We start from the raw sequence: 144,179 nt of genomic DNA on the forward strand, positions 1-144,179 counted from the left end.
TGAATTTATGCTACAAGAAATATTCATGAGATATCCACAATTTCAATATGCAAAATGTTAAACTAATAGTTTGCACACATAAGCCACAATAGTTTACATACATACTTTTAGAACATAAGCATACATCCATTTTCAAAATATTTCAAAATATAAACACACATCCATTCTCCAAAACAAAAGCACACAAAGCACACATCCATTCTCCTCCTTTTTGTCATCATCCAAAAAGGAAACAGGAGATATTAATCCAAAAAAAATCAAGTAAGCACAATCTGAAAAGCAGTAAGGTAAACAGTAGCAAACAGAAAAACCATTCAACAATAGTAGTAAACATATTAGTAAACTAAAAAAGCAGATCATTTTCTAAACATTAAGCTTTTTGCTCCTTCGAATAGCTTTGGAAGGCACCATCTTATTCTTGGAGGGTTTGGCAGTAGGTGGCTAAGAAACTTAGTCAGCCAATGAATCATGCTCCTGTGATTCATCGTCATCAAATGGGCTTTGAAAAGCAGCAGCCAGAGTCTGATATGAATTGGACACTGTGGACTTACCTCTTTTCTTACTCTTTTTAGCCTGAGAAGCTTCAACTGCAGAAGGTTTAGGTGGAGCACTCTCCTGCTGATCCTTTAGAGAATCTTCCTTCTTCTGTGTAGACTCAACTACAGGTTCTACAATTTGTTCACTCTCAAGTTCAACAGTAGGCTCAACTACAAGTTCTGAAATTTGTTCATTGTCATGCTCAACAGTAGGCTCAACTGCAGATTCTAAAATCTGTTCCTTTTCATGCTCTACGACAGAAGTAGACTCACCAAGCCCAGTACCTCCACACTCAACATTACCATGATCAAAAACATGATCATCATGAGTAGAAGGGTCACCTACAGGTACATCAGTCTCAACTATGGTTGCAAAATCAATTTCCTGTGCCTGCTTAAGATCTGTAATCTGTTTCTTTAACTCCTCATTTTGAGTAAGTAAATGACTTACTTTGTAATCAATAATATCCACAAATTTTCTCAGAAGTTCAATAGACTGATTTGATGTACTGAATTTCTCATTAATAAATGTTCTTAGCCCTTGAAGCTCACTCATAATCTCACTTTGGGAATCTGAATCAACTTTAGCTTTAGAAGATCCAAATTTTTCAAAACGTTTCTTTCTTCCATCAATATCAGAATGAATTTCTCTAAACACAATTAAATCTGCCCTAGAACTCTACTTAGAGACATTTATATCCAACTCTCTAAACAAGGCAGTTAAGAGGTGTGCATAGGGTAATTTACCAATCCTATAAGCTTTACACATATTCTTGAAAATCAGATATGCCAAATTCATTCTTACTCTATTAACAATATGCCACATGATGCACATATCCAAATAACTCAAATATCCATAACTGTCAGATTTAGGACAAAATATATAATTCACCATACTGTGAATAATCTTAATGTGTTGAAGGGCTTTAGTGCTAGTGGATTTTTCATTAGTGGCAGTGTTGGCAGGAAAAACTTCACTTTCAAATTCAGTCAAATTGAAACCTGGAACTCTAGCAACATCTCTATGAGCAGAGATTCTATTTCCATCATTCAGTAATTTTAAGGCTTTAGCAATCAACTCAATAGAAATGTCATATGCTCTATCATTCAAAGAAACCTTAAATCTGTCTTCTTCATCAACTACTTTTAAAGTTCTATAGAATTCTTGGACTAGTCTAGGGTAGTAAACATCAGAGCATTCACAAACATTCATCCATTCTTGAAATTCAAAGAGTTCCTTAAATTGAAAATCAACCTGATCAAAATTGTCCCATTTAATGAACTTACAGTCTAGAAGCACTTTGTCAACAATAGAGCCCGATGATTTTGAAGCACCCTTTTCGCGCTAAATGTCAATCCCACATACTTTCCTTCCCTTTTTCTTTTCTGGTGACGTTACCGTAGGTTCAACTTCCTCAGATGGGTCAGAGGATACACTGTTGGACTCAGTTACTGGTGTTTTCCTCTTTTCTTTCAATTTCTTCTTTAATGCAGCAATAGGGAGTTCTTCAGATGAAGAAAAGGACGATGAGGCTGTAGCAGTAGGGGTTTTTCATTTGGTGTGAGCCATAGATGGTGAACCAGAGGTGATGAAGAATTGGGAATTTAAAATGGGTTCTGGCGCAGTGAGGAATGAATGAGGGATTAGAGTTTTAAGTGATGATTAGAGAGTGAGATAGGTGCTTTGATAAAAATGGGTCAGTGTTAATGAAAAAAAATTGGTAAGAGTAGTACCATGAATCAATTCAGAGGAGAGAGAGAGTCGGGTATGGTGAGAGAGAGAGAAAAAAAATAGAGTGTTGATACGTAAAGGTTTCGTGTAGCAATAGGTAAGATTGATTTTTCTTGAGTCCCGCACTTTTCCTCTTCTAATTTGTTTTATTTGAATTTTATTTTTATTTTAAATGTATTTATATATATATATATATATATATATATATATATATATATATATATATATATATATATATATATATATATATCTCACGCAGCGAAGAAAGTGTGAATGGGTAAGTGCATTGATTGGCGCGCAGAATGTTCTAAGCACATACACTTTTTGGCTTTAAAATTTGAACAATACACGATACAACAAACTAATTTTAGGTACGCAACAGTAGCATACAACTTAGTAAATTAATTTTCACAAGTACAAAAATAAGTTGGCTACTGTTATTTAGAGTTTTCTTAGCAAATTAATATCACAGCAAATTACTCACACATTAGATAATATGCAGATATATTAAATCTATATGAATTGAATTTCAAGCAAGTGGTTCACTCATGCCAATTTCCCTTCTAATTTTGCAAAAAATTTCCTCATTGAGTGATTTTGTAAAAATATCTGCAAGTTGATTTTCAGAAGCAACAAATTCAATTTTGATATCTCCATTTTGAACATGATCTCTAATAAAATGATGTCTGATCTCAATATGTTTTGTTCTTGAATGTTGGACTGGATTTTTGATCAAGTTTATGGCACTTGTGTTGTCACACCTAATTGGAACAAGATTATATTTTAAACCAAAATCTTCCAATTGTTGTTTCATCCATAAAATTTGAGCAACACAACTACCAGCAGTTATATATTCAGCCTCAGCTGTAGACAGAGCCACTGAAGTTTGTTTCTTACTGTGCCAAGAAACTAGTGCAAAACCAAGAAATTGACAAGTACCTGAAGTACTTTTTCTATCCAATCTACTTCCAGCAAAATCTGAATCACTATAACCTACAAGATTGAATGATTTACATTTTGGATACCATAAACCAATTGAGTGTGTGCCAATGAGGTATTTAAAGATTCTTTTAACTGCACTTAGATGGGATTCTTTTAGACATGATTGAAATCTTGCACACAAGCAAACACTAAAATGTATGTCTGGTCTAGAAGCAGTAAGATACAAAAGAGAGCCAATCATATCTATATAAAGCTTTGTATCTACTTTTTTACCTTTTTCATCATTGTCCATTTTAATTGTTGAACTCATAGGAACACCCATGCTCTTCAAATCTTCCATTTTAAATTTCTTCAACATATCCTTGATGTACTTTGATTGATTTATGAAGATGCCATCTTTCATTTGCTTAATTTGAAGTCCAAGGAAGAATGTGAGCTCCCCCATCATGCTCATCTCAAATTCATTCTACATAATCTTAAAAAATTTCTTACAAAGAGATTCTTTAGTAGCACCAAAAATTATGTCATCAATATATATTTGCACAATAAGCATATTATTATGATGCATTTTAACAAAAAGTGTTGTGTCTACTTTGCCTCTTTGGAAATCATTTTGTAAAAGGAATTTACTAAGTCTTTCATACCATGCTCTAGGAGCTTATTTTAAACCATATAAAGCTTTAGTAAGTTTATAAACATAATTTGGATGCTCATGATTTTCAAAGCCCGGAGGTTGTGTAACATACACTTCCTCATCAATATAACCATTTAAAAATGCACTATTGACATCCATTTGATAAAGAATAAAATCCTTGTAACATGCAAAGGCATATAATATTCTAATAGCTTCAATTCTAGCAACCGGAGCAAAGGTTTCATCAAAATTAATGCATTCCTCTTGATTGTAGCCTTGAGCCACTAGTCTAGCTTTGTTTCTAACAACATTGCCTTTTTCATCCATTTTGTTTCTAAAAACCCATTTAGTATCAATAATTGAATGATTTTTAGGTTTAGGCACCAAATTCTAAACTTTGTTTCTCTCAAATTGATTGAGTTCTTTTTGTATGGCAAGAATCCAACTTTCATCATTTTGAGCTTCTTCAAAACATTTAGGTTCAATTTGTGAAACAAAGGTAACATTACCAAAATATTTTCTCAATTGTGCTCTAGTCATCATCCTTTGAGATGGATCATCAATGATGTCTTCTTGGGGATGATTTCTATGGAATTTCCATTCTTTAGGTAAATCTTCATGTTGGGGTTCATTCACTTGTAATTCTTCCAAATTTGGCATTTCTTCATTGATTTGATCATTGTTAGCATTATAGACATCTATTGTGGTATCTCCTTGAGTTTCTTTATCTTTGTCATCAATTTGTTCTATTTCTTGACTTGATTTTACATTATCTTTTCTAAACACCTGCTCATTATTATCATAAAAAACATCTTTCTTTCTAATAGAAGGGTTAGTCTCATAAAACAAAACATGAATAGTTTCCTTAATAACTAATGTTCTTCTCTTAAACACCCTATATGCTTTACTCTTTGTTGAATACCCAAGAAAGATTACTTCATTGGATTTAGCATCAAATTTCTTCAAGTTATCCTTTTTGTTATTTAAGATATAGCACTTACATCCAAATGCTCTGAAATATGAAATATTTAGTTTTCTTCCTTTCCAAAGCTCGTAGGGGGTCTTTTTCAAAATTGGTCTAATTAAAATTCTATTCAACACATAGCAAAAAGTATTAATAGCTTCAGCCTAAAAATATTTTGGCAAATTATTTTCATTTAACATGGTTCTAGTCATTTCTTGCAAGGTTCTATTTTTTCTTTCTACAATCCCATTTTATTGTGGAGTTCTAGGAGCTGAAAAGTTATGGTTGATTCCATGTTTATCACAATATTTCTCAAATAAATGATTTTCAAATTCAGTTCCATGATCACTCCTTATAGATGTGATGCAAAAACCTTTTTCATTTTGAACCATTTTACTAAAAGAGGTGAATTTCTCAAAAGTTTCATCTTTCTGAGCAAGGAAGAATGTCCATGTATATCTTGAATAGTCATCAACAATAACTAAAGCATATGTCTTCCCACCAAGACTAGCAGGAGACACGGGTCCAAACAAATCAAGATGAAGCAATTCTAATGGCCTAGTAGTAGAAACAATATTTTTATATTTAAAAGATACTCTAGTATGCTTTCCTAGTGCACATGCCCTACATTGAAATTCATTTTCATAGTTAATCTGTAGAAGACCTTTAACAAGTTCTTTCTTGGACAATTTTAAGAGCGTGTGCATGCTTGCATATCCTAATCTTCTATGCCATAAATAACTAAAATTATCAAAAGATACTAGACATGTACCGTGATTAGTTTCAAAGTTATTCATGTCAAGCAAGTAAACATTATTAGATCTATTGGCAATGAACAATGTGTCATAATCTAAGTTATTGATTGTACAAAGAAAAGAAGTGAACTTTACCTCAAAACCTTTATCACAAAGTTGGCTTACACTTAGCAAGTTGTATTTCAAACCTTCAACAAGTGACACATCTTTAATGCAAGGTTTGGTTCCAATTGTGCCATTTCCAATAATTTTTCCTTTTCTTTTATCTCCAAATTTCACATGTCCTCCATCTACTATTTTGATTTTTGAAAACTTGTCCTTTTCACCGGTCATGTGCTTTGAACAACCACTATCTATATACCATTTTTTACTTTCCTTCATCCCTTTGAAACAAACCTGAAATTTAATCATTTAGCTTTAGGTACCCAAGCAACTTTAGGTCCTTGGGGGTTAGTGACTTTAGGTAACGTATCATTTGGCACCCATACCTTCTTTACCCTAAGGAGACCCTTCCTAAGTGCACAAGAACTAATCATAAGACCTCTTTTATTGCAATAATAACATGTGACATTAGGCAAGGAGGATGTAGATGCTTTAATGAAATGATTCTTGTATTTACCATAGTTCATGAAACTATCAAAACCAATTTCATATTTTTCATTTGAAATTCTTTGGTTTCCAAGAAGTACATCTAGAGTTTCTTTTTCTTTTGTAAATTTTGCCAAATCATTTGTCAAAGATTCTATTTTAGCTTCAAGAACCTTATTTTTCTCAATGAGCTTTTCACAAGTTTCTTTTGAGTTTTTCAACTCCAAATCTAGCTCTTTAAACAAAGAAATTTATCCTTTGTAAAATTCATTTTCTTTATACACATTGGACATGGCAATATTTTGTGATCTCAATGATTCAATTTCTAAATTCATTTTAGTGCACTTTCTCTTATAGTTTCTATACTCATCATATACTTTAGCAAATGCAAGTTCAAGTTCCTCTACATTAAGAGGTTCAAGAGAGTTTACCTCATTATCACTTTCTTCTTCCTTTTGTGAACTCTCGACTTTCTCTTCAAATGCCATCATACAAAGGTGAGCAGTCTCCTTGTCACTTGATTCATCATTTGAAGATTCTTCACTGTTGCTCCATACTACTTTCATAGCTTTCTTGCTCCTGTCTTCTTTTCCTTTCTTCTTTTTGAGCAATGGACATTTGGGCTTGATATGTCCTGGTTTGTGACACTCCTAACATATAATTTCTTCTTTTGAATCCTTGAAACGTTTATCATTGAGAGTATACTTTTTCAAGAATTTCTTGTTTTTACTTCCTCCCTTCTTGAAAGCTCTTTTGAATTTCCTTGCAAGCATAGCCATTTCATCATCATCATCACTTGAAGCACTTGAGTTGTCACTTGAGTCAACTTTAAGTACAACTCCTTTCTTCTTATCTCCATCCTTATTTGACTTGAGAGCAATGCATTTCTTCTTCTTTTGCTCATTTTCAACTTCATCTTTCTTATATACCATCTCATGTGCAATGAGAGATCCAATGAGTTCATCATAGGTGAATGTTTTAAAATCCTTGGTATCTTGGATAACTGTAGTCTTTGCTTCCCAAGATTTTGGAAGTGATCTAAGAATTTTCTTCACAAGTTCGGCTTCCTCAAATCTTTTACCAAGTGCTTTGAGAAGATTGACAAGATCGGTAAACCTTGTACTCATATCCGCAATTGATTCTCCTGGCTTCATTTCGAATAGCTCATAATCTCGGATAAGGAGGTTTGCTTTGGATTCCTTGACGACATCCATTCCTTCATAAGTGACCTCAAGCTTATCCCAAATTTCCTTAGCAGATTGACATCCTGAAACATGATTGTATTCATTAAGGTCAAGTGAGCAATGCAAAATATTAATAGCTTTAGCATTTACAGAAATTTTCTTCCAATCATTGTCATCATAGTCATCTTCATTTTTAAGAAATTTAGTATTTCCTTGACCATTCTTTTGTGGAACATATGGACCATTTTTAATAATTCTCCATGCATCAATATCTATAGATTGTATGAAATTTCTCATTCTAACTTTCCAAAATGAGTAATTAGTGCCATTGAAAAGTGGTGGTCTAGTAATTGAGTAGCCTTCAGCTAGTGGTGTGGGTATACTGGCAATGTTGCTAGATAAACCAACCATTGGGGATCACTCCAAGGTTGTGACACCTTAAGCAAGAGAGACAAGCTCTGATACCAATTTATTGTCCTAAAATAGTCCAAAAGGGGGGTGAATTGGACTTAAACAATTTTTCGGCCCTTGCTTGTAGCCTAATGAAAAATTGTGGCTTTGTTCAACTAGGTGCTCCTATATATATAGTGAAAGTGATATGTGTTTCAAGAATATGTCCCTAAATTGCAATTTAAGCCTCAATCAATATTTATAGCAATTTTTGACATAACATGCATAGAATTTAAATTACATAAAAGTAAAGAGATTAAGGTTAGAGAAATCAAACACAATGATTTTTATAGTGGTTCGGCTTAACTAGCGTATATCTACTCTCTCAAAGAACCATTTGAGTCTTCTCTTTGCTATTTTCTCTTTTAAAGGCAAGAGACCAAAAGCCCTTTACAACTTTTTCAACACCAAGCTTTTACCAAGGTAGCTTGAACCCTTAGACAAGTGCTATCTCAAGCACTCACACTCTCAAGCTTCAATAGATGCTTGTACAACCTCTCTTAAATGCAATTTAATGTTTTAACACTCACTCTCACTCAATAAAAATTAAACTATAAAGAATAGATGAGTTGATTTGCCAATAGTAGCTCAAGCACTTTAAAGCTCTTGACTGAAAGCAATAAATGAAAAATCAAGATTTGAGTGCAATTGTAAGCTTTTATCAAGTGTAAAATGAAGCAAAGAAAGTGTATTTATAATCTCAAATCATTTTAAACTGTTTGAAACCTTTTTGGAACGTTATACACTCTGTTTTAGGCAAAATAGCCGTTATTTTGTCTTTTTGTACAGAGTTGAGCAACTCTGATCATTTAGCAAACTAATGAAATTTTTGGCGATAGTAGTAAACTAGTTAGCAAACTAATATTTTAGTAAACACATTAGTAAACTAATATTTTAGCAAACAAGTTAGCAAACTAATTTACCATATGCCTATTTCAAATTGTAATCTTTAAAAATCTAATTTAGACCTTAAAAAAATATATATTCCAATAGCAATGTCCAAAGTTATGATCAGAGAAAATTTTATAAAATAATTAAAAGAAAAAAATTTAATTTTGAGTTTCATTTGACTAAAACTTTCATCTATTCTTTTTACACAAGTCCTAAGACTCAATTCCCAACTCTATAACTTTCATATCTTTATTTCGAGTCTTAGCTTTCATAGTCTTGTTCTTTTTGAACTTGGATTCATCTTTGAGATGCCTATGAGTGCCCTTCCTCCTTAGATGCAACCTCAAAGATTCTTCATGAATAAGAGAAAGAATCTACACATAACTTAAAATTGAGTTAGATAAATACTATTTTAGTTTTGTTATCATCAAAATCAATGCTCATTTTGAGATACACGGGGTCAACAAAAAGATATATGGAAAATCATAAGAAAAGATCTATATATATATATATATATGTATTGCTATAACCCTGCACAGCTATTGATTATAAACTTGCTCACTCTCTTTCCTAGTGATAGTGAGAGCCATATGTCGTGCTTTCCAGACAGGAAGCCCTGATGGTAAAAGTACGAAAGAAATCTAGGGAGCCTCCGAGCTAAGAAATACATAAATTTTCTTTTCCACGTTCACTTCTCCCAGATTCCACGCCTCTCATCCTTGGTCATCAAGGAACCATATAGATTAACCATAGGAGCAAACATAACAGCACCTGCAAGTCAGCCACAGTGGATTAATCATATGTATCAAGTGCTGCCCAAGCATGAAGGCTCCCACTTGAGTATCCCACCACCCAGAACTTGCCCTTAACACCCAGAACATTTACTAGGGATAACATATCCAACGCCGATGACTCAAAATTTCTGCTTGGGTGAGGATCAATCCCCAAAACCAGGAAGATCATACGTTAACAAGTAGACTCCAAACTCTTCCAGGAGTGAATATCATATTTCCAGTACTAATAAAATAACCAAAAACTAGCAAATATCATATTTGCAAAAACTTTACCGTCCTCTATGCCGGCAAATATCATATTTGCTTAATTTTACTTGTACATTTACCAAGGTAAAATATCGAATTTTCCTTCTTCCAAAATAAATAAATAAATAAATATAAGTTGCCTGCATAGTCTCTAATTCCTTAGCCAGAAGGATATCCTAATCCTACATGATGACTAAAAGAACTAATCCTAGCGATTCATGGATAATATGTATCCAATAACATAAAAACCTTATGCCCTAATGATTTTATTAGTGTCTATATAAATCAAAGACTAGCTACAGAGAACTCTATAAGCAACAACTTCAAATTTTGTCCGCTTTCTTCTGCAATGTCTTTTCCAGGTCTTTCCTCCACATATAACATCCAATACCATGGTGATCATATCTTCGCAACCTTCACACCATCGGCTGCCATTGTTGATGAATGGATCGCCAATATACTGCGTATTAACTCAACAAACTTCTGTCGGGCTCGATACTGAATGGTGTTTGCCTACTGAACCACATGGTTATCAAAAGGTTGCCATCATTCAACTTTGTGTAGGTAAAAGATGCCTTATATTTCAACTTTACCATGCAGACTATATTCCACCATCTTTGATCCAATTTCTTAGCAACAAGAAGTTCACATTTGTTGGTACAGGGGTGCGAGATGATGCTTATAAAGTATTTCAAGATTATGAGCTGCTTGTGGCTCATACTAAGGATGTAGGTTACTGGGCTGCTAAGAAATAAGATGACTCAGACCATAGAAGGATGGATTTGAAGGCTTTAGTGGATGATTTGCTTGAGAAAGTGATTCCCAAGCCAAGAGAGATCACAATGAGTGAATGGAATGCAAAACAGCTTACTATTCAACAGATACAGATGCTCGTCTTGATGCCTTTGTGTCCTTTCATCTTGGGCTTTTCTTGAGCAAACCTATATGAGAAAAAATCATCCATGCAGAAGCTGGTCACCATGAAACGAGAGCAGATAAAGTTATTATTATTATTATAATTAATTCTTGCCTGAGAAGTTTTTGATATATGTATTTTGCTTTTCTTGTGATGCTGGGAAGGAATTTGAGTCTAGTTTTCAATTTTAACCCTGAACTATGATAAACACAAATATCTAAAATTAAGCTAAAATTAATTAAAAAAAAAAGAAAGAATTAGAAATATAATGGGCTTATCAACGGTTAGGCCTTCTGGTCCATTACCTCTTTCTTCAGCAGAGAAGCCAGAAAAAAAAAAAAGAAAATAAAAAAAAAGAAGCAAAATAGTGGGCAACCCGATCGCGCGTACAACGCGAGGCTCCGCATCGGAGTGCTACCTCCACGATTTGCCTTACTCTTCAATTTGGTCCTCAAGGACGTCATTAGCCGCGGCCGCTTCTTCTAGTCGATTCTCTGCAAGCACGACGAGGTTTTGGTCCTCGTTAAGGTCTATTTCAAGCGCGGCGATTTCATCAATCTCAGAGAGTACGAGCGCCGTCTCGAGCACATCAAGGAAACCTTCCTTGCCCTTGACCACTCCCATATCTGGCCCTTTCAGGTCCAACATTTTTCCATTTTCTCTTCCCTCTTTTTCTCTGTTTGGGATTAGGATTTCTAGCGTTTTGTTTTGGTTGCTGGGGAAACATTGCAAATTAAGAAAAATTTTAAAGTTTAGATAAGTTTGATATGCTTCTGTAAGGTTCACTTGAATGGAATTTTAATTGGTGACCATTTAGGTACAGTGCGTTAGGAAAGCGCGGGAAGGAGGTGAGTAGTTCTTATTCTTTGTGCTTTGTGTTGTTTTTCGTTTTATGAATGTAAGACTTTTTTTTTTTAAACAATGGTTATAAATCTAAATTAGAGAATTTATTGTCTTCTTTGCTTAGGGAATTGACAATTTGAATCTTAGACTTTAGAGACTGAAAGCTCTGTTGAATATTTCAGAGCTGTATGGTTGAGTAGACATATGGATGAAAACGGGTAGAAAATCTGTGAATTTTAAAATATCTAATCTTGAATCTATTTAATATATAAATTAGCCGAATACGTCTCAAATTTAAATAAAATAATTTTTTATTACCCAATCTGAATCTGATTACTAACCGTACCAAATTCATTATTTTATTATGCATTTTTGCTGAAAAATGAAAAAAGAGTATCTAAACGGAAACATGATTAGAAAGCATTCAAGCTATTCAAGTCATTCACCAATCTATTTGCCTCTGCAATGCAATGATTATAATGCAAAGAACATGCAGAATATACATAATGATAGTAATGCTGGAAGTCATAATTTCAAAAATCTTCATTATTTGGTACCAAATTAAAGTTCTTTAAATAAAATTATACAACAAATTTTTGAAGCAAGAGTGAAGTGACCCAACCAGGCATTAAAGCATTTTAGGAAATACAAGTGTTATTGGCGAGCCCTGGCAGCAACAAGAGAGCTAAAACCCCGAATGTACAACAAACGTCGACACTGAAAATCCCCACCATAAGAAATCAACCATCAATTTCAAGAAGAAATATTAGTGAAAGATTCAAACTTTAGGGACAAAAATAAAAATACCTAACAAGGAAGCTGTAAGAGATGAGGAAGATCCCAAGACGCACGATTGGTCTTGGCTTCATTTTGGGGCCTTTGTCTCCGTGTCAGTCTGGGCCATGATTGAGCAAAGCTCGCTCTTTTGTTGTAACTTCAACTTCGATCATCAGAAGAAGCTTCAAGAACTGGAAGGCAAGTTATCAGGACCCCAAGTTGCAAAGAAGGCTGAGAAACATCTGTGACTGCGAGGAGCGGCGAGCTTGAGGACTGTCTATGTATAAGCAAGACTGAGATGAGAGAGCGGTTAAGGGAGATACTAGGCTGGGGATGGTAGAGAGGTAGTGTGAAATTCAATATTTTATCTATTTATTTTAATTAGTTAATAATAATTTAATATATTTATTTAAAAAAAATATTTTATTGGATGACTTACTTATTTATTTATATATATATATATTAATTTTGAAATTAAATATATATTTATAATCTGAATAATCCAGTTCAATAACAACTCTTATCTCATTTTATACCTATTAGAACTCTTGAAATATATATACCACAATCATCTCTTTCTGCTAAACTTTGCTCTCAAAGCCTCTTTATCACCTCATTTTTTTACTAAATAATTTTGACAGGTATTTTCATTACCTTTGATATATATATATATAATTTATAATCTGATGTACGCAGAGAATTCATAAATTCTTACTTCTCTATTCATCACATTAGATTTTGTTTTTTAAGATAAAAATTGCATTTCTTTGTTCAATAATGGATGAATTTGATTTTATTTTCTTTCCTTTAATTGTTACAACCACTCTAGAAATTTATTTTTTTCCTTTGACCATTGATATTGAATTGGGTTGATCATGATTATTGTGAGATAATAACCTTGAATTTAAATTATATATATATATATATAATGGGTCTTTCATATTAGTTTAGTTGATCAATTCTTTTTGCTATATTTTGGGTATATAAGAGATTCAAATATTCAATCTGTTAGTTAAAATTGTCTCTTTTATTAAATCTAGCTATTATTTTGGAGGCTCCAGGTGAGTGGTAATTATAATACATGGTACCGTTTTAGTTCCTTTTAAAATTTCTTAGCATTAAATTTGTTATTAAATGAAATTTTAAATCAGTATTTTAATAATTATTTTACATGTGATTTTCTATAATTTTATTTTATTATTGAATTGTCACGACCTAACCTATGGGCCGAACCGACACTAGGACCTGGGCCAACCTAAAGCTCCCAAGGACCGTAGTAAGCCTAACTATTCCTCAACCCAATCCTAAGGCCCATTTGGGCCCAATTTCAAGAATTCAACCGGACAAAGTTCGACCATAAAATGGACCATTCAACAGGGAGTTTTTGACTCGCCTGACCTGTAAACACAATATACAATAATTTGGGGAGCTCAGCTCACCCTCCACATAATAAAAATGTCATAACTCCAATGGGAGCTCAGTTCCCTCATCCAATCCCATCATGCATACAGTTAATAATTTTATAAGTCTAACATAACTTTTATAATACAGGCCCAAAATAAAAATAAGTGCTTCTAACACATGCGGAGTCTAAAATTTAACTCAATTGTACAAAATACATTGAATACTATTAATGGACCTGCGAAAAAGAATAGCAGGTTAGCCACAATAAATAATCCTCCTGTAGCCTAGAAAAATAGATAAACATGAGTAAGCGTTCGACTCAGAAAGTAAAATACCAATTTTAATCATAATCTCTATAGCTATCTAAAGCTAATGCACCATGTGGAGTGATATGCAACATCCTCATAATTTTCATACAATTCATATTATTATAGCAAAAAGGAAATTTGGAGCACTCACACACCCAACACTGTCAAGCAATACATATATGGGAGCTGATCTCCTATACAGCCCTCTTAATCCAATCTCTGCCAGCGAGTGTCTCTCAAGCCGGACTTTCGCTTAACAAACCAAATGCGAGGTCCCAGCGAGTGTTTCTCAAGCCGTGTCTACCCCGACTTATCCATAAAGGACAGGGTTCCAGCGAGTGTCTCTCAAGCCGTGTCTACCCATCATGTCCATATCCAATACCATACCGCACGCACACTGCTCCAAATTACCATAAACAACATTCATGGCACTACATCAATTATGAATATAATATAAAAAGTGCCTAGTGTTTAACTACATAGATACATATTTATAAGTGATGTATGGGCATGCTTGAACATATAATAATATCGAAATTATAATAAAATTTAATATTTTACTCACAAACTTAACCGAAGTCACTGCGGCTACTGGGCGGAGGAGGAAGGCTGTCCCGACTCACCTGAAAATTTCATAGCAATTATTTAATATATTTGACTCGATACAAGCTTGGAAAAGACCAAAGACACCCTAGGTAATGCCGAAAATCTGGCAGAGTCTCCCCTATACCTAGGACCTACCCAACCTACAAAATGGTTCAAAATATACTTCTATATCCATAAATCTTACATCCACAACTTAATCACATCACATGGCCCCTCTTGGACCCATCCAAACAATCAACATCACAATGTGAAAAATTATAGCTTAGTCCTTCTAATTAACCCTTTTTACAAAAACTATCCATATGAGCTCTAAAAATTCTAAAACTTTGCCCCGCAATCCTTAGCAATATTACTAAGCTAATGCAAAAGGAATTATAATTTTCTAAGCTACCATGAATATTTTATAGATTTTAATCGAATTCAAGCACTAAATAATTAAGAAAAAGTAAGGTTCGGGTTTACCTATACCGATTCCGACCTTGGAGATGCATCCGGGACATCTAAAAATGGTGGGATAGCCTATAACCTTGACCCAATTCATAGACTTTTTAGATTGCCTATCTGCCCGGCCCAAAATTGCAGACTCGAGCAACTGTTGAATTTCAGCAAATTGAAAGTACTTACGCGAAGCCCACAATATGGGGGTTAGTATATAATTTTTATGAAATTTTCTAAGCTCATTTAATGCTCGAAAAAATACTGTGAAGTCTCATGAGACTAAAAAAAAAACGGTGTCGAAAAAATTTGAATGGGTATTGCCGCGAAGCTCTCGACGAGTAGAGCACTTCCGTACTCTCGGATTTTTTGTGGGGTTTACGGTTTTCGAGAAATCTAGCCCAAAATTCAAAATGGGCTAAAACTTCCCGAATAAAAATTGGACAAATCGCTCAACAAATTTTGGTGTTTTTAGTGTTTATGGAAAGCTCTCGAGGTGTAGATGGATTTTAACATAAGACCCGATCCAATCGATGGCCGGATCGGCCGGATTTTGGCTGGGAAGGTGAAACAGCGTGCACACGCTGGATGAGTTTCCCGCGACATTTCTGGCGGCCTGGAGGCTTGCCGGCGGTAGTGGAGAGGCAGGGGAGGTGCGTCGGAGTGTGGGGGAGGGCTGGGTGGCAGTTGGCCGACAAGGGGTAGAGGGAGGAGAGAGAAAACGGGAGAGAGAGAGAGAGAGAGAGAGAGAGAGAGAGAGAGAGAAGACGTCTGGGAGGCGCGAAGAGGAAAGAAAAAGAGGAATAGGGCCAATCCGATTCAACCGATCCAATCTGGTCCGATTTGATTCGGTCGGTCCAATTCATGATACAAAAATTTGAATTTTACTCTGCCTTGGGATAGAAAATGATGCCCAAAAATTTCAAAAAAATTCTAGAAAACTTAAAAAAATTCGTAAAGTCCAAATATATTTTTAGTTTTGCTACGTGGTCTTTAAATTAATTTTTAAAAATCATCAAAGTTTTATATTTTCAGAAAATCGAATCCGATTTCTAAAATCTGAAAAATTTCAAACAATTTCCTAAAATTTAAATAAAACAAAATATAAATAATTACCCATAAAATAATAAATTTAAAAATTAGGAGTGTTACATTCTTTTCCCCTTACAGAAAATTCGTTCTTAAATTTTACACAAGGCGGAATAAAAGATCAGAATTACACATTAAATAAATAAGGGTACTTACTACGCATGTCCTGCTCTCACTCCCAGGTGCACTCTTTCACTGACTGGCTCCTCCACAAAACCTTAACCCTAGGGATCTGTTTTGATCTTAGCTGCCTCACTTGGTAGTCCACTATGGCTACAGGTTGCTCCTCAAATGTCAAGTCTTCCTTCAGCTCTACTATATTCGGCTGTAGCACATAAGAAGGATCAGGTATGTATTTTCTGAGCATGGAGATGTGAAATACAGGATGAACATGAGAAAGGTTGGGTGGTAACTCCAACCGATAGGCAACTGCTCCAACTCTATCAGTAACCTCAAAAGGTCCAATATATCGAGGTGCCAACTTGCCATTCTTCCCAAATCTCATGACTCCCTTCATCGGAGAAACCTTCAGGAATACGTAATCGCCTACTGCAAACTCCACATCCCTCCGTCTGGGATCTGCATAACTCTTCTGCCTACTGAAAACTGTTTTCAATCATTCCCTGATTAAAGGAACCATATCTAAAGTGTACTGCACTAGGTCTACATCATGCACCTTCGCTTCTCCCATTTCCGTCCAACACAAAGGAGACTTATATTTTCTACCATATAGCGCCTCATAAGGTGCCATCCCTATACTGGAATGATAACTGTTGTTGTAGGCAAACTCTACCAAGGGTAGCTGATCATCCCATTGATCTCCAAAATCCAAAACACACATGAGAAGCATGTCTTCTAGTGTTTGGATTGTCCTTTCAGACTGCCTGTCTGTCTAAGGGTGGAAGGTAGTACTAAAGTTTGATTGCGTGCCAAGTGCCTCTTGTAGCTTTCTCCAAAATCTAGAAGTGAACTGGGGCCCTCTGTTAAATATTATGGAAGCAGAAACTCAATGCGATCTGACTATTTCTCGAACATAGAGCCGGGCGTACTGTGCAACAAAATATGTGATTTTCATAGGCAAGAAATGAGCTGATTTAGTCAGACGATCTACAATTACCCATATCGAATCATATCCCGGTGTGGTATGAGGAAATCCAGTTACAAAATTCATAGTGATCATTTCTCACTTCTATTATGGGATAGGGAGCTCTTGCAGCTTCCCTGATAGCCTCTGGTGTTCAAACTTCACCTTCTGACAAGTCAAGCACTTGGACACAAAGTCTGCTATGTCCCTCTTCATGCCATTCCATCAGTAGCTATCTTTCACATCATGGTACATCTTGGTAGAGCCTGGGTGGACATTGTACAGTGTATAGTGTGCCTCTCACATGATTTCATTTCTGAGATTATCTACGTCAGGCACACATATCCTAGAACCTTGCATAAGGGGCCATCATTGGCAAATCCAAACTCACCACCTTCACCCTGCTGTATTCTTTCTATGATCTTCATCAATTATTGGTCTCTGTGTTGGGAAACTCTAATTCTGTCTCGCAGGTCTGCTCTCACTGAAAAATGGGCCAATAATACCCCCTCATCTAAAAGATCTAAGATCAGACCTTGATCCATCAACTCATGTATTTCCTGAATCAATAATCTCTTCTCCGCTGTAATGTGTGCCAAGCTGCCAGAAGATTTTCTACTCAAAGCATGTGCTACTACATTGGCCTTCCCAGGGTGTTACTGGATAGTACAATCATAGTCTTTTAGAAGCTCCATCCATCTCCTCTGCCTCAAATTTAAATCCCTCTGTTGGACGATGTACTTCAAACTCTTGTGGTCAGTGTATATCTCGTACACTTCACCATACAGGTAATGTCTCCAGATCTTTAGTGCAAAGACTACAGCCACCATTTCCAAATCATGAATGGGGTAGTTCTGCTCATGCCTCTTTAGCTATCTTGAAGCATAAGCCACTACCTTTCCATTCTGCATCAAAACACACCCTAACCCAACTCTGGAGGCATCACAGTACACGGTATATCCTTCACCACTCATCGGTAATGTCAACACAGGGGCGGTAGTTAGACATTCCTTAAACTTCTGGAAGCTCTCCTCACAATCATCTATCCAAATGAACAGAATATTCTTCCTAGTTAACTTAGTTAGGGGAGATGCTATCCTGGAGAAATCCTATACAAAGCGTCTATAGTAGCCAGCTAGGCCCAGAAAACTTCACACCTCAGTGACTGTTGTAGGCCTAAGCCAATCAGTTACAGCCTCAATTTTCTTGGGATCCACTTGAATGCCTTCACTAGAAATCACGTGTCCCAAGAATGAGATACTTTCTAGCCAAAATTCACATTTTGAAAATTTGGCATATAGCTGGTGCTCCCTCAAAGTTTGCAACACCATCCTCAAATGCCACACATGTTCTTCCTCAGTCCGAGAGTATACCAAAATGTCATCTATGAATACGATGACAAAATGGTCCAGGAATGGCCCGAACACCCTGTTCATCAAGTCTATGAAGGCCGCTGGTGCATTAGTGAGTCCAAAAGACATCACCAAAAATTCATAATGACTATATCTTGTCCTGAATGCTGTCTTGGACACATCCTCATTCCTAATTCTCAACTGATGGTAGCCTGATCGTAGGTCTATTTTGGAAAAGAATCTAGCCCCTTGGAGCTGATCAAACAGATCATCGATCCGAGGAAGTGGATACTTGTTCTTCACAGTCACCTTATTCAGCTGTCTATAATCAATACACAACTTCAAGGACCCATCTTTCTTTCTCACAAATAGAATAAGAGCGCCCCAAGGTGAAGTGCTCGGACGTATGAAACCCTTGTCCAAAAGCTCCTGTAGTTGCTCCTTTAGCTCTTTCAATTCTGTTGGTGCCATCCTGTAAAGCGGCATTGATATGGGGTTTGTACCCAGTACAACATCAATGCAGAACTCTATTTCCCTTCCTGGTGGCAACCCTGGAAGCTCCTTAGGGAAGACATCCATAAATTCTCTGATAACAGGAACATTTTCAATGTTAACACCTTCTACAGATGTATCTCTCACTAATGCCAAATACCCTTGACATCCACGCCTCAATATTTTTCTAGCACTAATTGCTGACACCAAGTTATATGGAGCCACACTCTTGTCACCATCAAAGCTAAACTCTTCCACACCAGGTATATGAAAGTACACTCTTTTGTTCCTGCAGTCTAAAGTGGCATAATGAGTTGTCAGCTAATCCATTCCCAAAATCACATCAAAATCCATTACCAGTAAAGGAACCAAGTCTGCTGAGAGGATCCTTCCATCCACTACCACTGGGCTACCCGGAAAAACCATATCCACATCTATGTTGTCACTAAGTGGGGTAGCTACAGACAAGGGGCATTCTAAAGTTGTAATCTCATGGCAAAAACAGGGGAGACAAATGAGTGCGTAGCATCCGGATCTATCAAAACACGAGCCTCATAGGAACAGACTATAAGAATACCTGCCACAATTGCATTGGAAGCCTGAGCATCCTGGTGGGTCAAGGTGAAAACCCGAGCTTGACCCCTACCTTGCATTGCAGAACCCTGAAATTGACTTCTACCTCCTGACCTGCCTCCAAATCCATGTCCTCCTTGTTCTCGGCCCTATTGGCCACTGAACTAACTGCCTGCCATGCTAGAAGCACCGGGATACAATTAACGAGGAACATTTGCAACAGAACTCTATGACCCCATCTGTGGCTCACTGAACATTGGACATTCTCTAGCAAAGTGACCCTGCTGGCCACACTGGAAACATACTCCTGAACCCATCATACATGGTCCTGAATGTCCTCTTCCACACTGTGTGCTAGGTGCCAAGGAGGATCCTAAACTAGACCTAAAATTGCTGTAACCCGAACTGTGACCACTGCTGAATCCATACCCTAGTTTGAATCCCTGAGATTTATGTTTAAAACCACCCTTCTTGTTGCTTCTACCTCTTCCTCTGTAATGACTTTGGCCGCCACTATCCGTGGTACCCGTGTAAGGAATACCTGAAGAACCCTCTGCTTTATTCTTCTTTTCCCTTCCACTGTCATCTCCTGCATAGCTAATCTCAATCTGTTGAGCTCAATCAACTGCCATATCAAAAGACTGATAAGACATCATAGCCAAGTTTGCATACCTCCTATCCAACCCCTTTAGGAACATCTTTACCTTCATACTTTCTGTAGCCACTGCTGTAGGGGTATACCTGCTCAGTTCTAGAAATTCTATAGCATATTCATCTACGGATCAGCCACTTTGTCTTAAGGCCTCAAAGGCCCACTACTTTTGATCTCTAAAGCTTTCTGGCACAAACCTATTGATAAACAGTTCCACAAACTAGGTTCATGCTAATCCCTCAATACGAGGTAGTACGTAGCCTGTCATCCACTGCCTTGGCACTGGCCCCCAATATATGTTGTACACACACTACCAATCTCCTGTTAGTCAATTGTAACTCCATCCCTGCCGATCTGCACGAGTCTAAAAACTGATATGCATCACCTGACACATCATAAGTACTAGGCACCAACTTCTTAAAATTGATTATTTATTTACAAGGTTCCCCTCTTAGTGCGGTAGGCTACTGCTGTTGGAGAGGATGGACCATATACTGTGCCATCATATCGATGGTTCTCTGCAATCCAGCTAAGGTAGCTGCCATTGGGTCCATGGGACCCTGAGCCATAAAAGACTGTTCCTGAACTGGTGGTGACTGCTCTTCTACTTGAGTAGCTCTAGGTCTCCTACCCCGCCTCCTCGGGGCAGGCGCCTCATCCTGTGTCGACAACTCATCTGGCACATCCCATTCTAGTGCAGTAGTAGCTCTCCTGCTTCTATGCATTTTCCTGAAATTCAGCAGCATTAGCCCAAAAAAATTCAAAACGGCATGTTACACAGCTCTATAGACTCATATTTACACACAATTATACAAAGCAGAAACTAGAAGCAAAGATGACAATGCAAGGACGAATGTGGACCCTATTCTCTGCATGTGACTCCTATTAGACTCTTCCCAATACTTTAGACATATATTCCCTATGAATCTGGAGCCTAAGCTCTGATACCACATTTGTCACGACCAACCTATGGGCCAGACCGGCACTAAGACCTAGGCCAGTCTAAAGCCCCTGAGGCCCGTAGTAAGCCTAATTATTCCTCAACCCAATCCTAAGGCTCATTTGGGCTCAATTTCAAGAATTCAATCGGACAGAGTCCGGCCATAAAATGGACCATTCAACGGAGAGTTTTTAACTCGCTCGACCTGTAAATATAATATATAATAATTTGGGGAGCTCAGCTCACCCTCCACATAATAAAAATGTCATAACTCAAATGAGAGCTCAGCTCTCTCATCCAATCCCATCATGCATACAGTTAATAATTTTACAAGTCCAACATAACTTTTATAATACAGGCCCAAAATAAAAATAAGTGCTTCTAACACATGTGGAATCTAAAATTTAACTCAATTGTATAAAATACATTAAAGACTATTAATGGACCTGCGAAGAAGAAGAGCAGATTAGCCACAACAAATAATCCTCCTGTAGCTTGAAAAAATAGATGAACAGGAGTGAGTGTTCGACTCAGAGAGTAAAATATCAATTTTAATCATAATCTCTATAACTATATAAAGCTAATGCACCATATGGAGTGATATGCAACATCCTCATAATTTTTATACAATTCATATCATAACAACAAAAAGGCAATTTAGAGCACTCACACACCCAATATTATCAAGCAATACATATATGGGAGCTGATCCCCTATACAGCCCTCTTAACCCAACCTCTGCCAGCGAGTGTCTCTCAAGCCGGACTTCCACTTAATAAACCAAATGCGGGGTCCCAGCGAGTGTCTTTCAAGTCGTGTCTACCCCGACTTATCAATAAAGGACTGGGTCCTAGCGAGTGTCTCTCAAGCCTTGTCTACCCGTCCTGTCCATATCCAATACCATACTACACGCATGCCAACGCCCGCACACTACTCTAAATTACCACAAACATCCATGGCACTACATCAATTATGAATGCAATATAAAATGTGCCTAGTGTTTAACTACATAAATACATATTTATAAGTGATGCATGGGCATACTTGAACATATAATAATATCGAAATTATAATTAAAATTAATATTTTACTCACAGACTTAACCAAAGTCACTGCGGCGGCTGGGGGGAGGAGGAAGGCTGTCCCTGCTCACCTGACAATTTCATAATAATTATTTAATATATTTGACTCAATACAAGCTTGGAAAAGACCAAAGAAACTCTAGGTCGTGCCGAAAATCTGGCAGAGTCTCCCCTACATCTAGGACCTACCCAACCTGTAAAAGGGTTCAAAATACACTTCTATATCCACAAATCTCACATCCACAACTCAATCATATCACATGGCCCCTCCTAAACCCATCTAAACAATCAACAATCATAATGTGAAAAATTACAGTTTTATCCTTATAATTAATCCCTTTTGCAAAAACTACCTATATGAGCTCTAAAAATTCTAAAACTTTGCCCCGTGATCCTTAGCAATATTACTAAGCTAATGCAAAAGGAATTATAATTTTCTAAGCTACCACAAATATTTTATAGATTTTTAATCTAATTCAAGCACTAGATAATTAAGAAAAAGTAAGGTTCGGGTTTACCTATGCCGATTCCGACCCTAGAGACGCGTCCGGGATGTTTGAAAATCATGGGATAGCCTATAACCTCGATCCAATTCGAAGACTTTTTCGGTAGTCTGTTTGCTTGGCCCGAAATTGCAAACCCGAACAACTGTTGAATTTTCACAAATTGAAGGTACCTACACGAAGCTCACAACACGGGGGTTAATATATAATTTTCACGAAATTTTCTAAGCTCATTTAATGCTCAGAAAAATACTGTGAAATCTCATGGGACCCACCGAAAACGGTGTCGAAAAAATTTGAAATGGGTATTGTCGCGAAGCTCTCGACGAGTGGAGCACTCCGGTACTCAGATTTTTTGTGGGGTTTACAGTTTTCGAGAAATCTAGCTAGAAAATCAAAATGGGCTAAAACTTCTAGACAAAAATTGGACAAACCGCTTGATGAATTTTGGTGTTCATGGTGTCTATGGAAAGCTCTCGAGGTGTAAATGGGTTTTGACACAAGATCCAGTCCAATCGGTGGCCGGATCAGCCGAATTTTGGCCGGGAAAGTGAAATGGCATGCGCGCGCTGGGTGGGTTTCGCGCGACATTTTCTGGCTGCCTGCAGGCTTGCCAGTGGCAGGGGAGAGGCTGGGGAGGTGCGTTGGAGTGTGGGGGAGGGCTGGGTACCTGCTGGAAGACGAGGGGCGGAGGGAGGAAAGAGAAAACGAGAGAGAGAAGACATCAGGGACGCGCGAAGAGGAAAGAAAAAGAGGAAGAGGGCCGGTCCGATTCGACCAGTTTGATCAGGTCCAGTTTGATTCGGTCGGTTTGATTCAGAATATAAAAATTTGAATTTTTACTCTGCCTTAAGACCAAAAATGAGGCCTAAAAATTTCGAAAAAATTCTAGAAAACTCAGAAAAATTCGTAGAGTCTAAATATATTTTTAGTTTTGCTACGTGGTCTTTAAATTAATTTTTAAAAATCATCAAAGTTTTATGTTTTCGAAAAATCGAACCCGATTTCTAAAATCCGAAAAATTTTAAATAATTTTTCAAAATTTAAATAAAAAAAAATATAAATAATTACCCATAAAATAATAAATTTAAAAATTAGGGGTGTTACATGCATTTTATTCAGATTTTGATTAAATAATTGATTTTACCAATTATCTCTGCATTAGAGCTATTAGGATTTTGAAAATAGGCCTTTAATGTCTTTATATTGATTGATATCTGACTATAAAATTTACCGATGTGTTACACTGAATTGATTTGAGATTGATTTGATCTTATTGACTCTCTGAAATTATTGAAATAAACTGTTAGAATTACACTATCAATTATTATTTGCTATCAGAAATTTTTTTGTTGATTTTGATTAATTTGTACAAATTAATTTTTTATTTTGAATTGGTACCTGTGCCCAGTATCTGTATATGTTATCTGGCCCCACCGTGTGGACTATCACAGTATTAAGTTGAATTGTTGAGTCATACATCATTGCAATTTATGGTTTGCATTAGTATCATATGCATTGATATCTGTGAAGGAGAAGGAAAGTATCTAATATTTGGTAGCACGCTTACCATCTGGCCTTTGATGATGTAGGGTATCATTACCCTGGTGTACTATACCATAAAAATTTATCGAATGAATTTTTTTTATATATATGTTTTATGAAATTATTTTATTAATGATTTTGATAGCATGAGCATGATTTTTTTGAATATAAAATTTATTATGAAATCAATCAAGCATCTGTCTGTTCCTGTTCCGTTGTGTGCTGTAATTATCATTCACTGAGCATTAGCTCAAACTACTTTTTCTCTGTCTGTTATCTATTTCAGATCAGTAGAATTCTGCAGCTAATCCAAATATTCAGCCCATTTTCTGGAGAAGGACAATCTTTGATTTGTTCTCATAGTATGCCCGAATTCATGTTTCCTTGGGCTAATAATTAGTTTAGTTTATTGAACAGTTTAAGTTTTTATTTGAAATCTGTAGAGACTCTGCAGTTTACTTATGAGATATTCATGATGTTTATTCAATATTTTATTTATTTGGATTTTATCTATTTTTGGGATTAGTAAGTGACAATATATTTATTCAAGATACTCTGATAAGGCTTGCATAATTTAAGAATACTTAAATTATGCACCGGTCACGACACAAAATTTTGGGTCGTGATAGTTTGTGGGTTGGGCGGCGTAAGATGAGAGTTGATAGGCTAGGCTGAAGCAAAAGAATGAAAGGGACTAGATATGGGTTAGGTTTATTTAGGGGTGAGCAGATTTCGATTGAAACTGAAAAACCAAACCAAATGGAATCAATTCGGTTTAATCGGTTCGGTTCGATTTTATATTATAAAAATTTCGGTTATTTCGATTCGGTTCGATTTTAAAGAAAAAAAATGAGTTAAACCGAACAAAACTGAATAGTAATTTTATCTATTCAAATAGAACCAAATCGAATCGAATTGATTTTTGAATTGATTTATTTTTATGGGGAATTTATGAATTATATTTAATTTTATATATATATATATATATATATATATATATATATATATATATATATATATATATATTGTTTAATTTTATTGATTAATGGTTATTAGGTTCAAACCAAGTCAAAATTAAACTAAATAACTTGAAAATCAAGTCTAAATTAAAAAATAATAAAAAATAAAACCAATCGGTTTGAACCGAACCGAAATAGAGAGGTTCGGTTCGATTTGATTTTTCATCCATTTCATTTCGGTTCGGTTTTTAAAATATGTAATTCAATTTTCATAATTTAATTCGGTTTGGTTCGGTTCGGTTTGAACCAAATGCTCACCTCAAGGTTTATTTGTGTTATGCTTCTCAAACTAAGTAGTTTTAAGGTAATCAATAAAAACCTTCTATTAAATAATTATGATATTAGAACTTGTAAAGATAATCATTAATCATGCTTGAGGTCATTTAATAAGTTTCTAACTATTTTTACATTGATATGATTTAATTTATCTTAATTATTTTAAAAAATAAATTTAAATTATTTTTAATCAAACAAAAATTATCAAAAAATATTATAATATAATTTAACATATCATTCATATATTATAATTTAATATATCATTAAAAGGGTTTAGATAACTATGAGAAAATTTTAAATGTAGCATATAGAGGTATACGGAATGAAATAAATATATAACAATAAGAGGGGTAAATACATATAAAAACTAATGGTACATTGAAAGTAATAACATATATACATACATACATATACATAAAAGTAATGGTACATTGAAAGTAATAACATACATACATACATACATACATACATACATATATATAGTGAGAAAGAGTTAGTTTAACATACATACATACATACATACATACATATACATACATACATAGTAATAAGAGAGAGATAGTGAGAAATTTCATAAAATATTAGGTTAAAATGTTTAGAGAACTTTTAAAAATTTGATTCATTTACTTTAATTATGTTATAATATCATTAATATGTAAAAATATATAAAATTTGATTCATTTACTTTAATTATGTTACAATATCATTAATATGTAAAAATATATAAAATTTGATGTTTAAAAAATATATATACAATATAATTTTTATATAAAAAATATGCAGGTATATATATATATATAGAGAGAGAGAGAGAACTTTTAAAAATTTGATTCATTTACTTTAATTATGTTAAAATATCATTAATATATAAAAATATATAAAATTTGATGTTTAAAAAATATATATACAATATAATTTTTATATAAAAAAAAATATGCAGGATATATATATATATATATATATAAGTAACAAACATGAGATAGCCTAGTTGTAGATGATGTTTCTTATGCTTTTGGAGGTCTAAGGTTCAAGTCCTACTAAAGGTATTCTATTTTCCTTTTTCATGGTTGTTTAATTCGGGTATTTGTGGGTACCCTAAACCTGCTACCTACATAGTTAAGCGGGCTCAGGTAGTGGGCACCTAGGGTACATAATTCAAACCCTATCCGAACATGTGATGGATAGTGTTTTCTAAACCCGAACTCATTCAAATCCGAATAAAAATTATCCGAACCCATTCCATTAGGGTTTGGGCAAGTCGGGCACTCGTAAAATCCGCCCACCTGCTATCCCTAAGTAGATTGCAGAAGATAAAGGAAGTGCAAGTTTGAGTATAGTTTTGGTTATAGAGAAAGATAACTAGTAATTACCGCGGTGGCTCAGTTTGATGAAATTTTGATATTAGGCTAAAGGCCTTTTTGGCATTGCTGTTGAAACTGCTGATGAGAAAATCATTTTTTCAAATATACTAGCTAAAGAGTATTAAAAAATAATTTAAAATTAAATTTGATAAGTTTTAATTATAAAAATACTAAAATAACTAAACAGTTTTTTTCAAACTGCTTTTTTTAATGGCATCTAAAATTGTGCTCTTATTCAAAAAAACAGTTTGCGCCCTTCAAATTCAATGCCAAATAAACACTAAGTTAGCTCAGTTATATAGCGATTTCATAAGCCAAGTAGTTAAGAATCTTGTTGATGATCATTGATTGCTCTATCCGAACATTTTTGGTGTTCTTATTGCAAGGCATAACTGTCAAGAGAATTAAATACAACCTTAATGTTTTTTTATGGGTGCATTTCATGCATAGTCCCCTTGTGTTTCTCACGGGTTAATGCCTATAAAACAAGGGTGGGAAAATGAGGTGTTGATATGATAAATAATAATGCAAGATTGTAATTAGTTATCGGTGCATTCAAGATAATGCTGCAGGAAGTTGCATTAACTTAGAATGATAGGATGGTTGATTCACATTGAGCTGTCAAGAAGAGCATTGTTTGTAAAAGTTATAGTCTTAGGACAGAGCTTCCAGAAAACGAGGTGATTAAATAGAATATGGTTATAGATGATGATAGACTTCATAGTTTCTTTAAAGGTTTAACCAAGATAAAGCCTAATTATGAAATTGGTTATGCACTCTAGTTGGGATCACAAGCTATCATTTGGTTTTTGGCATTGATATTATTTTGTGGTTAACTGGTTATGCACCAGTGAGATAAATTGATTTTGGGATGGATAGCTGATAGGATTCTGATGTTGGATACTTGGATCCAATTCATACGATGTTATGCCATTTTTAGATTAAGTTTGAGATGATAATTGCTGATCTGAAAAGAAATTTGGCAAGTCAGCCTTTTTAAGTGGAATTTCTAAATTATATGCGATATTGTCTTTGTGAAATTTCATACTCAGCATAGCGTACAGGAACTTCATAATGTGATTATATTGTACATATTCATGTTAGCTCACCACGGAGGACTAATGAGACATGTCTGACAGCTCTAGAGACTCTCCAAACTTCATGTTGTACATAGTGCCATGACTCTGGAGTTTTAAGCTTCTTTGCCTTGTCAATGGCATCATCAATTCCAGGAAAGGACTTGGATCCATAGTCATTATGCTTTGAGGGTGCGTATATCTGCAGATCTTGGAAATATTAGCTTGGTCGTTCTGGTTAGTTGTAATTGAGCCTGACTTTACTCGGCTTACTACGTCACATATAAAATTTGATGTTTTAAACATTGGGAGTTCACCAAAAAAATTACATTGTGTATGCTATATAAAGAAAGGAAAATGGAAAGCATGGAAAATAACTTGATTAGTAATTCAAGAGTCATTTAAGTTGAAACGTACCAAATGCTTATTCCATGGCCTCCCAGAGAGTCCATCTTGGTCTGTAAATGCTCGTTCTGCCATCATCAGTCTGTCATTGAGTTCTCTCACTCTTAAATGGTCTTTCTTCAATATTGATCCCCAGCCTCTGCTTTCTTCTATTGCCTGGAGAATTATACTTCTCTAATTTGACTTTTTTAGAAATCCTTTTTTATGTCAATTTTGAGATACAACTTTTGACATACCTTTCTCTCATTATATATTTTGGTGGCTGCTTTTGTTAGATCGTCAATGGACTTGAATAAGGGATCAAGGCGTATGCCCTGATCTGAGATCTCATCTTCCAAGTCCTTTGCACTTTTCTGTTGTAAACTTTTGACATTAAACACAAAGTTGTGAACTGTATTCAATGTTTTTTTCTAACCATTGCAACATAGACATACCTGGAGCTCATATGCATAGGAGAGATAATTAAAAGGTAAAAACTCCTCATCTGCTAACTGAAGAGCAACCAAACCCCAAACACTAGCCACTGTTTTTTCAAGGACAGAGTTAAGAGAGAGGAAATATGTGGCAAAATTATAAATTGAACTATTTGGGACAATTGAATTAACATTTTAGATTTGCTTCTGTGATTCAAAACTTGGTGCAAATACGATATGTGGTTTGTAATTTGAGCTGCTTAAAAATGCTTCAACTTCAATATCCTTTCTCTATATGTATAATTGCATATTCTGTTACCGACAAACTATAAGTAAACAATATTTTGCACTGTTATTTGGAATAAATTCTGATATTTGTAATTGTAGCTGTTAGATAGAAGTTTGATGACAAACCTGCGATGTGTCTTTGAAACATGGGGTCACCAAACTTCTTCATCCAGACGAAGTCATCGTACATTGAGTGGTATACTGGGTACCCTGTGGTTGATCATTAGTATTGGTTAGGCATGAGAGATGTCAATCTGTGTCATTCATCAATTTTCAATGCTTAGCTAAAGCAACATTGGAAAGCTTATCCAGCAGGAAATGACTTTAGGCTGAAGTTAATCAAAGTGTCTTGCTATAATAATGAGCGTCTAAAAAGAATATCAAATATCGTAGATATTTACTACTAGAAGGTGCTGAAGGAAAATACGGGCCATTTGGTATGCCTACATAGTTGAAGTTAACAAAGTTACCTCTTCCATAAGATAAATCAGCTGATGCAACACCGATATGTTGCACAAAAGCTGCATAATCTGACCCTCCACCACCCAATCTCTCAATCTTCATTTGCAGAGTACATATTCATGAGCGTCAGATAGTTGACTTATGAAAAAAAGCTTACAAGGTTCATATGATGAGAATCATCTTCTATCTGTAATTTTTTGTTCTATGGAAAAATAATTTGTTTTACTGGTAACTGGAATGTAGTTTATCTTGCGTAGAATGTTCATCATGATCAAATTATCAAAGAGCTAATATGAGATTTGATTAATTATGCTTACCACAGGAGAGCCGCTGGAACTAACCCATGACTCATAGATGGTTCGTGATGAGTTATCAGGGTCTTGAACCTTCAAAAAGATGAGCAGTTAATCTTATTGTGATAAGTGCGAGGAATTACTTGGTAAAAATGTAATCTAGAATATCATATATATTTTAGCATATTTTCTTATTTTAGTTGTTTCTGAAGTTGCTTTATATCTTACGAAAAATGATATGTGAAATATATTTCCTTTTTTTTTTTTTATCATTGCTTGATTGCTTTTGCCCGCTTGTGATGACATTTAGTTCTTATTTGTATACCTGTTTAGTAGCCTGTATGAGTAGTTCATCAAGTTGAGGAGTTGCAGAGCCATGAAATTCTGCTCCAGACACTGCAGAATCAACATTCAAGTAGGCTACGGCCCTTGAAGCTAGCATCTCTCTGTTGTCTTCTACCCATTCGGTTGATCCTATCTGGAAAAAACACTTGATTTATGTTTCCTTTCATACGTAAACAGACACGCACGCACACAGAGTGAGAGAGAGAGAGAGACCAGGCCATATTCCTCTGCGTCCCAATTGCACAGGACAATTGTTCTTCGAGGTTTCCACCCTCTTTTCTGTAGCTTTTCAAATCTTTGAGCAACCTATAATGCATGTGAAAATTATATGAAGGGCTGATTTTTTTTCCTGTGATAATTTTTCTTTTTCCGATAATGTATTTAACAGGGCATCTATTATAGCTGTAACTACCTCTAGCAGTGTTGCCGTGCCACTGTTGGGATCAACAGCTCCAAATGTCCATGCATCCCGATGATTACCCAGAAGGACAAATCTAGAAATAATTGTTACAGTGTGACTAAAATCATTAGAAGAGGGACAAACCTAGAAATATCTATAAATTGTTATTATCAATATATCTCTTTTTTTTTCTTTGCTGGGGCGTGTAGTTAAATCCTGAAGGTGCATAAAAATGGAAATTTTAGCTAACAGAATGCAGGCTAGCTGTTTTAAAGTTTTCTCACCGATCAGGTTCTTCTGCTCCTTCTATTACACCAATAACATTATGAATTGTTGCAATAGTTTGCTTCCCCTGAAATCTCATCCAAAAGCTGAGTCAAATGGCAGCTCATTTTTCACAGACGGTTTGTATCTTTATGTCATACAGAATGATGCAAAAACTAGGTCCAAAACTTACAGTATAACTGAGGTTTAGAACCCCTGGCCCTGGTCCAACCCTATAAGTTGGACCATCTTTGCTTCCTTGCCAATCCTCGTTAGCCACTTGTCCACCCACTGATCTCATGACTGTTTCACCGTCGGATGCTGATATTGGCAAAGACGGTATCAATGGAACAAACCCTTCTTTTTCTACTTCCTCAACTGATAGCCTCTCACATCCTTGGATACTTGCCCATCCAGGGGTGGTGGGATCACCAGCTCCATCATAAACAGACCCTACCTGGACCCCGCTTGGAGGCATCCACTTGGCGTCCGGAAACCATCCTCCACTTGCTCCACCGCCATAGTCTTTCCTGTCTGTGTAGATGACTGTCCCTATAGCACCTGCCTCAAATGCATTCTGCACCATGTCTCCTCTATATATCTGTCCGTACCTTGCCAACACAACTGTTCCGGATACGTTCACGCCTATTTTTTTCAATGTAGTGTAGTCCTCCACTCGTCCATAATTTACATAAACCACAGGTCCACTTACAGTTCCTGACTTTGCATAGGCATGAAAGGTAGGTAGAACTTCATTTGCCACATCTGCATATGGATCCCCATCATATATCTGCTGATGGAGATCGAATATGATCGGTTGTTCTGGAGGTGGGTTTGTTAGAGTTAAGGAACGAGAAACAGGATATGTCAGGGACACATCATAGGAGGTTTTATGAGATTTAATGTTGCAAGAAGCAAAAGTGGATAGAACATATTCTGCATCCTCAGCGTTGGCTTCCGTTCCAGCAACATGGGGCCGACGGGTGAGCATGTAGAGGTGGTGTGATACGGATGCATTTTCGGATAGGGATTTGGATATGTAGAGGGAGTGATAGTAGGATTTTGGAGGAGAAGAGAAGAGCAAGCTGAAAGATATCGCTATGGATACGAGGATAGAGGCGGCTGTTTTGAACATGGAGCTTAGTGTTTAGGAGATGTTTCCTGAATGTTGTTGAGGCTATTTTGGAGGTGTGTTTTGAGGTTTTGAATGATTTAGCGGAGAGAGAAGGAGAGAGATGATTTGACCTATTACATCTACACATAATAATCAGTTTCTTGAATTGATAATGATATAATAAAGAAACGTTATATTCTGCTTTGGAATGACATTAAACTTGTATTTATTTATTTATTTCATCCGCTATTGCGCATTAAATAGAGGCAATATATGATGATGTGCTGTCATTTTTAACTTATACCTTTTATTTATTGATTTAAGATTTGGATCATTTGCCACCTTTTATTCTTTATCTTAGTGGAGTACGTTTGGTAGTGATAAATTTCACATCTTTTCTGAAAAAGCAAGATACAGATTCATGATTTGTGTATTGAAAATGGCATTTTATATGATCTGATTGAGAAGCATAGCCCTTGTTTAAGCTATGTGAAAATTTTTAAACTTTACCTTAAAAGATAAGATACTGGTATTTTCATTCAGGTTTTTTTCCATTTAACATGTAATTTCTAGATTAGGATGTTTTGAGTTTGATTGACTTGAAAATAATTAGACTTATCATTTTAATTTTTTACTATTTTCTCTTTATTGCAGGCCTATTTTTAAAACAGACAAGATACTGCTGCACTGGTCAGAATAGGATTGTGGGGCTGGCCCTTCAACTAAAGAACAAATATTAGACGTTGCACCTATCGATTATTAAAGTTCCAGTGGCTATTTAATTAAAATATGTTCGTAACTTTTGATAAAAAAATATATATATATGTTCTTAACTTTGTTGATTCTTATCCAGCTTCTCCTCATTGCCCACTTCCGGATGGAGCCTAAGCCTCCTTCAAAGGGAATGGTAATCCACTTTGACTGCTAGTGAATATGCAGTGATCATTAGAGGATTGATAAAAACCATACTCTTGGAGCTTACTGGTAAACTTTATATTCCATCGCCTGCTATCCTGTTTAAGCTCATATAAGGACATCTTTAATTTGTAGACCTATGTATGGGTAATTTTACCGTGAGTTGGTTAATTCATGCTAGCATTTGACATGAAATGATAAGTGAATACTTAATTTACACACTAATTTATTAATCTTTTATGAGACCCACTATTAGGAAGTTATTAATTTATGAAATCCACTTATGTATATGTGTTTATACTCTATTAGCTTGCTATTCTATGTAAATGCTATATGGAATAGCAGAATAGTATATAATTTATCCCAATACAAAAGAATTACCGGTGTATCAACAAGAGTGATTATGCAGGCTTATCCATGTAAAAGAGTCATTATTAACGTCTATATGGATTATAGGATTTGAATTTTAAATATTTAATTTAAAATTCATAAATTTAAAAATCTTTTATTTGGTTAATAAAAAAAATTTCCATAAAACTACTTAAAAGTTGTAATATCTCATATAATTGTGCATTTAATTGCAGTGCAATGGATTTGAAATAATAAAATAAAAGTAATTATTTTTAATTTTTATTTTTTAAACTTGTTAGGAATGTATGACATTTAAATCAAATTTATTTTTATTTTTATTTAAAATATTTAAACAATATATTTAGTCTAAATTTAAATTCATAGACTCAATCTACCACTAGTGAATTGGGAAAGCAGTTTTCAGTTTAAACTGAAAAACCGAACCGAACCAAGTCAATTCGATTTAATCGATTCGGTTTTAAAACTCAATCGATTCGGTTCTGTTTATAATTTTGATAATTTCGATTAACCGGTTTGGTTCGGTTATTTTCATAAAAAATAAAAAAAAGGAACCGAACCGAAATTATTAATATATATATATATATAAAGGAAATCAAAGAAAATCAAACCGAACCATAAGATTTAGGTTTGATCAGTTTAAAACCGAACTGAACCCAATTGGAAATCAAATGCTCAATTTATAAATTTCGGTTTGATCGGTTTAAAACCGAATCAAACCGATACTTATCGGTTTGGTTCGGTTCAATTTTCGCTTATTAATCGATTTGGTTCGGCTTTTAAAATTATTTATTTTTTATTTTTATTTTTATTGATTCAGTTCGATTCGAAACCAAACCGACCATTTGCACACCTCTACCAGTGAATTCACCATGAAGATAGTTAAAAAAGACTTGATTTTGAGATTTTGGGACACTAAATTGTGGGGGCTCACATTATTGGGTAACTGGGGCTAAACGTGGATTGGATTTCTTTTATAAAAAATAGATAAATAAATAAACTTGATTTTGAGATTTTGTTGACAATAGCTTGATTGATTTATTAATTTTTTTTTATTTTTGAAAATATAGAGAGCAGAGAGATTTTAAATTAATTTTTTTTATTTATATAATTTGAGATTTATTATATTTATATAAGAGTTTAAAATTATGTAAGGCTGCGTTTAAATTCTAAAATTTGAATTAAGAATTTGGATTTCAAATATTTGATTTAAAATTTAAAATTTATAAATTTATAAATTTTTAATTTAACTAATAAAAAAATTTATAAAAATATTTAGAAATTATGATATAATGTACACTGATATATTTGATTGTAGTAGAATGAAGTTGAAAAAAAGTTATTTTAAATCTTTAATTTTAAAGCCTGTTATAAATATATGGAATTTGAATCCAATTTAAATTTATTTTTATCTAGAATATCTAAACAAGATATTAGTTCAAATCCAAATCTATATCCATATGGTGAAATCCTCAATCCAAACTGGCTATTTAATTTTTTTGTTCTTATCACACCATGACTAAATGGATGAAATGGTTTACACAAAATGGGCCTAAATCCTAATTGCTTTTCTGGTGATAGCTCTTCAATATTTATAGAATGGGTGTGTATTCCTGTATTAATTTCGAATTCCTAACTTTATTTCAGCAGATTTTAGTAATCAAATTAAGCACTAAACCCAGATGTTACTTTCTATAAGGAAAAAGAGTGCTGCACAATTAGCAATTCGATTCCTATGAAACCTTGCCCTTATTGATGTGGGCCTGAGCCTTCATTTTGATTAAAATTTTGTTGAGTTTGGCTTGATCCAGTTTCAAATCCACAAATTACATGAGTTTTTATTTTTCACATTATATTGGGACACGAGATATTACACAATTCCAAAAATTTAATCTAAAATCGTTTAGAATGGATAAAGAAAATTTATATAGTCGATCCTAATAAATTTTTGAGATAAAAACTTAATTGAGTTGAGGTATACTGGACACAAGAACCGCTTGCCTATAGTTGGTTTTCTCTTATTTACAATGAAATTCTAGTTATTAATTTAGCATTCCCAGCCCTCCCTTGGCCTGACATTTGCACACATTGGTACAATTACTTATTGGTGATGGTTACAATAGCTAGCATATCTATGCACACATCTAGGTCTGAAGCGTGGCTAGGTTAAAGAAGGCACCTCTCTTGTTCTTTAGCTGACTGTAAGTTCCTCGCTCTACCACCTTCCCATCTGCAACAAAAGCAATGGAATCTACCTTCTTGATGGTGTTGAGCCGGTGAGCCACCACGATGGTGCTTCTTCCCACCATGATTCGGTCTAATGCTTCCTGCACAACTTGCTCAGATTGCACATCAAGTGCACTTGTTGCCTCGTCTAGTAATAGTATCATTGGGTTGCGAATTATTGCTCTTGCAATTGCTATTCTTTGCTTTTGCCCTCCTGATAGTTGTACTCCTCTTTCCCCACACTCTGTTTCGTACCCATCTTTCAATGATCTGCACGACAGTAATTTGGTTCATATAATAATTACCGCAATTGCTACTTCAATGAAATGCCAAGTTTGAATACTTACGAAATGAATTCATGAGCATTGGCGGCCCTGGCAGCCTCCACCACCTCATTCTCAGAAGCATCAAGCTTTCCAAACACAATGTTGTCGCAGATGCTGCCGGAATATAGCACCGGCTCCTGGCTTACAAGCGCTGTGTGCCTCCTGTACCAGTGAACATCTAGTTCCCTTATGTCCTCTCCATCCACTTTAATTGAACCTTTCTCAACATCATAAAATCTTTGAATCAATCCGATCACTGTTGATTTTCCACACCCACTTTTCCCTACTAGTCCAACGCTTGTGCCAGGTTTCACCTCCAAAGAAAATTGGTGCAATACTAAGGTCTCTGGCCTCCTTGGATATGCAAAATCAACCTTCTTCATCTCTATCCATCCTCTTATTTTTTCTAGCTTGGTTCCAGCACTAGCACCATCCCCTGCCTGAAAGAAAGTGTAAATGCACATACAATTAATCGACAAAATTTAACTTGGAAAAAGTGATCGGTGAAAAGAAAAACTGTAACTTACATGGGAAGAACCTGGTATTAGAGATTGTCTGTCAAGAATCTGAAACACAGATGCCACTGCGGTGGAACCTTTGGCTAAATCAGAAGTCATGCTTCCTGCTTCAGCTATAACCTTTCCAGTGCTTACCAGAATAAAGAATGTTTTAAACACATCGCTAGCTGATATCTCTCTCTTTTCCACTAAAGTTCCTCCAAACCAAAAATCTAGAGCCCATGACGTGAAAGTTAGACATTGAGCAGATCCCATACCAATTCCTGCTAGCCATGATTTTTTCCTTGCCTCCTTCCTTGGTTCCTCTTGAGCCTCATCAAACAGTTGAAGTACCTTTTCCACACTTCCAAATGAAGTAACAATTCTATGGTTGTTGACTGCTTCTGCTGCGATTTGACTACTATGATTTTGTGCCTTGACAAAATTAGCTGTGATACTAGAGAGCAAAACTTTTCTAGTATAGTAACATAGAATTGTGAGGGGCTGGACAGCTATCATTACAAGTGCAAGCTTCCATGCCACTACTAGCCCCATGATCATTGCTATGGTAACTGCAGAAGTAGTTTGAACTAACAAAGAAACTCTGTCCGCGACGAGGGATTTAACCATGGAGGCCTCATTGCTCAATCTTGAACATAAAGCCCCACTAGAGTTTTGATCTTCATCAAACCAAGCTGCCTCAAAAGTCAAGATCTTCTCTAGCATTCTCAATCGGATTCTCTTGGTTAACCTTTCGCCCATATAAGCAAAATTGTAGTGTTGTACAAGATTTACAGTGATGGAAATCAAGGAAAGTGAGCAAAAGATTAAAGAATAAGTACGAATTCGAGTATGCACTTCCTCGTGGCTCGGCGCAAAGAAAGCTGCAATCATGCCACCAATGGTTAAGGCATACACAGGTTGTACAGCACCGAACACTACAGCTGAGAGGCTTCCCACCAGGCCTTGCTTCCATTCAGGAAGGTTCAGAGAGACAAGCCGAGAGAAGGAAGGTGGTGGATGAGATACAGGTTTTGTGCTGTCAAAAACAGGTAATGGTGAATCAAAAATAGCTGGACTTGATCTTCCTGTGCTTATTTGTCCAGGACTGCTTATTGAAACAGAAGAAAAACGTGCTTGATCAGGATTTTCTTCTTGGTCATCACAGCTGAACTGCCTCTGTAATTTTGTTAGTTTTGCGTAGTGGCCATTTTTTATGTTAATGAGATCATTATGTGAACCTATTTCAATAATGCGTCCATTGTCAACGACTGCTACGAGGTCTGCATTTCGAATTGTAGAGAGCTTGTGGGCAACCACCTGATGATGTTTCAATGCCAAGCTTAGTTAGATATATTAAAGTACCTGTGACTGGTAAACAATAATGCTAAATGCATTCATCATAAGTGGGGCCAGTGATAATTACCAGTGTGGTTCTTCCCATGGAGGCTTGATCAAGAGCCTTTTGGACTAGTGACTCTGACTCAGAGTCAAGAGCACTCGTTGCTTCATCAAGTAAGAGAATTACAGGGTTCTTGATGATGGCTCTAGCAATGGCAATTCGCTGCTTTTGTCCACCAGATAAAAGTGCTCCTCGTTCTCCAACCTTTTACACCTAAAGCATGTTAGATTTAAACTGAATTGAATAGGTCTATTAATAGACAAAAAAAAGTTGAAGTTACCTTTGTTTCATAACCCTCTGGAAGCTGCCTTATAAAGTTATGAGCATTTGCAGCTGTAGCTGCAGCTGTTACTTCATCCATAGTGGCATCAAGCTTCCCAAACATTATATTATCTTTAATTGATGTCCCGAATAGTGCATGTTCTTGACTAACAAGACCCATTTTTCCTCTTATCCATTTCAGATTCAGTGTTCTTATATCAGCACCATCAATCCTCACAAATCCACAATTGGCATCATAGAATCGCTGCACCAATGCAATAGCAGTGGACTTTCCACTTCCGCTTGCACCAACGAGGGCTACTGTTTTTCCTGCTTCAACTTTGAGGCTGAAGTCTTTGAGGACAGTGAAATCTGGACGAGATGGGTATGTGAATTGGACATGTTGGAATTCAATTTCGCCTTGTATTTTGTCTAGTACAAGTCCTTTTGCATCTTCACCATCAATTTCTGGAACTCGGTCAATTCTGTGGAATATTCGTGTAGCAGCCACAGAAGCTTCTGTGAAGTACTTCAAATCAGGAAGTGCCATTCCAAGGGATCTGCGTTACACGCATTTACTAGTTTAATATAAACTTTGATGAAAATCACAATTTAATCTTTGTTATTAACCGCAAATAGTTTATATTCCTAGGCATATATAGCTAGGAGCAATTTTTCTTTGACCCTCTAAATTATCAAACGGCTCTTTAAAGAAAGGAGGCAAAACAGACAAATTAAAGAAAAGAAAAACCTCAATGTTAAAAAATAAAAATAAATAGATACAAAATATTATGTATTCGATCAATGAATTAGCTCTTATACTTGAGTAATTTCCAAAGGTGTAAAGTATTTTGTTCGAGTTTCAGTCAAATCTAATTATAAAAAAAAAATATTATATTTACATCAATAAACTGATAAAGCTTGTTAATTTAGTAAAATTAAAAAAGTGTTGAAATCATGCTCTCATATATGTGTATAGACTGTAGGATTTTTATGTTAAGCTTTTTCTGATTTTTATTAATAAAATATCTTACTTTAAAAAAAATAAATTTGTGTATAGGCAATCTTGAAACACTTTATAGAAAAAAGAAAATTAACAGCTTTTTTTTTTTTGCATTAGACATTTTTAATGATTAAATAATTGTCTTTTTCTAATTAGTTATATAGAAAATTATCAAACTTTTATTCTGATTAGAAATTTTTATTATTAAATATAAAGGCACTTTAGAAATGGAAACCACATTTTGACTAAGGTGATAAACGGACCTAATTAATTTGTTAGACTATTGTTGATGTAATTAATATATACTTAACTCCATCAAAATGTAAGTTGATCATCGTAACACAAAGTGTAAAGACAACTTAAAATATAAGTTGATGATCATCCATCATCATCAAAATATAAGTGGGGTGTTTACTTTCATCAACCACTTTGTGGAAAGTAAAGGAGATCTATTTCTGGGAATTGTGGTTTCATGGGCTTACTAGGCCTAACTTTCTCATGAAAATTTAATTTGATGATGACTCCACACCAAATCTCTCACTTGATTAAACAACGTCTGGGAAGGATATATAGTATATGCTGCTTAATTCAAACGAATATAAAAGAAAAATATAATGCAAGGAATTAAAGCCACATACAGTCCTCCCAATATGAAGGAAATGCCAGCAGCATAGATTCTTCCTCCACTTTCTCCTTTGTACATAACCAAGTGGCTCCCATACCAAGCAAGGAAAGCCCATATTGCAAAGGAAAGACCAGTGCTCCCCACCGCGAGACCTTTCGCTATGCCTTGCTTGATTCCCAGCTTTGATGTCGTATCCAGAATTGCTGAATATCTATCAGTAATCCTCTTCTCAGCAGTGAATGAATAAACAGTCTTGATGGAGCTCAGAGCCTGCTCAACAATGGCGTTTGCTTTCCCATACTCCTTGTGAGCTTTCTTGGACAAGTATAGAAGGTATTTCCCATAAATCATTCCAGGGATTATTAAGAGAAGTAGTGTTGGAAAGGCTACTACAGATAGCCTCCATGAAAAGTAAGTGGAGAATGCAAGTCCTGAGAAGAACACAGATGCGTGCATCAAAAATAAAGGCACCTGAAAAATAAGAGAGATCGATTATATTAAATCAAGTGGAAATTGACCATTAATAAATTGATAGATACAGATCTCGGAACCTGCATATTTTGGAAAACACATCCAGTATAGCTAGAGGAACAAGGATAAGTGATAATACAGTCAAATATATTATTGTTACTTCTGATTCATAATTTCTCGAAGAAATTAACTGTATAATTTTGTGTTCAGATCAAGAACGAAATGTTATTGGATTATTAAGTGCTTAAGAAACTAGATGTGATGGGAACAACACTTTTACCTTTTCACTAAGTACTTCCTGTATAAGAGAAGTATCTTTTGATATACCATTGATGATCTCTGAAGTGGTTGCTTCTTGTGAATCGAAAAACCCAACTTCTTGTCGAAGAACAGCTTCCAAATACTTGTAACGGATCTTCAGAACCTGTCGCTCGCTGGTTTTGCTCCAGCAATAACCTTCTGCAGTCATCAACTGTTGATTTAGTACTTGTATATATGCTACAGCTATATAGGTTCCAGTGAGCCACAATTAGTCATTTTCATTTACATGGGAGCGAAAAATGATACAAGTTTTTCAAAGATTGGGGCATTCTAGGGTTCCATAAAATAATGACTTTGATTTGTTTTTCTATTGATGCTTTCAGTGATGTAGCTAGTACTACTACCATGAGCTCTAGGATACTGTTTGGAGCCCAATAATGGAAGGATTCATTTGGTACTTAATTTGTCACTACATTTTCAAACAGCTCCTTGCCTTGAGAAAGCAAAGCAAAACATCTTTATATATATTTGATAAATATAAAGTTCTTGAAATTACCCATAAAAGCCACCACCATGACTGCTAATCCCAGGTATACAAAGTATAAACTGCACTGTTAACAAAAGCCAAAAAGGGAAAAAAATGTATATGTTAGGTAGAGAGAGAGAGAGAGAGAGAGAGAGAGAGAGAAAGTTGACCGCTAACCTTTTCAACTTCACTCAAGAAATTCCCTTGATTTTGCTGGGTCTTACCATGGCCCAAGCTGTTCATTAAGCGGCTGGCAAATACCAGTAGGCAGTTGGTTGACAAGCCATCTCCAATAGCTCCAATAGTGCCCAGAAGTATAAGTAACATATCAACCCAATCTGCAAATCTGAAGATTATGGCTATGGACTTGCTATCTTCCCTTCTCATCATCTCATTCTTCTTTGGAGAGCGAGAACTCATTTTCGATCTGCTTCCAAGAGCCTTTGGTCCAAAAACTTGCAAGCTAAGACTTTAAGTATTTTGCTAGTACATCTGAAAAATTTTAAAAAGAAAGGGCCAAGGTTTGTGCAAATACCAAAGGCTTGGCTGGCTCAAGAAATGATTTGCACACGTTCTTCTATGTATATATAGGAAGAAAGTGAGTGGGGATTTTCCATCAGGCAACTCTTATTTATGATTAAAGATTTCTTTTTAATACTTGTGGGGTGGTTAAAGATATTCTTTTAATGTGTTAGTAGTGGATACTTCCCATGCCGTCAAGCATGGAAAGCCCCCATAGCCAAAGTTTTTTCAAGAAAGAGGATTGTGACCACTGCCCAATCGGTCATTTTTTCTGTTCTTGTAAATCAATTTGTTAATTAGTCTATTAGTATTAGTTTTAGCTTGATGTGAGATTGCTTCCTTTTTCAAAGAAAAAGAGTCCCATTTTTTGTCTGCTTTTATAAGCTCACTTTAATAATTTAGTAACATCTTGTTACACTAAAAGAATATATAATAAGATTTATTTATTAAATATATAAATTTTATAAATTTATATTTTAAATCTATATTAATTAGGTCTATCATTTTATTAATAATATAAGTACACTCCAGATTTGACTTGTGCAAGTATATAATTTGTAAATACAAATTGAAATCTACTCCCAAATTTAAAATTAAAAAAAAATGCATTAATGTTCAAATTTTTTCTAGGGGTAATTTGAAGAGCAAAATAAATTAAGAAAAGGGATTATAGAGTTGATGAAGCATATTCCAGTAATTTTAATTAATTAATTAATTAATTATCAAAAAATTTTAGTTGATTAACCTGTCAATCCCACTAGCTGTAATTGTTGGACTTTGAAATCTATCTGTCTCTCTAAAATGGGAATCAAACATATTATATGCAAATATCATCAATATCTGCTTTAATATTTGCCATTCTTTTTCCTCTTGTTCTGGTTTCCAATTAGCACCCAATTGCCTGTGTCTTATATATATATAAGCAAAATTCTTATATTAATAAATTATCAGGAAAAACTTAACATAAACAAGTCCAATCTAAATCCAAGTGAATAGATCTCCTCAAACACTTAACCTAGAACATCCATAAAAGAGTTGTCACTGAGACTCTTTTAAAGTTCTGAAGCCTCTCATCATCTGAAAGTATGATTAAAGAAAATATAACCAAACCTGATTGAATGATTAAAGCTAATGCTAATTAAACTAAAGAAATCTTGTAGTTGGTGTGACTTCACTGTTTATTTATTTTTCTTTCTTCTTTCCATATTAAGAATCCTTCACACATTAGAAATGCCATGGATGTTTCTTCTTGCACCTTGTTTTACCCAATTAGATATATAGGACAAGCAACCCAACTTCATCAAATGATGATAATATTCTATTTAATCATAATAATGTTTCATTACAAATGGTACATATCGATCTTTAAGAGATCATATGAGAGATACTTTTGAAATCATATATGATATATTATACATATAATCTAATAATTTATGTATCAGTCCATCAAATAAAATTCTATAAAAAAAATCTTTGAAATTATTATTTTTTGTGACTTGAATTTTGAATATATTTTAATAAATTCGAATTGTGATCCAACTTAAAAATTTTGCGTTGCAATTCAATTAGAATAAAAAATAAAATCTGTGATGATAGCAAAGAACACAGACCAATATAAATATTGTATTTTTCTACTATTTATTTAGATTTGTGAGATATTCGAAAAATACATTAAGGTTAAAATTTGAGAGTTTTGAGTGATTATATCTTATTCTTTTTCATTATAATAGAACTTTATATTTCATCTTACTCATGAATGTAAACATAATAATTGAACCGCATAAATTTTGTGATTTTTTTTCTTTTTTCTTTTTCATATTGTGTGATTGTGCAACCTTTCATTTGCGTAATGGCTATAATATAAATCTTATATAATTACAAACTCCACTTAATGGTATACTTTCTTTCAAGTTTCAACAAGAGGTACGTTTTATGATCTAAAATCTTCTTCATCAAATCTTGAATGTTGTTACATACATTTGTGTCATTGTAGAGTGTAAACCATATACATATATAATACATTACATTACATCACATCACATCATTTCTCCTAAGAAATAATGCTTGTTAATGCATATATATAATGTTTAATCATTCAACATTCTACATAATAGCATACATAGGCATCATTCCATATTGTATACAAGTCTTAAATGATTTCTTAATCTGGCTTCCTTGTGTATCATGTGCAAAGTCTGGATTTTTTTTCACTTATTAGAAATGATTATCTTAATTTAAAGGAATAATGCATTTGATTCTTAGCACAATAAAGAATAAAGCATTTTATGTGTTTGTCCAAAACCTTTTACCAAAAGTAGTTCTATTTTATATTTTATCAAATATATTTTAAGAGACGAATTTATCATAACCTTAAAAAATAGAAACATTAGATCGTTCATTCTTATCTAGATTTGATTCATTATAATTCAAAATAAATATATAAAATTTATATATTTTATAGATAAATCTCACCATATATATTGTATTTTAAATCTATAATAACCTAAATATATATAAGAAAAATCCTCACCACACATATAATTTGGTGAATAGATCTGATCTATTATAATTATAATAAAAAGTATTTTAGCACAAGTAAAATGCATAAGAATTTAGACCTATAATTTTTTTTTGGGTAAAAGTTAATAAATAGGTTATTAATTTAGATTAATGATCCTGATTCATGTCTTTAATAGATAATTAACTTAGGTTAATTATTAAATCCATTAATTGCATAATTCTCTCTTGCTATCTTTTTATCATTATTGCTAATAAAATTGTTAGTTAAATGAAATTTTTTATATAAATATATAAAAAAAATGATATTAGCTAGGAAAGGATAATATTAATTTAATTTTAAGCATCAAGAAATGCAATTAACCATTATTTTATGGGGAAAAAAAGTTGGGGTTCTGATGGCTATGATAATTTCTTGATTATTTCTTTAATTTGATGGGCAATCAATTAGGCATGGAATAAAATGATTGAAACACATGATAAATGATTCTTCATTAAAAATAAATAATAGTACAAAACAAATTTAGTGGGAATGGGATGGACACTTCCAAGAATTATCTATCTCCTGTGAGATGGAGAGACAAAAGATGGCTAGGATTTGACTTGCAGGCTTTACTTCACGTGGGCTGACGTTCTTATTTGCCAACTCCTCCAAGCACCTAATTCTTCTCTTTTATTATCTTCATTTTATTTTATTATTATTACTTTACAAAATCAATCAAAAATTTTATAAATATTTCATTTTTCTTTTTACATTTTTATAAACTTTTAGAATATATACATACATTATTACCAACATTTCATTACTTTTATATTGTCATTACTATTATTATTAAACGGGGTCGTTTTACATCCTGCGCGTATAACCAGAAAATTAGAAAGGATTTGAAACGTAAAGAGAAAATTGAGGGATGATCGGCAAGGAAGAAATAAACTTAAGAAAGGAAAAAGGCATTATTTTGAAAGGATTTACAAAATTGCCATTCAATTGACACTGAACCATGAATAATAGAATTTGAAAGGAAAATTTCATAGATCGTTGTCCAACATTAATTTAGAATGAGATACTTAAGATGTATATAAGACTTGAAAAAATTCTCTTCTCTTGACCTAACTTTTAGGGTAGAGTAAGACTGAATTCATTTTCCTTATATGATATTAAAGCATATGTCTGAAAGTAGGGGTGAGTAGATTTTGGTTTGAATCAAAAAATCTAATCAAATCGAATTAATTCGGTTCAATCGATTTGATTTTAAAATTTAATCAGTTTGGTTCGATTTTATATTATAAAAATTTAAATTATTTCGGTTCATTTTGATTTTGAAGAGAAAAAAAATCTATTAAATCGAACCGAATAATAATTTTATATATTTAAATCGAATCAAATCAAACCGAATTGATTTTTGAATTGGTTTATTTTTATGGGAAATTTATGAACTATATTTAATTATATATATAAATTATTTAATTTCATTGATTAATATTTATGAGGTTCAAATCAAAGTCAAAATTAGAACTTAAAAATTAAGTCTAAATTTAAAAATTAATCAAAAATCAAAATCGATTGGTTTGAACCGAACTGAACAGAAATAAAATGGTTTAATTCGATTCGATTTTTCATTCATTTTGATTTGATTCAATTTTTAAAATAAATAATTAAATTTTTATAATTTAATTTCATTCGATTCGGTTTGATTTGACCTAAATGGTCACCCCTACCTAAAAATTGAGCTACTAAAAATTAAACAAATGCGCAACGTTTTGGCTAACAGCGGGCTATAAAGCTAGGCTGCAAACTGACAAATGTCAATTAGTGGACTTCATAAACAAAATGTTTGCGTGAGACAATGGGAGTGTGTGTGTGTGTGTTAAAATCGCATAAATGGATCACTTTACAAGGAAAAAAAAAAAAGACCCATATCTTTCAATTTTTTAAAAACCCATTATCAATTAAAATAAACATTATTAATTTCTTTATAATATTTTATATAGGAGTAATGCTTTACTAATTGATTTTTTTTTATTAATATATAATTAAGCATGTGAATCATGTTTGATAAATAGTGGTCCTTCCTCTGCCTGTCTCTGGGTTAGCGTAACTTAGTACTAGGATAGGAAGTGTAGCAGCCGGAGACCAAATTTGGATACTTGTTGTTAGGCCACTATTATATATATTATAGGTAGAAAACATGTGATGAAGGTGGCGACAATTGCAGAAGCTTGTTAATTATTTTTAAACAATATTAATTAACTAAAAAGTTAATTATATCTGTAATTAATCACATGTATTTATCAACAAAGTCTAGTGATGCACATTTCATATTGTTATGTGTATCGAAAGGGCAACAGATTAGGGAATTAATTAGATTGCTAATTATGTTGATACAAGAGGAGGAGTGTTTTTCTTCTTTTCTTTAGTTTTTTTTACGGTGCGTTTCAATAATAATAATAATAAGATATATTTTAAAATAATTTAAATTTAATATTATTACATTTAAATTCTTTGCAAAAAGGGGTTTAGTGAAAGATCAAAATTCTATTACTCTATAACATTGATTAGCAATAAATTTATCTCCAAATCATTTTTAACATTGATTAAATTGAACTATGAAAATGGATTTTGGAATATATTACATATAATTACATAAAATAGGAATGTGAACCTCTGATTTTACAAGTTGGAATTGGAATATATTAAGAATTTCAAATGAATTCTTATTTAAAATAAATATTAAAATTTTAGATTTATAAATAAATTTTATAAAATTTATTTATACTAAACACTATGTTAGACTTCTTTTAAAATAAATTTTATGTAAGAAAAGAATTTAATTGAAATCTCATGCTAATGATATAATTTTTTTACTTAATTTATATTTCTTTAAAAATAAATTAACTTATTATCTTTTCAAGTATGAGAATTTATAAAAAAATATATATATATATAATAATAATTAAATTGAATTATTGTGAATTTCTAGTTATAAAATAAAGTGATCATGATTGTGTTAAAATTCATTTCAAGTCCTTTTCTTCAAATAATTTTTTCAAAGGAAGTCTTTTCGAGAGTCTATGTAATTCCAATTGACATCCTTCGGCAATTCTAATTATAAAATTAATTTAGTTGTGTGAGAAATAAATCAAAAGTCTCTCCTAAAATATTCTTAAAATTACATAATTCTTAAAATTGTTAGTTCATAAGTGGGAACTCTAAATGAGAAAATAAAATATAGGATAAAGTATTATAAGGTCCCTAAATTTTTTAAAAATTAATTAATTAATTGGTCTTTAAATTCGTCAAGCCGATTTAAATTTTCCTTGCTTATTCAAAATAGAACTAATTAGTTTTTAGGTCCAGCCCACGATCAGGTTGTCCAGGTGCAGCACGAGATCCACAGGAAAACACAACGATGCTGCCGAAATTAATTAAGGAACACTCCGCTCTGGCAAACAGCAAACTCACACTTGCATCTGCATTTGGAACGCTTTCGCTTTTCTCTCGTTTTCTCAGCTGCCAAACTCAGTGTTTTATCATACATTGAAGAAGGTACACTTTTCTAATACTGTTTAATAAGTTTTCTTTATTGTTGGGTTTGGGCAATGGGCAAAAGGCGAAGCAAATTTCAACTTCTTTTTTACATTGAAAAGTAAATTTTATTTTTCTTTTTTCAGAAAGCTTATGAATTGCATGTACTGTATCATTTGATATGGGTTTTTTCTTGGGTGAGTATGGTTCTTAATGCAGTAGAAGGAGCTGAATCTGAGATATGGCTGGCTTTGGGTGTCTTATTGGGAGGTTTCTTTTTGATTCCTCGACATCTGAAATCTGGTATTTTTTCCCTTCCTTTCCTTCCTTTTATTTCCTGCCTATTTCTTTCCAATTTGTCCCTGATTAGAAGCTAAATTTTGAGATAGACAGAGACAGAGAAGGTACTTTTGCTATGTTTTGATGGTTAAATATTTGTTCAATGCAGCTCAAAGACAAAAGATGCACTCGAGTGCTAGCAAAAAGAAGGTGCGTGTAATAGTAGGAACTTCAAAGCAAGCCTAAAAGAGTTTATGATTTTAATATTTCAGTGTTTCAATTGCATTGCATTCTCGAGTTCGCAATTTGCTTGCAGGGGAACCCACAACCTGTCAGACTGAAAGATTCTGCGCTCTGAAACTCTCAAAGATTTTTATGTTTTAGAATTTATTTAATCATCCATCTTATAAGGATAAGGGATTTAGCCCTCTCTTTATTTAATTGAAAGTTAATAAACCATGCAAGTAGTGGCATTGTCTCAGACAAAAAATGAAGTTGCATTTGAAATTCTGGATGTGTGCATGCTATTAGAGCTTGACCCATGCTTCCTTTTTGCTCAAAGCTCTCTTTGTTTGCGCTAAAAACATTCGTGAGGATCTAACTTCTTAATCATAGACTAGATCTAACTTCTTAATCATAGACTAACTGCACATTGACTATAAAGTTAGTTTTCTTTCTATCATTCAAGAGAAAAAAAAAAATGGCGTCTAGGCACTGGAGAGAGCAAGCCAGAAAGAGGGCATAGTCTGCTTGTGTTGACACATATTAAAGTTAATTATTTATGATAAACATGATATCTACATTGCATATTTTGGTGACCAGATTTAATGAGTCTTGAGGACTATACGCTTTGCATTCTTGTAAATTGGCTGCTGATATGTTACCCCAAATTTGTAACCATTGGTTATATAAGCTATCATGTGATTTTATTATTTGTCAAAGACTGATGGGATAGGCCAAGGATCCATGTAGCAAAGATGTTAATCGCCTCTATTTCTCTTTCTAATACCATTTATCCTAGTTGTAAGTGTTAATTAACTCTATATGTTTTGAATAAACTATTTCTTGTTCTTAGGCATACACAGTTTACAGTAAAGCTGAAGTATCCCTGCACAATAATAGAGCTGAGTGTTGGATCATTATCAAGGATAAGGTATTTCTTAGTTTAGTTCAGTCCTCCATATAAAATTCTAAACTGACCCTCATTTTAGTGTGATATAATGTGATGATGCTTCTTACTTACACTTGCATCTTCTATGACTGACAGGTGTATGATGTTACCTCATACGTAGAAGAACACCCTGGTGGCGATGCCATTCTAACACACGCTGGGGATGATTCAACTGAAGGATTTTATGGGTATGCACATATCAACTGAAATAAATTTCCGTCTCAATACCCTCAAATATTTCAAAGAAAAGGATTCATCAAACAATTGTCCGCATTAGTCCTGTTATTTTCTTTGCCAATGTTGATCGACAATACTAATAGGATCATATTTCTGTAGTAAATTGTTTCAGTCAATTAGGATAAACTTTCACGGGGTTGGCAAGCCCTTCATTAGCTGTGCTTCAATCTGGGTATGGGATAAATTTGCTATTTGGCAATTGTAAATGATGAAATTATTTTGGGCTTCCAACTCCAGACCATCTGTAAACACTGCTTCACACTGCCACTTAGCTCACTCATAATCAGTCAGCAAAAAAATATCATTTCACTTGTTCTCATAAAAATCTAAATAATGCATTTTTCTATTGATTCCCTTGTCTGATTATGTCATAGTTACACATTGGACTGTATTTTAATTGGACAGTTTGCCTCACCAGCTTTTTCATTTTCAATTCTATGCGCAGGCCACAACATGCTACCAGAGTTTTTGACATGATTGATGACTTCTACATTGGAGATCTAGAGCAGTAATCTTTTACACCATTGGATCAAAAAATTATCCAAAGAAGCGTGTATCAAGAGAACATTATTCTTCTGTTGGCTTTCTGACTTTCATCTGACATTTTCCCCATATCTTGCATAGTTTTGGAATCAGCTGTTCGTTAACTAAGTGACAGTAGATGATGGACTAAGCTTTAGCAAAATAGGTTCAGGGGTTTTGAAAATTGAAAGTTGTAGCCCCACCTCATTCACAATGCCAATGGATATGATTTGTAAATTTGATAACTCTGCAGGGCTCAAGTATGACAATTTGGATAAATTATAGGATAATTACTGATCTTCATTATTTGAAAATGAAATAATTTGGTACTCAAATTTAATTTTGAAGATAAAAATTAAAAACATACTTTCAAGAGTCGGTAAATTAGTCGAATTAAAAAATTAATAAAAAAAATAATAAATTGTACCAATCGTCTCAAAAAGTTCTCCTCATGCAGTAGGTTCTACTTTTTTTTTTATTTATCTTTATTATTAAATTAATTAATCATTATTATTTATAAAATTATTTTATTTTAATTAAATTTATTAATAAAACTATTAATTATATATATTATTTATTATTATAATTTATAACAATCTAGAAAAATAATAATATAATTATAATAGAACTTAAATTTTAAAATAATATTTTACTAATATATGATATGTTATCAATATTTTTATTTTTATATAAAAAATAAACAATAAATAATAATTTATAAATTTATTTTGATTAAATATTAATTTAGTGTTAATTTTTAAAAAATAAAATTTTAAATTTTTTATTATAAATTAAAAGGATTTTTTTTAAATAAAAATAAAATTGATAGATTTTATTTTAATAAATTAAATTAAGTAATTAAAATGAAATTAGCATTTAAACTGAGAGCAATTTACCCTTTTTCTCACCGCACACACCTACGTATTTAAATCAAATCAACCAGCCCAAAATCAATATTTGACAATTTCATTTCCTGGACAATTTCTTTTAAGTATCAACCCACTAAATAGTATTATCCGCTTTGATCACTATAAGTCTCGTGAATTTATCCCTTAAGTTTTTTACACTCAAAAGCGCGTTATCTAAGTTAAAAGGCTTATCACTTATATAGTCCCTCACTTTTCCCTTCATTTTTTATGTGTAACTCAGTTAATTACTACCCTTACTCTGAACCTCAAATAACGCCCATCTCTTTACTACAGCATTCTCTACGTAACCACTGTTATCCCGAAAAGGTGAATTATTACAATTTCTCACCGTTCTCAACACCAGTAGACCTCCGTGGACCTTGCCGATCATCGTCAGTCAATGCTTCATTTGTTGTCACATTTTTTAGCGTTCAATATAATTAGAAAATAGATTAATAAAAATATTAAATTTAATTTTTTTAAATAAATTATTTTTTAAGTAAATTATTTTTTAAATAATTTCATTAAAATATAAAGATATTTATATTTTTAAGTATTAAAAAATATTTTTTTAAATTAATTTTTATGAAAAATATTTTTCGTACCAAAGCCATTTTTCACGAAACATACATAGGTAAAAGATTCTCCATTTTACAGATCGCAAACAGAGAATGGAACCTTTGGAGCTTTGATCCGACTAAAGGAAAAGGAAGTTACGGCGGGTGGAATCATTCGAAGGGCTACTTTACAGTGGTCTCTAAAACACTCCGCCATTGCCTCAAATTTCGTATTAAATACTATAAATTACATAGAATACAGAACAAATACCACCGCAAATTACAAAATCAGCCCAGAAATCAAGATGGCCTAAATTGGAGAATATTTTTGATTGAATGGAGATTATATATATATAAAAAAATCAATCAATAATGGACTAGCGAACCCTATCCGAGGATACCCGCGTAATCCACCAAGAGTTATGCTCCCGAGACCCATTGGATCTTTTGCAAATTAAAGCCAATATCTAGCCATCAAATTTCTTAGGCTGTCGCCACTGTGCCAAACTCTTTGCCAAAGAGCCAAGCAAAGAGGCTCTGGGAGGAGCTCCCTTCTTCCCATATAAATGTTTTCCTCCCAAGTCCGTGTAAATTGGACCCTTATCCTTACTTCTTTCAATCTGCACAGCAACAGAAAGAGAAAAATAAAAATTACAAAAAAAAAAAAGTAAATGGACATTTCAAACCTAGCTTCCTCAAATAGTAATAATAATAAACCTTGCTTATTTTTCCATTCTTCAAGTGGTACCGTATACCAGACCAATTTATAGACTGAGAGAAGTGTGAACGGAGTGCAGATATGGGATATAAGAAGTTATCCACCAGCATTGCAATGAATACCTGTTGCATTCAACATCACATTAGTTGCAAGACATCAGTGCTTATTGTTTAAATCACAACCTAACTCGGATTTGGGCTTCTATTAAAAATTGGGGCCTTTCTGTGAATATACTGAATAATTGCTAGCTCTCATATTTGAAGAGAACTATTCCATTCAGATCATCAATCATCTTTTCAACCATAGCTTAATCCCCCCACCCAAATATACAATGCTAAGTACCAACTAGAAGAATGTCAAGGTGAAGGCCAGTTACAGTATTTCATTGTAAAGCAGACAGTTATTCAAAAGAGGGTAAAACACTTGGGCCATCTGAAAATTTTTTACACATTAATTCCACATCCAGAATGAAGTTTACCAAAAAATGCAACTGCGCCAAAAGAAACTAGAAATACTCACGAGGACCCAGTTATAAGAAGCAAGAGAAAGTCGAGGTGCCTCGGGCGACAGCATGTTGCATAGTTGAACTTCTATTCTCGTCAAATTCCACATTGAGAAAAGTTCTGTAAAGGTGCACACAGCTAGGCAGGTGACCAGTAACAACCCTGGGGACATTGCATAAAAACAAAAGCCAAATCTCAAAATAATAGTCGGCTCTAGCAATGAATTTTTACCCACACATGCAAAAGTGAAGGAAAATTACTTTAGTTTGGATTTATGATTGATGAAAACACTTATGTTGTCATTAAGCCAAAAAGAAAATGGAAAAAAGAACATTTCTGTTTTCAAAACTATAACCAATCACTATATTTTCTTTGTAATCACATGTTATTTACTGAAACATCTCAAAAAAGGGGTGATGTATTGGGAGTTCTAATTGCAATGTAATATTGGTTACAGGAAAATGTAACAGAAAGGGTGAGAAGCTTCTTCATAGATCCTTCTAAAAGCCACATCCTACATGTTTCACCTTAAAGTTCAGAATACCACCATCGCCCCCCCCCCCCCCCCAAAAAAAAAAAAAACAACCCACAAAAGGAGTTCTAATTTCCATCTGAATCAACATACAACTTATACTCCTCTTTTTTGACAAGTGAATCATCAAACCGAAGTACAGTAATATGCTCATGCTCACCATTAGAAACAAAGATTGTTTCCTCATGTGCATATCCTCGGATATAGATTCGCAGTGCTGCAGCAACATGAGTCATAGCCATAAAGTATGGCGCCACAAACCCCCATGATAAATAGCAGTGGGAAGAAAATAAAGCTCGGTTCATTATCCAATTAACCTTCGTTGTATATGATTCCAAAACAAATGTTTGCTTCCTCAAGTAATTCCAGTACCTATAAAAAAGTCAATAACTAAGTGTTGAATGAACTGTAGGACATTAACGTATAAACAATTAGACGTTACAAACCTTGAAAAACTAAGATCACTAGCAAGTGGGTGAGGAAAAACAGCAACTGGAGGTGATGTAATAAGCCTCTTATGAGCCCCTAGAAAGTGATGATAAAGTGAACCATCAATAAATAATGATAGCCAAAGCTAGCACGAAGTTGTGAGACATGGAGATAGGAGAAAGGCAGCTTCTAACTAAAACTAAAATCAGCAAATTCATGAATTTATTACCAGCTATAGCTGCAAGAGTCATATCATCAGAGTATCCACCATCTCGCAGTCCTGAGACCACACCATAGCGGTCATATCTAAAATCATCAGCATGCATCTGAAAAAGTCCAGAACAAATAAGCCAGCTTTTCAATCCTGTGCAAAGTTTTAAAGCATATTGGTCGGTACTTACCATCATGCACCCACCCCATAGAAAGAATGTTTTCCCACCGGTGGCAAAGCCCATCGAACAAGGCTGTTCATAGAAATTATTCAACATTCTCATGAGTAGAAAGATATAACACTGGGTGAAAATGAAGCAAACATACGCAGAATGTAGTCAAGCCTGTTAATAACTATCATAACAGTATCAGTCTGCAAATAACAGTTCCATAAATACTAGTAATGCTTTTTCAATAGGAAATGCAAGTCCAACTCCATTGAACAAAATTTAAACCAAATTCCCCAAAAAATTCTATATATATAGAGAGAGAGAGGGAGAGAGAGAGAGAGAGAGAGAGAGAGAGAATAGAAAAGAAAATAAAAAGGTGAATACCACTCCTGGCCAGAGTGTTTATCTATAACATCATTGCAATTCAAATTAAGTAAATTTAAAGAGACACGTCAAGTTAAAATTTCTAAGATCATTAGCAACCTGAAAATGATAATAATTATTGTTATTATTATTATTAGAAATTGAAAATAGGATTTCTTTTTCAATATGGTTCTTCCAGTAGACAACCCTGTTGCAAGAGTCAATCACATGCCCCTCCTATCCTAGTTCACCAAAGTAAGCCACAATTTCATCTATATAACGGACTAAAGTATCACATGCATAATTGTCATAAAGGTTAGAAAATTTATAAGGAAATTTAAAGAAACAGGAAAAGGTTACAAACTGTGTTATACCATGTGATATTCATAGATGCAGTAGCTTCCTAAACTCCCTGAAGGCAGATCAAGAGGGTATCCTGTTTGAATAAATATCTGCATGTCATTACCAAAAAGTTAAAATAATAAAATGAATCCATAGTTTAGACCACTACACAACTACACAAGTACACCTATAAATGATATGAGCAATAACAAGAACGCATACCTCAGGATTTTTTTCCATTTCAGCAGTCAGGGCTCCAATAGACCCAGGGTGCAGCCTAACATCATCATCCAAAAATAATACATACTTGCTGTCTTTATGCATTTTCTCTGCACCAAACTAGACAAAACCACCATTACACAAATTAAATGCCAACCAAAACATACTTCTAGAGAAATAATAGCAAAGACAACAAAAACAAGTATAGGCAGGCTCAAATTGCTATATGTTCTTCTAAATGTGTGTCCTGGTTCTCTAAATGCAATCCATATAGGAAGGTGATACAATGTTCAGTACAATCAAGCATCTACCCCAAGGCAGAAAATCCTACTTGATAAGTATTTTTTCAATTTATAGCTATGTCCTACAAATGAAAATAACAAATGATGTTTGTGACATATTTAACCAAAAGGACGTTGGCAAAGACCATTTAATAAGTTTTAAACTGTTGCATACCAACTGGTTGTGAATTTTCTGACTACAAGTTGTTGACAAACCAGCTACAATAACTCTAACATCAACAGCATCCTGCATAAATTTTAAAAAGGAAAACTGAATTAATTAATACTAAAAATAATAGCAATAAACAAATAAATGAAATTAAGAGTCAAGAAAGCAAAATTACAGATTCAGTTACAACATTTTGAATTTTCATGATGCTCACAAAACAAGTATATTATTTGTCCATATTTCCATATTCAAACTTCCTATATTGTTTCCCTTCAAAACTGAACACATCATTGGTTCAAACCTTTCAAAATTGCCCTTGAACCTGGAAGGTTAGAGCATGCACATAAAAACAAATGCATGCAAAAGCACACACAGAGAGTGAGAGCAAACAGTTGGGAATCAAAACAATTTCTTATAAATGCCAATACAATTAATGATGCTCCATCACAGGGATGAAGTTCCCAAGATGGAAAAACAAATTGGGATAGCAGGAGTGTCTTAAAACATGTGTCAATTCCACACACACAATTAAGGGTGAGCAGATTTCGGTTTAAACCGAAAAACTGAACCGAACAGAGTCAATTCGGTTCAATCGGTTCGGTTTTACATTTAATCGGTTCAGTTTAATATTATTAAAATTTCAGTTATTTGGGTTCGGTTCGGTTTTGAAGAGAAAAAAATCAGTTAAACCGAACCAAACCAAATTGAACCGAATCGATTCTTGAATTGATTTATTTTTATGGGGAATTTATGAATTATATTTAATTTTATATATATAAATTGTTTAATTTCATTGATTAATGTTTATTAGGTTCAAATCAAAGTCAAAATTAGACCAAATAACTTGAAAATTAAGTCTAAATTAAAAAATAATTAAAAATCAAAATCGATCAGTTTTAACCGAACCGAACTGAAATAGAGCGGTTTGGTTCGATTCGGTTTTTTATCAATTTCGGTTCGGTTCGGTTTCTAAAATATATAATTTGGTTTTCATAATTTAATTCGGTTCAGTTCTGTTTGAACTAAATGCTCACCCCTACACACAATATTATAATTAAAGTCTTTTCCTGATTGAGAAAAGAAAATTCATAATTGTAAGAATAAAGTAGATCAGTGAAATAAATTATACCTTAAACTCTGGTATTAAGCAAGATACAGCATGGTATGCAGGGTCTTCTGTACTTTCCACTACAAAAAGGAATTCCAGAGGACCACCATAGAGAGATGTGATCTGCATGTATTAGAATACCAAAATCATAGTTAATGGCACTTAAAACAATGTCAATTCTTCCAACCAAAAAGGTATGAGTAACAAAAATTAAATAGAATTACAAATAGTAGAAGGATTTTAAACCCCAACAAACAAAGATCAAAGAAACACAGTCTAGATGCTGAAGAATCATCTCAAAGGTAAAAATAAGACTTGTCTTCTAAGAATCTAGAAACCCAGGGAACTAAAAAACTTAATCAACTTCATTTAGGGACGAGAGGAAAAAAAAATATCTTAAAACTCAAACTTGAAGCAACAGATCAATAGATATACTTATTTTTACTTCTCTTTGTTGCGCGAAATGACAGGAAAAAATTCCTAAGCTTTAAAGGATGAGAGGGAAAAAAATCTTAAAACTGAAATGTGAAGCCATTGGATTGATAGACATGCACATACTGGTTTTAGCTTCTCTCTTTAGCTATGCGGGAAAAAAATGAGGAAAAGAACACCAAAAGGCACCTCAGAATGAACAACGTACCTGACTCCTCCAATTATGTAAATTGTGTTCCCCAAACCCCTTTAAGGGCATAACAACAGTCACTCGAGGCAGATTGACCTGATTTGAGTGCTCCAGTTCATTGATATCATGAAAAAGAAATGCAAAGCTATTGCCAGCTCTCATACTACTCTTCATCCGCTTGATCTCTCTATTCCTGTGAGAGAAAATTTACTGATTTTTAAAAAGCAAAGGCAAGTAAAACTAAAATGATAACCACGGATGAAAGATAAATACAGAGAGTTATTAAATCATGTTTGAAGAATCCTGATACCTGACAAAAGCCGCAAAAGCCCACCCAATGGCAAGTGTTAGGCAGATCACGCATCCCTGCATTACAAATAAAAGATTCCAAGTCACAACTACACTATCCTCCTAAAGCATTCAACATGAGATGGAGAGATGAGGACATGATCGCAAAAAATAACATGGGCATGCAACGGGTGAAATTAAAACAGGAGCAATGAAGTAATTAAAAATAAATAATGACACTAAGCACCTTTTGGATGACCTTAAAAGGTATGTGTATTGGTGTGCCTGAGAGCCATGATTAAAAAGAAAAAATAAAGTATCAAGCTGCATATCTAATATCACCATATCTTGCAAACAAAATAGCTACTAAAGGTATATATTACCATAAACATATAAAAAAAGAATCCTGAACAGCTAGTACAATACAAACCAAACTTCATTAATTCTTCTATAACACCATCAAGGAAACCACACAGTCAAATGAACTTAGCAAACACGCAGAACCTTTACTGTAATACAAGTTCATCAAAAACCTCAAAGACCTCATTTAACCACCCCTTGCGTAATTCCATCCCGTGCCCATGTAATTAAATCATATCCCCCATTTTCTACTGGAAATCACCCTTCTCTACCCAATGCAACTTCCAATGCCATAAAAAACTGAAGCAGCTTCAAGGCATGGTGAAAAAATAATATTTAATATTTGTCTCTAGTTCAGATTTGTTAACCATGATCCTATTAGCTTAGTTTAGAAACAATAAACATACAGTTAAAAAAAATGGGCATTTCAATCTAAACAGCCAGCCACTATTATATTAAAAGGTATACAGTCAATAAAGAATTACATCATAGCATCCAACAGAGCTAAGTAGAACCATGAGATCGCCCTCAACGGCGTGGTCAACAAAGAAAGATATGAAAACATTGGAGCAGCTCCTTATCTCTCTCCCAACCCATCATTACTTTACCCTGATTATTTAATCCTCTATCCAAATAGCGCTTAAATATTAAGAATAACAAATAAATCTGTAGCTGAAAACTTCATTCAAGCACCATCAGAGCTAAAATTCCAAGGCAACTGAAAAGAACTACGAAGAATATTTCCATCTGAGCTAATGAGAAATAGTATGCTAACTCTTGAAAAAAATTAGGGTCATTTACAAGTTAGTTCTCGAGGAACGCCAAAAATCATAGGTCAGTCCCACAATTTTCAAGATGAAACAAGTTATCTCTTGAGATTTGATTTTGAATACAGAATGGTCCATCGGTCCAAATTTAGTCCAATTTACCGTTAACTATAGGTTAAATGACTAACATACCATTAACCCTATTTTCAATTTAAACAGTTACCTACCACAAATTTTATTCTGTTAACAAACTATCAAAATTTTTTATCTAAGTAAATTGTTTTATATTTAAAAAAAAATCCATTTATTACACCTAAAATAAAATAAATATAATTTTTATTAACATGCCCACTATATGTCGTGTCCTAAATTTACAAGAATAATTATGCTAAAATATATATATGTATCCTACTATAAATGTATTTTGCGTCAGTGTTTATAATTTATAGACTCATAAAATATGAGTGAATGTGATAAAATATTTAAAATTAGGAGGGTTAAAATAGTTTTATCATAATTTTATTGATTTATATTTTAAAAAATTATTAGCTTCATTGGACCATTTTTTTTATAAAATTATAATAAATAAAAATTATCAAATTATGCATATGATTTTTGCTACAAATCATGAAAAGTTAAGATAACCCTCTTAATTTTACATATGTTTTATTATACCCATACATATTCAATGGATTTAAAATCAAAAATAAGGGCACAAAATACGTTTATATTACGATACAAATATTTTATTTCTTAAAAATTTAGCAGATGACACATGAGATACATGTTAATAAAAAATTATATTTATTTATTTTAAACATAATATATATATATATATATATATATATATATATATATATATATATATATATTATTTGAATAAAAATACTATTTTCTTAATAAAATAAAATTTAAGTGAAACATTTTTTCAAATTGAAAATAGAATTAAGGTTATTTTATTTATTTAACATATAATCAACGTGAATTGGACCAATTTTAGACATAATGACCATTCTACTAAAAGAATCAAATATTGGAGACTAACTTGTTTTACCTGAGGGACTCCACTGTTGTTTTTGGCATTATTCCTAGATTGATTTGTAAATTGCCACATCTAGGAAAGGTTTTAAGAAACCCAAAAAAAAAAAAAAAAAAAAAAAAAAAAAAAAAAAGGTGAAATAGAGAAGGATAGAAAGATGTCCTAGATCCTGGAAGTATAATACCTACACATGGTACTTGATCATTCAAGATTTATATTGTCAAATGCAATTATATAAATCCCAGATAAAAATTGTAAGGAAAAAAAGAGAACTCATGTACGTGACAAAAATTCAAATACCTTTATCTGACGCCCATATGCGACAAAATTTTCATTTCACCGTCACAAACCAAAAAGAACAGAAGAAAAGAAAAGAAAAGAAAAGAAAAGAAAAGAAAAGCTGAGAAGGAAAAGTTCCGAAGTTTTTATCTGCATTGCATAAACTGACCAGCCGAGGTCCCAAAATCATGGAGCAAAAAGCTTTATCAATATATATGGAAAAAGCACTTCTAAGAAGATAACTTCAATCACTATCTATGGGAAAAGTTCGAATGTGAAAAATCGCAGCAGGTAAAAAGAAAAAAAAAATTGAAACAATTTTATAATTTAAAATCCAATCACTATAAAAAAAAAGGTTGAAAAAATAAAAGAAATGGAAATGAAAACTTGAATACAGTTGAGCTCGTGCAAAAACAATTCAATGTAATGGAGGCATTAAATCCACCGATTCAAAAAATGAAATGCATAACACAATTTGTCATGAAAATTACCAGGAACCAAACGGACCTGGATCTGAATAAGAAAAACAACAAGAGAATAAACAAACCTGGATCTGAAAGAAAATAGCGAGAGGACTACAAAATGCTCTACTGAGAGAGAAGAGAAACCAATCCAAAGACCCCAATGCCGGCATTGTTTCCCCTCTCTCTCTCTCTCTCTCTCTCTCTCTCTCTCTCTCTGTGTTCCCTTCGGCCCTTCCCTCCTCTTCTTCACTGCTCCAAGAAAAAGAACCCTAAATTTCAGGCAAAAAATCTCTGTGCGGCTCTCTGAATACACAAGTGAGTCGATAAAAAATGTCTCTCTCTTAAATAGCCATGCAAGGAAACGGCAGGAAAAAAAAAACACAGAGAGAGAGGGAGAGGGAGAGGGAAAGGGAGAGGGAGAGAGAAGAAACGGAAAAATAAAAAGAAGAGGGAGCGCGTAATTTATAATTTTATATTTAGGAGACTGGCCAATCGTTTTCACTAATAGTAACAAAAATCATGCGATGAGAGACAGCGTGGAAGAAGAATTTTAGTGGACAAGCATGGCGATTGTGATTTAGGCGCGTGTAGGATGTGGACCGCTTCATTACGAGTCAAAACTGATGATTTTAATTCAAAATTTAAAGATTGAAATCCGACAATAAAACTCAGTTTTAATTTATTTAATTTTGATTTTATTTAAATTTTAATTCTAATTTTAAATAAAATAATTTTAATTATAATAATTTTAATTTTAAAATAAATCATGACCTAATCAAATAGTAAAATTAGGTAAATTATTATATACATTAAGAGTATTAAAAAAATAATATTTATTTTTTTAAATATAATAAAATAATTTTTTTATTTATAAAAAAATAGGATTCATATTTATAGAGAGAAAGATATACACCTAATAATCTGTCGTAAGATTACGAATGAATATATGCACAAGTCCAGCTGTGAAGTGATGATTAACGTGACAATAGAATTGGAGAGGAATAAAGAAGCCTGAAATCTTTTATGCAATAGAAGTTAATGGTGTTATTCAGTGATGTTAGAATTAAAAATATGACTTATATATGACTTGTCTGGTTGTGATAACTAGTAGCAATGGATGCATATGCCAATGCCATAGCATAGGCTTTTCACGTGGCTTGCCAGCTATTTGCTTTGCATGCCATGGTTGTATGTTTATATATATATATATATATACATAATTATATGTAATTTAAATAATAATAATAATAATAAATTTTTATTATTAAATTAATTTTTGATAAAATTTTTACTTAATAAATTTTATTTAAATATTTTTTATTTTAATATTAATTTTTAAATTAAATTTTGATAAAATTATTAAAAAATATATTTTTTTAATTATTTATATATATAAATTAATGGTAATTTATCTAATTATTTTATTTAAAATGTAGCAGCATTGTTTTATTTATAAAAATAATTTAAAATTTATTATGCAATCGATTAAATAAATTTAGTGATACTAAATTACTATTTAATCTTATAAAATTATAAACTTGACTATTTTAACATTTGATTTATTAATTAAATTATTGTATATATTTTATTTTATTATTTGACTTTAGTTAATATTTTTAATTATTCTTGATTATACTCAAATTTTCAATATAATTCTATTTTTATATATAAAAATATTATTATCTAACTAAAATAAGAAAATAATCCAATGCAAAAGAGTAAGTAAAAAAGAAATAGAAAAAAAAAAAAACTGCTAACACGTTATAGTGAAGACTTGAAAGGTGGCTTTCAACTTTTTAGAAAAAAAATTGTATTAACTATATAAAAGGGTGTATATTATATATTTGGGTGACTTTATATAGAAAATATATATTGACTTTATATTAATTAATTATAATATAATATTAATTTTTATTTAATTATTTTAATTTAATTCATAATTTGAGTTCGTTTAACTCCTTTTTACAAAAAAAATAATTTATTTTACTTTTACTGTGCTTAATAGAGTAAAAAAATAAAATAAAAAATAAAAAAAAATATTTGTGAATCTAGTCCGATAACAATTTAAAGAAGTAATATAAATAATGAAGGAAATTAAAAAAGAATTTAAGAATAATTAGATGAAAAGATAATAATATGTAAGAGAAAAAAAGTTTAGTATGTGTCAAATGATAAAAAGTATCAATTATTTTTAGGTAGAGAGATAAAAAAAAATATATCAGATTTAATTAGACTATTAAATTATTATTGATTAAAAAAATATTATTTTTTACTTACCAAAATCCAGCTTTGAGATCAAATTTGGAGAAGACATGGGTCTCGTAGAGTTGAGTGAACAAGGCTTCAGGTTTCGGTAATGGGAACTTGTCATCTTGGAGGAAATGATTGAGGGGCTTGTAATTAATGACAAGTCGTTTCTTTCCTCTTAATCGTTCAGATCTTTTTTCAACATAAAAGGCCTGGCAAGGATATTCGAGCCTATACTTCACAGTGCTCTCATCTACATAGACGATATTCTTCTTTTTTCTCTAAAGATGTTACAGCCTATAGGACACTTCTCTCTACTTTTCAACAATTAGTAGATTCATATGGAATTATGCTATCAGAAAAGAAAAGCTCATTGGCCCAAACTGATATCAACTTCCTTGGAATGAAGTTCAAAGATGGAAAATACCAACCGGGACCTCACATTGCAGAAGAATTATTGAAGTTCTCTGATAAGAACTTGACAGTAAAATAAATATAACAGTTCCTTGGTATTATCAATTACATCAGAAAGTTTATTCTGCATGTGGCCACCCACACCTCCCAACTGTCAAAAATGCTTAAGAAGGATGCTCCGCCTTGAAAAGAGGAATAGACATGTGCAGTCAAGGTATTAAAAGAAGTGGCTCTAACTCCGCCACCTCTAAAGATTCCCAGCATTGGTGTAACACCCCTATATTCGATAGTGCGTTCTAATGTTCCAGTGACCAGTGTTGTCCGGACAGCTAGGATGCCTAGAACTACAGTTAGATATGGATGAGGAGATATAAAATAATGAAATACAAGAAAAGAAAATACAAGAAAAACAAAGAAAAAATAATAGCAAAGAAATGTAACCAAGTTAAACGAGCCGAGAACCCTAGCGATGGGTGACCGCACTGGGAAGTCACGGCGTGGACCGTTGACTAGCCCTGGACCGCGGGGAACCCTGGAAAATTTTTTAGGACTTAAATAGACTCCTATTGAAGTATAATTACCATTAGAAAAATCAAAGAAAAATTAAATAATTAGTACAAAGAAAAGTGAGAAATCGAAAAACGAACAAAACCCGGTATTACCGAAAAATCGAGAATGCAACCCGAACAGGGGCATTGTGGTCATTTGACATCCCGAGTTGTCATTTGACCTAAATGTCCATTAAAAATACATGATATTATATTTGTAAAATGTCATGAAAAATTAAATTGATGGTACAAAGTTTAAATAGCAAAAATGGGAAGCTTAATGTGAGAATTTGGAAAATTAAGAATAAAAAAATCATTAATTCTCACTTAGTGCTCCACTCACCTTACCTAAGTGGACCACTACACATTTTTGGGCAGAAAAAAATCACCTTCTTCAACCTCCCAAACCAGAACCAGCTGAATCATTTTCTTCTCTCAACTTCCTCCATGGCCGTCCATGGCCAAGCTCCATGCAAGAATTTTGGAGTTTGATGTTCTAAGGGAGATGTTTATTTTTGGCAGCCATGAAAACTCTTTAAGGGCAGTTTATTTTTGCTTGTAAATGGTGGATTAAAGGATTGATTAAATATATATGTGTGTAAGAAATTATTTGGGTGATGTATACTTAGTATATGTGAATGTGTAATTGAAATTTGAAGCTTGGAAATTAATGGAATATAATGCATGAATTGGCAGCCTGGTTGGGTGAACCATAAGGATGTTATTTCATGTTTGGATTATGGAATATTAATGTTGAATTGTGTTAGTTGTTATGGCAGTTTGGGTATATGCGTGATGGTGTGAGGTTGGACATGTAAATGAGCATGAATAGGTGACTAAATTGTTGTAATTGATTTTGACAAATTCTGCACTTAATGGTGTATGTTGAATGTGATTGTAAGCTGCCAAAATGACCTATAATATGTTGTGAATTATGTTTAGGTTATAGTACAACCAGAATTGGCTTGAATGTTGAGTTTGGTGAGTGTTAAAAGTGATCCTTGATGTGTATGAAAGAAATGCAATAAGGCAGTTTGTGTTTTAGGCCTAGAACTTTAAGTGTATGGCTCCAATTGGTATGAGACCAATTGGAGGTGAAACTAGACACAAAATGTGCCAACTTTCATGAAGGAAGCTTGCCAAAATTCTGCTTGTAAGGTAACTTGAAAAATGACCAAATCCGGATTAAGTGCAAATAAGGCCTGAAAACTTACCATTTGGGCAGCAGTTAGTGTTTAGGCCATAACTCACTCAAAACAGGTCCAATTGACCTGAAATTTTGACCATGAATAGTTAAGACCCATATCTACAAGTATTATGAAGACACAAAAGCTCAGAAATGACCATAAGCAAGTCAACCAACTTGCACAAGTTTGGGTCCAAAAACTGGCCGAACCAAAATTGACCTAAAATGACCTAAAGTGACCAATTTTGATGCAATTTGACCAGCAATAGTAAAATGACCATAACTTGGTCTACATAACTCAGAATGACCTGAAATTTTATCCCGCGTGCAATAAGACATAGATCTACAATTTTGTAGTTTTGACCGAAACCCGAAAACCGAGGGAACTAGGTCGTCCGGCTAGGTCAAACTAGTATCATGGAATTCAGCAAATTGCAAGAAAATGCAGTATACATGGAAATGAGTTTGGCAACATGTACCAACCCTAAAAGGCTATCAAATGTGATATGTTAGTAACATTAAAACCTAATTTACCTAGAATGCATCGAGGGTCGACATATTAGGTTGATTAAGCAAATAATAGTATTCGGTGAGTTACTTATCAAGCATTATCATTAGAGACAGTTTAAATAAGTACTGAAACACTTCAAATTGTGTTTCTCAGTTAGCAAAGACTCAGGGAAAGGAAAGGAAATACTGAGTCGAGGCCAGGAAACAGTTATCAGAGGTTTGTGCACAACAGTTATTTCTTTTGAATTTTTCAATTGAAATAAATTATGACTATTTGTATATTATTGTTTTCAATTATGGAAATATGTTTGAATGAATACTTATTGCTTGAAAAGCATTATAAATGGTTTGAAACTGTGGAAAAATTGATTTAGTGTGATTTGTGAAAATTGAAGTTAATTGTGAATTGTGTTGCCATTTTGTGAATGAAATTATGACTTTGAAAATTTATTGGATTCTCACGAATCATTTGAATAAAATGTTTGGAATTGATTTTGTATTCACACTTAGCATGACAGTATCATATCATTCCTGCTCCATTTATAGGGTTGTGATCGTTTCTTTTCCTTCTCCATTTATGGAGTCGTGATCGTTTATTTTTCTCCCTCTCTGGTTTACCAGTTGAGGTGATCGGATGAGTACTCATTATATAGCTAGCTCCCTTCCTCATTGATTTCGATTAGTGGGGTCGTGATTGTTTTGTCGCGGTGTACAACGCGGCATTGATCGGAAATTTGTGTCATGGCTTAAGTTGTGAATGAATTGGCAACACTGTATTCTTAAATTATTCGACTAAATTGTGTTATTATGAGATTTGATAATTTGTGAAATGGAATTTAAATTCTTATTGACATTCACTGTCTTTTGAATTTAACCATGTTTTGACTATTGAGATTTATTGTGATATTGTGAAATGGAGTTTAAATTCTTATTGACATTCACTGTCTTTTGAATTTAACTATGTTTTGATCACTGAGATTTATTATGATATTGTGTTAAATTCCTTATGACATTCATTGTCTCGAATTTAACTATGGTTTTATGTATCCATCATTTATATGATTTATAAATTGTGATTTAAAGTTGTATTTGGTTAATGTTGTGCACCACTGAGACATTGTCTCAGTGATAGCTTTTCATTGCTGTCGCAGGTAGACAGACGGACAAGGCAGTAGACTAGGTTGCTAGTACATCCAGCGAGAGATTATCGGGTATAATGAGTATACCACATTTTGCATTTTGTACTATAATGTATATACACTGTATGTATATATTGTTTTTGGTTTTGAGCAGTTGTAAATTAAAATTGTACATTGAAGTTGTAAAATAAATTATGAGTTATTTTAGCTTGTAAAATTTGTACTATATTTCTTTTATCTCAGTTTTTGAAAAATTATTGTGGATTTGAGTTGAAAAACATATTGTGTTGAATTATGTTGGAGTTTGAAATTAAGAAATATATTTGAAGTGCTTTTTACAGGTTTTCTGAAGAACTGTTTTATTCAAAATACAGAGGGCACTCCGCCAAAATTTTTACAGAAATTCCTAATAATTCAAATGTGTTAGCTGTTTCACTTCAGTTCAAATAGGTTTTTAACACTTGTAAATTGTGCTCACCACTGTAAAAAGAAGTAAGAAAGGTTTTAAAATCTCTTGTAATGTATTTAATGGATTATCAGTAGACGAAGTTGGTAATTCATTAGGTATACTACGGGATCATGTTATGCTTTACAGAGGGGTAGGGTGTGACAATTGGACATCGAATCCTTCAGACCGATGCTAGTGACACCCACTGGGTGCAGTCCTCATCGAAGAGATACAGAGAGAAAAGCATATCTGCGGACATGCTAGTGGAGAATTTCCAGAGCCTCAGATAACATTGCTATTTAATAATAATAATATAATTATTTTTTTTATATAATTTAATGAAATATTAAACATCTTGTGTAAATACTAAATATAATTTGTAGTCAATATGTTTAAAAATATTATATTAAATAATTTTAATTTTCTTTCAAAATAAACATGGATATTGATTTAATAATTAAGGAACATGATAATAGATAATAATTATATTTAGTAATTATATATTACAACTATTTAAAAAATATAAAATAAATTTAATATTGACCGATCTCTTTTTTTACAACAAAAATTTAAAAATTAATGGACATAATTTAATAATTATAAATATTTTAAAAAAATTCAATCATTAATTTCTCACAAAAATTCAAATATCTCATTGGTTCTAATTTGGAGCAAATATTATAAAGAAAATTAAACTTTTAATCATAGCAATAACCGAAAAAGTTATGATAATATTCGTTGAATTTTAAAATTAAACGTGCTAGGTTAGCAAATCATTAACAATTAAATACTAAATTTAATTACAATAAATGTGTTTAAAAATATTATACTAAACGATTTTGATTTTCGCTTAAAAAAATTATCATATAAAAGCGATTTAAAATTATCATTTCACATTAATATAATAGATTTGAAAGTTTATATACTAGTACCAAGGGTATATATATATATATATAAAACTAATAATGAGAAATTACAAATTAATGGCCATGACCTTATTATTATAATAATAATAATAATTATTATTATTATCTTTTAAATTATTTTTTATTTTAAATTATTATTATTATTATTAAGTGTAACATGTGATAAACTATTTTAAGAAAAGTGGCACATGACATATTATTTAGAATACTTTTCTGTTTTATATATAGATATAAAGATATGGATAAAGATTAAGTACACTACACCTCTCATCATATGGCCTATTTAAAGCTTTCTTAAAAAAAAAAATTATTGGTTATTAATTCTGCAAATAAAGATATACATTCACAATGTTAAACCAATAATCCAAAATCACTCTTTTACTAAAAATAAAATGTTCAAAATATTCCGAGAAATTCTTGCTTTCATGAAATCATTTGTATATATATGCATTGCTTTAAATTAGGTCTCTAATGTGTTAGGGATCAAACTCTTCTTTAGATCTCAAGGTGGGTGTGAATGGAGCTTCTTGAATTGGTCTAGCCATAATAGACAATTCTAGGAAATCCTAAATGGTATGGGCAGGTTGTAGCTGCTTTGGCGGGGGTAGCTTGCCATGGGTTGAGCCGAGTAACTCAATGAAATAGGCAACTGATACTATCCTGATTACGGTTGAGGAACATAACACGGCATGCTATGGTACCTAGGGGTGGGTAGGAGTGGGTTGAGTCCACATTGTCGCAGAGCAACAGTGGTTGAGTCCACATTGCTGTGGAGCAACAGCCGCGTTTGGATCAAATCTATCTACTCAGCAATTCATGCGGTGACTTCACAGTCTCCAAAGAAGCCCCAAGAAGCATCAAACATTTCCGATCAGATCTATAGAGCAATTCTCTTAAATAATTCATACATTATTTTATCTTTTTATTTTTAATTTATTAAACTATTTAATATTTTTGCTAATTTTTGTGTTTATCGATTAATCTTAGTTCACTTAAATTATTATCTAATTTTTTTTATTTAAATAAAATTAATTAATTCATTCATATATTTTTAAAAAATAATAATTTAATTAATTTATCCAATTATTTTTTTATACAAAGACTGCCATGATAATTTTTCCATCATTTGTCTCTTATGCTCATTTATTTCTCTCTACTAACCAAAAATCAGGTCGGGCTAATCAGTTCACTGGTAACTTGGCTGGATTCACGGGTTAATTTTGATTTTCAAAATAAACAAAGTTTAAAGTCTGAGCCAAATCGATTATTAGTCCAATTCCTTATTAAATCGGTCTGATCGGCCAATGCGATCCGGTTTAACAAAGACTTAACACTGACCGTGCCGGTGAAACCCAAAAATTTGAGTCGCTTGAAGGAGTCTAGAAGACGCGCTGACTTGAACAGGGCTATATTCGGAAATTGCCATAATCCTGACCCTTCAGCAGCCCAAATTGAAAACCTAAAGGTCGCTTCTCCTTGTTTCATTCACGGTAGCCTTAAAACAAAGCTTCTTTCTCTAACGAAAGTTCTCCTTGTAACTTTATTTATCTTTAATGGGCACGCCGGAGACTTCACGTGAACCCTGTCCGGACCGTATTTTAGATGACATCGGCGGCGCGTTTGGTATGGGAGCCGTCGGCGGCTCTGCCTTCCACTTCCTTAAAGGCGTCTACAACTCTCCCAGCGGGGCGCGAATCATCGGCGGCACCCAAGCCGTGCGGATGAACGCGCCTCGTGTGGGTGGAAGCTTCGCCGTTTGGGGTGGTCTGTTTTCTGCCTTCGATTGCACTATGGTATACGTCCGCCAGAAGGAGGACCCCTGGAATTCCATCTTTGCTGGCGCCGCCACCGGCGGCTTTCTCTCAATGCGACAAGGTCTGGGCGCTTCGGCTCGCGCCGCTGTTTTCGGTGGGATTCTCCTTGCTTTGATTGAGGGAGCTGGGATCATGCTCAATAAAGTAATGAGTGCTCAGCAGAGCATGCCTGTAATGATTGATGAATCAGTACCTGCTATGGCTGGTGGTCCTGGATTCCCCATGGGCCTTCCAGGTCAGCCTCAGCCCCAACCTCAGCTCGTGCAAGAGACGGCGTCGACGAGTGGATCTGAGTCTGGTTCATGGTTCGGTGGTTGGTTTGGTGGAGGGAAGAAGGAACCGGCGGCAAGCAGCGGTAGCAAGACAGAGATTTTGGAGACTTTCGATGCTCCACCAGTGCCAAATTTTGAGTATAAGTGAAAAAAAAGAGGTCCATTTGAAGAGCTTTAAAAAAAATTTTATTAGTTTCTTTCTTAGGTGGTATTGATCTTGTAACTGGCGGACCTTTGGAGCTCCAAACATAATGAACCCTAAAATTTCCTGTCTAATTTTCGCTTGCTCTTTCCTTTTCCTTGGCTTGATTAGTTATAACATATAGAAATATCAATGTATTATAAATTCATTTGCAATTTTGTATGTGTGCATTGAATTGATTGTTGGGTGTTTAATTTTGTGAAATGGAGTCTTGGGTATTGCAATCATATTTATTTTGTATCTTCTTGATACTTCACATTTCAATGAATGTTTTCTTCTTCAGCTTTCATTTGTACCTTTCCCATTCATGATATGTTAAAGGCTTTCTGAGTATGTGGGTTCAAAATTCAAAAATTGTTTTTGGGTTGTGGCTTCTTGTTTTCTTGTTAATGTACATGAATATGGATATGGCTCATGCAAACCATTGGTGTTAGAACAATATATGAAAAAGGGGGAAAACAGGATTGCATTTCTTACTGTTGTCACAATACAGTCATTTGTGTGTCTTACATGGTTACTTTGTTTCTACTTTGTTCTTTTCACCATTAGATTGGAGCTTATCAATTCATCCAGTGCAATTATTAACAAAGTAAAATTTACTTTGTAAAAAACGAAGTCATGTTAGAAATTCCCTTTCATTTGCTATTGATGATAGGTGCAATGGTGTTGGTTAGTTATGTATGCATTGCCTTTTCTCTTATAAATTATAAGAGAAATTTCTTTCTGTAACATAATTTTTTCCTTAAGTTGCAAGAAGCAATTTTTGTGTTTGCCAGTATTATCCTGTGAGTCTATGCGTGCTTGCAGTTATGAGCATTCATAAGGAAAACCAATTGCTTGTATGTGTATGAGAGCGGAGCTACAAGATGTGCCCTAAATTAGTACTAGCTAGTTGCATAAAATCAAGTAATTAACATATCCTGAAGACTTAAGAAATTTCTAAAAACTTGGTCTGTACATATTGCCTGATTTGTACGAATTGCATAAGAAGGAAATGCTAGGGATATGGAACAAAATGAATCAATATGTAATTGTTAGCATATTATGAAGACGTACATGTAGGACACTGCAACTGACTGATAGAAGTATAGAACATATTGAATATGTATGCAACTGCATTGCTGCATTCTCTTGTTCCTTGATTTATTATTATTTTTTTTTGTGTGTGTGTGGTATATCTTATTTAATGTGGTTTTTTAAGTGTTTTCAAAATCAATTGAAATGTAGTGGCTGGCAGGAGCAGCTCTTTCACATGCATATTGAATGATATGATCATTTGCATTTTTCTTTGCATGGTTCTTGCATATGTTTGATTGGCTGGATTTTCTCTGTTTTGCTGCATTTGGTGTCCTTGACATGATGTTTTAATTATGCTGGGAGTTCATTTGAGGATCTGTGACATGGGTCTTAATGTTAATCCGGAGAAGGTGAGACGAGGTCCAAAACCATTGAGAGTCTACTACAGGAAGAATTTTAAGAAGAAGGAAGATTCTGGAATAGGACAGCTGGAAGGGATTAATTTGAAGGTTAGTTAGTTAGAGGGAATCTCAGATGGCACTCCTCACACTTCCTAAAGCAGCATTACAGATATAAATAAGAGCTTCTGAGTTGATATGGGCATTCTGATTTTTTTAATCTCATTTGATTCAGCATTGCCGGGGCTAGCTTGAGCTAGTTCGGGAGAGGTCTCCTGGTTTTTCTTTTCTATTTGTTTCTTCAGTGTCCAAAAGAGAGGAGATGAGAGTATTACTATATTGAGAGATTTATTGTAATCTTGAGATAATTTCAGTAATACAATATTAATTTCTTCTCCCATTGCTATCACATTTGCTTTGCTTCGTGCCTAACTCTATCAATTTGGTTCGACCTGCCAGATCTATGAATCCCATGACTAAAACGCGAATGGAAGAGTGTGTCGATCAGGTAGAGAGGAACGTGATGTCCAATCTAGAACAGTTTATGGCAGCAATGCGTCTAGAACAGGAGCAGCACATTACCTCTTTTCAGCAAGAGCAACGTTTTAACAAATTAGAAAGTATGTTTGCCTCCTTAACTCGAGGGAAATCAACATTCTTGGAGGGGGACTCTTCCTCCCAAGCAACTCCAGGGAGCACGTTTCAAACCATTCCACCAGCTGCTAATGCACTTGTTGTTGAGGAATTCCCTATGGCTGTTAAAAAAATTGAGTTGCCAAATTTTGACAGAGTGGACCCTGTGGGATGGTTAGCAAGAGCAGAACAGTATTTTTCAATTAACAAAACTACTGATGAGATGAAAGTTCAACTAGCTCTGACCTGTATGGAAGGACCTGCCCTTCATTGGATGTGTTGATTATGCCAGCGCACTCTTAATATTTCATCGTCTCAACTGGCCTTGGAATTATTGCAGAGATATGGAGGGGACATGAGTAGGGCTGAGCAAAATTCGGTTCAAATTGAAAAATCAAATCGAACCGAGTCAATTCGGTTCAATTAATTTGGTTTTAAAATTCAATCGGTTCGGTTTGATTTTACATTATAAAAATTTCGGTTATTTCGGTTTGGTTCGGTTTTGAAGAGAAAAAATCGGTTAAACCAAACTGAACTGAATAGTAATTTATATAGTTAAATCAAACTAAATCGAATCGAATCGATTTTTGAATTGATTTATTTTTATGAAAAATTTATGAATTATATTTAATTTTATATATATTAATTGTTTAATTTTATTGATTAATGGTTATCAGGTTCAAACTAAAGTTAAAATTAAATCAAATAACTTGAAAATCAAGTCTAAATTAAAAAATCAATAAAAAATCAAACCGATCGATTTAAACCGAGCCGAAATAGAGCGGTTCGGTTCCATTTGATTTTTTATCCATTTCGGTTCGGTTTGATTTCTAAAATTTGCAGCTCGATTTTTATAATTTAATTCGATTCGGTTCGGTTCGATTTGAACCGAATGCTTACCCCTAGACATGAGAGCCAATCCTTATGAACGGTTAGCCACTGTTTATCAAGAAAAGTTTGTTGATGAATACATTGATGTTTTTGTTGCTCTTACATCTCAAGCGGAAGGATTGACGGACCAACAGTATTTGGGTTTCTTTTTAAGTGGTTTGCGGGAGGAAATTCGTGTGCGTATTCGTTCTCAAGACTCTATTGATCTTTTTTGCACAATGAATTTAGCTCGCGAAATTGAATTGGAGATTCAATTCCTTACTTCAAAGCTATCGCTGAAACACGGTGGGGACTCTAGCCAGAGATGGGGTTCAGTTATTGGACCTGGACCAAGGAATGATATGGGTCGGTATGTAAAGGGCACTTCCATTTGGTCCAAACCCATCCTTCCTTCCCCTTCAACAAAACTTCTGGAATATCCAAATAATAAGCCACCAGATAAAGCCTTTCCAGGACCACCTAAACTCCTACAAAATACATCTTCCCTACCAGCAGCTCACCTCATCAACCATCGTTTCATAGAAACAGAGGCACCCAGCAATATACACATCAGGAGTTCCTTGATTTGAGAGCTAAAGGTCTTTGTTATAAATGTAAATAGCCTTTTCATCCCATGCATGAATGCCCTAACAAAACCCTGAGAGCTCTAATTGTTGGAGATGATGAGCAAATTCCTATAGAGCTGGAACAAGAATTGGGATTAGTTGAATCTGAAACTCTAAATGTGATGATAACTGATGAAGCCCACTTCAATCGCATGGAATTACCCTTTTATTCAGTAGGAGGCATCTCTTCTCCTAAAACAATGAAATTGCAAGGCTGGATTCAAGGAAGGGCGTTGACTGTGATGATAGATAGTGGCGCTAGTCACAATTTTATCTCTGGTATGATTGCTTCTCAATTGAATTTAACTATTGCTGATACTCCTATTTTTGGTGTTTGTTTGGGTGATGGTCACAGGGTCCAGTCAATGGGAGTCTGCCATGATGTTAAAATTAACTTGGGAAACTTGGAAATATCTGTTGATTGCTACGTGTTTCCTCTCGGTGGTGTTGATTTAATATTGGGAGTTGCTTGGTTAGCAACGTTAGGTGAGGTTTGGATTAACTGGGCAACTATGCATATGAAAATTTTTCAAAATGGACAACAAATTCTTCTGTCAGGTAATCCTTCGTATACCAAGATGGAAATCTCTATCTTTCAATTGTCGAAATTAATAGATGTGGAATTCTCTATGTTGCTATGGGAATTATCAAGTCTTGAGCATTCTTATAACTTTGATGCTGAGATAACTCTATCACAGTAACATGAGTTATCTACCTTGCTGCAGGAATTTCAATCTATCTTTGGTGATTTAGCTGCTCTGCCTCCTCGACGAATCACCGATCATGTTATTCCTTTGGTACAGGGTACTTCAGTAATTAATGTTAAACCCTATCGGTACGGAAATTATCAAAAAGATGAAATAGAGAAATTGGTGGCCGAAATGTTAGCCGCTGGAATTATACGGCCAAGCTCAAGTCCATTTTCAAGTCTGATTCTGCTAGTTAAAAAAAAAGATGGTAGCTGGAGGTTTTGCGTCGACTACAGAGCTCTTAATAAAGCCACAATTCTAGATAAATACCCAATCCTGATCATCAATGAGATGTTAGATGAATTGAATGGAGCAACATATTTTTCAAAACTTGATCTTAAATCTGGGTATCATCAAATTAGAGTGGCTGACAAAGATATACCTAAAACAACATTTCGAACTCATTCAGGCCATTACGAGTTTCTTGTCATGCCTTTTGGTTTGATGAATGCACTGGCGACATTCCAATCTACCATGAATGATCTATTTAGGCCATATCTTCAGCGATTTGTATTGGTATTTTTCAATGATATACTAGTTTATAGCCGCTCTTGGGAAGATCATATGAATCATCTACGGGTGGTGTTACAATTGTTGCTGCAAAATCACTTTCAGGTTATAAAAAAAAGAGCTCCTTTGGAAAGACGATGGTGGAGTATCTTGGACATATTGTATCTGCTCAAGGAGTAGCCATGGATCCCTCTAAGGTTGCAAGTGTCCTTAATTGGCCTCAACCTAAGTCCTTGAAAGCTGTTTGGGGCTTCCTTGGATTGACTGGATATTACCGATGCTTCATTCAAGGGTATGGAATTATTGCTAAACCCTTGACCCAGTTACTGAAAAAGGAGCATCATGGTCAGTTGGATTGGAATCCAGGGGCACAACAAGCTTTTCTTAATTTAAAGCAAGCTTCAGCAACTTCTCCAGTCTTGGCAATTTTTCTAAGGAATTTATTGTGGAATGTGACGTTTCGAGTACTGGTTTGGGGGCTGTTCTTATGCAAGAGCGTCGTCCAATTGCTTATTTCAGCAAGGCCCTGTCATCTAAAACTCTGTCTAAGTCCACTTATGAGCGAGAAATGATGGCTCTTGTGTTAGCAGTACAACATTGGAGGCCTTATTTATTGGGAAGGAAATTTTTTGTTTACACTGACCAAAGTAGTTTACGACATCTCTTAGAGCAGCATATCACAACCCCTGCCCAGCAAAAATGGGGAGCTAAGCTGTTGGGGTATGATTTTAAGATTATTTACAAGCCTGGATCTTCAAATGCAGCTGCAGATGCTTTATCCAAGAGGGAAGAAGAGCTAGAATTGCAGGTTATTAGTTTGCCTCAATGGATGGACTGGGATCAAATTGAGAGGGAGATTAGCAATGACTCTCATCTTCAAAAAATTGTTCATGACTTGCAAGCCAATTTATCCTCACGTCCTCATTATTCGTTGGTCCAAAATAGGCTATTTTACAAAGGCAGATTGGTTATTCCGCGAAATGCTCCTTGGATTTCTAAATTATTAACTGAATTTCATTCCTCTCCATTAGGGGGATATTCGGGAGCATTTCGTACATATAAGAGGGTGGCTTCAAATCTCTACTGGCCTGGAATGTTGAAATCTGTCAAGAATTTTGTAGCAGAATGTTTGACATGCCAAAAACATAAGTACGAAGCTTCATCTCCTGCCGGACGTCTTCAACCACTCCCAATTCCAACTAGAGTATGGGAGGATATTTCCTTAGATTTTATTACGAGGCTCCCTCGCTCAAATGAATTTGATGCTATTCTGGTGGTTGTTGATCGTTTGTCTAAATGTACACATTTTTTGTAACTTCGCCATCCTTATACTGCTAAAGGTGTTGCTGATTTATTTGCCAAGGAAATAGTCCGGCTCCATGGGATGCCACGGTCTATTTGTTAGTGATTGTGATCCAATTTTTCTAAGTCATTTATGGTCTGAAGTGTTCCGTTTGCAAGGTACACAATCGCGGATGAGCACTGCTTATCATCCGGAAATTGATGGTCAGACTGAGGTTTTAAATAGGGGACTTGAGACTTATCTTCATTGCTTTACTTCTGAGCAACCTAAACATTGGAATAAGTGGATTGCATGGACCGAATATTGGTATAACACAAGCTTTCACACAGCTGCAAGAATGACTCCTTATCAGGTGAAACTAAAGCTGAGGCTGTGGCACAAGAATTGGCTACAAGAGATGAACTTTTGAGACAACTTGCTTATAATTTGTCTAGAGCACAACAGAGGATGGTTAAAGCTGCAAACAAACACCGACGGGAGGTCCATTTTAATGTCGGAGATTCAGTTTTTCTGAAACTTAGGCCTCATCGTCAAAGCACTCTCAAACAGGCTGTTCACTCTAAACTGGCTGCTCGTTGCTTTGGGCCCTTTACTATTAGCAAGAAAGTGGGAAGTGTTGCTTACAAATTGCAATTACCTAAACATGTAAGAATCCACCCAGTATTTCATGTTTCTCAACTTAAAAGGGTCATTGGCCAGCATCAAGTGGCTCCAGCATTACCTAAGGAATTGGAAGTGGATGAAGAGTTAATTGAACCTGAAGATGTTTTGCAACATAGAATTTCTACTATCAATGGCAATTCAATTTCTCAATTGTTAATCAAATGGAAGGGTAAACCAATTGAAGAAGCAACATGGATGGCCTATTTTGAAGCTGTCAACCAATTTCCTTCCTTCAGCCTTGCCTCAAGGCGGTTCTTCAAGGGGTGAGCAATGATATGGGTCTTAATGTTAATCCAGAGAAGGTGAGATGAGGTCCAGAACCATTGAGAGTCTACTACAAGAAGAATTTTAAGAAGAATGAAGATTCTGGAATATGACAGCTAAAAGGGATTAATTTGAAGGTTATTCAGTTAGAGGGAATATCGGAATACACTCCTTACACTTCCTAAAGCAGCAGTATATATATAAATAAGAGCTTCTGAGTTGATATGGGCATTCTGGTTTTTTTATCTCATTTGATTCAGCATTGCTGGGGCTAGCTTGAGCTAGTTCGGGAGAGGTCTCCTGGTTTTTCTTTTCTATTTGTTTCTTCAGTGTCCAAAAGAGAGGAGATGAGAGTATTACTGTATTGAGAGATTTATTGTAATCTTGAGATAATTTCAGTAATACAATATTAATTTCTTCTTCCATTGATATCACATTTGCTTTGCTTTGTTCCTAACTCTATCAATCTGGATCTTCAATGCAGGCACTTATATGGGCAGAAAAATGCTTGGAATGGATTGAGAATGTTGTATTCATAGTTCAGAGATCCAGTATACAGAACTACTTATATTTATAGGGTAGGGTTTTTTATTTTTTTTTATTTTTTAAATGTTTAGTTAATCTTTTATTCTGCTTCAAAATCTGTCACTCAGTTGATTTCAATTGATTGTTTCCTTGATATGGAGAGCCTAATAATCCTCAGTTGATAGGATATAGTACTATGATCTCTAATTATCTCACCAATTCGAATCTATTTTGTTTAAAGTTTAATCCATAATTTGGACTAAGCGAATTCTTTCAAATTCTCCTATCATCATATTCTAAGCCTTTGTTTGAAAAAAAAAAAAAATATTATTTATATTAAAATTACTTAAATATTCTTAGTATTATATAATAATAAAATCATGACTCAGTAATTAAGAATTTTATTATGAGAAATTATTTCTCCTTTATTTAAAGGGAATTTTATGATTGTTTGATTTCATATAAAATATAAGTACTTTATTATAAAAATAAAATAATTTTACATAAATTTACTATTTATCTTATTAGATTTTTATAAAATAATTTTTTTTCTCACAAATTAATTAATTACGAAAATGTTATTAACTTAACAATAAAAAATTTTTCTTAAATAAAAAAGTACATATAATATTTCTTAAAAGATATAAGAGGTGAATTATGTATGATAAATTTTGTCAAAAAATTATAGGAATAAATTTTGGTTTATTAAATATTATTTATTAAATTTTTAAAAAATATTTTATGTATTTTTTTACATGAAATTTTTTTTTATTAAGTTAATAAAATTTTCATAATTAACCATTTTATGGAAAAAATAATCATTTTACAAAAATTTCATTAGATAAATTGTAAATTTATATGAAATCATTTTATTTTATGTAACAAAGTAATCATACTTTGTATGGAATCAAAAAACCATAGAAGACACCTTCAAACAATGAAAAAAATTTAATTTCTTTTTTCTTTTCTTTATATTTCTCATTTTTAATTTCTTTTCCTTTTTTTCTCATAATTAAAGATCCAAACAAAGGTTTGGATTATCCTTTTGCCATTCCAGTCTATTCAATGTAATCCTAGCTACGGCTATTTTAGAATTAAAACGGGATCAAAGTTCATCAAATTTGTGTTTAACTTGAATTATGAATCAATTGGATCAAAATCGAATTTCAATTATTCAATTTGATTCTCAGTCAAATCAAATTTTTTTAATTCAAAAATTAAAAAATTGAAAACATTGAACCATTGGATTTGAATTTGATTGGATCAGATTAATCGAAATAAAAAATGGGACTGAAATTGAAACCTCAAGGAATTATAGTTCCTGTTCCAGTTCATCCTTTTGGTGAACTGCAATCGGTCTAGTGGCTGGGTGTAATTCATTGCCTTGGATGTATGGATTTTTTTTTTTCCTTGGCAATGGCAACATCAAGAAAGAAACTCTCAGGCTGCAAAATTGTTCCCAATTCCAAATGATACGTGGCATAAGACGAACAATTAACGAAGGCATCGAGAAAGATATATAAGGAAGACTAGCTCAGCTCTCTCTCTTTTCTTTTATAAAGAGAGAGATCTTCTCTAAAGAGAAGCTTCTTCCTCCAGCTCTCGAGGAGCTGTCCTTACTTGTTCGAGGTCTCCCTGCCCCTTTCGAGCAGGGGGAAGGTCCTTCTCCTGCCTAGAAATGTGTGTTTGGCCCTCCCATTTTCTAGGTTGGGATGTAAATACTTTTTTGGCTTTTTTTTTAGATCCTTGATTGCATGTGGGGCTTTTTGTGATATGTGTTTGGAGCGTCGTATGGTTGCCATGGATATGGTTATATTCTTCTTTTTCTGTTCTTGATATGGTATTGTAGGTGGAGGTGAGGTTTCCCTCTGAAACCGGTACACTCGGGTCATAGTGACACCACCATCAGTTGGTTTTATCGATCCTTAGAAGGAGAGAGCCTAGAGCTCTGCCAGACTTCATCTTTTTCTCAAATGGTTATGGATCCTGACTCTATTCTCTTGCAGTTTCTAGGAGTGATTTATAGGGCCTCCATCTGGCTTTAGCTTGATCGCCCTTTTGCCACTCCTAAGCTTTGTACTCCCGGTGATTGGCCATTAGAGATGGTGGCAGTGTTCCCCTCTTTGCTGCTATCTATGCTAGGATTTTGGAAATGGGCTTCGATCGTAAAAGCTTAGTTGTGAGCCATGGGATTGGATTTCAATTGGTTTTCTACTATTAGGACTCGTTTTTAGCCTTCTTGCGTCTAGGACTAAACGTTTTCATCTAATGAATCTCTCTCTCTCTACATATATATATATATATATATATATATATATATATATATATATATATATATATATATATAAAATACAAAGACATGAATAATTTTTATAATTCATTCTTAAACTTTCTCTTATATTTTATTTTTATATTTTATTTTCATCTTGTGTTTTATTTTTATCTTTTAACTTTAATTTATTATTAAAAAATTTTAAATTTTAATTTTATTTTATAAAAATTCCTTTAATATGATGTAATAAATTTATAAGTTGAAAAAAATAAAATTACTTTTTTATCTCATCTCCTCTCACTTAAAAAAAAAAATATATCATTTTAATCACCATCTCTATCACAAAAATATCAATATTATCACAACAATATTTAGGAAGGATGAGAATTTATCCTTCATCTAAAAATATTTAACTTGCATTTATAGATATTATTATAAATTAAAGAGATTTTTTTTAAAATTTAAATCTATTATAAAAATATTAATATCATTATAATAATTTTATTTTTAAAAATGATAAAAATTTATTTTTCATAGAAAAAATATTAAATCTATATATATTAATGTAACACTATAATTTAGACAAATTTTTTAAATTTGAAAACCTGTCACCAGATTAGAGAAATTTGTATGCAATAAAATTAAAAATTTAGAATTTTTTAGTAAATAATTAAAATTAAAGGAATAGAAGTAAAGTGCCTTGTAAAATTTAATAATGAACTAAAAAAATTAGCCGCCAACGCATCGAAAAATGAGAAGATTTTAGAACACACTGGAAGCACTATTTTATGGAAATAAAAGCTGTTTTTCTTAAATTTTAGGAAATGAGTCGTACGATGGAAAATGAGTTGAAATTATAGGGTACTGTACACAGAACAAACATAACCGATAATAGAACACACTAGCGATGGATATAATTCAAAGGGATGTCACAGTCACTCCTCCGTCGCACTCGCACGCTCTTTCACCACTTGCCCACCTATCGCACCCACCTCTCTCTTCCTTCGCCACTGCACTTGCACCGCTCAATGGCCAACACCTCCGACTCCGTCACTTCATCAAACACCCGCGTTGGCTGGATCGGCACCGGCGTTATGGGCCGCTCCATGTGTGCCCACCTAATCAAAGCCGGCTACACCGTCACCGTCTTCAATCGGACCCTCTCTAAGGCCCAGCCTCTTGTCGACATGGGGGCCCACCTCGCTCAATCCCCTCTTGCCGTCGCCTCCAATTCCGATGTCGTCTTCTCCATCGTCGGGTTTCCCTCTGACGTCCGTCACGTCCTCCTCGACCCCACCACTGGGGCCCTCCAAGGCCTTCGCCCTGGTGGAGTCCTCGTTGACATGACTACATCTGATCCTTCCCTGGCCTCCGAGATCTCCGCCGCTGCGTCCGCCAAAAATTGCCACTCCATTGACGCCCCCGTCTCCGGCGGCGACCGCGGTGCCAAGAACGGAACCCTGGCAATATTCGCCGGAGGGGATGAAGGAGTCATCCATCGGCTGAATCCCCTGTTTGCCCTCATGGGAAAGGTTAATTATATGGGTGCCCCTGGCAAAGGCCAATTTGCGAAGCTAGCAAACCAAATAACCATAGCTTCTACAATGGTTGGCTTAGTGGAGGGGATCGTTTACGCATATAAAGCTGGACTCAATGTGGAACTGTACTTAAACGCCATATCTGCAGGCGCTGCGGGGTCAAAGTCCCTTGATTTATACGGGGCTAGAATACTGAAGAGGGATTTCGAGGCAGGGTTCTATGTGAACCATTTTGTAAAGGACTTGGGAATTTGTTTGAAGGAGTGTCAAAACATGGGTCTTGCTTTGCCAGGATTGGCATTGGCTCAACAACTTTATTTGTCGCTTAAGGCTCACGGGGAAGGGAATTTGGGCACCCAAGCACTTATTTTGGCTCTGGAGAGGCTTAACAATGTTTCTCTTGAAAATCTGGCTTCTCAGAATACTGCAGCTTAGCCTGGTATATGAAAATTTTAAATTTACTATATACCTTGTTTATTAAGAATCTATGGATTATCGTTTCCAATAATGAATAAGTTCTTTTGTGACTTGCAATTTGATAAGATATTTTGGCCTTCTTCTTGGCATAATGTTGGTTCTGTCATTGTGTTTCTTGTTTGCTCTCGTGCTTGTCTTAGAGAAATATGAAACGTGTCTTGGAGATATACCTGTGTTTGCTTAGTACTATACCCAGTGATATCCTGTTGAGGCTATGGTTCTGCAATGGAACCAGTATGTTCCTATCTTGTTTTTCTATTGTTACCTGCTAGAATGTTTCGAGGCTATTTATGCATGAGATTTGTAGGCAACTTCACTTTTACGTTTTGGATTAGGAGTTATTTAGGGCTTAACATGCATAGATAGTTTTTGTTTTTGTTGTTGCATTTATACAATGCAAATCATAACTTGTGTCACTTTCAAGTTTGTATTATTTCCTTGCAAGGCATAAGGATACAAGAAATTGTAAGAAAAAATAAGGCCCTGTGTTTTGTTTGATGGATTTGTCATTTGTGTGACATTGTTGCAATTTGAGAGCTATTTCAACCCATACTGCACACAATTAGTTGGGGGCTAATTTTACGTATGGTCACTGAACATTTTACTTAATTCCATTATGATCGCTGGGGAAACTTTCATGCCATAGTAATCAAACGATTTCTCCTTAGTCATAATTTGAGCTGGTAAAAGCTGCTTACGTGGGACCATTTTCTTTCCCTCACCTCTATTTCACTACCACCATAACCAGCCTTTAAATCAAAACCCACTAACTCATAAACCTTAAACAACAACTTTTTCGCCAGCTCTACCTCTTGTTCCCACCTCTACCTCCTTTCTCTGTCTCACCAGCACCTCCTTTGCAAATGTATTCTCCAAATTTTTTGTTCTTAAATAGCATGAGTGATATTAAAATTTTGGATTTGATCAAAGCAATGCATGCCCAGAAGATAAAAACATGCAACAAGTGGAACCCTGATTCCACGGCAAAAAACCTTGATCACTTCTTACTTGCAGCTTGGTAATTTTAGGTTGGCTGCAATTGTTTTCTTCATGGGTTTTGCACCAAATTATGTTGTGTGGAATTCTTTCTAGGAGGAATTTAGGGGTTATGGGGTTGATTGAATTGAGGGTCTGGAGGTTTTTTGAGAATTGCATTATAAAGGAGTGAAGATTGATAATAGAATGGGTACTATAATTTTGAAAATTTTCACAAGAAATGGGTTAATAGCTGAGTTTGCAAGTCCATGCTAATTTGATCAAGTGGGACTTTGAATTGGATAATTATGCACTTTTGAATTACTATGAGACATGAGATGCTGGACTATGGAAAGTCTTAATTAAGTGTTTCATGAGATGTCAGATCGAGAAGATCTCATGGAATGAGGCAATTATTATCAACTCGAAGAATAAGAAATTGTTAAGACTAGATTCGTAGGAATGCAGTTTTCCTTTGGAAAAGCCAATGTTTATACAAGGGAAAGGAGACAGCCCTGAGTGTCTGGTTAAGAAGTTAAGAAGAATAGAAACTAGAAAAAAAAGAGTGCAAAAATTGAGAAATGGCTCTTTTAAGTGAAGTAGGTCCTGTGTGAGCAACTTTTATTGCAAAACTTACCATTGCATTGCCAGGTCAGGTCAGGATCTCAAAACAGGAAGACAGATTATAGCAGGTCATAGTAGGGCTAAGTAGATTTCGGTTAAAATTGAAAAGTAAAACCGAATCGATCTAATTTGGTTTTTAAATCTAGTGGTTTGGTTTCAGTTATCATTTAAAAGAATTTAGTTTTTCAGTACAGCTGTTCAGTAGTTTGATAAAAAAAATAAAAAATAAAACTAACCAAACTGATCGATGCTACGTCGTCTCTCTTATAAAACCCTAAAGCTCGCTGCCCTTTGCCTTCCCCTCTCTACTGTGCGATTATTCTAGAGCCTACACCATCAGTTTTCTTTCACAGAGTGCGGAGGCCTCCTCCTCCCCTTGCCTTCTTTTTCTTTGGGGGAAGAGTTCTGTTTGATTCTTCCTTCTTCTCCTTCATGATGTGTTTCTGGACTTGGTTGAGTACTTGGGTTTATTGTTTGTTCATAAGTTTAATTTTAGTTGTGCTCAATTTAATTTCTTAGTCATATCATAAGGTGTGACAAAATTTTTACGCTGGTTGTCACCTACCGCAACCCTCTTCCTTTGTCCGGGCTTGGGACCGGCTAAACGCAAACTACTTAGGCGGAGTTAATTTAATTTCTTAGTGATGATTTTATTTTATTGATTCATCGTGTTGATGATAGATTGTAATTGTTTCCTCATATTGTTTATGAGAACTTGAGATTTTGGGTTATTTCTAGAAGAAATTCTCGAGTTGTGTTTAGTTGTTGGAAGGCATGGAAAACCGATGAGTAGAATTGAACCAATCTATTTTAATTTGGTTCAGCTTGGTTAGTCTCTTTAATTTGATTGGTCTCTCATAAAATGCATTAGGTTTTTCTGGTTTGATTTGATTCAGAATTGAACCCAACTGAATCGATCAATTGCTTGTTTACTTGTGAAAAATAATTTTTTATTTTTTTAAAAAATTATATTTTTCATTTTCTCTGAAGAATAAGGAAAAATGCCTTTCACCTGTCAATGATAAAACAGTTTTCTAATTCAAAAAAATAAAAAAGTTACTCATATTTTTTATAATTAAAAAATATAAAATATATTTAGAAACTTATATTTTACTTTTATTTTTTTTTTCAATATATGTTATTTATAAACTTTATAATAATATGATTACTTTTTAATTATTGTAAATAAATATTTTTAAAATAATTATTCAATTTTAATTATGAAAAAGTTTTAATGTAATTTTACTTAAGAAAAAATTTAACTTTAAAACTTTCTCATTCAATTTCTACCCTTTTCATCCGCTTTTAGAAGAAGGCAATATCTACACCATTAAAAAAAATTTTATCATAGAAATTTTTAAGTTTTCAGTGACAATAAATACATAATTTAATTATATGTAACAACAATTGTATAACAATTGGAAATTAAAGATTTTGCAGGTTTAATCTTATGATTTTTCAAATCTCGAAACTAAAATGGCAAAATTTATGTCTTAATTATTATTAAATTAATTTTTTAAAAATGTCATTGATTAATCGTTTCACTCCATTATTTTTTTTTTCTATAGGTCAATAATTTTAAAATAAAATCGTTTAAATTTTAAAAAGTATATGAGGTTCTAAAAACAAATACCATAAGTAACAAATAACCTTTTAAAGAAAAAAAAAATTAATACAAAGAAATTTTCTAAAATTTTTTTATCTAACTTCTTTAACATTTTGAAGAAAAAAAATTTTTTTCCTGTAAATAAAATTCCAAGAAAAACTATGAAATATACTTCAAACAATTAACATCTCAAAAAATTACCAAACACAGTACTTTAAATAATCTGCTAAATATCACTTTTTTAATAATTTTAAAAAAAAAATTCAAGAGGAAAATTATTTATACCTAATAAAAATATTTAAGTAATAATTATAAACTTCATTATTATTAAATTCCCAATAACCAAATGAACCAATAAATCAAATTTTAAAACAATCCTAGTTTGTAATCTTATTAAATTAGGTAGTAATTTGGTGTCACTCAATTAGTTGATTGATAGGATTAGTAAAGTTTAAATTAATTTTTCAAAAAATGAATTTTATTATACTTTAAATAAAGTAATTATAGAAACTATTATTAATTTTAGTATAAAAAATTAAATAATATTTTGTTAATTATTTACTCTACAAATTAATTTAAAAATTATAATTAAAATAAAAAAATTTATTTAAATAAAATTAAGTAAAAGAAAATTTTGAATAAAAAATTAATTTAATAATAAAAATTATCATTATTTAAAAGCCAAGTAAGTTAAGGAATGAACACACATTTTACATAGTATAAATATTATGCTAGTATTTATATAACATATGTAAATATGTTCGTAGTATTATCACATGATATTTTTTTTTATCATGCTAGCACATGACATTATTTAATTTGTAGAAATAATCATTTTTTAAGAGTAAGTTCAACCAAACTAATACAATTTAAAAGATTATAAATTTCACTTACATTGATTAGTCCTTTGATTAAAGGCATATCACTGGTCTAGTAAATATTAAAGTGTAAATATTAAAGTGTAGTCCTCAATTCTCCCTATCAATAAGGGAAAAAAAAAATTTTTATTTTCTGTGATAAGGCCACAGATTTTGATAATATCATTTTAAGAGTAAGTTCAAGTAAACTAATATAACTTAAAAGGCTACCAAGTTTAATTTGATATAATAATTAAACACATATTACTCGGTTAAATCCAAAAAATCTCCAAAATTTTGGAGAAAGAGTGAAAAAGGCTGCGTTGACCGATGACTTTAGAACTTCCACCAGAGACCACCTGTCTTGAAAGCGGGAAAGAGTAAAGAAATTGCTGTTTATTTCCATGTTTCAGTGTACGCGTCGTCTCTGAAACAAAACATTAACTCTTCTTTCCCAGAACCTCGTCTTCTGCCATTGCACGCTTCAAATCAAAACAAACATTTTCTTAATCTCAATCTCCTTAATGCCGAAAATAACCCTCGTGTCTCTCTCAATTCACTTTTTCACCCTTTTCCTTTTCCTTCCAAGTCATTCCAAGTCCCAGAGCTATGATCAGCGGGAACAAGCAATTCTTCTAAGGCTAAGGCAATACTGGCAAAATCCACCTCCCCTTAATCAATGGAACCCATCAATCTCTTCCTCTCATTGCACTTGGCCAGGAGTCTACTGCACCAACAGCTACGTCACTGGACTTAATTTTTCCAACATGAATATCGGCGGAACGATCCCACCCTTTATTTGTGACCTCAATAACCTGACCGTTCTTGATTTTTATTACAACACCATCATTGGAATGTTCCCTGTAGTTCTCTTTAATTGTTCCGAGCTCCAGTACTTGGACCTCTCTCAAAACTTCTTTGTTGGCTTCATTCCTGATGATATTGACCGCTTCACCCGGCTCTCATCCCTTTACCTTTCCGGTAATAACTTCACTGGTAACATTCCAGCGGCTATTGGGCGGTTACAGCAGCTAAAAGTTCTTTATTTTACCGCGAATCAGTTTAACGGTACTTTCCCTCCAGAAATTGGCAACTTGTCCAACCTTGAAAGGCTGTCGATGGCCTACAACGATTTTTTACCTTCAAGACCGCCTTCCAGTTTCACCCAGCTGAAGAAACTCAAGTGGTTTTGGATTTCTGATGCAAATCTGATTGGAGAGATTCCAGAAACCATCGGAGAAATGGTGGCACTGGAGCACTTGGATTTAGCGCTAAATAGATTAACAGGGAATATTCCCAACAGTTTGTTCATGCTGAAGGACTTCCATGAGACTATATCAGAAGGAAGGGATCCACTGAGTTGGTTCCTATCAAGCAAAAGAGTAGTAAGACGAGAAAGAGCGGTTAATTCTTGAGGGATTGTGCCAGAAAACAGGTTGTTACTGGCATTAAAAATTACAAGATTCCTCCAAGAAGCTCCAGTGGGAATTTTACCAGAAAACTTGTTATTACTGATCTCTAGCTTTGAAAGATTCCCTGATACTTCATTAGGAAGCTCACCCATGAACAAATTATCGCTTAACACCAGAAATGTCAAATTGAAAGCTGTCCATAGACCAACAGGAATATTTCCTGTAAATGCATTACGTGAATACTTACTATGAGCAAACTACTGCAATTCCCAAGCCATTCTGGCAACTCCCCATTGAGATTGTTATCAAAGGCTGCCACTCCTGCTAAATTTCCTCCATTGCGTAAAAATTCAGGCAGCCTCCCAATGAGCCTGTTGGATGAAACCTCAACAGTTTTAAGCTTTGAATATCGGCCCAGTTCCGGAGGGAGAACACCTGATAAATTGTTGCTATACAAGCTAAAATCTATCAATGCTGGAAGACGACCAATACTCTGTGGGATTTCACCAGATAACTGATTGTAGAACAACTTCAAAAGTGATAATTTCCGAAGCTTTCCAAAATCAACAGGTATTGTCCCTGTCAAATTATTATCTGAAAGATCGATTTCAACTAAGTTCAAAGCTTCAACAACACGAGGAATCTCCCCCGATAGCCGGTTCTTGAAAAGATACAGCACACTCAAGTTCTTCAACATGAACAAACTAGTGGGAATGTTCCCTGTTAGTCTATTTCCTGCTAAATCCAAGCGCTCCAGTGCCACCATTTCTCCGATCGCTTCTGGAATCTCTCCAATCAGATTTGAGTGAGAAATCCAGAACCACTTGAGTTTCTTCAGCTGGGTGTAACTGGAAGGCAGTCTTGAAGGTAAAAAACCGTTGTAAGCCATAGACAGCCTTTCAAGGTTGGACAAGTTGCCAATTTCCGGAGGGAAAGTACCGTTAAACTTATTCTGATCAAAACCAAGTTCTTTTAGCTTCTGCAACCGCCCAATAGCGGCTGGAATGTTACCAGTGAAGTTATTACCAGACACGTTCAGGGATGAGAGCCGGGAGAAGCGGTCAATATCATCAGGAATGAAGCCAACAAAGAGGTTTTGGGAGAGGTCCAAGAACTGGAGCTTGGAACAATTAAAGAGAGCCACAGGGAACATTCCAGTGAAGCTGTTGTTAAAACAGTCAAGAACTGTCAGGTTGTTGAGGTCGCAAATGAAGGGTGGGATCGTTCCGTTGATGTTCATTTCGGAAAAATTAAGCTCAGTGACGGAGCTGTTGGTGCAGTTGACTCCTGGCCAAGTGCAATGAGAGGAAGATATTGATGAGTTCCATTGATTAAGAGGAGGTGGATTTTGCCAGTATTGCTTTAGCCTTAGAAGGATTGCTTGTTCCTGCTGATTGAAATTTTAGCTAACTGATAAATAACAAATAATGTCCTTCTGGACTCAAAACATGACACACGTCCTTGGGGTATGAATACACACCAAAGAGTTTAATAAATTAAAAAAAAATTAAGGATTCATTTTTTTTAAATATTTTTTTTTATTTTAAAAAAATATAAATTTTTTTATTTTCTAGTTTTTATAATACATAAAAAAATATATTAATAAAAAATATTTTTTTAATTAAAGAAAAAATTAAATCATTTTTTTATGAAAATTATTTTTTTTAAAGAGAAATTTATTTTATGAATTTTAATAATTTTATTAATATATATATGATATAAATATATATTATTAATTTAATATTTTAATTAAATAATAAAAAATATTTTTCATTTATTTTTCTTGAAACAAATATAATCTAAAATTAGGTTTGTTTCATAAAAATAAATTTTTAGAAAATATTTTTTAATTTTTTCATTTAAGAAAATAAAATAAAGGAATATTCCTCAAATTTGAAAAATTGACTTAGTGTTTCAATACTGAAAAGTCATTTTCCTCTATTCTTATATGACTGTCATGGGCTCTTTTTTTCTGAGGCTCATTTAGGTTTTAGGACCACAATGACTAATGACCAATTAGTATCTTTAGTTTTTTTTTTTTTTTTTTAGTTTTTAATAATAAATTTAATTATTTTTCAACTGATTTTTAATATCATATTAAACAATAAAAAAAATAATATACTTTTTCAGAGGAAAATATTTTTTATAGATAAATTATTTTCTATAAAATATGGAATCTAAAAGGTAAATTTTTAATTATTTGGCTAGAATTATAATTAATTTTCAAAATTATATTCAAATTATCAAAATTCAAAAAAGAAAAACACAAATTCTAGGGATTATGATCAAATTTTAGTTTTTTGTGCAAATTCTTTTTTCACTTTAGAGATGTTTTTAGGGCAATTCACAAGTAATTGAATTTAAATTTTCTCTTCAATTAATTTTAAAAAAGCATTCTTAATGCATAACCTATATTTTCAGAAATTATTTCTTAAATATCAACACTAAAATTAAATTTTAATCAATAAAATGAGAGTAAAATCACTTATCAATTAAATTAATTTTTAATAGCGATCTATTCTTATCATTAACTCGAATATGTGTATTTTATTTATTGATAAAAAAAATTAAATTAAATTTTAAAATTTTTAAGTTAATTTTTTTTTATTTTTCAAATATTTTTTTTTCCGAACAATCAGAACCACTATGGTTAAATAGTCAATCAATTGAATTTTTCATTGATTTCATTATTTATTTTTGTCGATAATCAAACATGGAATTATAAGACTAAGGGCAGTGGGTGAGTCTATTGGCTCTCTCTCTCTTCATTAAATCCGATTTTGAATATTGACTTTTGACCATCTTCCATGTGTGCAATTAATTCACCAATCCAATCATAACACAATACGAATCCATTTATTTCTGGAAAATAATTTATATATAAAAAATATTTTTTATAAAAAACATTTAAAAAGAAATTTAAGAAAATATTTTTTAATTATAATATTAAATTAATGATATATATTTATTTTAGATATGTATAAGTATTTTTAGAATTTAGTTTAGAAAATATAAAATAATTTTTTTAAAAAAATTATTTTATTTAAAAATAACTTAATTTTTTATTTTATTAATAAAATATTTTTTATTAATCAATTTTCTTAAATGTCCTAAAAGCTAAAAATATGAGAAAATATTTTTTTAAAAAATATTTTCCGCAAAACAAACATAGCTTAAGAATTAGGGTAAAACTAACCTGTCTCACGAAGGTCTAAACCCAGCCAAGCCGTAGGCCTATGAAATGATATAAGGGCACGATTGATGAGAATAAGAAGTTTGGCGGACACTTTTATAAATATGGAAAAGTTCAGGGGGGTGTGATGGGTGAGACATACTGATGTCTCCTCCTGCCAGAGGTCACTATGCTCCTAATGCTCTTTAGGGGGGTGTGACTAGTTGGCCACCGGTGAGCACGGTCGGGCCCAGCTAGTTGCCGAAATTGGTGTCAAGCTCTCCACCATCCCCGGGGTCACTGGCGCAAGGGCGTGACTCTAAGTGAGCTCCCTACGTACTCATTGTACTAGGCGGCGGGCATCGGGTTCTCGAGGGATAAGAGCTCGGTGTCTCCATGAAGAAGGAGCTTCATGGACACTATAAGGCCGAGGGGCTTGTAGTGCACGTCTCTCCGAGGCCCGAGGTTTCTATGTAAGGCCGACGATGCTGCTCGGTATACGGGCCAATGACGCTACTCGGTTTAGGGGAACAAATATTCTTGATTGGCTTTGGGTTCAGCCATACGGTCGGATGTTGCTTGTTGCCTTGCTTTCGGACGATGCGTGTTGCTAGGTTTTCGGATGATGCTTGTGGATGTACACGATGAAGGGCGACATCGTGCTACAAGGAATATCAATGCTCGATGATCGGGCTAGATACTTGAAAGACCCTCGATAAGAACACTTGAGATCCTTTATAAAGGGAAAAGACCCTTGAATACGAGTAGGCTGGCCTAGATTGGGTGGAAGTCTAGGCACCGCACGGGACTACTGTCCGAGCTTGGAAGTGGCCCCGTGACAATGATCACACAATTCCATTTTGAAAAAAAAAAAAAGTTTTCATGAACCTTGCAGTTTAGGCAAGGCTTCAAGTAGGACCACTCAACATAATGAGGAGGAAACACATATCATCAAAAACATAATAGATGAAATAGACAAAGTATGAATGAGTGTGCCATGCGATCATAAGAATCCCAATTAAAAAAAAAAAAATTATAGAATTGTGATTAGATTAGCTATATCATATAAGAATAAATATTAGGTATCTAAAATATAACATATTCACTATATGAATGTAATAAAAGTGCGAATGTTAAAGAAATGTAAATGTTAAGATGTATATATGATTTTATGAAATGGATAAAATTATATATAAACACTTTCACTGCAGAGTGTATGTAATACATATTGGAAATAAAATGAAACGTCAATTAATATTGTTTGATCATATATAATGTAGAATATTAAAGATTCTAATACGAAATTGTAATAAGCTAGTGGTAATAGAAATAAAAAATGAAAACAAGAGATCTAAAATGACATGGAGAGAAGCACTAAAGGATTTACGATGATTTTTAATAGAGTTAAATGACAAAAAAAGATTCATATAATGTCAACTCCAACTAATTTAAAATTAAGACTTAATTATCGTTTATTTTATTGATGTAATTATTAGTATATAAATAAAGGCAATAAGATATGTTTTTAGACGTAACTTATAGTTTATTCTTGCATAGCATAAAATAGTAATAATGCAATTAATTGTGTGCATATATATATATATATACACACTAAAATAAAAAAAAAATCTTTTTATTATTTTCTTTTATAACAAAAGTACTATTTTTTAAATAAAAAGTAATAATTTTTTTACAATAAAAATTATAAATAATTTTTTGAAAATAAACTTAATTTTCCCCTGTACTTTTTAGGAATGTCCAATTTAAAATATTTTTAACTTTAGTTTAATTTAGTCATTCTATTTTTTTTGTTTAAGTTCAAATTGACTAAATGTGAACAAAATGCTCAATTTAGCCTTTGTACTTATTAGGAAAGTTTAATTTATCTCACTTTTAACTTTTTATCCAATTTAGCCCAAATGTTTTAATTTATAATCAATTTAGCTCAAAAATTTTAATTTAAAATTAATTTAGCTCAAAACTTAAAATTTAAGAACTAAATTTCTTGATTTTTTTATTTAAATAAAAAATTAAGAAGTTCAGTTTTTTTTTTTAAATTTTGAAACTGAATTTTTTAATTTAAGCCCAAAAATTAAGAAATTTAATTTCTTTATTTTCTTGATTTTTGAGCTAAATTAAGTTTAAATTAAAACTTCTAAACTAAATTGGATAAAAGGTTAAAAATAGACTAAATTGAACTCCCTCAATAAGTACACGGTGAAATTGAGCTTTAATCCATTAAAAACTAGCGCATATATATCAATTGGATTAATTTGAACTTAAATAAAAAATAAAAGAGTTAAATTGAATAAAAATTAAAAATAAACTAAATTAGGCATTCTTAAAAAGTATAAGGAGTAAATTAAATTTATTTCCATAACTTTTTCATAACTTGAATCGTTATATAGAAAATATTTATTTACAATGATAACAAATTAATCATATTATTAACATATAAAAAATTTGAAAAGCAAAATAAGTTTTTAAATATAATTTTATAATATTTTTTAATTGTATTATATAATTATTTTCTAGTGAATGTGTTTTTCGTGTTTGTACATTATTTTCCATAGAAAATAAAAATTAATATTTTTTTTGTAAAATAGAAAATAAAAAATTATTTTTATAAATAAACATACCATTGAAAATTGGCTTTTCAATTTTTTAAAATTTAATTAAAATTTAAAATATAGCTTATCCTGTCTTTTCCGTGTTTCCCTTTATAACATAAGTCATCGTTTTTCAACTGTTTGTCTTTTCTATAGCTAAAATTATAACCTTTTGAATTAAAATTAAATAATTATTTAAGATAATGTTTATTTACAATAATGAGAAATTAATTATATTATTATAAAATAAATGAATCACATGTATTAAAAACAAAATAAGTTTTTAATATATTTTATAATTTTTTTAATTATGAAAAATATGAGTAATTTTTCACAATTTTTTATTTAGAAAGTTGTTCTATTATTAGCAAGTGAAAGCATTTTTTATATTTTTCTTTGTTTTTCATGAAAAATAAAATTTATAATTTTTTTAAAAATAAAAAATAAATATTTATTTTCCACAAGCAAACCGGTGCAATCCATTGGTTTAGTTGGATTTAATCCTAGATCAAACCAATCTTAAAAAAGTTAAATGCATTTGATGAGAGACCGAACTGAAAACTAATCTAATCAAAATAAATGGATTCAATTTAATTCATAAGTTCTCTGCAAAACAAAACTCAAGGATTTTGATGTGGCCCAACCGCAAGTGCACGGGTCGTACAAGTAATATAGAAAAGATATCGTTCATACTAGGAGTTGTGTTAATGATTGAATTTTTGATATAAAAAGTTGACTAAATTGAACTAGTTTTGAAATTAAAGTAATAAGTTGATGGGTATTGGAGTATGAAATCTATATATGCAAAATTAATAATCTATCCAACAATGTATCAATTAAACTAAAATTGCATCAATTTGAAATAAGCAAGTGAAATATGGCAAAATTTAAAATGGCAAACAATTAAATTTGATTAGAAATTACCAATGATAAAAAGGCGATTCCGGAGTTCGGGATTTCATATTCAAGCTATTTTGGGATTTTTAAATTGGTTATCCAATCTTGTGGAACTTACGGGTTTTAAGGAGATTAATTCTTAAATCCTTTGAATACCCTTTCGAGTGAGACAAAGAGTGCCTTAATCAATCTAATTCTACTTTCGTGGAGTTAGAGTTAATTAAGACCCATTAGGTTCTTTAATTAATCTGTGAATCCTCTTAATCCTTAGTCTATTTCTAGATCTAAGTTAATTATGTCACGACCCAACCTATGGGCCGGACCGGCACTAGGACCTGGGCCAGCCTAAAGCCCCCGAGGCCCGTAGTAAGCCTAACTGTTCATTTACCCAACTCTAAGGCCCATTTGGGCCCAAATTCATGAAAACAAACGGACAGAGTCCGGCCATAAAATGGACTTTCCAACGGGGAGTTTTCGACTCACCCGACCTGTAAACACAATAAATACTCAATTGGGGAGCTCAGCTCACCCTCCACATACTCATCAAAGATAAAATAAATGGGAGCTCAGCTCCCTCATCCAATCCATCCAACATGCATAGAATATTAAGTTTACAGGTCCAAAAATAATAATTTAGTTTACAGACCCAAATCAAATAAACATTTCTAACACATGCGGAAATTCTAAGATTTAACAAATTTATACAAACAGTAGTAATCGATCTGCGAGGGAGAAAGCAGGTTAACCTCAAAAAAAAATATCCTCCTGTGGCCTGTAAAAATTTTTGAACAGGAGTGAGCGTTCGACTCAGAGAGTAAAATATCAATTTTAACCATAATCTCTATAACTATCTAAGACTAATGCACCCTGTAGAGTGAAATGCAACATCAACATCATTTTCACATCATAACATCAAAAAGGTAATTTGGAGCACTCACACACCCTGTAGCATCAATCATAACATATGGGAGCTGATCCCCTATACAGCTCTCTTAAATCCAACCTGGTGCCAGCGAAGAACTCAAGCCGGACTTTCGCTTAATAAACCAAATCGAGGGTCCCAGCGAAGAACTCAAGCCGTGACTACCCCTCGAAGGATCCGGTTCCCAGCGAAGAACTCAAGCCGTGACTACCCGTCCTATCCATAGTCCACACCACATCACACGCACGCCAACGCACGCACACTGCTCCAAATTACTACAACAACATCATGGCACTTTAACAGTTATCAATGCATCATAAATCATACCTAGAGTTTAACTACATAAATATATGCATATAAGTGATGCATGGGCATGCTGAACATATAATAATATCGAAATTACAACTAAAATTAATATTTTACTCACAGATTTGATGGCAATCACTGTGGCGGCTGGGCGGAGGAAGAAGGCTGTCCCGGCTCACCTGACAATTATATTACAATTATTTAATACAAATGACTCAATACAAATCAAGAAAAGACCCAATACGTCCTAAGTCGTGCCGAAAATCCGGCAGAGTCTCCCCTATACCTAGGACCTACCCAACCTGCAAAAGGGCTCAAAACACACTTTTATATCCACAATCCATATATCCACAACTCAATCACATCACACAGCCCCTCCTGGGCCCATCAAATCAATCATTCATCACAATATGTAAAATTTCAATTTAGTCCTTATAATTGATCATTTTTGCAAAAACTGCTCAAATAAGCTCTAAAAATTATAAAACTCTGCCCCGCGGTCCTTAGAAATATTACTAAGCAATTGCAAAAAGAATCGTAATTTTCTAAGCTACCACGAATATTTTATGGATTTTTAATCCTATTTAAGCACTAGAAAATTACGAAAAAGCAAGGTTCGGGTTTACCTTTGCCGATTCCGACTTCGGGAACGCGCTCGGGATGCCTGACAATGGTGGGGTAGCCAAAACCTTGATCCAATTCGGAGACTTTTCCAGATGAGTCGTGCAGGCGGAAATTCACGCATCCAGGACAACCGCCGAATTCCGCGAATTGAGGATACCTACACGAAGCACAATAATAATATATAAAAATCGTGGGTGTTACATTCTTCCCCCTTACGTAAAATTCGTCCTCGAATTTTACACAAGGCGTAATAAAGCACATGATTATACATTGAATGATAGGGTACTTGCTACGCATGTCCCGTTCTAACTCCAGGTGCACTCTTCCACTGACTGACTCCTCCACAAAACCTTAACCATAGGGATCTGCTTTGATCTCAGCTGTCTCACTTGGTAGTCCACTATGGCTACAGGCTGCTCCTCAAATGTCAAGTTTTCTTTTAGCTCTATCACATCCATTGCGATGACATGAGAAGGATCGGGAATGTATTTCTGAGCATGGAGATGTGAAACACGGATGAGCGTGAGAGAGGTTGGGTGGTAGCTCCAACCGGTAGGCAATCGCTCCAACTCTATCGGTAACCTCAAAGGTCCAATATACCGAGGTGCCAACTTGCCCTTCTTTCCAAATCTCATGACTCCTTCATTGGAGAAACCTTGAGAATACATAGTCGCCATCGCAAACTCCACATCCTCCGTGCAGGGTCTGCATAACTCTTTTGCCTACCGAAAGTCGTTGCTCTCGATTAAAGGAACTATCTCTGAAGTGTACTGTACTAGGTTTACATCATGCACCTTCGCTTCCCCCATTTCTGTCCAACACAGAGGAGACCTACACTTTCTTCCATATAGTGCCTCATAGGGTGCCATTCCTATGCTGGAGTGATAAGCATATTGTAGGTAAACTCCACCAAAGCTAGTTGATCATCCCATTGACCTCCAAAATCCAAAACACTCATGCGAAGCATGTCTTCCAGTGTTTGGATTGTCATTTCGGACTGTCCGTCTGTCTGAGGGTGGAAAGCCGTACTAAAGTTCAACTATGTGCCAAGTGCCTCCTGCAACTTTCTCCAAAACCGAGAAGTGAACTGGGGCCCTCTGTCAGATATTATGGAAGCCGAAACTCCATGCAATCTAACTATTTCTCGAATGTAGAGCCGCATACCGTGCCACGCAGTATGTAGTCTTTGGTGTAAGAAGTGAGCTGATTTGGTCAAGCGGTCTATAATTACCCATATCGAATCATATCCTCGCGTGGTACGAGGCAACCCAGTCACAAAATCCATAGTGATCATTTCCCACTTCCATTCTGGGATAGGGAGCTCTTGCAGCTTCCCTGACGGTCTCTAGTGTTCAAACTTCACCTTCTGACAAGTCAAGCACTTGGACACAAAGTCTGCTATGTCTCTCTTCATGCCATTCCACCAATAGCTATCTTTCACATCATGGTACATCCCTGGTGGAACTCAGGTGGACACTGCATGCGATGTGTAGTGTGACTCTCGGATGATTTTATTCCTGAGGTTGTTCAAATCGGACACAAATATCCTAGAACCTTGCACTATGGAGCAATCATTGGCAAATACGAACTAACCACCTTCACCTTTCTTTACTCTTTATATAATCTTCATCAATTGTTGGTCTCTGTCCGAGAAACTCTAACTCTGTCCCTCAAGTCCGCCTCACCAAAAGTGAGCCAACAATACCCCTTATCTGAAAGATGTTTGATTAAAACTTGATCCATCAACTCATGTACCTCCTGAATCAACGTCTCTTCTTCACTGAAATGTGCGCCAAAGCGCTGTAAGATTTTCTCGCTAAAGCATCTGCTACTACATTGGCCTTCCTGTGGTGGTACCGGATGGGGCGTCATAGTCTTCCGAAGCTCCATCCATCTCCTCTGTCTCAAGTTTAAATCCTCTGTTGGAAGATGTACTTCAAACTCTTATGGTCGGTGTATATCTCGCACACTTCACCATACAGTAGTGTCTCCAGATTTTTAGTGCAAAGACTACACCGCCATTTCCAAATCATGGGTGGGATAGTTACGCTCATGCCTCTTCACCGCCTTGAAGCATAAGCCACTATTTTTCCATTCCGCATCAAAACACACCCTAGGCCAACTCGAGGCGCCACGAAGACACAGTGTATCCTTCACCGCTCATAGGTAGTGTTAACACAGGCAGTGGTTAGACACTCCTTATCCTCATCATTATAACTCGACTCTATCGAGCTCTCTTCCCGCCTTTGCATCTTATCCACTTCCCTTTTCCTATTTTTGGTATTGTTGGTATCATTTCAACTCTTTGTACTTATTCCTTAATTTTAGTCCTATCTCATCCTTACACCTTTTCCTTCAAAGATGTCTATCCCATCATCAACTTTAACTTTCTTTTTATTTCTTAGTCTTATCTTGAATACTAGTTTCATTACTTCAAGAATTCTAACCCTATGATTTACTCCTACCAGCACATTCTTCACCTTATGTAACACTTATAATTACCCATAGAAAAAATTTTTTTTTCTTGTATCCCCTTTTTTCCAACTTAACTATCAGAACATTATCATTCCCTATCAGCCTTAGTAGGAAATTGCTTATCCTGGATGAATATGAGCCCCATAAACTATAAGTTCCATCTGAACTAACACGGCTGTAGGAAATATGTGTCATGCCTTAATTCCAAACAAGATACTTCACGTGTTCATTCTCCTTAATATAATCATATATACTGCCCATAGCTTTCTAAACTTCAACCTCAAATTACCCATCAGCAACAATTTCATCTATTGAATCTCAACCATAAATAGTACTTCCTCCAGCTCATAGTTTAAAACAGTTGCAAGCCTTAGTAGCTAACTCAATTTAACTCCTGTCATTACTCTGTTCGTCCTTTCATACTTAATACTAGGTATGCACTTACTGTCATTCTCATATCAGGAAATTATGTATGAATTTGTGCCTACTAAACTCTCAATAACTAGGTCTCCTTGACTCAGTTTCTGTTCCTTATATAACCTTCTAGAACCAAAAGCACAAGCTAAACTTGAAAAGAAAGAAAATATCCTCTTATATTCAACTACACCCGATTGTCATATTATAACGTTTCACCTAAGTTTCTTGGTCTTTCTCTCCAAATTTCATCATCTCCTAGCACAATTATGCTCTACCTATAAGGTATCATCTGCATGAACCCTTTATCGTACCATTTTCCTTCTTGACATAATATTTTATAATTTATTAACTTTACTTATACTCGACCTATGATTCATATCTATCATCGTTTTTATTGTGCCCTTAACTTTTGTTGATTCCTGAAAGATTTCTCTCACTAATAAATTCTTCCAACACTAATTCCACCCTTATCTAGGGTCATTAATTTGATCCTTGAACTTTCTAGTGATTTATAACCATCCAGACTTGTCACTTTTCGTTCTACCCCTACTATTGTCCTGTCGTTATTGCTTCACTACAAAGTGATTCTGTTGATCACACTAAAAATGTTTGCCTGACATTCATAACGAACCTCTAACTACCTTCTCACTATCTCAAAAGTCTAACCTAAAACCTATGTGTCATTATCTATCATTCTTTTCCTCTCATCATACCTATTTGATCCCTTAGACTGACTTTTATTCAACTTACTGCTTACTAACTTTTCTTTCTCTACCTATTTAGGTAGTCCGCAATACCATCGCACACCTTCTAACATTTACTCATTATTATTGTATTCCATACCTCCATCACTTTTCTCACTAATGTGGTCCCATTTTGGGTTTTCCATCCTTGTCATTCTCCTTGCCAAGAATAACACTTAGCCTATCCTATATCTTAACTTTGTTCCTTTTATTATGCGCTCTTTAGGTTGTCCTTTCATTTATTTCCTTTGTCTTACCCAAAATAGAACTTGACTATTCTATCCTGGTTCCATTCTTCTTCCTAACATAATAGTCAGTACTTGCTAACTATATCTTCGAGTCTCTATCGCGTTATCAAATGTCTGTGATACTCAGATTTGGTCCTTTGACCACTCTAGCTAGTACTTCCACTAGCATTTAGATTATATTGCATCTGCAATCAATTGCCCAAACTTTCATTCTGCACTTTCTTTATCCATTGGCCTTCTGTGATTTATCTTTGCTAATTTATTACTCTTAACACTATTATAATTAGATTATACTATTGTTTTGAATAATTTGAAATTAGAAAGGAACTCAGCAAATTACAGTCATACTTTTATTGTATGATCTCTATTCTTATCCTTTAGCTTACATAATACCCTTACTACCTTGAGAACTGATTCTCGGTAATTTTATTTATTATTATTTTTATTATTATTATTATTATTATTTTCCATGTTTACTCAATTCCAAAACTTAAGATTTCGGGCACCCAAACCCGTCATCCAATTCAAAGGATTTACATCCATCGTGATATGATTATATATGATTCCTATAATGGAACTTGTATCCTCTCCAGGATACCCGAGCCAACTACTCTCTACCACACTCTACAGTCCCATCTGGGACACTATTCCATAAGTCATCATTATCAGTAATAACCTTCGATCCATTCTGAAAAGATAGGACTATATCCTAACTTGCTGCAACAAAGGTACTACATCTACCACCTTGCCAGAACCATGTCAAGTTAATGACTCTTTTATCATATCATAGCTCTATAAATCATCAATTCATAGTTTCGACCTTCTAGGTAGTAGAGTTGTACTTTATTCCATCTTGATACACACAAGGTATACTATTCTCACTCTATAAGTGTCACCTTTACTTTGCAACTAGTCCAAACCTGCAGTCCGATGGCAACTCTTGATGTAACTCTAGCTCATGTCAGTAATCGAGTCACCGACTCTAGTTATCACCCAACCGTGACCTTTCAATATTCTAACTCTAGACTCTTAGCCAGAGTTCCCAACTCCTCTGCAAATATAGAACTCGTTCGCATAATCTGTACCAAAACGAAGCCATCTCAAACACCCTCATTATGGAGCACCACGGGGATGCACGCAGCTCTACACAATAATCTCATGTTTGCATCAGAATCTGCAGCTTACAGAGCAGACATTGAGAACATTGTATAGTTACTACGATACGTCCTGACAGACTAGGTCTCCTAATTTCTTATCTCTCCTGAATCTTCTATTATCACAAACTTATTCTGACTGGGTCATCTACTGATGACTGCCAGTAGTGGTATCCTCATCCTTATCTAGGGCAACTGTACTTTTAAGACTCACTTTTATGTACTCGTGTCTTACACGAAATGGGCACATTATTTAAACCCATACTAACAAAAATATAACATTTCTTGGAGTACGTATCCTCATGATAGATCTCACATGTCTACTAACTCTATTTCACATTTCTGTGTACTCCACGAAAATCAAGACACTAACTGAGGTAATCTTATATTTCCCGAGGTATAACGTAGAATCTAGAAACAAAGAATTACAGGAAAAGACGAAACAGAATCCTATACTCCGCATGTGACTCCTAGTAGACTCTTCCCAACACTTAGATAATTTTTCCTATGAATCGGAGCCTAAGCTCGATACCACATTTGTCACGACCCAACCTATGGGCCGGACCAAGACTAGGACACAGGCCACCTAAAGCCCCCGAGGCCCGTAGTAAGCCTAACTGTTCATTTACCCAACTCTAAGGCCCATTTGGGCCCAAATTCATGAAAACAAACGGACAGAGTCCGGCCATAAAATGGACTTTCCAACGGGGAGTTTTCGACTCACCCGACCTGTAAACACAATAAATACTCAATTGGGGAGCTCAGCTCACCCTCCACATACTCATCAGCATAAAAATAAATGGGAGCTCAGCTCCCTCATCCAATCCATCCAACATGCATAGAATATTAAGTTTACAGGTCCAAAAATAATAATTTAGTTTACAGACCCAAATCAAATAAACATTTCTAACACATACGGAAATTCTAAGATTTAAAAAATTTATACAAACAGTAGTAATCGACCTGCGAGGGAGAAAGCAGGTTAACCTCAAAAAAAAATATCCTCCTGTGGCCTGTAAAAATTTTTGAACAGGAGTGAGCGTTCGACTCAGAGAGTAAAATATCAATTTTAACCATAATCTCTATAACTATCTAAGACTAATGCACCCTGTAGAGTGAAATGCAACATAAACATCATTTTCACATCATAACATCAAAAAGGTAATTTGGAGCACTCACGCACCCTGTAGCATCAATCATAACATATGGGAGCTGATCCCCTATACAGCTCTCTTAAATCCAACCTGGTGCCAGCGAAGAACTCAAGCCGGACTTTCGCTTAATAAACCAAATCGAGGGTCCCAGCGAAGAACTCAAGCCGTGACTACCCCTCGAAGGATCCGGTTCCCAGCGAAGAACTCAAGCCGTGACTACCCGTCCTATCCATAGTCCACACCACATCACACGCACGCCAACGCACGCACACTGCTCCAAATTACCACAACAACATCATGGCACTTTAACAGTTATCAATGCATCATAAATCATGCCTAGAGTTTAACTACATAAATATATGCATATAAGTGATGCATGGGCATGCTGAACATATAATAATATCGAAATTACAATTAAAATTAATATTTTACTCACAGATTTGACGGCAATCACTATGGCGGCTGGGCGGAGGAAGAAGGCTGTCCCGGCTCACCTGATAATTATATTACAATTATTTAATACAAATGACTCAATACAAATCAAGAAAAGACCCAATACGTCCTAAGTCGTGCCGAAAATTCGGCAGAGTCTCCCCTATACCTAGGACCTACCCAACCTGCAAAAGGGCTCAAAACACACTTCTATATCCACAATTCATATATCCACAACTCAATCACATCACACAGCCCCTCCTGGGCCCATCAAATCAATCATTCATCACAATATGTAAAATTTCAATTTAGTCCTTATAATTGATCATTTTTGCAAAAACTGCTCAAATAAGCTCTAAAAATTATAAAACTACACGCCCTGGTCCTTAGAAATATTACTAAGCTATTGCAAAAAGAATCGTAATTTTCTAAGCTATCACGAATATTTTATGGATTTTTAATCCTATTTAAGCACTAGAAAATTATGAAAAAGCAAGGTTCGGGTTTACCTTTGCCGATTCCGACTTCGGGAACGCGCTCGGGATGCCTGACAATGATGGGGTAGCCAAAACCTCGATCCAATTCGGAGACTTTTCCGGTAGCTGGTCTGTCTGGCCGGAAATTCACAGATCCGGACAACTGTCGAATTTTCGCGAATTGAGGATACCTACACGAAGCCCAATAATAATATATAAAAAATCAGGGGTGTTACAAATTAAGTCCAATTTCTTGATTATCTATCACAAGGCCTTCTCCTTTCGGTGCCTCAACCATGGATTAAGAACATTACTTAATAGGATCCTACACTAAGCATGTCATTAAGCACACAAGAAATGAATAAAACTCATTAAGACCACAAAATATGGATTACCCAATCAAAATCCACAAAATATCTCAAATATTACAACCCTTACTCCAGAATCAAATTAAAACTACTCACTATCCATAATGTTTACAAGATATTCTGAGTTTATAAGGAAATAAAGCTTTAATCTAAGCTAAGAAACAAGAAACTAAACACTAGAAAGGTAGGAAAAATGTAAGAAAAGAAAGAAATCTCCAAATCTAGTTGGAAATTGTGTGGAAAATGATTGTGACTCTTCAGCTGCTCCTGCTCCTTTTTCTCTCCTTCCTTTCCTTTCTTTTTTTCCCCCCTTTTCTAAAATGGGAAATGGGGCTATTTATAATATTTTCTGACATGGAGCCCTAAAATGGTGTGTTTGAGGAGAGATTTTATGAGGGAATCTTCTGCCAGCTCATTAATGAAGTCTTTGTGGGACTGCATAAGTCATGCAGTCCCTTATGCAAGTTTCGGCTGGTTTCTGGTTCACTTATGCAAAACTGCATGACCAGACGCATAGGTTATGCACAATTCCGTAAGATTGCATAAGGGGGGCATAAATCTGCATAAGCTATGCACTCTCCTTATGCACAATTCGGCAGGTATTGCAACAGTGATTCTTCTCCTTATGCAGATCTGCATAGCTTATGCGGCAAGTTATGCGCAATTTGGCCCATGCATATTTCAACTTTAAAACTTGTTTTTGACATCTTTGGCTGTAGAAGTCACTCCTCAATGGCAAAATTTCTTTTCAATCCTTCAAAAACACCATTTTTCCTATAAAACAAAGTAAAAATTACAAATTAATCCAAAATTGACAATTATGAAAAACTAACTAAATAACTAATGAAATTAGCTAAAAGTGACTAATAATCAAATAAAATGGCTATGAAATTAAACCTAAATGATTATGCAAAATGTATGCATCAAATACCCCCAAACTCAAGCTTTTGCTTGTCCTCAAGCAAACTTTAAAATGTGATGCAAAATTTTTAGGGGTGCCTTATCCAAAGAGCTATGAAAATTACCTATTAAAGTAACTTAACACATCTTCAGCCATACCAGCAATCCATATACCCATCCTTCAAAATGCAAAGAATCTAATGCTTATCCAAGCTTTCACCGCTTAGCCATCAAGTCAATTATCATTCAAAATTCCAAAACCAACCAATCAAAAGAGAAAGTCATGCTCAAAAGGAATTCTAGGACAATCAATAGGCAAAGTGTCTCTATATAGAATGATGGAATTAAATGAATGAATAGATGATTTTTCCAATCCCATAGGCAAATTTCCTACTCCTATCTCCACTAATGTAGCAGGTACTATCAAGAGATCAAAGGTCTTTTTAGAGATGTAATGAGGCCATGAGGTTCAAAATGAGGCTAAGAAGAAAAATGGGTAAAAAGGATTCAAAGCATGAGAATATTTTCAATCTTGACAACATAAGGTACACTTCTTATTTTATTATATATTTTTTTCTTTTTTTTTTTTTTATTTATGTGGGGGAGAGAAATACATAATGAGAATTGTCAAGTGCTAGCATAGTTTACAAAACACATAAAAATGTAGGGACATTTTGATACTTTAAACTTTTATCTTGCATTTTCTTTTGATGATTGTCCCTAAAATTGCCACCCCCAAACTCATTCCTTTTAATATTTTGGGTGGATTTCTTTCAATTTAAATGATAATAATGAAAAGTAAATATACTAGCACTTTTACAAGATGACAAGCATTTCTTCTTCCTTTTATTGTATTTTTTTCTTTTTTTTTTTATGTACCTAATGTTATAAATAATTATTCTCATGAAAAGGGTTGGAGTGTTTGGTTCATTGGCTAGGTAACAATAAGGATTTCAAGAAAAATTAGGGATAAAAAGGCTCAAAGGGGTTTGCAAGGGTCAATTTTAATTAGGAAAAGGGTCAAAGGTTTAAAATGAGAAGGTTTAAATCAAAGAATGCCTAATCATCTCACTTTTCAAGTACAAGCTGGTATTTCGCCTTGAAAGGTTTAGAAAATTTGTTCTAGGATTGGTGAGACATCATTTGACTACCTTATATCCAATAACTCCCTCTAAACTCTTCCATCTCCAAATGACTAGTTGGGTGGCTTTTTGGCTAAGAAGATATAGGCAAGGGATAGACACTTCAAAACCTTGCACCTCTTAGGAAACTTTCAATCCACAAACCCAACTAAAGGTAAGTCAAATCACTCTCATAGGCAGCTTTTCAATACTCAAGGGATTTGGCAAAAGATTTTAATGCATGATGCATAATTCCTAAAAATGAGCAATGCATTAACTGAATGGAGAAAAACTAATTGTGTGCAATATGTACAATTTCTAAGTGATGTATAATGTGTGTGTAAATGTGTTATGTATATGTATGTATGGATGTATATGTAAAATATTTACAGTATATGTAAATGGAATGGGATGAGATGCTCCTATACTCAAAATGTGAAAAATAAAACAAAAATCAAAATGTGCAAAATACCCCCAAACTCAAAATTAGACATTGTCCTCAATGTCTCAAGTAGTGTATTATAAAAAACTCAAAGTAAAGGGAATAACCAGGATTAGTGAAAATTAAGAGCAAAAAGAAAGAGTTACCTGGTATAGAGCAGATGAGAATTCAAGATATAATGGGGATGCATAAGAAGCTGCACAGGTTATGCATAATAAAGTGCTGTCCAGAACAGGTGCATAAGGAAGGTGCATAAGCTGTGCGGTTCTGCATGAGTGGCAATAAGGACTGCACAGGCTATGCAGAACATTTGCATAAGGGGGTTCACAGCCTGTGCAGTTCTGCATGATTGGCATAAAGGACTGCACAGGCTATGCAGTATATTCAAAAGCTGCTGCATGATGATGAGCAAGGGAAAATGTGCAACCACCAGTAGAAGCATGCAAATATATACAGAGTATGGACAAATATGCACAAAAGGGCAGTCAAGGCAATGAAAATCAAAGAAAACAATGAAAAACTAATGTAATAGTCATTCAATAGAACTTCAAGAAAAACAAAATTCAAAACAAACTAAAATTGTTTCAACATATTTACAAAGAAAAACTCCTACAAGTTTGAACAAAAGTAAAGCAGAAACTAATCTAGTTCTATTGTTTTGCCCTTGTCCAAAGATGTTGCTAAGGGGCTGGTTGGAGCTGGTTGCTGTCGAAATGATGGTGCTGGAGGAGGTGATGGAGGTGGAGGTGGCATTCCCAGAAAAATCATGAGCTGCTTCATCATTTCCTTTAATTCTTTCTGCTTATCTCTGGTTTCCATGACAAAGTCAAATAGTTGATCATGACGATCTTTGAGGGTATCAAGACTAGTGTCAAGCTTTCTATCCACAAAATATATATCATCACTAAGCCTTTCAAGATAGGTGAATAAGGCTTTAGTGTTGAAGGTAGGAGGGGCTGTGGATGAAGAGGGTTCAGCTGCAGAAGGTGTGGTCTGCGAAAGGCTCTTTGGGTGTGTCCGTGCATTGGGGGTGGTGTAGGTTCAGCAGAATGCTGTTGGGCTGGTGGGACAGATTGTGCTTCTGGTTGTGCAGTGGGTTCAGTTTCTGTTGCTGGTTGTGCAGTGTCAGAAGGTGGCAAGCTGAATCCTGTTTTGGATAAGTGTGTAGCATCAAAATATAGGGTGTCTACAAGTGCTGGTATTGGATGCTCTTCCAGATTAAAACCAAAATGCTTGGCTATGACAGTTATGAGCCCACCCAAGACAATGTCACCTATGGATTTGGTGGCAATATGCAACACATGCTCACAAAAGAAGTAACCAGGAGAAACCTTGACCTTGTGAAAAGCACACCATAACATGAATAATTCAGATTTCCCCACGACTGTAACTAGTCCCTCTGCCCAAGATAGTGCTAACAATAAGCCTATGGATAAACCTAAGTGCAGGGTCTAGTATTTGAGAGGTTTTGGATCTGCCAGCAGAAAAAGTCTGAGGTTGGTTTGTGATAATTCTCCAAAACTGAGCAGCATTCCAAATACCTTTGTTTGCTACCTCTACCCCTGTATATGGTACTCTAAATAGCCCATCAATTGCAAACCCAAGAATGCTATGAAATTGGTCCAATGATAACTCTCTATTTTGCCCCAAACATCTGAATTTCATAGTTGGCTTATAATCTACGTCATGCAATTTCAGGATAGCAGAAAATGAGGAAATAAATTCCAAAACTAAAGCTGGATAAACTATTTCCTGCTTATGCACAAATTCCATCCACCCTAAGCCATCAAGATAGGCAACCACATTGTCAAATAAACCAAGTGATTGGAGAGAATCTGCAGAAATATACCTAGTGGGTTGCACCCTCCTTTCCTTAAGTCTCTTAAAGGTTGCCTTGTGAGTTGCATCAGGAAGGGGCCAAGGTAGTTTTGATACCTGTGATGCTGCTGACATTTGCTTTTTGCTGGAAAAGGGTGATTTGGCTTGTGTGGAGGCTGAAGTTTTGGGGTTTTTGGGTGGAGGTTCTGACATTGGGGTGGTGGGTGGTTCTTTGCGTTTTGAGAGAGGAGGTGCAGAAGCTATGGGTCGGGTGGATTTCGACCTGATTTTTCTCTTGTAAGTGGCTGTGGGAGGTGGAGGAGGGGTTTTTTGTGGAGGGGAATCGGGGTTGGGAGGCCGCATTGCCAAGGGCGAAACTTGGAGAGGGGAGGTTGGAGGGGAATGAGGAGGCGACTCCATTGGGTTGCCGATGGTGAGGATGAAAGAGATGAGGGAGAAAATGAAAGATGCAGAGGGTAGTTAGGGCTAAGGCGGCAGAAATAGGAGTGGAGAAGAAGGGGAGGGGCAATGCCGGAATAAGTGGACGTGGAGGGACGGTCGTGAACAGAAAAGACGAGAAGTGGAGGTGGGAAAAATGGGTGCCGAAGAAAATTTTTGATTTGAGCAGAATTTGTGTAAAATTGCATAAGGGGAAAAATGAGTGTGCATAACTTATGCAAGTTTCGGTTAAAAATGGAAGTGTAGGAATTGTGGTCATGCGGAAGTGCATAAGCTATGCACTGTCCTTATGCAGGTCTCGGTGAGTTTTGGAATTCAGGGTTGGTGGTTATGAGGAAGTGCATAAGTTATGCACTCTCCTTATGCACCTCTCGGCAGGTTTTGGAATTCAGAGTTGGTGGTCATGCGGAAGTGCATAAGTTATGCACTCTCCTTATGCAGATTTCGGCAGAAAGAGAAAATGTAGGATTTGAAGTCATGCAAAAGTGCATAAGTCATGCACACACTTATGCAAGTCTCGGCAGGTTTGAAATTTGACAAAAATGTGGCTATGCAAAGTTGCATAAGCTATGCACCTCCTTATGCAGTTTGCAACAGAGATGAAAATGGCAAGAATTGTGGTTATGCAGGATTGCATAAGCTATGCAGTTACTTATGCACAATTCAACAAGATTGAGATTACAATTGAAAATGATTTGCAAGTATGAAAAATACCCTAGAATGAAGAAATATAATTCTATGAAGCATAAATCATGAGAAATTGTCATAAAAAACACATCAATATATACAAAGCCCATCAAAATTGCATCACACAAGCTTGTAGAAGTGAATCCTGCATAAAAGACCTTTGTGAACCATGCCATTTCAACTCAAATTCTGCAAATCAACCTTTAGCACATAAAACTCAATAAAATCTGCATAAAGTTGCATCTATCCTCAAATGATGAACTCCCCAAATTATGCCAAGAAAATGCAGTATGTCCACCTTGAATCCCACAACCCAAATAAGCTCAAAACTGCAAAAATGACTCACTTACCACCATATTAACATTATAAGCACAAATACTTAAAAGTTACACACCCAACCTCACCAAGAACATAAGTCATCTGCTGCAGACCCCTCCTTTGCTGCAAAATTTCATCATTTTTTTTTCTCTGCATAAACCAAATAGCAAACCTGCACAGGTTATGCAGTAAAAATCAATCACTCCCCAGCAGTTCACCAACCTTCCTCCATTGAAATACATCTACAAGGGACAAGATTCAACAATGTCAAAAATTGAATTTGGTGAGATTTAAGATAAAAACAAAAGCAATGAAAATAAAAGTAAATCAACAAAATGGAAAATAAAAGAACTTGGGATGCCTCCCAAGAGGGCTAATTTATAGTCCTTAGCTGGACTCTTCATGTATTTCACTGAAAAGAGGTGAGGGATTAGAGAGCTTGTAACAGCTTGCTCCTTTTATTGGGTCTCCAGTTATGTAATGTTTCAATCTATGCCCATTGATCTTAAATTCCCAGATTTTTCACTCTAAATTTCAATTGCTCCATAAGGGAAAACCTTAGAAACTCTATATGGACCAGTCCACCTTGATTTAAGTTTTCCAGTGAACAATTTCAATCTTGAGTTGAACAATAAAACTGAATCACCCTCTTTGAATTCCTTTTTTCTAAGATGCTTATCATGCCAAACTTTAGTTCTTTCTTTGTAAATACGGGCACTTTCATAAGCATCCATCCTCAATTCTTCAAGTTCATTAAGTTGCAATAGCCTTTTCTCACCAGCTTGCTTAAGATCAAAATTCAAGGTCTGAATGGCCCAATATGCTCTATGTTCTAGCTCCACAGGTAAATGACAAGACTTACCATACACCAACCTAAAAGGAGTAGTTCCTATATTGGTTTTGTAAGCAGTCCTATATGCCCATAAATCATCATCTAGTTTGATAGACCAATCTTTCCGAGAATTGCTCACTGTTTTCTCCAAAATATGTTTGAGTTCTCTGTTAGAAATTTCAACTTGACCTGAAGTTTGAGGGTGGTATGGGGTAGCTATCTTGTGCACTACACCATATTTCCTCATTAAGCTCTCAAATTGCTTATTACAAAAATGTGAACCCCCATCACTAATTACAGCCCTTGGAGCTCCAAATCTATTCAAGACAAATTTCTTCAAGAATTTCACTACCACCTTAGCATCATTAGTTGGAGTTGCAATAGCTTCCACCCACTTTGACACATAGTCAACCCCAACTAGAATGTATTTATTACCATATGAAGGAGGAAATGGCCCCATAAAATCTATTCCCCAGACATCAAATAATTCTACTTCAAGAATATCATTTAAGGGCATTTGATCTCTTTTTGACAAATTTCCACTCCTTTGACATTTATCACATTCCAACACAAACTTCCTCACATCCTTAAAAAGATTTGGCCAAAAGAAACCAACTTGCAAAATTTTACTAGCTGTTTTGGAAATTCCAAAATGTCCTCCATAATCAGAAGCATGGCAATGATGCATAACACTCTGTGTCTCCTCATCAGGAATACATCTTCTTATTAAACCATCACAGCATCTCCTAAAGAGTAAAGGATCATCCCATCTATAAGATTTTCCCTCATGCAAAAACTTTTTCTTTTGTTGCCATGTCATACCTAGAGGTAAAACTCCACAAGATAGATAATTCACCAAATCTGCATACCAAGGTAGTTTAGCAACAAGAGAGAAAAGTTGTTCATCCAAGAAAAACTCATCAATAGGGATTTCATCCATTTCTTCATCATCCAATTTCAACCTACTAAGATTATCAGCAACTATATTTTCAGCCCCCTTCTTATCTCTAATCTCCAAATCAAACTCTTGTAGCATCAGAATCCACCTAATGAGCCTAGGTTTAGCCTCCTTTTTGCGGAGTAAATACCTGATAGTAGCATGATCTGAAAATATAACTACTTTTGAGTCAATAATATAAGGTCTGAACTTTTCCAATGCAAAGACAATTGCTAAAAATTCCTTTTCAGTTGTTGCATAATTTGTTTGAGCCTCATACAGTGTTCTACTAGCATAATAAATAGCATAAGCCTTTTTATCCTTTCTTTGACCAAGAACAGCTCCAATTGCATAGTTGCTAGCATCACACATAATTTCAAAAGGTAGGCTCCAATCGGGCAGTTGCATGATTGGTGTAGTGATAAGAGCTTGCTTCAACCTGCAAAAGGCATCCAAACAATCTTGGTCAAATACAAATGATATGTCATAACTTAACAAATTAGACAAAGGTTTAGCTATTTTAGAAAAATCCTTAATAAAGCGTCTGTAGAACCCGGCATGTCCTAGAAAACTTCGAATTCCCTTGACATTGGTAGGAGGAGCCATCTTCTCTATCACTTCAACCTTGGCTTTATCAACCTCTATTCCTTTGTTAGACACCAAATGTCCAAGCACTATCCCTTCCTGAACCATGAAATGACACTTTTCCCAGTTTAACACAAGGTCAGTATCTGCACATCGCTGCAAAACTTTAGAAAGGTTAGCCAAGCATATGTCAAATGAAGATCCATAAACAGAAAAGTCATCCATAAAAACCTCCATTATATCTTCAATGAAATCTGAGAAGATTGCCATCATGCACCTTTGAAAAGTGGCTGGTGCATTACACAACCCAAATGGCATCCTCCTATAAGCAAAGGTTCCATATGGACAAGTAAAAGTGGTTTTCTCTTGATCATTTGGATGGATCGGGATTTGAAAAAACCGAATACCCATCTAAATAGCAAAAATAAGAATGCCTAGCCAGTCTTTCTAACATTTGATCAATGAAGGGAAGTGGAAAATGATCTTTTCTAGTGGCAATATTTAATTTTCTGTAATCTATGCACATTCGCCAACTAGTCACTGTTCTGGTGGGAATTAATTCATTATTTTCATTTTTGACAACTGTCATTCCACCCTTTTTTGGGACAACATGTACTGGGCTCACCCAAGTACTGTCTGAGATAGGATATATGATCCCTGCATCAAGCAACTTCAAAATTTCCTTTTTAACAACTTCTTTCATATTTGGGTTCAACCTCCTCTGATGTTCAATAGATGGCTTACAATTTTCTTCCAAACTGATTCTGTGCATGCAAAAGTATGGGCTTATTCCCTTAATGTCATCTATGGTATACCCTAAAACTTTTCTAAATTGCCTCAACACTCTTAACAACTTATTAGCCTCTAAGGTACTTAAATTTGCATTTATAATTACTGGATAAGTGTTATTAGTGCCAAGAAATTCATACCTAAGCTGAGAAGGAAGTTGCTTAAGTTCTACCTTAGGTGCATCTTCTTCCTTGAATGATGGTTGCTTAGATTCGACTTTTTCCTTTTGTGTGAGTTGAAAAACTGGAGCAGAAATGAATGGTGGACTTCCCTCTAAATGTTGAGCATATGCAGCCACATGAGGGTTGTCATAGTCTATGCCTCCTCCATGAACCAAACAATTTTCAAGTGGATCTTCCGGATATCTCTTTCTGAAATGTTCTTCAACCAGCTCATCAATGATATCTATTCTCAAACAAGTATCAGCTTCAGAATGATGCTTCTTCATAGTGTTATTAATATTGAAAACCAATTGATCTTCACCAACTCTAAGAGTCAATTTTTCTCCCTTAACATCAATCAATGCTCCTGCTGTAGCTAGAAAGGGTCTTCCCAAGATAATTGGGATATTAGAATCCTGTTCCATGTCCAAGATGACAAAGTCAACAGGTATATAGAACTTCCCAGCCTTCAGAGGCACATTATCCAAAATCCCTTTAGGATACTTAATTGATCTGTCAGCTAACTGAAGAGAAATGTGGGTTGGCTTAAGATCTCCCATATTGAGCTTCTCATAAATGGAGAGGGGCATAAGGCTAACACTAGCCCCTAAATCACATAAAGCTTTTGTAGAACATGATTCCCCAATGTGGCATGGAATTGAAAAACTCCCTGGATCCTTAAGCTTCGGAGGAAGTTTTCTTTGGAGGATAGCACTACATTCTTCTGTCAAAGCTACAGTTTCATGGTCTTCAAGTCTCCTCTTGTTTGAGAGAATTTCTTTCAAGAATTTTGCATAGGAGGGCATTTGTGAAAGAGCATCAATAAAAGGCACATTTATGTATAGCTTCTTCAAAACCTCTAAAAACTTCCCAAATTGCTTATCAAGCTTGGCTTTTTGAAATCTTTGTGGAAAGGGAAGTTGTGGTTTGTAAGGCTCTGAATGTATATACTTCTCTTCCTTCTCTTCAATTTTCTCTTTACATTTTTCTGCACTCTCTTGTTTTTCATTCTCATCAATTTCTTTCTCATTTTCTCTCCTCTCACTATTTTCACTCTTCTCATTATTTACAACTTTCCCACTTCTTAAAGTAATAGCTTGACACTGCTCTCTTGGATTTTCTGGTTGACTTGGAAGTTTTCCAAAAGAAAAGACTTGGTACCTGAGGAAGATGCTTATTGTGCAATTTGATTTTCCAGCATTCTGTTATGTGTTTGCATCTGTTCTAGCCTTGCTTTCATCTCTCTCATCTCCTCATCATGCTTAGTTTGGTTAGCAAGAATCTGTTGTAATAAAGCTTCTGTAGTGGAACTTTGTTCTTGCTGTTTTGGTGGAGGATTCATATTTTTCTGCTGAAAATTAGGCAATGGTTGCCTATTTTGCTGATATGGAATTCCTTGTTGCTGTTGTGGTTGAAAATTCTGATTTGGAACTTGACTTTGCTGATTTCCCCATGAAAAGTTGGGATGATTCCTCCAAGTTGGATTATAAGTTTGAGAGTAAGGATTCCCCATTTGTTTGTTTCCATAATTACCAACATATGTAGCTTGCTCTCCATAGTCTACTCGATAGCTGGTAGTTCCTTCTGCATAAGCAACTTGTTGTGAACTCCCAGATGATGATGTTGAACTAACCAACATACTTAAATCTTCCATCTTCTTAGCCAAAACATTTGTAAGTGCATTGAGTTTTTCCAGGTGGAAAATATTGTGCAAGAAATGCATCAGTGAGTTGCTCCCAATTTGTAATGGAGTTGTGAGGTAAAGAATCAAGCCAATCCAATGCTCTATCTTTCAAAGAGAATGCGAATAGCTTCAATCTTGCTGCATCATCAGACACTCTAGGTTGTTTTTGCATATCACAAATCATAGCAAACTTCTTTAGATGTGTGTGTGGATTTTCAGAAGGATGTCCCCCAAATTGGGAATTTTGAATCATTTGAAGAACCCCAAAATCCATCTTGTAGCTATTTGCATCAATTCTTGGTCTTGCTATGCTTTCTCTCAAGTCATCAAAACGAGGAAAAGCATGATCCATCATACTTCCCCTAGGCACATTAGCATTTATAATCTCTTCACCTTGGGCGACATTTTCATTGTTTCGACCATTTCCAGCATTATCACCAATTCTAATTCTTTCATCAGCCATGTCTGCTTCTAATTCAGTTTCTCTCAATGCTTCTTTTCTTCTTCTAGTTTCTTTCTTGTTGGCTTTTCAAAATTTCTCAATTTCAGGATTGAACAATAAGGATGTGTCACTTGTGCTTCTAGTTCTTCTCATAAAAGATTAAAAGTACCTGAAAAAGAACAAACAAACACAAAATGAAAAGATAACAAAAAAAAAATAAAACTATGAACAACTAAAATAATCAAGAATTCAATCTTAAACAAACAACTCCCCAGCAACGGCGTCAAAAACTTGATGTGGCCCAACTGCAAGTGCACGGGTCGTACAAGTAATATAGAAAAGATATCATTCCCACGAGGAGTTGTGTTAATGATTGAATTTTTGATATAAAAAGTTGACTAAATTGAACTAGTTTTGAAATTAAAGTAATAAGTTGATGGGTATTGGAGTATGAAATCTATATATGCAAAATTAATAATCTATCCAACAATTTATCAATTAAACTAAAATTGCATCAATTTGAAATAAGCAAGTGAAATATGGCAAAATTTAAAATGGCAAGCAATTAAATTTGATTAGAAATTACCAATGATAAAAGGCGATTCCGGAGTTCGGGATTTCATATTCAAGCTATTTTGGGATTTTTAAATTGGTTATCCAATCTTGTGGAACTTACGGGTTTTAAGGAGATTAATTCTTAAATCCTTTGAATACCCTTTCGAGTGAGACAAAGAGTGCCTTAATCAATCTAATCATACTTTGGTGGAGTTAGAGTTAATTAAGACCCATTAGGTTCTTTAATTAATCTGTGAATCCTCTTAATCCTTAGTCTATTTCTAGATCTAAGTTAATTAAGTCCAATTTCTTGATTATCTATCACAAGGCCTTCTCCTTTCGGTGCCTCAACCATGGATTAAGAACATTACTTAATGGGATCCTACACTAAGCATGTCATTAAGCACACAAGAAATGAATAAAACTCATTAAGACCACAAAATATGGATTACCCAATCAAAATCCATAAAATATCTCAAATATTACAACCCTTACTCCAGAATCAAATTAAAACTACTCACTATCCATAATGTTTACAAGATATTCTGAGTTTATAAGGAAATAAAGCTTTAATCTAAGCTAAGAAACAAGAAACTAAACACTAGAAAGGTAGGAAAAATGTAAGAAAAGAAAGAAATCTCCAAATCTAGTTGGAAATGGTATGGAAAATGATTGTGACTCTTCAGCTGCTCCTGCTCCTTTTTCTCTCCTTCCTTTCCTTTCTTTTTTTTCCCCCCTTTTCTAAAATGGGAAATGGGGCTATTTATAACATTTTCTGACATGGAGCCCTAAAATGGTGTGTTTGAGGAGAGATTTTCTGAGGGAATCCTCTGCTAGCTCATTAATGAAGTCTTTGTGGGACTGCATAAGTGGACTGCATAAGTCATGCAGTCCCTTATGCAAGTTTCGGCTGGTTTCTGGTTCACTTATGCAAAACTGCATGACCAGGCGCATAGGTTATGCACAATTCCGTGAGATTGCATAAGGGGGTGTAAATCTGCATAAGCTATACACTCTCCTTATGCACAATTCGGCAGGTATTGCAACAGTGATTCTTCTCCTTATGCAGATCTGTATAGCTTATGCGGCAAGTTATGCGCAATTGGCCCATGCATATTTCAACTTTAAAACTTGTTTTTGACATCTTTGGCTGTAGAAGTCACTCCTCAATGGCAAAATTTCTTTTCAGTCCTTCAAAAACACCATTTTTCCTACAAAACAAAGTAAAAATTACAAATTAATCCAAAATTGACAATTATGAAAAACTAACTAAATAACTAATGAAATTAGCTAAAAGTGACTAATAATCAAATAAAATGGCTATGAAATTAAACCTAAATGATTATGCAAAATGTATGCATCAGATTTCATCTAGAAATAACCCATAATCTCAAGTTCTCATAAACAATCTCGGGAAACAATTACAATCCATCATCAGCACAATTGTTGGAGTTGATGAGTTTTCGTAGAATATTTAATAGAAAATTATGTGCCAAAAAAATATATATATATATTTTGATGTGAAGATTTTTGTTGAAAATGAGAGGTTCTCCATGTTTGAAGCCTTAAATTTAAGAAATTTGTCTTATATTTAGTGTGGATTTGTTAACTTGAAGAAGGCTTCCTTTGCCTATGAAAAGGAGAATGATGTGCAGAGAAAGTGAGGCAATAGAGTGAGTGCGTGGAGAGTTGAGAGAAAATGATGATGATGATGATGAAGAAAAAAAGAATCTTTATTATGTATTAATGAAGTTTATGTTTCCTCTTCATCTTTAATCTCTACTTTGTTATGGTTGTTTTATTTTAGATGAAAAATATTTTGTGCTCTCCCTCTTTGTTTTTCCAACATGGTATCAAAATTTGAGACTCCATTTTCTAACAACAATGAATCTCAATAAAAATAACTGAGAAGAACTAAACTGAATTCAAGTTCTCAAATTCTTGTAGAAATAAATTCATTCAATTCGGTTCATATGAAACTGTTGATTTGGCATTCGGGCATGCTTGATGTAGAGTATTTTCTACATTGCTTAGTTAGTGAGTAGTGTGAATTTCTCTGGAGTCTTGCCAGATAATATGGGATTCTTGGGCACGAATTTGCAAGTTGACTGAAGGAATAATTACAGAAAAAAAAGGAGTTGTTCACACAGCTGCGCAATGGCTGCTTATTTTCTAAACAATTTGCTTGCCTATACTATTCTATAAAGTATTTTAGGTGACCTTATTTCTGCTAAAAACTACAGGTTGGCTGCAAGTGCACCAACAGTCACAGATGAGGCATTTTCATCAGAGTCTGATGCGTATCCTCGCTTTGAATTCAATAGGAAGGGAATGGCATCGCCATATCTTCCCATATTCTTCACTCTATAAACAAAGGGATGACTGTAATGAAGCAGTAGTGGCAGGAACAAGCAATTCTTCTAAGGCTAAGGCAATACTGGCAAAATCCACCTCCCCTTAATCAATGGAACCCATCAATCTCTTCCTCTCATTGCACTTGGCCAGGAGTCTACTGCACCAACAGCTACGTCACTGGGCTTAATTTTTCCAACATGAATATCGGCGGAACGATCCCACCCTTTATTTGTGACCTCAATAACCTGACCGTTCTTGATTTTTATTACAACACCATCATTGGAATGTTCCCTGTAGTTGTCTTTAATTGTTCCGAGCTCCAGTACTTGGACCTCTCTCAAAACTTCTTTGTTGGCTTCATTCCTGATGATATTGACCGCTTCACCCGGCTCTCATCCCTTTACCTTTCCGGTAATAACTTCACTGGTAACATTCCAGCGGCTATTGGGCAATTACGGCAGCTAAAAGTTCTCTATTTTGCCGGGAATCAGTTTAACGGTACTTTCCCTCCAGAAATTGGCAACTTGTCCAACCTTGAAAGGCTGTCGATGGCCTACAACGATTTTTTACCTTCAAGACCGCCTTCCGCCACCCACCAAGAAACTCAAGTGGTTTTGGATTTCTGATGCAAATCTGATTGGAGAGATTCCAGAAACCATCGGAGAAATGGTGGCACTGGAGCACTTGGATTTAGCGCTAAATAGATTACCAGGGAATATTCCCAATAGTTTGTTCTTGCTGAAGAACTTGAGAATGCTGTATCTTTTCCATAACCGGCTATCTGGGGAGATTCCTCGTGTTGTTGAAGCTTTGAACTTAGTTGAAATCGATCTTTCAATGAACAATTTGACAGGGATAATACCTGATGATTTTGGAAAGCTTCAGAAATTATCACTTCTGAATCTATACTACAATCAATTATCTGGCGAAATCCCACAGAGTATTGGTCGTCTTCCAGCATTGATATATTTTAAATTGTTTACTAACAATTTATCAGGTGTTCTCCCTCCGGAACTTGGTCGGTATTCAAAGCTTGAAACATTTGAGGTTTCATCCAACAGGCTCACTGGGAGGCTGCCTGGATTTTTATGCAGCGGATGAAATTTAGCAGGATTGGTAGCCTTCGATCTGTTGGTAAAGAAAGAAATAAAAAAAAATATTGAAAGATAAGCAAAAGACTTCTAGTGCTGATTTTTATTTCTCTCTCTGTTTTAAAAAAGAAACACAGTACACAACTTTAAATAATATCAAGAGAACAATAGAAAAACTAAAAAATAGGAACATAAACCCTTGATCTGATTTAGTGCCAAATATATCTGACCACTCACATGTTGACTAACAGATAATAAATCATTCTAAGACCCCCTAACAAAAAACAAAAAAACATCAAAAAACTCATGCTCTGAAAAATCAGCCATCAACATTTTGAATCATTCTTTCAACTCTGCCCCTTGATTCGAAATCACATACTCCCAACTGTGATCTAAAGAACTGTTGCTTGGCCTGGGAAAGTGATTTTGTAAAAACATCAGCTGTTTGCTCATTAGTACTGCAAAATTTCAGCACTATTTTACCATCAGTTACCAGCTTTCGAATGAAGTGATGATGTACATCAATATGCTTAGTTTTGCCATGAATTCTTTGCCATTGCAATAGTGGACTGATTATCACAGAATATTTCAGTAGCTTCCTTTTGCTCAAGACTGAAATCTTCAAGAAGTTTTCTGAGCCATAAAGCTTGTCGTGCTGCTGAAGTTGCTGCTGCATACTCTGCTTCAGATGATGACAGAGCTACTATTTCTTGCTTCTTTGAACTCCATGTTACTGCTCCAAAACCAAAGCTGAAAATATTGCTGGAAGTGCTTTTCCGATCATCTAAACATCCTGCCCAGTCGCTGTCAGTGAAACCAATTAATCTGAAATTTGGCACTTTACAATACCAAATACCATAATTCAGAGTTCCTGCAACATAACGAAGAATTCTTTTTGCTGCTCCAAAGTGTTGTTTCGTAGGACTATGCATAAATCTGGACACAACACTCACAGAGAAAGCAATGTCAGGTCTAGTGTGTGTCAAGTAGTTTAAACCACCAACTAAGTTTCTGAACAGCGTTTGATTGGCTTTCTCGGTCCCATCTTCACGTTGTAGTTTTTCATTGATGTTCATTGGTGTGGCTGCCACTTCACAATTTGCCATATTAAATTTCTTCAAAAGATCTGCAGCATATTTCTTTTGGCATACAAAAAATCCATTATCACTTTGCATGACCTCTAGTCCCAAAAAATGCTGCAACATGCCAAAATCTGTCATCTCAAAATTTCTCCACATACAACACTTAAAATCATCAATTGAGGACTTTGAGGAACCCATATAAATCATATCATCCACATAAAGGCAAACCACCAAAAAATCTTCATTACCTTGCTTCTTCAAGTAAAAAGTGGGTTCATTTTCACTTCTAATGAATCCCTTATCATGGAAAAATGAATTAATCTTGCTATACCAAGCCCGAGGAGCTTGTTTTAGTCCGTAGAGAGCTTTTCTTAACCTGTAGACTTTGTTTTCATTACCACTGATAACAAAGCCTGGAGGTTGTGAAACATACACTTCCTCTTCTAACTCACCATTCAAAAAAGCGGACTTCACATCAAATTGATACACTGGTAATTGCAATTGAGCAGCCAATGCCAAAATAATTCTCATAGTTTCAAAACGAGCAACAGGAGAAAAAATTTCTTCAAAATCTATACCTTGTTGTTGTGAGTATCCTTTCGCCACAAGTCGAGCTTTGTGCTTTTGGATGCTTCCATCAGCATTATACTTTGTTCGGAACACCCACTTCAGCCCTACAACATTCTTTCCTTCTGGAATATCAACCAGTTCCCATGTTGAATTTTTTTCAATGGCTTGCATCTCCTCTGTCATAGCAATCTGCCAGGTAGGTTGTTCTGCAGCTTCTTCAAAAGAAGTTGGGTCAGTGACTAAAAAGGCAAAATCACACGACTCATAAATTTCTAAGAGATCTGAATTTTCTTGGTGATGTTTCACTGCTGTTGGTGGAGGGACTGGATGCTAGAGAATCTGAACTAGTAGAATTTGTAGCATTGTTATCACCGGGTGAGGAAGGAGCTGAACTTGTGGGTGATGAAGGGGTTAAACTTGCTGGTTGTTCTACTTCAAAATCTCCTAACACTTGATTTTTTATGCCTTCTTTGTCAGAATTCCACTTCAAAACTGCTTCTTCATTGAACACTACATCCCTGCTAATTATCACTTTGCCACTTATAGGATTATATAGACGATATGCTTTGGAATGAGGACTATAGCCAATGAAAATGCATTTCTCAGATTTTTCATCAAGCTTAGAACGAAAATTAACCAAAGCATATGCTACACAACCAAAAACTTTTAAGTGGCTTACCCGAGGCTTCTTACCCATCCAAGCTTCGTAAGGTGTTTGATTCAGAACTGCCTTTGTTGGTGAGATGTTCAAGAGATATACTGCTGTTGCAACTGCTTCTCCCCAAAACTGGTCTGGAAGTGCTTTTACTTTCAGCAAGCTTCTGGCCATTTCTACCACCGTCCGATTTTTTCGCTCCGCGACACCATTCTGTTCTGGTGTGTATGGTGCTGTTAGTTCCCTACGAATGCCATTTTCATCACAAAAAATAGTGAAATCATAAGATAAGAATTCACCGCCACGATCAGTTCGAAGTGCTTTTATGCTTCTCCCACTTTGCTTTTCCACCAATGCCTTAAATTTCTTGAAATTCTCAAAAGTTTCATATTTGAATTTCAAGAAATAAACCCAGCTCATATGATCAGAATCATTCAGAAACAATGTAAAACAAAGAACTTCCACCAAGTGACTCTGTTTTCATAGGCCCACACAAATCAGCATGCACAAGTTCAAGACAATCAGATGCCCTCCATGATTTTCCAATAAGAAATGACCTCCTATTCTGCTTTCCATAAACACATCCTTCACAGAAAATAAGTTCACCAATTTTTGGCAAGCCAACAACCATTTCTTTCTGACTCAGAAGTTTCAAACCATTTAAATGCAAATGCCCATAACGTAAATGCCACAAATTAGCCTCATTATCTCTCTTAACAACTAAGCCATTACCCACTACATTTGAAACATCAAGAGGAAACATCCTATTTTGTGTCATATGGACAGTTGCTATGGTCTGACCAGATTTTTTGTCATGAATAATACATGAATCACCATCAAATACAATAGAATATTCACTAGTCATCAATTGTCCAACACTCAATAAGTTATGAGCTAAACTAGGCACAAATTGTACATCATAGAGGAGTTTAACATCACCTTGCACAGATTTAATGGCAATTGTACCTTTTCCTTCAACTTTCATCTGCTTGTCATCTCCAAGTCGAACCTCACCCTTTTGTGACTCATCAAGCTCTTTGAACAATGATTTGGTTCCAGACATGTGGTTGGAGCATCCACTGTCTAAAAACCATACATCTTTACTGTTGGCATCATTATGAATTGGTGAATGAGCCATGAACAACCTGCTCTCCTCTTCAATCTTCTCTGTAAAATTTGCTTGCTTTTGTTCTTCTCTCTGTTTGGTCTAACAATTAGCTTCTTTGTGGCCCGGTTTGTTGCAATACCTGCATTGAATTGAGCTTTGTATTGGCATGGTTCTCCAAATTGACCTCTACCTCTGTTGCTACCACAACCTCGTCCACGAAATCCATTTCTGCCTCTGCCACGAACTGTTGAGTTCTCTATTTTTCCCTTAGAAGACTCCCCCTTCACCTGAAAGGCCTTTTCCTCGGACTTTTCATGGGACCTGCCAAGTCTAGCTTCATGTGCTAACAAAGAACTCATCATTTCATCAAAAGTATAAGTGGACAGGTCCTTAGTCTCTTCAATTGCAGCAACAATATAATCAAATTTTGAGCTCAGACTCCTTAACACCTTACTCACAACAATTTCATTACTTAAATTTTCACCATAAGACTTCATTTGATTGACAATCCCAGACACCCTAGATAAGAATTCTTGCACATATTCTTTTTCTTTCATAATTAGAGTCTCAAAATCACGACGAAGAGTTTGTAATTTTACAGTAATTACCTTCTTGTCACCCAAATATTCTTGCTTCAAAATCTCCCATGCCTATTTGGAGGTAGAAGCTACTGAAATTCGAGGAAATATTTCATCCTCCAATGCTGATTGGATGAGTAGTAAGGCCTTTGCATCCTTCTTGCGATTTTCTCTCAATCGCTGGTCAGGTTCGACAGGTGCTGGATTCGGTTCTTCATACCCGTTCCCCACCAAGTCCCATAGCTCTTGAGACTTGAACAATGTCTTCATTTTGAGACTCCAAAGATGATATTTTTCACCTTTGAAGATTGGAATTAGGGGCTGTGCTGCTGAGCTGGTTCCGTTGCTTGCCATGGCTTCCTTTCAATTTTGGGTTTTCTTCACCTCTCTGCTGGTTCGTGTCTCTCACCACTCAAATCCCCCTTTTTTTTTTTACTTTTCTCTTTCCCGTGCTTGAGAAAAAGAGAGGACCGAAACCTGGTTACTTTTGGGGCTTTCTTTCTTTGTATAGCTCTGATACTACAATTGTTGGTAAAGAAAGAAATAAAAAAAAATATTGAAAGATAAGCAAAAGACTTGTAGTGCTGATTTTTATTTCTCTTTCTGTTTTAAAAAAGAAATACAGTACACAACTTTAAATAATATCAAGAGAACAACAGAAAAACTAAAAAATAGGAACATAAACCCTTGACCTGATTTAGTGCCAAATATATATGACCACTAACATGTTGACTAACAGATAATAAATCATTCTAAGACCCCCTAACTAAAAACAAAAAAACATCAAAAAACTCATGCTCCGAAAAATCAGCCATCAACATTTTGAATCATTCTTTCAACAGATAACAATCTCAATGGAGAATTGCCAGAATCACTTGGGAATTGCAGTGGTTTGCTTATAGTAAGTGTTTCACGTAATGCATTTACTGGAAATATTCCTGTTGGTCTATGGACAGCTTTCAATTTGGCATAGCTGATGTTAAGCGATAATTTGTTCATGGGTGAGCTTCCTAATGAAGTATCAGGGAATCTTTCTAGGCTTGAGATCAGTAACAACAAGTTTTCTGGTAAAATTCCTACAGGAGCTTCTTGGAGGAATCTTGTGGTTTTTAATGCCAGTAACAACCTGTTTTCTGGCACAATCCCTCAAGAATTAACCGCTCTTCCTCGTCTTACTTCTCTTTTGCTTGATGGGAACCAACTCAGTGGATCCCTTCCTTCTGATATAGTCTCATGGAAGTCATTAACTACTCTAAATATGAGCCGAAATCAACTTTCTGGACAAATCCCGGAGGAATTCGGTTCTCTACCCAATCTTCTCGAACTTGACTTATCTGAGAACCTATTTACAGGCCAAATTCCACCTCGGTTTAACTCTCTGAGGTTTACTTTTCTCAATCTCTCTTCCAATCATCTCACAGGGGAAATCCCAATCAGTTTAGAAAATGCTGCTCATAATAACAGCTTCTTGAGTAATCCTGGTCTCTGTACCAGAAGTTCATTGCTAAGCCTTAATGTCTGCAATTTCAATACTCAAAAATCAAGCAAAAAATCAACCGAACCCATAGCTCTGATATCAAGTGTTTTGGCAACAGCCTTTGTGTTGGCTTCGTTACTCTCATTCTTGGTGATTAGAGTTTACCAAAAGAAAAAGCATGTATTAGATTCAAAATGGAAGCTTACTTCATTTCAGAAGTTGGATTTCACTGTATCAGATATATTGTCAGGGTTAACAGAAAACAATATGATTGGGTGTGGAGGATCAGGAAAAGTATACCGTGTGGCTACTTATCTATCAGGCGTTGTTGTTGCTGTGAAAAGAATTTGCAATGACAAGAAGTTAGACCAAAAGCTTGAGAAAGAGTTGAATGCGGAAGTTCAGATACTGGGTAGAATAAGGCATTTGAATATAGTGAAGCTGCTTTGCTGTATTTGCAATGACGATTCAAAACTTCTTGTCTATGAGTATATGGAGAAGCGAAGCCTGGATCAATGGCTGCATGCGAAGAAGAGATCAACAGGGGTGGACTTAGACTGGCCTATGAGGTTCCGGATTGCAGTGGGAGCCGCCCAGGGCCTTTCCTACCTGCACCATGATTGCTCACCCCCCATTATTCATCGAGATGTCAAATCAAGCAATATCCTGTTAGATTCTGCTTTCAATGCAAAAATTGCTGATTTTGGTTTGGCAAGGCTATTGGTTGAGAAAGGAGAAGCTACAGTTTCTCTTGCGGCTGGATCTTTCGGCTATATAGCTCCAGGCAAGTGATATAATTATGGATTTGTTTCCTTCTCTCTGTCTCTCTCTCTCTCTCTCTCTCTCTCTCTTTTCATTACTAAAGCATCAACTTGAATTACAGAGTATGCTCAAACAACAAGAGTAAACGACAAAATTGATGTCTACAGCTTTGGGGTTGTCCTTTTAGAGCTAACAACTGGGAAGGAGGCTAATTTTGGGAATGAGAATGCATGCCTAGCAGACTGGGCATGGCGTCACATGAATGAAGGAAGACCAATAGTCGATGCGTTGGATAAGGAGATCATGGAATCTTCTTGCTTGGATGAAATGAGCATTGTTTTCCAACTTGGGGTTAAGTGTACCAGCAAACTGCCTTCTGCTAGGCCTTCCATGGGAGAGGTCTTACAACTACTGCTTCATTACAGTCATCCCTTTGTTTATGGAGTGAAGAATATGGGAAGAGATGGCGATGCCATTCCCTTCCTATTGAATTCAAAGCGAGGATATGCATCAGACTCTGATGAAAATGCCTCATCTGTGACTGTTGGTGCACTTGCAGCCAACCTGTAGTTTTTAGCAGAAATAAGGTCACCTAAAATACTTTATAGAATAGTATAGGCAAGCAAATTGTTTAGAAAATAAGCAGCCATTGCGCAGCTGTGTGAACAACTCCTCTTTTTTTTTTCTGTAATTATTCCTTCAGTCAACTTGCAAATTCGTGCCCAAGAATCCTATATTATCTGGCAAGACTCCAGAGAAATTCGCACTACTCACTAACCAAGCAATGTAGAAAATACTCTACATCAAGCATGCCCGAATGCCAAATCAACAGTTTCATATGAACTGAATTGAATGAATTTATTTCTACAAGAATTTGAGAACTTGAATTCAGTTTAGTTCTTCTCAGTTATTTTTATTGAGATTCATTGTTGTTAGAAAATGGAGTCTCAAATTTGATACCATGTTGGAAAAACAAAGAGGGAGAGCACAAAATATTTTTCATCTAAAATAAAACAACCATAACAAAGTAGAGATTAAAGATGAAGAGGAAACATAAACTTCATTAATACATAATAAAGATTCTTTTTTTCTTCATCATCATCATCATTTTCTCTCAACTCTCCACGCACTCACTCTACTCCCTCACTTTCTCTGCACATCATTCTCCTTTTCATAGGCAAAGGAAGCCTTCTTCAAGTTAACAAATCCACACTAAACAGAAGACAAATTTCTTAAATTTAAGGCTTCAAACATGGAGAACCTCTCATTTTCAACAAAAATCTTCACATCAAAAAATATATATATATATATATATATATATTTTTTTTTTTGGCACATAATTTCTATTAAATATTCTACGAAAATTCATCAACTCCAACAATTGTGCTGATGATGGATTGTAATTGTTTCCCGAGATTGTTTATGAGAACTTGAGATTATGGGTTATTTCTAGATGAAATCCTTGAGTTTTGTTTTGCAGAGAACTTTTGAATTAAATTGAATCCATTTATTTTGATTAGATTAGTTTTCAGTTCGGTCTCTCATCAAATGCATTTAACTTTTTTTAAGATTGGTTTGATCTAGGATTAAATCCAACTAAACCAATGGATTGCACAGGTTTGCTTGTGAAAAATAAATATTTATTTTTTATTTTTAAAAAAATTATAAATTTTATTTTTCATGAAAAATAAAGAAAATATGAAAAATACTTTCACTTGCTAATAATAGAACAACTTTCTAAATAAAAAATTGTAAAAAATTACTCATATTTTTCATAATTAAAAAATTATAAAATATATTCAAAAATTATTTTGTTTTTAATACATGTGATTCATTTATTTTATAATATATAATTAATTTCTTATTATTGTAAATAAGCATTATCTTAAATAATTATTTAATTTTAATTGAAAAGGTTATAATTTTAGCTATAGAAAAGACATTGTTTTCTATTTAAAAAACAGTTGAAAAACATGACTTATGTTATAAAGGGAAACATGGAAAAGCTATATTTTAAATTTTAATTAAATTTTAAAAAATTGAAAAGCTAATTTTCAATGGTCTGTTTATTTATAAAAATAATTTTTTATTTTCTATTTTATAAAAAAATATTAATTTTTATTTTCTATGGAAAATAATGTACAAACACGAAAAACACATTCACTAGAAAATAATTATATAATACAAAATTTAAAAAATAATATTCATATGTTTTATAATTAAAAAATATTATAAAATTATATTTAAAAACTTATTTTGCTTTTCAAATTTTTTATATGTTAATAATATGATTAATTTGTTATCATTGTAAATAAATATTTTCCATATAACAATTCAAGTTAAGAAAAAGTTATGGAAATAAACGCAATTTACTCCTTGTGCTTTTTAAGAATGCCTAATTTAGTTTATTTTTAATTTTTATCCAATTTAACCCTTTTACTTTTGATTTAAGTTCAAATTAATCCAATTAATATATATGCGCTAGTTTTTAATGAATTAAAGCTCAATTTCACCGTGTACATACTGAGAGAGTTCAATTTAGCCCGTTTTTAACATTTTATCCAATTTAGTTTAGAAATTTCAATTTAAACTTAATTTAGCCCAAAAATCAAGAAAATAAAGAAATTGAGTTTCTTAATTTTTGAGCTTAAATAAAAAAATTTAGTCTCAAAATTAAAAAAAATTAAACTTCTTAATTTTTTTATTTAAATAAAAAAATCAAGAAATTTAGTTCATAAATTTTAAGTTTTGAGCTAAATTAATCTTAAATTAAAATTTTTGGGCTAAATTGATTATAAATTGAAACATTTGGGTTAAATTGAACAAAAAGTTAAAAATGAGATAAATTAAACTTTCCTAATAAGTACAAAGTCTAAATTGAGCATTTTGTTCACATTTGGTCAATTTGAACTTAAACAAAAAAAATAGAATGACTAAATTATACTAAAGTTAAAAATAATTTAAATTGGATATTACTAAAAAGTACAGGGGGAAAATTGAGTTTATTTTCAAAAAATTATTTATAATTTTTATTGTAAAAAAATTATTACTTTTTATTTGAAAAATAGTACTTTTGTTATAAAAGAAAATAATAAAAAGATTTTTTTTTAATTTTAGTGTATATATATATATATATGCACACAATTAATTGCATTATTACTATTTTATGCTATGCAAGAATAAACTATAAGTTATGTCTAAAAACATATCTTATTGCCTTTATTTATATACTAATAATTACATCAATAAAATAAATGATAATGAAGTCTTAATTTTAAATTAGTTAGAGTTTGCGTTATGTGAATCTTTTTTTGTCATTTAACTCTATTAAAAACCATCGTAAATCCTTTAATGCTTCTCTCCATGTCATTTTAGATCTCTTATTTTCGTTTTTTATTTCTATTACCACTAGCTTATTACAATTTCGTATTAGAATCTTTAATATTCTACATTATATATGATCAAACAATATTAATAGACGTTTTATTTAATTTCCAATATATATTACATATACTCTGTGGTGAAAGTGTTTATATATAATTTTATCCATTTTATAATATCATATATACATCTTAACATTTACATTTCTTTAACATTCTGTCACGACCCAACCTATGAGCCGGACCGGCACTAGGACCTGGGCCAGCCTAAAACCCCCGAGACCCGTAGTAAGCCTAACTGTTCATTAACCCAACTCTAAGGCCCAATTGGGCCCAAATTCAAGAAAACAAACGGACAGAGTCCGGCCATAAAATGGACTTTCCAACGGGGAGTTTTCGACTCACCCGACCTGTAAACACAATAAATACTCAATTGGAGAGCTCAGCTCACCCTCCACATACTCATCAGCATAAAAAATAAATGGGAGCTCAGCTCCCTCATCCAATCTATCAAACATGCATAGAATATTAAGTTTACAGGTCCAAAATAATAATTTAGGTTACAGACCCAAATCAAATAAACATTTCTAACACATGCGGAAATTCTAAGATTTAACAAGTTTATACAAACAGTAGTAATCGATCTGCGAGGGAGAAAGCAGGTTAACCTCAAAAATATCCTCCTGTGGCCTGGAAAAATTTTTGAACAGGAGTGAGCGTTCGACTCAGAGAGTAAAATATCAATTTTAACCATAATCTCTATAACTATCTAGTACTAATGCAACCTGTGGAGTGAAATGCAACAGCAACAACATTTTCACATCATAACATCAAAAAGGTAATTTGGAGCACTCACGCACCCTGTAACATCAATCATAATATATGGGAGCTGATCCCCTATACAGCCCTCTTAAATCCAACCTGGTGCCAGCGAAGAACTCAAGCCGGACTTTCGCTTAATAAACCAAATCGGGGGTCCCAGCGAAGAACTCAAGCCGTGACTACCCGTCCTATCCATAGTCCACACCACATCACACGCACGCCAACGCACGCACACTGCTCCAAATTACCACAACAACACTCATGGCACGTTAACGGTTATGAATGCAACATAAATCGTGCCTAGAGTTTAACTACATAAATATATGCATATAAGTGATGCATGGGCATGCTGAACATATAATAATATCGAAATTACAATTAAAATTAATATTTTACTCACAGACTTGACGACAATCACTGTGGCGGCTGGGCGGAGGAAGAAGGCTGTCCCGGCTCACCTGACAATTATATTACAATTATTTAATACAAATGACTCAATACAATTCAAGAAAAGACCAATTACGTCTTAAGTCGTGCCGAAAATCCGGCAGAGTCTCCCCTATACCTAGGACCTACCCAACCTGCAAAAGTGCTCAAAACACACTTCTATACTCACAATCCATATATCCACAGCTCAATCATATCACACAGCCCCTCCCCGCCCATCAAATCGATCATCCATCACAATATGTAAAATTTCAATTTAGTCCTTATAATTGATCATTTTTGTAAAAACTGCCCAAACAAGCTCTAAAAATTCTAAAACTTTGCCCCGCGGTCCTTAGCAATATTACTAAGCTATTGCAAAAAGAATCATAATTTTCTAAGCTACCACGAATATTTTATGGATTTTTAATCCTATTTAAGCACTAGAAAATTATGAAAAAGCAAGGTTCGGGTTTACCTTTGTCGATTCCGACTTCTGGAACGCGCTCGGGACGTCTGACAATGGGGGGCTAGCCAAAACCTCGATCCAATTCGGAGACTTTTCCAGAACAGTGCATGCCGAAATTCACGCATCTTGGTCAATCGCCGAATTTCTGCGAATTGAGGATACCTACACGAAGCCCATAACATGGGGGTTAGTACATAAATTTTTCAGAATTTTCTAAGCTCATTAAATGCTCGGAAAAACACTGCGAAGTTCCGTGGGACCCACCGAAAAACGGTGTCGAAAAAATTTGAAATTTATGTCACCGCGAAGCTCTCGACGAGTGGAGCGTGCTGGTACCCTCGGTTTTCTCGTGGGATTCACGGTTTTCGAGAAATCTAGCCCAAAAGTCGAAATGGGCTAAAAATTTTCCGAGCAAAAATTGGACAAACCGCTCGATGGATTTCGGCGTTCTTGGTGTCTATGGAAAGCTCTCGCCGAGTAGATGATTTTAGACACAAGACCCGGTCCAATTAGTGGCCGGATCGGCCGGATTTTGGCCGGGGAAGTCGAAACATCGCGCGTGCAGGGGAGGGCGTTTCCGCCATTTAGGGCGCGCCAGGCCGGGAGGTCGGCCTGCCGGCGTGGTGGGGAGGCAGGGGGAGGTGGTTGGCCGGCGGCAGGGGCAGGAGGAGAGAGAAAAGAGAGAGAGAAGGGAGAGAGGTCGACGCGCGCGGGGAAGGGAAGAAGAAAAAGAAAAAGGCCGGTCCGATTCGACCGGTCCGATCCGGTCCGGTTCGATTCGGCCTGTCCGATTCAAGATATAAAATTTTAAATTTTTACTCTGCCTCGGGACCAAAAACTTGGTCCAAAAATTTCGAAAAAATTCCAGAAAACTCAGAAAAATACGTAAACTCCAAATATATTTTTAGTTTTGCCACGTGGTCTTTAAATTAATTTTTAAAAATCATCAAAGTTTATATTTTCAGAAAATCGAACCCGATTTTTAAAATCCGAAAAATCTAAAAAAAAATTCCTAAAATTTAAATAAAATTAAAATACCAAAAATGCTAATAAAACTTAAAATTTTGGGGTGTTACATTCTTCCCCCCTTACAGAAAATTCGTCCTCGAATTTTACACAAGGCAGAATAAAGCACATGATTATACATTGAACAGATAAGGGTACTTGCTACGCATGTCCCATTCTGACTCCCGGTGCACTCTTCCACTGACTGACTCCTCCACAAAACCTTAACTATAGGGATCTGTTTTGATCTTAGTTGTCTCACTTGGTAGTCCACTATGGCGACAGGTTGCTCCTCAAATGTCAAGTTCTCCTTTAGTTCTATTACATCCGGCTGCAGTACATGAGAAGGATCGGGAATGTATTTCCTGAGCATGGAGATGTGAAACACGGGATGAACGTGAGAAAGGTTGGGTGGTTGCTCCAACCGGTAGGCAACTGCTCCAACTCTATCTGTAACCTCAAAAGGTCCGATATACCGAGGTGCCAACTTGCCCTTCTTTCCAAATCTCATGACTCCCTTCATTGGAGAAACCTTCAGGAATACATAGTCGCCCACTGCAAACTCCACATCCCTCCGTCTGGGGTCTGCATAACTCTTACGCCTCGAAAGCAAGTTTTGATCGTTCTCGATTAAAGGAACTACCTCAAGTGTCTTGCACTAGGTCTACATCATGCACCTTCGCTTCCCCCATTTCTGTCCAACACAGAGGAGACCTACACTTTCTTCCATATAGTGCCTCATAGGGTGCCATCCCTATGCTGGAATGGTAACTGTTGTTGTAGGCAAACTCCACCAAAGCTAGCTGCTCATCCCATTGACCTCCAAAATCCAAAACACTCATGCGAAACATGTCTTCCAGTGTTTGGATTGTCCTTTCGGACTGTCCGTCTGTCTGAGGGTGGAAAGCCGTACTGAAGTTCAACTGTGTGCCAAGTGCCTGCTGCAACTTTCTCCAAAACCGCGAAGTGAATTGGGGCCCTCTGTCAGATATTATGGAAGCCGGAACTCCATGCAATCTGACTATTTCTCGAATATAGAGTCGAGCGTACTGTGCCACAGAATATGTAGTCTTCACAGGTAAGAAGTGAGCTGATTTGGTTAAGCGGTCTATAATTACCCATATCGAATCATACCCTCGCATGGTACGAGGCAACCCAGTCACAAAATCCATAGTAATCATTTCCCACTTCCATTCTGGGATAGGGAGCTCTTGCAGCTTCCCTGACGGTCTCTGGTGTTCAAACTTCACCTTCTGACAAGTCAAGCACTTGGACACAAAGTCTGCTATGTCTCTCTTCATGCCATTCCACCAATAGCTATCTTTCACATCATGGTACATCTTGGTGGAACCTGGGTGGACACTGTACAGTGTATAGTGTGCCTCTTGCATGATTTCATTTCTGAGGTTGTCCACATCGGGCACACATATCCTAGAACCTTGCACTAGGGCGCCATCATTGGCAAATCCAAACTCACCACCTTCACCTTGCTGTACTCTTTCTATGATCTTCATCAATTGTTGGTCTCTGTGCTGGGAAACTCTAACTCTGTCTCTCAAGTCTGGCCTCACTGAAAAGTGAGCCAACAATACCCCCTCATCTGAAAGATCTAGGATTAAACCTTGATCCATCAACTCATGTACCTCCTGAATCAACGGTCTCTTCTCCGCTGAAATGTGCGCCAAACTGCTAGAAGATTTTCTGCTCAAAGCATCTGCTACTACATTGGCCTTCCCAGGGTGGTACTGGATAGTGCAGTCATAGTCCTTTAGAAGCTCCATCCATCTTCTCTGTCTCAAGTTTAAATCCCTCTGCTGGAAGATGTACTTCAAACTCTTATGGTCGGTGTATATCTCGCACACTTCACCATACAGGTAGTGTCTCCAGATTTTAAGTGCAAAGACTACAGCCGCCATTTCCAAGTCATGGGTGGGGTAGTTCTGCTCATGCCTCTTCAGCTGTCTTGAAGCATAAGCCACTACTTTTCCATTCTGCATCAAAACACACCCTAGGCCAACTCTGGAAGTGTCACAGTACACAGTGTATCCTTCACCACTCATAGGTAGTGTCAACACAGGGGCAGTGGTTAGACACTCCTTAAGCTTCTGGAAACTCTCCTCACAGTCATCTGTCCAAATGAATGGAACATTCTTCCGGGTTAACTTAGTTAGGGGAGCTGCTATCCTGGAAAAATCTGTACAAACGCCTATAGTAACGGCTAAACCTGAAAACTTCGCACCTCGTTGTTGTAGGCCTAAGCCAATCAGTTACAGCTTCAATTTTCTTGGGATCCACTTGAATGCCGTCACTAGAAACCACGTGTCCTAAGAATGAGATGCTTTTTAGCCAAAATTCACATTTCGAAAATTTGGCGTATAGCTGGTGCTCCCTCAAAGTCTGCAACACCATCCTCAAGTGCCACACGTGTTCTTCCTCGGTCCGAGAGTATACCAAAATGTCATCTATGAATACGATAACAAAACGGTCCAAAAATGGCTTGAACACCCGGTTCATCAAATCCATGAAGGCTGCTGGTGCATTAGTGAGTCCAAAAGACATCACCAAGAACTCATAATGACCATATCTTGTCCTGAATGCCGTTTTGGACACGTCCTCATCCCTGATTCTCAACTGATGGTAGCCTGATCGCAGGTCTATCTTGGAAAAGAATCTAGCCCCTTGGAGCTGATCAAACAAATCATCGATCCGAGGAAGTGGATACTTGTTCTTCACAGTCACCTTGTTCAACTGTCTGTAGTCAATACACAACCTCAATGACCCATCCTTCTTTCTCACAAATAGAACAGGAGCACCCCAGGGTGAAGTGCTCGGACGTATAAAACCCTTGTCCAAAAGCTTCTGTAGTTGCTCCTTCAGCTCTTTCAATTCTGCTGGTGCCATCCTGTAAGGTGGCATTGATATGGGGTTTGTACCCGGCACAACATCAATACAAAACTCTATTTCCCTTCCTGGTGGCAACCCTGGAAGCTCCTCTGGGAAGACATCCATAAATTCTCTGACAACAAGAACATTTTCCATGTTGACACCTTCTACAGATGTATCTCTCACCAATGCCAAATACCCTTAGCATCCACGCCTCAACATTTTTCTAGCACTAATTGCTGACACCAAATTATATGGAGCCACGCTCCTATCACCATCAAAACTAAACTCTTCCACACCAGGTATGTGGAAATACACCTTTTTGTTCCTGCAGTCTAAAGTGGCATAGTGAGTTGACAACCAATCCATCCCTAGGATTACATCAAAATCCATTACTGGTAGAGGAACCAAGTCTGCTGGGAGGATCTTTCCATCCACTACCACTGGGCTACCCGGAAAAACCATATCTACTTCTATGTTGTCACTAAGCGGGATAGCTACCGACAAAGGACATTCTAAGGTTGTAGGGTTTCTACCCAACCTCATGGCAAACACAGGGGAGACAAATGAGTGCGTAGCACCCGGATCTATCAAAACACGAGCCTCATAGGAATAGACCAGAAGAATACCTGCCACAACTGCATTTGAAGCCTGAGCATCCTGGTGGGTCAGGGTGAAAACCCGAGCTTGACCCCTACCCTGAGTGGCAGAACCCTGATACTGACTTCTACCTCCTGATCTGCCTCCAAATCCACGTCCCCCTTGTCCTCGGCCCTGTTGGCCACTGAACTAACTGCCTGCCATGTTGGAAGCACCCGGATACAACTGGCAAGGAACATTTGCAACAGAACCCTGTGACCCCATCTGTGACTCACTGAACACGGGGCATTCCCTAGCAAAGTGACCTGGTTGGCCACACCTAAAGCATACTCCTGAACCCATCATACAAGGTCCTGAATGTCCTCTTCCACACTGTGCACAAGGTGCCAAGGAGGATCCTGAACCAGACCCAGAACTGCTGTACCCTGAACTATTACCACTACTGGATCCGTACCCTGGTCCGAATCCTCGGGATTTGTGTCTAAAACCACTTCTCTTATTCCTGCTTCTTCCTCTGTAATTAGTTTGGCCACCACTGTCTGTAGTAGCCATGTGGGGAACACCTGAAGAACCCTCTGCTCTGTTTTTCTTTGCCCTTCCGCTGTCATCCATAGCATAGCTAATCTCTATCTGTCTGGCTCGATCAACTACCACGTCAAAAGACTGATCAGACATCATGGCCAGGTTTGCATACCTCCTGTCAAGCCCCTTTAGGAATCTCTTCACCTTCATAGTTTCAGAATTCATCAGAGGGGCATATCTGCTCAATTCCAGAAATTTTGTAGCATATTCATCTACAGACCTGCCATTCTGTCTTAAGGCTTCAAAGGCCCACTGTTTTTGATCTCTGAAGCTTTCTGGCACAAACCGATTGATGAAAAGTTCCACAAACTGAGCCCATGTCAAACCCTCCATCCGGGGTAACACGTAGTCATTCATCCATTGTCTAGGCATAGGCCCCATGACATGCTGCATACACTCTATCAGTCTTCTATCAGTCAACTGTAATTCTTGTCGCAATGGATTTTGCGGTCGCCTGGACGATCAACTCACCGAAGTGGGAAGAAGTGAGGAGTTGCCACCTTAGTTTTGAGGGAAAACTAAGGAAAACCATTTGAGAAGATAAATTAAAAATGAAACCACTTCAAAACAGAGATTCTAGGTTCGGGGTCCGTAAACGGGTGGGGAAGGTGTTAGGCACCCCACCTCGTCCCTTAATAAGGGTAAGTAGATTTAATTTTGCGTTCTTCATAAATTAGTTAGGAGGGCTTGAATGGGAATGTTAATCCTTTTGGTAAAAGGAATATTTGATCTTTCACTAAATTCGAATTACCCAGATACATAAGTAAATGAGACAACCTTAGTGAATTGACGTTACGAATCGTTTTTTTATTTTGGGATTATTAAGATTTGGTGTGAGAATCGGACAAGAACTCTCCTCCGATCTCTTTTAAGTTATTTCAGGTGGAGACCGGATAAGAACCCTCCTCCGATCTCCTATTTATTAAAATTCTGATTAGAGATCGGATAAGAATCCTCCTCCGATCTCTTTTAGGTACCTATTAAATTTTCGAGTTGAGACCAGATAAGAACTCTCTTCCGATCTCTAGTTAACGTTTGTTAAAATTTTGAGTTGAGACCAGATAAGAACTCTCCTCCGATCTCTTTTAGATTAACAGGAGCCTGAAAAGGACTTTTCCGATCTCCCGGATTTTAATTTCAGCTACATGACATAAGAGCCTAAAGCTAAGGATTCTGGCACTCAAAGATGCTGAGGGTAAGGCTTCTCGGCACCTTGTGACTAAACAGGGAATGCCGGACTCGATTTATCGGCCTCCCATGTAGCCATTTTACCAATACCTATTAATGACCGATCTATTCTGCTTCGTTTATTTCGGTTTTATTCCACTTTATGGCATCTTTGCCGAATTGCCATTTACGTCAGCCTAGTAGTTTGGCTATTTTCCTGACGTGTTATTCAGGTTCTCTCTTTTAAAAGAGATCCTTAAATTGCAGTTACCTACGTCTTACCTGACCATTTACACGCTACTAGGAGCTAGAGAGCTCGCATTCAGAAATGACGAAATTTAATAAAATGACGGGCTAATCACTAAAGAGACAACTCGTGAGTAACATTCTTTGGGGTCCCTTTTGCAAAAAATGAACTTGGAGAAAATCACATACGTAAGAATAACAAAGAAATTGCGAAAAGTAAATGTAAACACTTAATAAAACAGTAATATGAGCTCTTACCTGTGAGGAGCCAAATCTATTGAGATAACTACTGGGTGGCAAATAGAGATAAGACAGTGGACTGATTAGCCTGAGGACTGGTTTTCGTCGTGAACCGAAGGGTGCTTAGTTAAAATATGATCAGATTAAAATAAAAAAACCGAGTCGAATGAAGTCTTGAACAATGGGAATGAAAACAGAGATGAGAGTGTGACCAGATAATGAACAAACTGAAAATGTAGAGTTCCAGTATTCAGAATCCTTTTCAAGAAAACACTTCAGAAAACTAGTTTCAAAAGTCTTTTAATCAACACTTCTAAGTAGCAGAGTAACAAACTGAATGAAGTTTCAGAGTTCCTCCACTATAATAACAGCCTCTCTTTTTGCCCGTCCCTCCTTTGAACAGTTTTTCATGCAGGTATTTATAGGAACCGGGTGCTCCCCTTGAAGGGTCAGGATTTATTTTGAGGGAGATGGAAGGTCAGGATTTCGAAGGACATGATTGGATGTTCAGGAATTAAAGAGAATCAAAATGAATGGCTGAGATCACTCTTCATAATATTTGTCCTTTTCTTCTTTCCATCTGACGGTCTCAAATCTTCTTGTCCAGAACGATCTGAGGGCTAAGAGCGAAAGACGCTGGTATTGTCGTCTTCTCTCTTGATCCAAGGGTTCCGGGTTTGTCCTTACAAGTGGGATCAACGGTGGAGATTGGGATGTACAGGACTGTCATGACATATCCTGGCACCTGTCAGCATTGTGGGCGATTCTTAGGCGTGCGGTGGAGATCTCGTCTGCCACGCTTTAACTACCTCGGCTCTGATTCTGATGACGGTTATTGGGATTTGTCTTATTCTTTTTGCCTTCCGATCCCTCCTCTTTCTGATCTCTTTCACATGCTCTTTTCCGATCTTTCATGCTGGTCTCCCATCTTCCGATCCATTATTCTGATCTTTTCCCTTCCTCAGGTCCGGTCTGGTCAAAGCATTAATTGCCCTCGATTCTCGGCGTTGCCGTTTTCTACTCAGCAATAAATGCTCATTTTCCCCTATATATACCCCTGTGGACAGAGACATTTTCTCCATCTGATTTTCCTCTCTTCCTTCTTACTTTTCCTGTTCTAGCTGCTCCGGTGGAAGTTCCGGCCATGATTGTGGTTTTTGATCCCTTTCCGATGAGCTTCTTTAACCACCGGCTGAAAATTTACGATCCCGGTGATCGCATAACCTTAACTGACGATGGTGAGAGAACTGGATTTGACCGATCTGTATTGCGGACCTCGGTTGTACCGATCTCGAGTCGCTCAACTGAGTTCATTCGGCTTTCCATCACATTGAGTGTTCCGACAGCGATTTCCTCCCACATTGGGTGTTCCGACAGCGGATTAAGCATCCGGTCGGCAATATCCTTGGGATAAGTTATAAACTGATCCTTAGATCAGCCTTTTGATATAGTCAGATCTCTAGTGTATTTCAATCCTTAGAGATCGCCCAAAATGATGTAGTCTGTCAATGTAATCAGATCTCTAGAGATCACCCAAATGATGTAGTTAGTCCTTTATTGTAATCCGATCCCTAGAGATCGCCCTAATGATGTAATCCGATCTTTTTGGAAATAAAAGTCTTGTTTCTCCAATTATTATCTTATTGATTATTTTCCGATCTCTGATATATTTGTCCGATCTGGTTCCTAACAAAACGACTCTTAACTGATCCTTTATTCAAAATATTCAACTTATTATGCCGATCTCCAATTAACCGATCTCGGAATGTTCGAGAGACGTGTCAGAACAGCTGGCGAATCCCGTTAACCGATGCACTGCATGGAACCTCGCGAGCATTAAATGCTCGGACTAGTATAAATAGGGGTGAGGGGCTAGCCAGTTCTCTCATTCCGTTTTCAGTCTCTTGCTCACAACTTCGAAGTTCTCTCATTTTCTCCAGTTCTTCCGACGCCGATCAGACTCCGGTAAGGGCTTTGATCTTCTTTTTAGTTTAAGTTCTTTATTTCCTTTGAAAATGAGCGGTGTCGAAGGTCAGAGAGCGGCGAGCCCTCCTTCCATTCAGTTCTCATGGTCGTCCGATGAAGAAGAGGTCGTCGGGCCGAGCACGCAACCTGAACCTCCTAGGGCCTCCGTTCCAGCTCGGGGGCGGATCATACCATCGAGGCATGTTCGTTCCTCAGGGAGGGAGACTCTCCCTATAGACGAGCTACCGTCGGTTCTTCGAGAATCCGATCTGCAATCGTTTAGCCAAGAGTACAACATTCGGCCTGATTCGTACGAGCTAATCAAGTGCCACGGCGATCTTCGTGTCGATCACTCCTTTGAAGAGAATGACATGGTTATGGTGTACGAGGAACAGTTAAAGGCCGGTCTTCGGTTCCCTCTGGATGATTTCTATAAGGAGGTCCTAAAACTTCACTGAGCGTGCATTGCTCAAATTCACCCTAACTCGTGGCGGATCTTGGTAGCCTTCCGAGGTCTATGCCGAGCTAAGGGAATCAGACCTACGGCTAAGGTGTTCGCCGAGCTGCACAGACTAACTCGCCGAAAGGATGACAAACACTGGTTCTTTCAGGCGAAGCCTCATTGCGGGCTTTTTTCCGATCTGCCCTCATCCCTTAAGAATTGGAAGAACCGTTTCTTCATTCTGAGGAGCAAAGATCCGAGCTGCTTTGAGGACTTCTCCCGTAGCTGGTGGTACCAGGGGCCTTTGCTTCCGAAGCATATTACCCTGAACCAGGAGGAAAGCTTAATAGTGATGGATCTGAAGAGTCAGGCCGCCACTCAAAAGTATTCTTGTTTGGATGCGGTGACTGCCGAGCTACACCATTGGACTATTCGACTGCTCACCGGCCAAGACCGCGAACTTCCGCTCTCTGACCTCGGCATTGGTATTTCCTATATCTCAGATCTCAGGACCTTAGCGATCTCACTGACCTTTTCCTTGTGCAGGTATGGCGGGTGGTGAGGGTTCTAGGAAGCGGAAGAAGGACAAAGAGATCCTCCGGAAAATAAAGGAGATGAAGCGTTCGGAAATGCTTTGAACACCTGGTCATGAACCTGGGGAAGTACAAGGAGACCCGCCTCAACCCTCGGGTCCGCCGACCGCAGAAGCTGTCCGATCTCCTCCTAGATCGGAAGAGCAGCCTCCACCTCTTCCAATTGTTCCAAGCACAGAAAGGGGTCCTTCTCAATCTTCTGGGAAGACCTCTTCTCGTGGCGCTCAAAAGCTAATCGAGTCCCTGAAGAATAACCAGACTGTTCGGGAGAACCCCGGTTTTGCCCTTGTCTTGGGGTCTTCCATCTTCCTTTGGGAGGATCGGGACAGGCTATCTCCGAACAGCCTTGATGATATTTTGACTCAGTCCATGAGCCTGAACGTGGAGTGCCTGGTGAATCAGACCATGGTTTGGGAAAAGGTTCAGCGTCTGGGTAAGGAGATCAGGAAGAAAAATCAGGAAGTGGCTTCCCTCCGATCCCAACTCTCATCCGCTCGGGATTATATATCTCAAGTTGAGGGACGGGCGAAGTACTATGAAGACAAGCTGGCCGAACAGTCTCATGTCCTGGCTGAAAGAGATCGGGCTCTCGGAGAAGTCCAGGCGCTTCAGGCCAACGAAGCTGCTCAGGTCGCTCAACTCATCGAGGAGCTTAAGGAGAAAGACGAGGAGCTTAAGGAAAAAGACGAAGAGATGGTGTCGGGAATAGCCGGAGCCTACGTGAATGCTCACAAGGATCTCTTGGCCGAACTCCAAAAGCGTTACCCAGAAGAAGACTTCTCTTGGATGGCCGACTGCTCTCGAGGCGGCGATGAGGACAGTGAAGAGGAAACCGAGGGTGAGAGAGAGAGTGAGCAAAATGTAAATCAGGCTGGGGGTGATCCTCCAGCTGAATAGCTTGTACAAAAAAATGAAATGAAATGGAATGTCTCTTTTGTTCAATGAATGGATGTGATTGGGAAAATCTCCAAATTGCCTAAGTATTTGATTGTATGAGTATAGCAAAGCAAGAACTAAATGCGATTATTAAACTAAGTATAAGAGATCGGAAAGCACAATAAGTATGAGATCGGTGGGGAAGAAATGCTGAACGGGACTTGATTAAAATTGAAAATTTAACTCGAACACTTAAGATCGGAATCCTCATTAAACCAAACCAAAACCTTAGCTCTTAAACTTTCGAAAGGGAGATCGGCAATAAAACTGGTAAGAAAGGATCTAGTGCCAGTTCATTTCATTTATCAACAGAGATCAGGAATATACGAGACGGGTCCTGAGTTTCGACAATGGGTTTGAGAGATCGGTGAGCGATAGACTGGTAAAGCTTTGACTGATGCGAGAACTTAACAATTTGATTTAATTCTTTGTGAGGAGAGATTGGAATTGTGACTGCCTATCAAAGAGGGATCGGAAAGGTGATTAGCTGTCCAAAGGAGACTTAGTATCGGGGATCGGTTTCAAGGTTTTTATTGATTTTGGGGATCGGCCAAAATATGGTGTCGACAGCTGCCCCTCTTTACATAATTTCTATTAAAGGAAAAAAAAAATTTCCGTATAGGAATTATGTAAAGATTCAGACTCATATTTTGGACGATTAGGTGTACCTAAGTTAATGACCTAGAAATTGGTAACGGAAATTAAAACCAACTTGGATCAAGGAACCAGAGGTTGATAACAGGAAATTGCATGAAATTAAAATCAACTTAGATCAAGGAACCAGAGGTTGATAGCAGAAATTTAAATTGCATGAAATTAAAATCAACTTAGATCAAGGAACCAGAGGTTGATAACAGGAAATTTAAATTGCAGGAAATTAAAATCAACTTAGATCAAGGAACCAGAGGTTGATAGCTGAAATTTAAATTGCATGAAATTAAAATCAACTTAGATCAAGGAACCAGAGGTTGATAACAGGAAATTTAAATTGCAGGAAATTAAAATCAACTTAGATCAAGGAACCAGAGGTTGATAACAGGAAATTTAAATTGCAGGAAATTAAAATCAACTTAGATCAAGGAACCAGAGGTTGATAGCAGAAATTTAAATTGCATGAAATTAAAATCAACTTAGATCAAGGAACCAGAGGTTGATAACAGGAAATTTAAATGGCATGAAATTAAAATCAACTTAGATCAAGGAACCAGAGGTTGATAACAGGAAATTTAAATTGCAGGAAATTAAAATCAACTTAGATCAAGGAACCAGAGGTTGATAGCAGAAATTTAAATTGCATGAAATTAAAATCAACTTAGATCAAGGAACCAGAGGTTGATAACAGGAAATTTAAATGGCATGAAATTAAAATCAACTTAGATCAAGGAACCAGAGGTTGATAGCAGAAATTTAAATTGCATGAAATTAAAATCAACTTAGATCAAGGAACCAGAGGTTGATAGCAGGAATTTAAATGGCATGAAATTAAAATCAACTTAGATCAAGGAACCAGAGGTTGATAGCAGAAATTTAAATTACATGAAATTAAAATCAACTTAGATCAAGGAACCAGAGGTTGATAACAGGAAATTGCATGAAATTAAAATCAACTTAGATCAAGGAACCAGAGGTTGATAGCAGAAATTTAAATTGCATGAAATTAAAATCAACTTAGATCAAGGAACCAGAGGTTGATAACAGGAATTTAAATTGCATGAAATTAAAATCAACTTAGATCAAGGAACCAGAGGTTGATAACAGGAAATTTAAATTGCAGGAAATTAAAATCAACTTAGATCAAGGAACCAGAGGTTGATAGCAGAAATTTAAATTGCAGGAAATTAAAATCAACTTAGATCAAGGAACCAGAGGTTGATAACAGGAATTTAAATTGCCGGAAATTAAAATCAACTTAGATCAAGGAACCAGAGGTTGATAGCAGAAATTTAAATTGCATGAAATTAAAATAAACTTAGATCAAGGAACCAGAGGTTGATAACAGGAAATTTAAATTGCAGGAAATTAAAATCAACTTAGATCAAGGAACCAGAGGTTGATAACAGGAAATTTAAATTGCAGGAAATTAAAATCAACTTAGATTAAGGAACCAGAGGTTGATAGCAGAAATTTAAATTGCATGAAATTAAAATCAACTTACAAAGCAAGTCTAACCCTGACACATGAAGTTCTTCCCTGATGAAGTGTACTTAACAAGATAACGAAAGCCGACGATTAATGGAGGAGGAGTTGCAAGACCTATGATCTTATTCTTTCGGATGCCCCTTTTCCGTTCCCGACTTTCTTCTTATTCTACGGAAAGCGCCCTTGCGGGTTTTCACTTTCTTTTCGTCCATTTGACCAGAAGCGCCCTTTCGGGTTTTCACCTCTAGTTTTTTTTTTTTTTTTTTTTTTTTTGAAGGCCATTCCCTGCAAATCTCATAGTAAAGTACGTGAGGTTATCAATTTTCGAATTCAAATCTTATGGCAAAAATTTTAACTAATCAATAGCGCATTAAACAAAGAGAAAGGATAGTATTAAAAAGTGAGTAAACAGGAAAATGAAAGCAGAAGGAATAAAGTACAACTTTATTATGGTTCTTGGAAGAGCAAGGATAGACTTTCAAAGAAAAAGGAAAGGGTACAAGGATAGATCTCACATATTCCTTTTAGTTGGTTTTGAAGTCTTTTAACTGCCATTACTTCAAGTTCTCTGAAGCCTCATGCCGTAACTGTCTCTTCTCCATCCTCGGTTTCATACCCCCTTTCTTATTTCTCCACTTTGGTTCTTGGGACGCCCTTTCGGGTTTTCACCCCAAGTTTTTTTTTTTTTTTTTTTTTGACTCTCTCTTCCAGGACGCCCTTTCAGGTTTTCGTCCTTCACTCATTTTATGCATAGTACCTCTTGACAGTGTCGGCATTCACAGGTCTCGAAAATTCTTCACCGTCCATGTGGGTCAAGATCAAGGCTCCTCCAGAAAATGCCTTTTTAACCACATAGGGTCCCTCGAGGGTTGGTGACCACTTGCCCCGGGGATCACTTTGGTTCGGCAGCACTTTCTTCAGAACTAGGTCCCCGGGTTGGAATTCGCGTGGGCGGACACCTTTATCAAATGCCCTAGCCATTCTCATCTAGTATAATTGCCCATGACATGCTGCTGTTAATCTTTTCTCGTCTAGCATGTTTAACTGATCCAACCTTGACTGGATCCATTCTGATTCATCAATCCCTGATTCCTTCAGAATCCTTAAGGAAGGAATTTCGACCTCAATAGGTAATACTGCTTCCATCCCGTAGACCAGTGAGTACGGAGTTGCCCCGGTTGAGGTTCTTATGGAAGTTCGGTATGCATGAAGAGCGTAGGGGAGCATATCATGCCAATCCCTATATGTGACCGTCATTTTCCGAATTATCCTCTTGAGGTTTTTGTTTGCGGCTTCCACCGCTCCATTCATCTGGGGACGGTATGGGGAGGAGTTGAGATGTCGGATTCTGTATTGATCACACAGTTTCTGAATCTTCGGACCATTCAAGTTCTTGGCATTATCAGTGACAATTTCATTCGGGAGACCATGCCGACAGATGATATTGCTTTTGAAGAATTTAAGAAACGTGTTCTGCGTGATGTGAGCATACGACGTTGCTTCGACCCATTTGGAGAAATAGTCGATGGCCACTAGGATAAATCTGTGTCCATTGGATGCCTTGGGATTGATGGGACCAATCACATCGATGCCCCACATTGCGAAAGGCCATGGTGAGACGAGGTTGAACAGCTTATGAGGTGGCACGTTTATCGGATCGGCATAGATCTGACACTTATGGCACTTCCGGAAATACTCGATGCTATCCTTCTCCATCGTGGTCCAAAAATACCCACGTCGCATGATTTGCTTAGCCATCATGTGTCCATTGGCGTGAGTTGCACAATTTCCCTCATGAGTCTCAAAAAGGATTCTCTTTGCCTCTTTCGCATCTACA

The 144,179-nt window shown here is 35.2% G+C and overlaps 9 protein-coding genes and 1 long non-coding RNA gene across 14 annotated transcripts; 6 read left to right on the plus strand and 4 right to left on the minus strand.

Moving 5' to 3' along the window:
• The first annotated feature begins 10,108 nt into the window (after positions 1-10,108).
• Positions 10,109-10,471, plus strand: LOC110644326 (uncharacterized). Its single transcript, XM_058146365.1, has one exon. The coding sequence runs from the start codon at positions 10,109-10,111 to the stop codon at positions 10,469-10,471; it is 363 nt and encodes a 120-aa protein (XP_058002348.1).
• Positions 10,472-27,941: 17,470 nt separating this feature from the next.
• On the minus strand, positions 27,942-32,225 carry LOC110638843 (probable glutamate carboxypeptidase LAMP1). 2 transcript variants are annotated; one of them, XM_021789538.2, is made up of 12 exons: positions 31,113-32,225; positions 30,940-31,007; positions 30,668-30,749; positions 30,469-30,561; positions 30,236-30,388; positions 29,935-30,003; positions 29,626-29,713; positions 29,282-29,365; positions 28,889-28,977; positions 28,691-28,807; positions 28,467-28,610; positions 27,942-28,251 (listed from the first exon to the last, which is right to left on the minus strand). In XM_021789538.2, exons 1-12 carry the CDS (start codon positions 32,052-32,054, stop codon positions 28,069-28,071), a joined length of 2,112 nt encoding a protein of 703 aa, XP_021645230.2. In that variant the 5' UTR covers positions 32,055-32,225; the 3' UTR covers positions 27,942-28,068. The 2 variants fall into 2 exon arrangements, with proteins under 2 accessions (XP_021645230.2, XP_058001988.1); XM_058146005.1 differs by having other exon boundaries at positions 28,182-28,321.
• LOC131179332 (uncharacterized) lies at positions 29,708-33,181 on the plus strand. The gene is made up of 2 exons (XR_009148357.1): positions 29,708-30,056; positions 32,688-33,181. It is a non-coding gene; the product is annotated as an uncharacterized LOC131179332 (long non-coding RNA).
• Positions 33,182-35,303: 2,122 nt separating this feature from the next.
• LOC110638821 (putative ABC transporter B family member 8) lies at positions 35,304-41,677 on the minus strand. Its single transcript, XM_058146006.1, has 9 exons — positions 41,093-41,677; positions 40,946-41,000; positions 40,409-40,587; positions 39,671-40,128; positions 38,049-38,589; positions 37,793-37,972; positions 36,397-37,686; positions 35,891-36,309; positions 35,304-35,813 (listed from the first exon to the last, which is right to left on the minus strand). The coding sequence occupies exons 1-9, from the start codon at positions 41,333-41,335 to the stop codon at positions 35,462-35,464; spliced, it is 3,717 nt and encodes a 1,238-aa protein (XP_058001989.1). The 5' UTR covers positions 41,336-41,677; the 3' UTR covers positions 35,304-35,461.
• A 5,692-nt stretch (positions 41,678-47,369) lies between these two features.
• On the plus strand, positions 47,370-49,979 carry LOC110638825 (cytochrome B5-like protein). 2 transcript variants are annotated; one of them, XM_058146009.1, is made up of 6 exons: positions 47,370-47,501; positions 47,627-47,783; positions 47,929-47,969; positions 48,835-48,912; positions 49,027-49,118; positions 49,613-49,979. In XM_058146009.1, exons 2-6 carry the CDS (start codon positions 47,684-47,686, stop codon positions 49,677-49,679), a joined length of 378 nt encoding a protein of 125 aa, XP_058001992.1. In that variant the 5' UTR covers positions 47,370-47,501; positions 47,627-47,683; the 3' UTR covers positions 49,680-49,979. The 2 variants fall into 2 exon arrangements, with proteins under 2 accessions (XP_058001992.1, XP_058001991.1); XM_058146008.1 differs by having other exon boundaries at positions 47,397-47,501; positions 47,683-47,783.
• A 1,391-nt stretch (positions 49,980-51,370) lies between these two features.
• LOC110638831 (uncharacterized) lies at positions 51,371-60,438 on the minus strand. Of its 3 annotated transcripts, XM_058146012.1 has the most exons (15): positions 60,101-60,437; positions 57,356-57,393; positions 57,131-57,186; positions 56,839-57,013; positions 56,220-56,321; positions 55,097-55,168; positions 54,644-54,760; positions 54,454-54,531; positions 53,738-53,800; positions 53,566-53,662; positions 53,354-53,432; positions 53,068-53,279; positions 52,392-52,537; positions 51,872-51,994; positions 51,371-51,774 (listed from the first exon to the last, which is right to left on the minus strand). In XM_058146012.1, the coding sequence occupies exons 4-15, from the start codon at positions 56,992-56,994 to the stop codon at positions 51,622-51,624; spliced, it is 1,398 nt and encodes a 465-aa protein (XP_058001995.1). In that variant the 5' UTR covers positions 56,995-57,013; positions 57,131-57,186; positions 57,356-57,393; positions 60,101-60,437; the 3' UTR covers positions 51,371-51,621. The 3 variants fall into 3 exon arrangements, with proteins under 3 accessions (XP_058001995.1, XP_058001993.1, XP_058001994.1); XM_058146010.1 differs by lacking the exon at positions 57,356-57,393 and having other exon boundaries at positions 60,101-60,438; XM_058146011.1 differs by lacking the exons at positions 57,356-57,393; positions 60,101-60,437 and adding an exon at positions 57,954-58,368.
• Positions 60,439-68,831: 8,393 nt separating this feature from the next.
• On the plus strand, positions 68,832-69,950 carry LOC110638854 (mitochondrial import inner membrane translocase subunit TIM17-2). Its single transcript, XM_021789570.2, has one exon. The coding sequence runs from the start codon at positions 68,989-68,991 to the stop codon at positions 69,667-69,669; it is 681 nt and encodes a 226-aa protein (XP_021645262.1). The 5' UTR covers positions 68,832-68,988; the 3' UTR covers positions 69,670-69,950.
• Positions 69,951-80,394: 10,444 nt separating this feature from the next.
• LOC110638840 (probable 3-hydroxyisobutyrate dehydrogenase-like 1, mitochondrial) lies at positions 80,395-81,647 on the plus strand. The gene has a single exon (XM_021789531.2). The coding sequence runs from the start codon at positions 80,480-80,482 to the stop codon at positions 81,524-81,526; it is 1,047 nt and encodes a 348-aa protein (XP_021645223.2). The 5' UTR covers positions 80,395-80,479; the 3' UTR covers positions 81,527-81,647.
• A 5,576-nt stretch (positions 81,648-87,223) lies between these two features.
• Positions 87,224-88,282, minus strand: LOC131179501 (receptor-like protein 52). Its single transcript, XM_058146366.1, has one exon. It carries the CDS (start codon positions 88,280-88,282, stop codon positions 87,224-87,226), a length of 1,059 nt encoding a protein of 352 aa, XP_058002349.1.
• A 34,773-nt stretch (positions 88,283-123,055) lies between these two features.
• Positions 123,056-125,181, plus strand: LOC110638838 (receptor-like protein kinase 5). Its single transcript, XM_021789529.2, has 2 exons — positions 123,056-124,469; positions 124,569-125,181. The coding sequence occupies exons 1-2, from the start codon at positions 123,185-123,187 to the stop codon at positions 125,015-125,017; spliced, it is 1,734 nt and encodes a 577-aa protein (XP_021645221.2). The 5' UTR covers positions 123,056-123,184; the 3' UTR covers positions 125,018-125,181.
• The last annotated feature ends 18,998 nt before the right edge of the window (positions 125,182-144,179 follow it).

Source organism: Hevea brasiliensis, chromosome 4, assembly GCF_030052815.1.
Source record: "Hevea brasiliensis isolate MT/VB/25A 57/8 chromosome 4, ASM3005281v1, whole genome shotgun sequence".
In the NCBI taxonomy this organism is placed as follows: domain Eukaryota; kingdom Viridiplantae; phylum Streptophyta; class Magnoliopsida; order Malpighiales; family Euphorbiaceae; genus Hevea; species Hevea brasiliensis.

Bases quoted from the DNA above. Each gene is read 5' to 3' on its own strand.
- LOC110638825 (XM_058146009.1), top strand. From the start codon at position 47,684: ATGGTTCTTAATGCAGTAGAAGGAGCTGAATCTGAGATATGGCTGGCT. The intron at 47,784-47,928 runs GTATTTTTTCCC...TGTTCAATGCAG, and splicing joins TCCTCGACATCTGAAATCTG to CTCAAAGACAAAAGATGCAC. The intron at 47,970-48,834 runs GTGCGTGTAATA...TCTTGTTCTTAG, and splicing joins CGAGTGCTAGCAAAAAGAAG to GCATACACAGTTTACAGTAA.
- LOC110638854 (XM_021789570.2), top strand. From the start codon at position 68,989: ATGGGCACGCCGGAGACTTCACGTGAACCCTGTCCGGACCGTATTTTA.
- LOC110638831 (XM_058146010.1), bottom strand. From the start codon at position 60,187: ATGCCGGCATTGGGGTCTTTGGATTGGTTTCTCTTCTCTCTCAGTAGA. The intron at 55,169-56,219 runs GTATAATTTATT...AAATTTATGCAG, and splicing joins GCTTAATACCAGAGTTTAAG to GATGCTGTTGATGTTAGAGT. The intron at 54,532-54,643 runs GTATGCGTTCTT...AATGACATGCAG, and splicing joins AAATGGAAAAAAATCCTGAG to ATATTTATTCAAACAGGATA.
- LOC110638840 (XM_021789531.2), top strand. From the start codon at position 80,480: ATGTCACAGTCACTCCTCCGTCGCACTCGCACGCTCTTTCACCACTTG.
- LOC110638838 (XM_021789529.2), top strand. From the start codon at position 123,185: ATGTTAAGCGATAATTTGTTCATGGGTGAGCTTCCTAATGAAGTATCA. The intron at 124,470-124,568 runs GCAAGTGATATA...CTTGAATTACAG, and splicing joins TTTCGGCTATATAGCTCCAG to AGTATGCTCAAACAACAAGA.
- LOC110638843 (XM_021789538.2), bottom strand. From the start codon at position 32,054: ATGTTCAAAACAGCCGCCTCTATCCTCGTATCCATAGCGATATCTTTC. The intron at 30,562-30,667 runs GTAGTTACAGCT...CATGCATTATAG, and splicing joins GCACGGCAACACTGCTAGAG to GTTGCTCAAAGATTTGAAAA. The intron at 28,808-28,888 runs GTATGTCTATGT...AGTTTACAACAG, and splicing joins CCTATGCATATGAGCTCCAG to AAAAGTGCAAAGGACTTGGA.
- LOC131179501 (XM_058146366.1), bottom strand. From the start codon at position 88,282: ATGAACATCAACGGAACGATCCCACCCTTCATTTGCGACCTCAACAAC.
- LOC110638821 (XM_058146006.1), bottom strand. From the start codon at position 41,335: ATGAGTTCTCGCTCTCCAAAGAAGAATGAGATGATGAGAAGGGAAGAT. The intron at 41,001-41,092 runs GTTAGCGGTCAA...TTTTGTTAACAG, and splicing joins TCTTGAGTGAAGTTGAAAAG to TGCAGTTTATACTTTGTATA. The intron at 35,814-35,890 runs GTAAGTATTCAA...ACTGTCGTGCAG, and splicing joins AATGCTCATGAATTCATTTC to ATCATTGAAAGATGGGTACG.
- LOC110644326 (XM_058146365.1), top strand. From the start codon at position 10,109: ATGGTGATCATATCTTCGCAACCTTCACACCATCGGCTGCCATTGTTG.